This window comes from Phyllostomus discolor, chromosome 2 (assembly GCF_004126475.2).
Source record: "Phyllostomus discolor isolate MPI-MPIP mPhyDis1 chromosome 2, mPhyDis1.pri.v3, whole genome shotgun sequence".
Classification (NCBI taxonomy): domain Eukaryota; kingdom Metazoa; phylum Chordata; class Mammalia; order Chiroptera; family Phyllostomidae; genus Phyllostomus; species Phyllostomus discolor.
In genome coordinates, this window is record NC_040904.2 from 9,357,436 (window position 1) to 9,493,476 (window position 136,041).

General features: G+C 59.9%; 5 protein-coding genes and 1 non-coding gene across 10 annotated transcripts; 5 read left to right on the top strand and 1 right to left on the bottom strand.

Annotated features, from left to right (window-relative positions):
- Positions 1–14,309: 14,309 nt before the first annotated feature.
- On the top strand, positions 14,310–24,918 carry AIRE (autoimmune regulator). Its single transcript, XM_028505325.2, has 14 exons — positions 14,310–14,505; positions 15,108–15,282; positions 15,533–15,691; positions 16,036–16,110; positions 16,715–16,828; positions 17,374–17,516; positions 17,677–17,757; positions 18,675–18,790; positions 19,885–19,969; positions 20,506–20,688; positions 21,366–21,484; positions 21,607–21,709; positions 23,884–23,952; positions 24,542–24,918. Exons 1-14 carry the CDS (start codon positions 14,359–14,361, stop codon positions 24,620–24,622), a joined length of 1,650 nt encoding a protein of 549 aa, XP_028361126.1. The 5' UTR covers positions 14,310–14,358; the 3' UTR covers positions 24,623–24,918.
- A 7,182-nt stretch (positions 24,919–32,100) lies between these two features.
- PFKL (phosphofructokinase, liver type) lies at positions 32,101–65,542 on the top strand. 2 transcript variants are annotated; one of them, XR_004901225.1, is made up of 23 exons: positions 32,196–32,280; positions 36,418–36,491; positions 41,206–41,283; positions 42,639–42,828; positions 43,515–43,680; positions 44,157–44,201; positions 44,423–44,531; positions 44,771–44,866; positions 45,486–45,578; positions 47,432–47,557; positions 48,572–48,636; positions 49,136–49,199; positions 50,553–50,699; positions 51,020–51,090; positions 51,597–51,684; positions 52,338–52,490; positions 52,899–53,063; positions 53,375–53,436; positions 53,676–53,787; positions 54,399–54,498; positions 54,587–54,692; positions 54,982–55,482; positions 65,530–65,542. XR_004901225.1 is itself a non-coding variant. In XM_028504835.2 (22 exons), the coding sequence occupies exons 1-22, from the start codon at positions 32,196–32,198 to the stop codon at positions 55,127–55,129; spliced, it is 2,343 nt and encodes a 780-aa protein (XP_028360636.1). In that variant the 5' UTR covers positions 32,101–32,195; the 3' UTR covers positions 55,130–55,521. The 2 variants fall into 2 exon arrangements, 1 of the variants encoding a protein (XP_028360636.1); XM_028504835.2 differs by lacking the exon at positions 65,530–65,542 and having other exon boundaries at positions 32,101–32,280; positions 54,982–55,521.
- CFAP410 (cilia and flagella associated protein 410) lies at positions 58,150–64,960 on the bottom strand. Its single transcript, XM_028504817.2, has 7 exons — positions 64,763–64,960; positions 63,251–63,269; positions 61,832–61,878; positions 61,062–61,291; positions 59,972–60,146; positions 59,205–59,295; positions 58,150–58,573 (listed from the first exon to the last, which is right to left on the bottom strand). The coding sequence occupies exons 1-7, from the start codon at positions 64,837–64,839 to the stop codon at positions 58,442–58,444; spliced, it is 771 nt and encodes a 256-aa protein (XP_028360618.1). The 5' UTR covers positions 64,840–64,960; the 3' UTR covers positions 58,150–58,441.
- Positions 65,543–70,170: 4,628 nt separating the features above from the next.
- On the top strand, positions 70,171–120,969 carry TRPM2 (transient receptor potential cation channel subfamily M member 2). Of its 4 annotated transcripts, none has more exons than XM_028505244.2 (33): positions 71,149–71,670; positions 75,161–75,431; positions 76,201–76,286; positions 80,107–80,275; positions 81,661–81,841; positions 82,562–82,728; positions 83,704–83,884; positions 85,125–85,186; positions 86,226–86,426; positions 92,213–92,315; positions 95,600–95,721; positions 95,981–96,334; positions 98,499–98,636; positions 99,899–100,028; positions 100,261–100,406; positions 101,270–101,382; positions 101,930–102,143; positions 102,668–102,786; positions 103,335–103,467; positions 103,923–104,094; positions 109,015–109,198; positions 110,513–110,694; positions 110,981–111,113; positions 112,945–113,032; positions 113,469–113,556; positions 114,169–114,326; positions 115,054–115,133; positions 115,443–115,544; positions 116,443–116,529; positions 117,054–117,159; positions 117,944–118,045; positions 119,455–119,571; positions 120,043–120,969. In XM_028505244.2, the coding sequence occupies exons 2-33, from the start codon at positions 75,267–75,269 to the stop codon at positions 120,166–120,168; spliced, it is 4,509 nt and encodes a 1,502-aa protein (XP_028361045.1). In that variant the 5' UTR covers positions 71,149–71,670; positions 75,161–75,266; the 3' UTR covers positions 120,169–120,969. The 4 variants fall into 4 exon arrangements, with proteins under 4 accessions (XP_035873386.1, XP_028361045.1, XP_035873385.1 ...); XM_036017492.1 differs by having other exon boundaries at positions 80,107–80,266; XM_036017493.1 differs by lacking the exons at positions 71,149–71,670; positions 75,161–75,431 and adding an exon at positions 70,171–70,267.
- LOC114491226 lies at positions 117,113–117,166 on the top strand. The gene has a single exon (XR_003684031.1). It is a non-coding gene; the product is annotated as a Z6 small nucleolar RNA (small nucleolar RNA).
- Positions 120,970–131,341: 10,372 nt separating the features above from the next.
- Positions 131,342–133,805, top strand: LRRC3 (leucine rich repeat containing 3). The gene is made up of 2 exons (XM_028505054.2): positions 131,342–131,517; positions 132,262–133,805. Exon 2 carries the CDS (start codon positions 132,386–132,388, stop codon positions 133,157–133,159), a length of 774 nt encoding a protein of 257 aa, XP_028360855.1. The 5' UTR covers positions 131,342–131,517; positions 132,262–132,385; the 3' UTR covers positions 133,160–133,805.
- Positions 133,806–136,041: the final 2,236 nt, after the last annotated feature.

A 136,041-nucleotide genomic window follows, 5' to 3' on the forward strand; every position in this document is an offset into this window, starting at 1 on the left:
ACAGTCACCGTGCTACACATTACCACTTTCACCTACTCCCGGCTCCCGCCCCGGCGTTGGGCAACAACCACCTGTTCTCCCTATCTGATGAGGTCAGGGTTTGTTGCTGGGTTGTTTTTTGTTTTTTTTTAAGATTCCACATCTAAGTGACATCATGTGGTATTTCTTTCTCTGTCTGACTTATTTCACTTAGCATAATGCCTTCGAGGTCTATTCATGTTGCAAATGGCAAGATTTCCTTCTTTGTATGGCTGAATAATATTCCAGTGTGTGTGTGTGTGTGTGTGTGTGTGTACACAAAACAATTTCCTCGTCCAGTCATCCATCTGTGGACACTTACATTGTGTCCATCTCTCGGCTGCTGTAAATGATGCTGCAGTGAACATGGGGGCACAGATGGCTTTTCTAGTTTGTGTTTTTATTTTCTTTGGATAAATACCCAGAAGTGGAATTTCTGGATTATATGGTAATTCTATTTTCAATTTTTTGAGGGATTCCCATTCCATTTTCCACAGTAGCTGCCCCAATTTATATTCCAGGCAACAGTACACAAGGGTTCCCTTCCCCCCCATCCTTATCAACCCTAATTTCCTAACCTTTTGGTAACAGCTGTTCTGCCCAGGGTGAGGCGGTACCTCACTGTGGTTTTGATCTGCATTTCTCTGATGATGAGGGATGTTGAGCACCTTTTTATATGCCTGTTTTTATATGTCTGTATGTGTTCTTTGGAAAAACATCTATTTGCATTTTCTGCCTATTTTTTAAAATTGGAGTTTTTGTTTGTGTTGCTGAGTTCTGTGTGCTTTTGAAAGTTAGCCTCCCATCAGGGAAATCACTTGTGAATACGATCTCCCATGGAGTAGGCTGTCTTTTCGCGCTGTGGGTTTCCTTGCTGTGCAGAGTATTTTAGTTTGATGTCGTCCCCCTTATTTATTTTCGCTTTTCTCGATTTTGCTTTCGGTGTCACACCCACCAATGGCATCACTAAGACCGTGTTTCCTTCTAGAGTGTCATGGCTTCAGGTCTTGCGTGGAAGTGTGGCATCCATTTGGAGTTAATTTTTTGTGCGTGGTGGGAGACCAGGGTCTCGTTTCATTCTTCTGTGCGTGGCTGTCCAGTGCTCCCGCCACCATTCACTGAAGAGGCTTTTCTCCCCCCGTTGGACACTCCTGGTCCTTTGTCATAAATCGACCACTTATGCATCCACCCATTTCTGGGCCCCCTGTCACATCCCACTGACCTGTGTCTGGTTTTGTGCCGGCACCACACCACTTTAACTCCCGCGGCTTTGTGACGTGGTCTGAAAGGAAGGCGAACAATGCTTCCGGCTTTGTTCTTCTTTCTTAAGATCGCTTTGGCTATGTAGGGGTTTTGGGGTTCCACTCAAATTTTACGATTGTTTTTATTTCATTTCCATGAAAAGCGTCATTAGAATTTTGACAGGGATTGAATTGCACCTGTAGATCATTTTGGACAGGATGGATGGTTATAACAATATTAATTCTTTCAACCCACGAGCATGGAATGTTTAGAATATGTATTCTAAATAGTTAATTTGTTATTTTTTTAAAGTGGAGGGAAGAGAATTATTATTATTTTTTTGGTGAGAGGGTAATTGTGCCAAACCGAGGACACACACCAGGCGGCAATATCTCAAATGTGCCAGAGAACAAGCTTTGCAGTTTTCTTTTTTTTCTTGATCAACTTTTTAATTTATTTATTTAAAAAAATCATTTCTAGGCCCCGGCTGGTGTAGCTCAGTAGATTGAGCTCGGGCTGTGAACCAAAGTGTCCCAGGTTCAATTCCCAGTCAGGGCACATGCCTGGGTTGCAGGCCATGATCCCCAGCAACTGCACACTGATGTTTCTCTCTCTCTCTCTTTCTCCCTCCCTTCCCTCCCTAAAAATAAATAAATAAATCTTTAAAAAAATCATTTCTAAATTTTTCTTTTTAAAAAATTGTTGTTCAAGTACAGTGGTCTCCATTTTCCCTCCACCACTCCCGCCAGCCCCTCCCATCCCCCTCTCCCACCCTCGCTCCTACCCCCCTCGGCTTTGTCCGTGGGTCCTTTGTACGTGTTCCGTGACCACTCTTCTTCCCTTTCCTCCCTCCATTATCCGCCCCCCACCTCCCCTGTGGTTACTGTCCGTTTGTTTTTTATTTTAATGTCTCTGGCTATATTTTCATTTCTAAATTTTTCAATAACAGTTGACATGCGATATCGTATGAGTTTCAGGCGGACACCCCAGTGATTAGGCGTTACAGAACTTACTAAGTGGCCATCCTGATAAATCTCACGCCCGTCTGACACCACACGAAGTTATTGGAATGTCCTTAACTGTGTTCCCTGTGCTGTTCGTTACGTCTCAGTGCTGGGGGCAGCGAGATGGGCACGGGCAGAGCGAGGGCGGTGGGCCGGGTGCAGGAGGTCCTCTCGGCGGAACGCCCGGGGTGCCTGGCGAGAGGCAAGGCTGGGAGAACGAGGGCCTGGCCCCCAGGGTGACCTTTCTGCCCCTCGCGTATCGCTGGGCCTGAGGTTTGGACCTTCTGACCTTTCATGTCACTGGTCACAGGGTTTAGATCTCCTACAGACCCCTCCTCCCTAGAAACAGCATCGAGGCCTCAGCTGAGCTTCACCCCCAGGCCCAGAAAAGCAGCAAAACCAGGCAAGCGACACCCTGGCTGCCTCGGGACCAGCTGCAGTGACTAGCGACCCCCTGCCCTGCCACCAACCAATCAGCGGAGACCACGACCCTGGAAGAGCACACCTGGAACGCCGACAAACATTCCACTGAGATCCTCCCCTGACATTCCTGCCTGCAAGGGAGAGATAACCCTCAGGACAAAGGGTCCAGCACCTGCTCCTCCTCCTGGGAACCTGTCCATGCCTCCCCCCTGCCCCTCTTCTCCCCCCATGGGCACACACCTCCTAAACTCTAAGGGTCCCCAAGAGATTTGCAACCAGGGGAGCAGCGGGCAGCCGCAGCTCATCTAGGGCTGACCCCCCGAACCTGTCTCCAGGGCCTCCTTGTCCCTGGCTTCCTGGGGAGCTGAGGCAGCCCACCCGGCCTCTCCGGTTGCTTCTTCTATGCTGAGCCCTCCCCCGTGTCGCTGTCCCCGGCTTGAATAAACACCCGTCTCAGGGTGCTTCAGCTGCGGCCAGGGAACTCTCGCTTGCTTTACTGCATTTTGTCTTGACTGAAATCTTTCCTTCCAGAAGAAAAGAAGTCTCGTCCTCTCTCTGGAACCCCGTGACCGGCCTGTGACCACCAAGCTGTGCTTCTTAATCCCGTCACCTCCCCCCCCCCCCCGCTCCCCCGGCCCCCTCCCACCTGGCAACTGTCCAAATGTCCTCTGTGTCTGTGAGTCTGTTTCTGTTCTGTTGTTCACTCCTTTTGTTTTTCAGAGTCAGTTGTTGGTAGATAGGTGTTTGTTGCCGTTTTACTGTTCATTTTTCTTATCTTTTTTTTTTTTCAACAAGAAGTTTATTTAAACAACAGGATGCTTGACTGGAAGGGAACACTACCTAGGATTCATTTCTTTGAGAGTCATTGACCCCTACCTAAAAAAAGCTACGTACAAGAAAGTTATAAAATTGTCCTTGGTTTTACAATGATAAGTGAAAAACATTAGAATTCTCCAAGCAAACAAGGTATGCAAGGATTTTTTTTATTTATTTGTTTATTTATTTATTTACTTCGCTAAACAGTGAGAGCAAAATAACCGACTGGAATAGAAAGCGAAGAGCTGAATGTGCATGCCCCTGAGGGAGAAAGGGGGCATCTTCACAGAACCAGTATTTTTCCCCACCCCATCTCCACGTGATGTCCATCCAAACGTACCATTGGCTGTTTAGTTTAAGAAATGCAAATGCTTGTGCACGCACATCAGTTACTTTACGTACGATAAGGAAGTGGGAAGAGGGAAAATGAAAGAATGGAGACAGAACCCCACGGTAGCGGTCAGGAGGTGGTGAAACCGAGTCGCAGTTTTCGGATGGCGGGTGTCTCCTCGGTCAGGAGGGCAGAGCACTGCGGAAAGCAGGGGTTCCCTGTTCAGTAGACGCCTGTGTCTGCTGCCGGAACACATGAGCTGCGTCCTCCCTTCCCACTGTGCAGGAGTGTCTGTCTCACTGAGAATCAGAATCCGACCTGCTCTTTGGCAAACCCCATCGTTCACCATAGGCTTTCATTAGTTTACTAAGTGGTGGGTGCCTCCTACTCTTAACCTGCACCACAGAGCCATCCAGCCCCGCCACCTTCAAATTAATGTGATCCAGCCCTGGCTGGCGTAGCTCAGTGGATTGAGCGCGGGCTACAGACCAAAGTGTCGCAGGTTCGATTCCCGGTCAGGGTACATGCCTGGGTTGCAGGCCATGACCCTCAGCAACCGCTCATTGATGTTTCTCTCTCTCTCTCTTTCTCCCTCTCTTCCCTCTCTAAAAATAAATAAATAAAATCTTTAAAAAAATTAATGTGATCGTTGCTCTCAGTCTTGACTCCTTCCCTGGGCTTTTCATCAGCCACGGTGTCTATCCATGTGTCCTTTTCTTTCATGACCTGGAATTCTTTCTTGCCAAACCTTTCTAGCCTGCAAAGTTTCTGTTGAGAAATCAGCTGATAGTTTTAGGGGAGCTCTCTTGTAGGTAACTAACTGCTTTTCTCTTGCTGATTTTAAGGTTTTCTCTCTTTGTCTCTAACCTTTTATATTCTAATTGTAATGTGTCTTGGAGGAGGCCTCTTTGGGTTCATCTTGTTTGGGCCTGTCTGTGCTTCCCAGACCTGTACATCTATTTCCTTCACTAGGTTAGGGGAGTTTTTTCTGTTGTTATTTTTTTCAAATAGGTTTGCAAATTCTTGCTCTTTCTCTCCATCCAGCACCCTCATGATGTGAATGTTGGTATATTTGAAATTACCCCAGAGCCTCCTCATTTTTTTATGGATATATTTTCTTTTTGCTGCACTCACTGGCTATTTTTTTTTTTTTTTTTTTTTTTGGTTCCTTATAATCCAAATCACTGATTTGGTTCTTGGCTTCATTTTGACACCACGGGCAGTTCCCTTTAGTGTATTCTTCATTTCAGCTAGTGTGCTGCTTTATTTCTGACTGGTCCTTTCTATGCGTTTAGGTTCTCACTAAGGTCCTTGAGCATCCTTATAACCGGTGTTTCGAACTCTGCCCCTAGTAGCTTGCCTGTCTCCATTTTGTTCAGCTCTTTCTCTGGAGTTTTGTTCTGTTCTTTCATTTGGGACTTGCTTCTTTGTCCCCCGCTTTTGGCGACCTCCCTGTGTTTGTGTCTGTGTATTAGGTAGAGCTGCCATGTCTCCCAGGCCGGGAAGAGTAGCCTTATGTAGCAGGTGTCCTGTAGGGTTTAGTGGCACAGCCTCCCCTATACCTGAGCTGGGTATTCGAGGTGCACCCACAGTGTGGGTTGAGTACACCCTTCTTTTGTAGTGGAGCCTTGATTGCTGTTGGCACATCATGGAAGGGATTTACCCAGGCTGGTCAGCTGCAAGGACTGGCTGAGACTACTGTCCACCGACCTCTGACCACCGTGGAGGGTCAACTGTGTAGGGGCCCACCCCAAAGAGCAGGACTTACTTCAGTGGGGCTCTGGTGCCTACTGAGTCCACCCCTTGAGTGTGTCCTTTGCAGAGGAGGTTGGGCAGTGACATCTCGATGTGGTCTGAAGCTGTCCACTGGGTGAGCTGTCTCTGAGGCCTTCCAGGAGGTGGGGGCAGGGGGAGGCACTGGTGGTCAGTAAACAGCCCTCAGAGGAGCTGGTCTCTTAGAGACCGGCTCAGTTCCCAGGGTCCCCTGCAGAATCAGACCCTGAGATGCTCAGGCTGCTTTGCTGGCCGCTGGTGCTGGGCCCAGGTGGACTTCGGGCCGCCTGTCCTCGCTGCAAGCCCTGAGATCACACGTGGGAGAGTCCTGGCCAGGAGCACGGGGTGAGACCTAACACAGCTTCTCCACCTCCACAGAGCCTCCTGCTGTGCTGAGCCTCCCCACCCGCCCTGGGCCACCCAGCGTGAGCTACAAAGCGATCTGCAGATGGCTGCCACTTGTGCTGGGCTTGGAGGCGCCCAGGTGAGACCAAGCTGAGAACCCAGGCAGGCTGCCGCTAGCGTCAGGCCTGGGGCTACTTAATAATAGGTGCCAGGTGTGCTGAGGCTAGATGCTGCCTTTTTGAGCAATTTTAGGAAAATCTGAAGCATGAACCAACACAAGCCATTTGTATGGAAGAGCCACTGGAAACAGCTTGGGTGGGCCCGCGAATTGGATGGGATGGGGTCTCAGGAAATCAGTGGGGTGGGGCGAACAGGGTGTGAGTCAGGCTGATGGAGTCTCAGATATGGCACCCACCTGCCAGTTCTGTCGGGGAAGAGGACTCATCAGAGGAACAGTGGCCTCTGCCAGCACTTCTGTCTGGGAGAAAGCCGTGCCCCAGCTCTCGCCCTGAAGCCAAATCCCCTACATGTCTCTGGTACCTTGAAGCTGCTGCCCCAGCGCTGGAGCTCAGAGGGAGGGAGGGAGTCCGAGTAGGTCCGTGCATGAGCCCTTTAAGAGGAACTGCCTATGACTCCCTCTCCCTCAGCGTCAATCCCCACTGGTTTTGCAGCCAGAGGTTACAGGGACTTCCATTCCTGGCATGGGAGCCTTGGCGTGGGGGGGCCTGGTGTGGGGCTGGGACCCTTGCACCTCAGGGGGGCCCCCCACAGCTGAGATATTCCTCCTGATTTTTATCCACCGCACGTGGGTGTGGGACCAGCTCATTTGTGTCTCCTCCCTGCCACCAGTCTCCGCGTGGCTTCCCCTTTAACCCCCTAGTTGTAGGACGTCCACCCAGCAGGTTGCAGTGGTTTGATGGTGGTTGTTCTGTAGCTTCGTGGGACCCCGTAACATGGTTGTGGGAGGAGGCAAGCGCCGTGTTTCCCTGTGCCGCCGTTGAGAGAATGCTGATGACGGCGGTGGGCTCTTTCTCCTCACGTTGGAGTAAATTTGTCTTAATTGCTTCCCCCTCCTTTTGTTTCGTTTATGTTTTTTTAACGCCAAATTAAAAATGATTACAAGGAGTAGGTGCAATTGGCGTACAAGCTCATCTGTCCCCTGACTCCAGGGTCACATCCCAGCCCGTGCCCCACCCGTCTGTGTTGCTACTGATGACAGCAAGGGAATGTGGGTGCTCGAGGGCCCATGACAGCTTCACACGGGGATGGTCTTCTCACCGATGGACCCATACAGCAGAGCGGGCGTCCTGGCAGGCAGGAACGTCCGGCCCTGGTGTGTGGATGTTGGGGCTCGTGGAGGGTCCCGCCCAGGGTGGGTGGACAAGCGCTGGTGTGGTCCCAGGAGGCTCCCATGCAGGTGCCTTCCCGTTGGAGCCTCTGTGTCCCTGTGTGTCCCACTGCCTTTTGGCAGAGACCAGTGTCGACTAGCGTGGGGGCAGGGGGAAGGCCCCGGTGGTCAGTAAACAGCACTCAGAGGAGCTGACCTCTTGGGGACCGGCTCAATTCCCAGGGCCACCTGCAGAATCAGCTCAGGCTGCTTTGCTGGCGGCTGGTGCAGGGCCCAGGTGGACTTCGGGCCGCCTGTCCTCACCGCAAGCCCTGAGATCACACAAGGGAAAGTCCCGGCTGGGAGCACTGGGTGAGACCTGACACAGCTTCTCCACCTCCATGGAGCCTCCTGCTGTGCTGAGCCCTCCCCCACCTGCCCTGGCCAGCAGCCCAGCAGCATCTACACCCCAGGATGGCGGTACCTCTGCCTCCAGGGTGGACCCCTGCCTTCCTGTGGCCAGGGCATCCTCGGGGCTGGTGTGGGAGCTGTTAGGACCCACTGACACTCCCTGCTAAGCCCCCACCCGCTCAGAGCCATGGTGGGCATGTGATAAAGCACCTCCTGGCCTGGCAGGGTGACCCACAGCTCAGTCCCGGCTGGGTTCAGAGGCTGGCGGAAGCCTAGCTGGGTCTGAGCGTGGCCATGCAGGGCTCCAACCAGCTCGACCTGCCAGGGTCACACTTGTGTCCTCACCATGGTGACAGACACCCCCCTTACCTCAGCTCTCACGCTGTTCTTTGCATTCCCGTAGTGTCCCCCAGAGGGACGGGAGGGTCCCTGGGTCACACACCAGGTGCTGGAGAGGATTTTCCAGCAAGTGAGGCAGAGAGGCACTTGGCAGCTGGTGGACCAGGGAGAGCACATGTCTGCCAAGGGGACAGTGGGGGCCAGCATCCTGAAAAGGCGGCAGGCAGGGCTGGGTGCGCTGCAGCAGCAACCAACCCAGGCTCAGAGGCCCCAGAGTCCCCCTGGGGCAGAGGGACTGGTGGGACCCTACCCTCCTCCGTCCGGAATATGAGGCCACCACCACCGCCAGGGCAGGGAACAGGGTAACCCCCTCCCTGTTTCAGTGGTCAAGTCACCTGACCACCTAGTGAGAGGGTGTGGGGAGTCGTGATATTTTCTGTTGTTCCCTGGGGTTTTTGACCTTAAAAAGAGGTAAATGGAGGCAAGCTCAGTAAGAGGAATTTACTCAAAAAGGGCAGAGGGAAGAAGAGCAAGCTGCAGGCCAGGTCCCTGAGGGCTTGGGGCAGGCTGCATCTCCGGGCATGGGACGTAAGGACGGAGAACCAGTCAGAGCGAGTTAAAGTTAAAACCACGAAGACCAGCCTGGAGAACTTCCCGTCAGACAAAGCAACACAGACAAGAAAACAAACCCAGCCCAGCCCGGCCCGGCTCCCCCTGAGTCACCTCCCGTCCCCGCCTCCGGCAGCTCTTCCCCAGGTGATACCAGGTGCCTCTGCCAAACCCCTTCCCGCAACATCCAGGAGAATTCCAGCACTATCAGTCGGTTGCAGATCCGGTATTTACGGGAAGGCAGCCTCTTCGTCCTCGGTTTTGTCTCTCTGAGATTCTCCAGTTTGCCTCCTCTGGTTCTATTTCGGATTGTAATTCTTTCATAGGTGAATGAATGAATGAGTGAATGAATGAACATTCATTCTTCTCCTGAAGACAGAGCTGTTGGAGTGAAAGTGAAACTGGCCCTTTCGCTGGTCCTGACCTCGCCAGGACTGCAGAGTGGTGACCCGCTGGTCACTCGGGGCCACCCCTGGCCCTCGTCCTCCTGTCTGCCGCCCCTCCCCTCCCCACACCCAGCCTGCTCTCCTGAACGCTGGTGAAGTCCGTGCTTTCAGTGTGGAGAGGGGAGGCAGCTGCTGACATCGGGGCACGCATGTGCTCCTGGGGGATGTCAACAGCCTGACAGAGCTGGCCTCAGACGAGACTCCTCTGTGACCGTGACAAAGACGTGAGTGGAAAACGATCAGACCCGTGCCCTGTGAGCACAAACACGGGGGCAGGCGCCACCGCTGATATGGCCAAACAGCTCCCTCTCCTGGCCAACACAGGCAACTGCCTCATCATCCCTGAAGACATGAGCCCCGCGCCCTTCCCGACAGCACCCAAGCCATAGCGGCTGCAGGGGAGCCTTGGGGCCAGGGCTGCAGGTCTGCTGTCTGGACATGTGTGTTCAAGGCGCCATCACGGCATGAAAGTGTCCAAGAATACCGACGACACATCTGCTTACCGTATTTAACCTGTGGTCTCCCAGGCCCACTTACTCAGACATGCTCCCTAGGGCGCGCTCATAAACATTCATTTTGATGCTGTGCATCTGTGAGGCCAGTTTTATCTGTGTACAGGCTGCACCTTTCAGTTTTCAAAGTTGCAAAGTTGACAGTGATGTTGCGTCCCAGCCCCTGTCGCTGTGGGGCTGTGAAGTCAAACTTTTATGAAAATAAAATCTCTCTTCTCTGTTTCTTTTTCAGCTCTTTAGTATTTGTCCCAGGGCTGACTGGGCCACAGTGGGGGGCAGACGGGTGTCCTCCTGGTGCCCCACTGGCCACCGCCTCAGCTCCGGGTGAAGGCCCGGGCAGTGGGGAGGCCACGGAGGGCAGAGGCTGGCCGGGAAAGCTCCAGGCTGGGCACTGGCCTGGCAGGGGAAGGGCGTGGAGGGGCCTCTGCCCTGCGAGGTCCTCCTGGACCTCCACGCAGGCGTCCCGGGGTGAGAAAAGGCAGAATAATGGGGAGCCCGTCAGGGTGGTGGCCCTCCAACCTGCCGGCCCCCTTCCCCTGGGATGTTTGGCGGAGGCTTGCCCTCAACCTTGACCTGGCCCTGGGTGCTGGACATGGAGGGGGGCCGCTGCAGACCAGCCAGGGCCAAGGCGACCACGGGCTCTGAGTGCGGAGCCGTGAGGAAGTCCCCGTGAGGGGCTCAGGCGGGCCTGTGGTGCTGGCCCACAAGTCGTCTGGGCGATCCCAGCCTCCTGGGGGCATGCAGAGGCCTGTCAGGGACGCAGGCAAGGGGGGAGCCCACGCTCAGCCTGGCTGAGGAGTAGAGGGCACCAGGACAGCTCGGAGCAGTGAGGGACAGATGCGTGGACCCACGGAGAGAGCAGAGAGCCAGCCCCTCACACCCAAGGACAGCCCGTCTTTGACAAAGGAGAAAACGCCGTGCGGTGGGGGAAGGACAGTCTTTTCAACAAACAGTGCCGGGACCACTGGACACCCACGTGCACACGGTGACCCTCAACCCCTGCCCGCTTCTCACCACGCACAGAGGTCAGTTTGAGGCAGACCATAAGACTAAGTGTAAAACATCAGTGATAAATGCCCTGGCTGGTGCGGCTCAGTGGATTGAGTGCTGGTCTGTGAACCAAAGGTTTGCTGGTTCGATTCCCAGTTGGGACACATGCCTGGGTTGTGGGCCTGGTCCGCAGCAGGGGCGCATGTGAGAGGCAACCACACATTGATGTTTTTCTCCCTCTCTTTCTCCCTCTCTTCCCCTCTCTCTAAAAATAAATAAATAACATCTTTTTAAATGTTGATGGTAAAGCAACCAGCACGTCCTGTAGAAGGTGGGTGGATAAGCACACTGTGGCCCGTCCAGACAATGGAACGTTACTCAGGGCTAAAAAATGAGCTAGGACGCTGTGGAAAGCCAGGGAAGAACCTTAAAGGAAAACGACTAAGTGAACAAAGCCGATCTAAAAAGACTACGAACGATCTGGTTCTCACAATACAGCATTCTGGGAAAGGCAAAGCTACAGAGACAGAGAAAAGCATCGGGGTTGAGGAGGGGGCGGGGTCACTAGGCAGAGCGCAGGACTGTTGGGCAGTGAAACGACTCTGTATGACACTGTGGTGGCGGATGCAGGCCATCACACCTTTGTCCGAAGCCGCAGGACGCACACCCCCGGGCGGGAGTCCTTGTGGAAACTGTGGACCCTGAGTGATGATGGTGTCAGGCGGGTCCATCTTGCTGTAACAGGCGCACCACCCGCTGGGGATGCTGATAGTGGGGGAGGCTGTGCGTGCATGTGTGGGGGCGGGGGGGGGGAGGTGCATGGGAACTCTCCGTACTTCATTTTAAAAAGAATAAAAAATAAAATCTATTTTGCAAAATTGTGGTTGGGGGCCAGCGTGGGGCCATGCAAGGCCATGGCTCACGGCCCTCCCTCTCCTCCAGCAGGTAATTCCCCCTTGGTCCTGGGTCCCCTCCACCCTGGGGAAAAAACATGTGTTAGGAGTTCCCCCAGTGCTGCTCCCCATTTCAGGGCACCTCTCTGCAGGGGGCGTGCACCTGACATCTTCACCGCCCTCCCCCCGCTCTCCTGAACCCACCCCACCCCCCAGCCTCACCAGTGGCCTCCAACTGACTCAGCTGAAGGTCGGCCTCAGCGCTCACAGGACATGGCCGCTGAGACACCGCCGAGTGTCTTGGTCTCCCGAGCGCTTTCTGGCTGGCGTCTGCATGCCCTTCCCCAGTCGCCCTGTATCTCAGGGGTGGAGCAGCCACGGGAAGGTTCACCTTTCCCACCTGCTCTCTCGTACTCCAACTTCAGGGTTTGAAGTGCATCAACTACCCGCTGACCTCCAGGCTGACACCTTCAGCCAGACCTCCCTGGGATTCTGGACCTGGAAGTCCCCCTGAAATCCCTGCATGGTGTCACAAAACAAGCAAGCAAACAAACAAAAATAAAACCCCACAGGCCAATATACCTTGTGAATATAGACGCAAAAATTCCTAGTCCTTGACAAATTCCTAGTTAAATGCAACAGTGTATGAGAAGAGTGATACGCCAGGACCCAGTGGGCTTTGTTCCAGGGATGCGAGGCTGGCTCCACATTCAAAAGTCAGTCCGTGCCGCCGACCATATTGAGAGGCTAAAGGAGAAAAATCACGTGATCGTATCAACCGAAAAGCATCTGACAAAATGCAACACCCATTAGGATAAAAACTCTCACAAATATAGGAATAGAAAGGGACTTCCTAAACTTGATGAAGAACATCCACAAAACACCTACAGCTTCCCCCCAAAGATCAGGAACAAGACCAGAATACCCACGCACACTACTTTTATTCAACGTGGTACCGAAGTTCTCGCCGTGACAATAAGGCTGGAAAAGGGGACAAGAGACACAGATGGGAAGAGAAGACACGAAACGCTCCTACTGACAGAAGGCATGGCTGTCTTTGCACAAAACCACAAAGATTCCTTCCATAAAACTGGAAGTGGATGGATGGACGCATACATTGACGGAACAGAATCAAGAAGCCAGAAATAGACCCACAAAAATAGGCCCAACTGATTTCTTAAATGAAGTAATTTTATTGTGGCAAAATACACATAACATAAAATTTCCCATTTTAACAATTAGGAAGTTTGAAATTCAGCAGCAATTGGCACATCGCAAGGTTGCGCAACCACCCCCTCTCTTTCCAACACGTTTGCATCACCCCAGTGGAAACTGCACACTCACCAGGCAGGCGGCCACCCCGCCCCCGCCCCAGGGCCTGGAAACCAACAATGTGCTTTCTGTCTCTATGGATTCGCCCATCCTGGGTGTTTCATATAAATGGGGTGATACATTATGTTACCTTTTATATCTGACTTTGCTCAGCCTAATGGTTTCAAGGTTCACCCATGTTGTAGCATGTATTAAAATGTCACCTTGTTTATGGCTGAACGTGTTCTATTGCATGACCGAACACATGTTACTCATCCATCCTCCTGTGGATGGACATTTGGGTTGTTCTCCACGCCTCCGTGGCTGCTGTGAGAGTGCCGCTGTGCACATGGGTGCACCGTATTTTGCACACGTTTTTGGCTGGGTGTACACCCCACCTGGGAGTGGGACTGCGGGGTTGCACGGCAGCTCAGTGTCGGACCTACTGAGGCACCACCAGGGGAGGAGCTGCTGCGCCTGCCCCCTTGCAGGGGAGGACCGGGGCCTGGGGGAGGCCCGACAAGCAGCTGGCATCGCTGCCCCCGGTGCCTCACAGGGGGCCTGAGGCTCACCTCCCTTGGAGGTGAGCCTCCAAGGAGTGGCCCCGCTCCTGGCCTCAGACCCTTGCTCCCTCTGTGGGTCACACAGGCCACCTTCACACGTCCTGGCAGCTCCAGGTCACCTGCAGAAAGGCGCTGTCCTGGAAAGCCCCACCTGGTGGAAAGTCCAGAATTCTACGGGAGCCTCTTTGCTCATCTCCAAGCACAGGGCTGGGGGACGCCCTCGGCGGTCAGGCTCGGCTGGAGCACATGGGGGCACCTGCCAAGGGTTCGTGGCTTTGAAAAAGTGGAGTGAGGACGGATCTTACTGGCAGCTTTTACTTCCCCTGGAACCAGGTCTCACGGCCAATGGCCCCTCGGTGGCCTCTCAGCTGATGGGGGGGTGGGGTGGGAGATAAGCCGCTGGGCGCAGGAGTGGCGATGGAGGAGGAGGGTGCTCACGAGAGGGTGACGCCCAGCTACTGGAGGCCATGGTCACTGGTCACCCCAAAGGCCACGGTTCCCGGGCACTCCTGGGTGCCCTCGTGTGGGATTTTGGGAGTGTGCTGGCCCAGCAGGTGCCCTTAGACCTGAGGTGGAGCGGCTCTGCTTTCCTGAGGCCGGGCCCACGTGAGCGCACAGGGGCCTGGGCAGGTTGATCCAGAAGCTTCCTTGGCAAGGGGAAGAAAGGCCGGCAGGCTGCTGGCAGGGGCAGAGTTGGGGCCGGCGGGCGGCGGGACCACTCTCACTCACTCAGTTACAGGGAAGTTTCCAGGCCTGCCCCTCCGGAAGCGCCCCGGGCCCTGATTGGCTTTGGGGCAGCGCAGCCTTTGCTCTTTCCGTGGGGAGTCGGGTATAACCGGGCCCCAGCGGCCCCAGCGCTCAGCCCCACAGCGGTGCCCGCCCAGGTGTGTCCGCCCTGGTGCTCGGCGCGGCTGCCAGAGCCTGAGCAGACACGGCCCAGGCATTTCCCAAGCCCGCTGGTACCCCGTGGCCGCGGGACCCCAGGCTCGCTCCCCGGACCCCGCGATGGCAGGCGAGGCCCGCGGCGGAGACGCGGCGCTGCGCCGCCTGCTGAAGCGGCACCGCACCGAGATCGCTGTGGCCGTGGACAGTGCCTTCCCGCTGCTGCACGCGCTAGCCGACCACGACGTGGTCCCGGAGGACAAGCTCCAGGTGGGCGCCGACCCGGAACCCACGGGCTCCTAGCCTTTCCCGCACCCCGCGCCCAGGAGCTGGGGTTAGCGCTGGGGAAGAGAGAGTAGTTCCAGGCAGACCGCCTCCTCCGCGCTCCCCACTCCTCCGCTTCTAAGGCGCCACTCCCCTCGCCCCCAGCCACCCCCTTCCCTGCCCAGGAGCCAGATCCAAGGTCCCCAGAACAAGTTAGAGGCTGGCCCCTGCCCCCAATGCCCTAGCCTGCTCCAGCCCCAGCCACCAGCCTGGGGGATTGTCTCCAGGATTCGTTCCATTTGTGACCCCAAAGCGGATCCCCAAAGCCCCCCTCTCAGCCCTCCCCAAGCCTGTGTTCAAGTCAGGGGCATGGTCCCCTAAGATGTGTTCCAAGTGGGGACCCCTCACCCCAACACCCCCATGCCATCCTCAAGCTTGCCCCGAGCCGAGGAATGGACACAGTGCCTGGCGGGGGGCAGGGGGGGGCAGGGGGGGGGGCAGCAGCCTCCTCTGGGCTGGCGGCCACCCTCTGGTCCCACAGTGGAGGTGGGAGAAAAGGGGGTACAGGGAGGCACGGGCAGGGCCCCCACAGCCTGCTCTTGCTTCAGGAGACGCTGCGTCTGAAAGACACGGAGGGCTGCCCGCAGGCCTTCTACTCGCTGCTCTCCTGGCTCCTGACCCAAGACGCGGCTGTGATCCTGGACTTCTGGAGAGTTCTCTTCAAGGACTACAACCTGGAGAGATATGCCCGGCTGCAGCCCGTCCTAGACAGCTTTCCCAAAGGTGGGGTTGCTGGGCCGGGGCGCTGGGCGGGGCCCTGGGGTCCCGTGGGGGGGGGCGGGCTGAGGCTCCTGAGTCCCATTGCTGAGCTCCAGTGGGACCTGTAAGACGGAAGAGGGTGGGGGTTAAGGAGACTCCGGGCATGACCCAGGGCCACCTTGAGTCCCCACAGGCGAAGGCCTCAGGCCCCTTGCCCTCCTTGCCTGGGGGACAGTTCTGGGCTTCAGCTACCACTTCCACCCACGCCTTGCAGATGTGGACCTCAGCCAGCCCCGGAAGGGGAGGAAGCCCCCAGCTGGCCCCAAGGCCACTGCGCCAATGCCCAAACCCCCCACCAAGAGGAAGGCCCCGGAGGAGCCCCGGACTGCCCCGTTGTCGGTAGCCCTGTCCCCAAGGGGCACCTCCAGCCCAGGTGTGCAGTCTGAGGAGCAGGTCTGGCCACAGATCCCCCTGGGAGCCTGACACCCCCCGGCTCTGGGAGCCTCTGTCCCAATGGATCAGCAGGAGCCAGCGTGGCGGGGGAGGGGGTCAGGAAAGGTCCCCTTTGGGTGCTTAGTGGACACATTGGAGGTTGCCCCAGTGCTCATGAAGTAGGCAGGCGGGTGTCACTTCCTTTTCACTGACGTGGAGAGAAAGGGAACCCAGTTGGAAGACGCCCCGCCCCCGGTCCCCGCCCCCACTCTGTGCTCTACGCCCTGCCTGCCAGTTGGCCTCTGGGAGTGGAGAGCCGGCTGAATGCTGCAGCTCCCCCTACAGGCTCCCAGGCGAAGGCCAAGCCCCACAAGAAGCAGGAGAGCGCCGCGGAACCACAGCGCCTGCCGCTGGGGAATGGTGAGCAGGCCCCAGCGTCTCTGCTCCGGGGCCAGGCTCAGGGGGCTTGGCGGAGGGGGGCGGGGCTGTCCTCTGAGGGCCTGTCCTGGGACCCGGGACCACGCTGGCCTGGCATGTCACCCCGAAGCCGCATCTGGGAAAGAGGGCGCGCCCCAGGCCCTGCCTCCTGCCCTTTAGAGCCAGCTCAGCGTCCCTTCCTCCAGAGAGTCCTCCTTGGTCTCTTGGCTGGATGCAGCCTGGCCCTCCCTGCCCCAGAAATGGGAGCCCAGAGACCCCTGTGGGCACCTGGTGCTGACCCAGGTTTAGGCCCTGGGTGGTCTGCCTGCCTCCCAGCACGGCCGGGGCTATGTCCCCGGGTCCCTGTTCATTCCTGGCTGCTGTGTTCAGTTGTCCCTCACATTAGTGTCACACACACACACACTCACACACACACTCACACACTGTCTGTGTGGAGGGGCGGGGCCCCCTCGGAGACCTGCCCGGAGCTGAAGGCAAGAAGGAGGACTCCGGCCCCAGGCGCCTCCTGCTCCTCACGTACCGCCTGGAGCAGGTGCTCGGGCTGTCTCCCCAGCTGACGGCCCCCCTCTGGTGCCCCCTCCCCCAGGGATTCAGACCATATCGGCGTCGGTTCAGAGGGCCGTGGCCGTATCGTCTGGGGACGCCCCAGGCACCTGTGGGGCCGTGGAGGGGATCCTCATCCAGCAGGTGTTTGAGTCAGGTAGACGCGCTGGTCCATGGGATCCACATCCCTGCTTAGCTCTCCGGTGGCCCCGGGGCAGGCAGGACCGGGGACGAGGCAGCCAGCATCCCCGGGGGGTTCTGCTATTTCCGGAGGGGTGGTGGAGGGGGTGGTGGGGGGCACTGAGGGCTCCCCATGGGGGAGGGACTCCCGGACAAGCCAACCTGGAAACCTCTGGGCCCCCTTCCTCGGTCTCTCTGTGTCCTTTCCTCTCTGACAAGGATACCTGTCATTGCACACGGGGCCAGCGCGGGCCCATTTTAACCAATTACACCTGCAGAGACCCTATTTCCGGACAAAGCCCCGCACCAGCTTTCCAGGTGCACGTGGACTTGGGGGACCGGCAGCACAGTTCCCCAGCAGCCAACCTCCTGGGCCCAGGACCCCGGCCCCAGACCTGACTGGGGCACGTGGGGGAGCAGCGGCATCCAGCCGCACAGCTCACGGCCTCTCTGCCCCACTGGCAGCTAAGCGGGGTCCCTGCAGTGTGGCAGGCAGCTGGGCCACTCAGCCTCTCCCCCCAGGTGGCACCCAGAAGTGCATCCAGGTTGGGGGGGTTTATACCCCCAGCAAGTTTGAAGACCCAGGCGCAGCGAAGAGCAAAGCCCGCAGCAGCAGTGGCCTGAAGACCCTGGTCCGGGCCAAGGGGACCCAGGTTGCTGCCCCTGTAAGCGCTGCCCGGCCGCCCCTGGGGAGGCACTGTGGCGCCCGCCCCAGGGACACACGATGGCAGCAGCATGGCCTCTGGGTCAGGAGCTCTGCCTGCAGGTGGAGGCTCCCTGCCCCGGTGCGCCCCTCCACTGGCGACCCTATCTTCTCCCTGGCAGGCTGGAGGGGATCCGAGGGCCAGCCAGCAGGGCAGGGTCCCGGCCCCTGCTGCCCTCCCCAGCGAGCCCCAGCCCCACCAGGTAACTCCCAGATGAGGCGGGGGGGGGGGGGGGTGCGGGGGAGCTGCCCCAGTGGTCACAGGGCACTCACCCCAGTGGCCACAGGACAAGGCCTAAGCTCCCATTTCTGGGACAGGGCTCTTTTTCTTCAACACTATCTTTTCTTCTGATAACATACAATTGTAAAAATTCAAATAAGTCAGAGAAAGGCTTTCCGGGCTTTTCAAACCACAGCGCTTGGTCCAGGTGCCAGCTGCCCCTCATCGCACAGCTGGCCCACGGCTGGTGCAGCGACCCCTGCTGGCAGCCCAAGTGCCATGCCCAGGCTTGGGCTCCCTTCCAGCACCGAAAGGAGGCAGAATCCCACAGAGGTCCCCACCCCTCCACACCGGGCACTGTCTGGGCCCTGGCACCCAGGGGTGAGCGGGCTCCATGCCCAGCCCCACCGGCGGGGCCCAGGAGGGTTGTCACAAAGAGCGTGCTCACTGCTGTGGAGGGCTGCCCGGCCCGACAGTTCAGGGGGCTTCTGGGGCAGGAGACCCCCGGGAGGGTATGGTTGGTGCCATGCAGGCCAGGGCACCAGCAGACTGGAGGCCTCAGGGGGAGGGAACCGTGGGGGCCTGGGGCCAACAGGAAGGGCCTACACCTCCTTGCCCTGAGAGGAAGGGACTACATGGGGGGTGGGGCATGCAGTCGAGGGGCTGCCTGGAGCCCACGAGAAGCCGGCTTTCTAAAGGCCTGTTCTTCCCAAGAGAGGAGGACCCGGAGTGTGCAGGGGCTGGAGTGGCAGGGATGCAAGGGGTCTTGCAGGGCTGGGGAGCAGGCATTGGCCAGCAGCAGAGCAGGTCAGGGGACCTGCAAGGGGGCGGTCCTGGGGGCTCTCGGGGAGGCCGGGCCCCACCTCTGCCCCCACAAGATGTGGACCCTTCCTGCGTCAGAAGAATGAGGACGAGTGTGCCGTGTGCCGGGACGGAGGGGAGCTCATCTGCTGTGACGGCTGCCCGCGGGCCTTCCACCTGGCCTGCCTGTCCCCGCCGCTCCAGGAGATCCCCAGGTGAGCCTGGCATGCCAGTCACCTCCGCAGCACCCATCCACCCCCATCTGGCTTCACAGCCACCTCTACCCGCTGACCCTGAGTGGGAGGCCGCCCAGAAGTCTCTGTGCCCCACGGGTGGGAAGTGAGGCCCGCCTTCGAGGGAGCTCTGGTTCAGGTCACCGGGCCGTGTGGCTGGGGCCTGGGCTGCTCTCACTCCACCACCCCGAGTGGCTGCACTGTCCCCAGCCTGGGCAGCAGGGCCCTGAGGCCCCCTCAGCAGAGCGAAGGCTGGAGGCAAAGAGCAGTCGGCCACCCCATCTCACTCCACACTCCGGGGCGAACTCCCATGAACAGCTGACCACCCCCACCCCAAGCAAAGTCAGGGATGCCAGGAGTCACAGAGCAGCACCCCAGGGGCGGGTCTATCCCCTGGCACCCCTCCCCGCCCCACCAGGAGAGTCCCGCCCTCTACCACCCGTGCTCACAGGCCATGGTGGTCTGCAGGCAGGGCCTGGGGAGGGGGGGTAGAGTTGTAGCCCCGCCTCTGGCCCTGCTGGCTGTGTGACCTTGGCGGGTCCTGTCTCTCTAAGCCTCAGATGCTTCTGCACTGAAATGCGGGGTTGGGCCAAGGCCATTGTTCAGCATCCATCCCCTTCTGTCCTCTTCCTTCCTGCCCTTGACCGCCTCCCTTCTGCCGGTCACCACCTCCCTGATGCATGCAACCTGTTGGGTCCACGGGTATAAACACCCCAGTGCAGGGCAGCGCCACCTGCAGACCCAGCCCGTGACAGCCAGGACCAGGCAGCTGTGGGGGGTGAGGGTTGGGCACTCCTGTGGCTCCTCAGAGAAGCACACAGGGCAACACTGACCCGGCAGGTGAGGGCCACCCCCAGGGGTAGATAGTGGGCATCCTTGGCCCTCCTGTCCACTGGCCGGGCAGGTCCTTCCAGTGTGGCTCTGCCCGCCCCCTGCCTGGGCCCGTTTCCCTACCTGTGAAAGGAAAGGGTACCTTGGAGGAACTCGGGCCTCCCCTGAGTTTTGGGTCTGGGGCTCCGCCACACCTGCCGCCTTGCCCTGCATGCCCCTGGCCGGCGGCAACCCCACCTGAGCAGCGGGACCTGGAGGTGCTCCAGCTGCCTGCAGGGAAGAGCCCAGCGGGACCAGCCCCGCGCTGAGGAGCCCCCGGCAGAAACCTCGGTAAGCGCAGGCCCGCTTCCAGGCCCTCTGTCCCCCTGGAGCCTTGCCTGCTGGCCGCTTGTGTGGGTCTGGCCTGCCCGGCCGTTGAACCATGTGTCCCCCCAACCCCCGTGGCCTGGCCACGTCCATCTGACTTTCTGCAGTGGGGCCTGAGGGGTGCCAGCTCCTGGGCAACGGCCCCTACAGTGGCCTGTTTCTTGGTGCCCGGATGGGGGCCGTGCCTCTGTCAGCCCAACACAGGGGGTGCTCTCTGACCACTGGTAATGTTCACCCCAAAATATTGCGGTGTCTGATGCAGCAGAGACATAAGGATACAACCCACGCCTGGGTGTAGATGGAATGTTTGCTCTGACGGTCCCTGAGGCCCCGGGCACCCCATCTTTAGATGGGGAGAGGGTGGAGGAGCGCAGAGCTGGAGCTGCACCTGGGCCTTTCCAACCCGGCATGGGGACCCTTCCCCAGCACCAGCCCCCAGTTCCCAGCAGTTAGTGACGCCCTGGGTGGAGCCCCTCAGAGCGCTGACCCTCTGGTTCCAGGTCATCCTGGGGCTGCGGTCCTCAGGAGAGGAGGTGAAGGGCCTGCTCAGGGAGCCCCCATCTGGGATGGACACTGCTGTGACCTACAAGCACCTGCTGCCCCCAGCTGCGGCAGCCCCCCTGCCCGTATTGGACCCCTCTGCCCTACGCCCCCTGCTGTTTGTGGGCCCTGAGGGGCAGCAGGTGAGGGGCTGGGGTCCCAGAGTCCTGGGGTCAGGGAGCTCGGGGCCTGCAGGGCAGCCTGCAGTGGGAGGAGAGGGACAGCAGGGGAAGCAACTGGAAGGGAAAAGTGGGCGGGAGTCTAACTGGGGTCGGGGGTCAGGGCTGGGGGGAGGCCTGTGGCAGGGGCAGCCAGACTGGCCATGGGGAGGGCAGGTGGGGAGCTGGAAGGATGCACGGGGGTTGGGTGCTGTGGGAGAACACCCAGAACAAGGTGGGGGGGCTCTGGAGGGATTCCTGCTTGGGCGAGACATTCTCTCATTGTTCCAGAACCCCATGCTCCACTCCCAAAAGCAGGACAGTAAAATAGGGTAGGATGGCATTTTGGGGAAAACCCAGGTCCCCCAGCTCCTCATGCCTATTTTGGGGTGTGCCATTCTAGGGACCCCTCAACCAGTCCTAAAGGGGGTTCACACCCACCAAGGGGGAGCGAGGTTGGAGCACCAGGTTTCTCCAGGCTGCAGCCCAAACGGTGAAAGGCGCCCCAGTGTCCCGGGGATTAGATCCCCAAACCGCCCCCCTCCTGTGTGCGCGCCCCACCACGCCATCCAGCCCCGGCGCATTCCTGGGTCAGGGCAGAGGACTCATGGTACATAGTGAGACCCTCCCGGCCCCAGGACGCGGCTCCGTTTGCCCCGCAGGGTCCGGCGACCGGCGCGCGGTGCGGAGTGTGCGGAGACGGCACGGACGCGCTGCGGTGCGCGCACTGCGCCGCCGCCTTCCACTGGCGCTGCCACTTCCCGGCGGGCGCCCGGCCCGGGTGAGTGTGATGGCCTGGGGGCGGAGCGGCGCCCCCGGCGGCTCCGCGAGAGACTCCCGGTTACACCTCACAATTCCTGGCCCAGCCGGGGCAGCCCAAAGCCTGTCTTCCACTCCGCACAGGGCCGTCCTGCGCTGCAGATCCTGTTCTGGAGACCCTGCCCCGGCCCCGGGGGAGGGGGCGCCGGCCCCGAGCCCGGCCCGCTCGGTTACCGGGCCCGCCAAGGTTAGTGCCCCAGTGGGGAAGGGGGACCCGCGAGGTGACAGGCGAGGGGAGCGCATCACCAGAGCAGGCTCTGGCGTCCGTTTCGCGAGTTTGCACCGTACCCCGCCCCCCACCATGCGTTTCTTATTTATATGCAGTGTCTTGTAAAAAACCGACTCTTTTTATAATTTAAGTCTCTGTAAAAAGGAAACTCGTGTAAGCAGCGGTGACTAGGAAGTCGCAGGTGGGATGCACGCCTGTGCCCAGAGCTCCCCTAGCCCTCGGCGCCCCTCCCCCAGCCCCAGAGCGCCGGGTGGGGTGGGGTCAAGGCGAGCGGAAGGAGGCTCGACAGCGGGAATGAGCGGGCACTCGCCGCGACCGAGGGTGACCCACCCGTGTAATCACCCCGTTCACGGAGGAAGTCCAAATTCACACAGAATTGTTATAAAAGTGTCCGAGTCCAGCAGGATGCACCTGGAAGCGAGATCTCAAAAACTGAGCAAACGCCTCCACAGAATCACAGATTCTCCTCTGCATTGGTGGTGAAGGAGGGGCCATAAGGAAGGCTCCTCCGAGGCGGGAGAAAGCGAGGCATGGGCGGATCAGGGACTTTGAAGACCCCTAGCTCTGTGGAGGGTGGTCACGCCTTAGAAGGAGGGGCCCGAAAGGGTGCTGTTCAAAGGTGTGGTCACAGAGACAATGGGTACGGCCTAAGGCCAAGATAAGCCTTTTACTGAAGAAGTTATCTGCCTGTGACCACCCACCGTGCCCTGCCCAGTTAGGAGTTTCTGATCAGATGGCCCAGTGAGGTTACTTTGCATAGAACCCCTTTCTGTCCACACCCCAGCGCTCTAGCAGGCCTGCATAGGGACCCTTTGCAGCCCCCTCCTGCAGCCGGGAGTCCCTGGGGAAGTCCCTCTCTCCACTCCTCCACCCTCCTCTGTCCGGGAGGAAAGGCAGCCCAGGCCCCGCAGCCCCCTGGGCAGGTACTTCCTCCCGGGCTCCCTCAGAACCTGGGGGGTCCCCTGTGTCCCTGTCAGGAGTCCCCAGAGGGTGGCGCCTCTCGCCTTCCCGGCCACCTCCAGGGCTTGGAGGAATTTCTGGGGGTCCCCAGGGGTGGTGACGTGTGCTGCCCCCATCCAGGCTCAAGCTGCTTCCTAGCAGAGCCTCGAGCTCCCTGACGTGCTGTGTGGGAGGTGGCCCCCCAGGCACGGCACAAGGCCCCGCCCAGCAGGCGCTTCGCAGGACCACCTGGCAGGACTCACAACTGCCTGGGCCCAGACCCTGCTGGAAGCCCCCCTCCTGGTCCCCGCCCATCTGCACAGTGTGCTCCCAAGCCAGCTCACCAGCGCCTCCTCCAGGCAGCCTTGGGGGGTGGGTGTCCCAGGAGGGGGTGCCTCTCTCTAGAACATGCTTCCTTTATTGAGACCTGGGGTCTTTCCTCTTAACTTTTCGTTATGTTGTGAGATGTCATGCCATTTTGGAGTGAAAAGTGACAGCTCCCTTTGCCCCGCTTCCCCAGGCATAGTCACGTGACCCTTACCCGAAAGCTCCTGCACACCTTGGGGCTGTGCCCCTCCTCTGAGCACCCAGGGCTGGTGGTGCCCAGCAGGGCCTGTGCTGATCAGACCCCCCAGGTGGAGGTGCTGATATTTGGCTGTTTGGAGCTACCAACCCGGCGATTTCACCTGTTTCCGTGTGTGACTTCTCCCCTCCCGACCAGGAGCCTTGCTCCCTGCTCTGGCGCCTCGCCCAGCGGCCTGCTGGTCCCGCTTGTTGGATGGCCGAGTGGCTGGCATTGGGACAGGCGCTTTCTCTCTGGGCCTCCGTTTCCATCAGTGACAGAGTTCCCTAAGTCACCTCACATGCCCCAGAGGGCCACATGCAGCGTGGGGAGGCAGGCAGGCCTGGGCGCTTGGGGCAGCCAGCCAGCTTGCGGAGGTGTAGGGCCCTGGGCCGGCAGCCCCAGGCTCACTCTCACTCACCCTGCCCGTACCCACTGCCCCCAGAAGGACCTAGGTGTTAGAATTCCGTTTTCAGGGACCCCCAAAAAGAAGTACCCACAGCATCCCTAAGGCCCTCGCACCTGCCACCCACCCCCAGCCCCTGATGCCTCTGCAGGGAGTCCTGTTTCTATGGGAGTGTCCCCAGCAGGGGTGTGGAAGTTGGGGTGACCTTCCTTTCCTGGGTTTTAGGCAGGGGATGATTCTACTGGTCACGAGCCCGTCCTGCAGAGGGATGACCTGGAGTCCCTCCTGAGTGAGGTAACGCATCACCTGGCTGGGCCTGCACCTGTCCTCCACCTTGTCCTTTACTGCTGTCCCCACGCCCACCCCCACCTTCAAGGCAGCCAGCACCCAAGCCACAGAAGGGGCTAGGAGACCCAGCCCTGGGTGCGCCAAGCACCCTGGTCAACGGGCTCCAGCATGGCACTGACCCCCCTACGCACAAGGGTGCACAAATGCACCAAGGGGGCCCCAAGGCACCCCCATTCTAGCTGGCTCAGTGGTCCTGGTGCCTGGACATGGGGGGCCAGGGGCTGCAGAACCCCAGCACCTGGGCCACCAAAGCCTGCGTTGGAGGCCATGACTTTCCTGGGGGTGGGGGCACCTCTGAAGCCCTGCTGTGTGTGGGTCTCACCCCCGCCCCCAAGCCCGGCCTCTCTGCCCAGAGATGAGCAGCCACATTAGTTGGGAAGGAAATGTGGCCGTTAGGGGCCTCACCTTCTTTTGGCAGGAGGTCAGCACCTCCAGCCGTACCCCTAGCCCAAGGGGCCAGATGTGGGTGGGGCAGGCCCACCTGTCCCCGGAGGTTCCGGCCAGGACCGTGTCCTCGTTCTGCTCTGTCCCGCAGCACTCCTTCGATGGCATCCTGCAGTGGGCCATCCAGAGCATGTCCCGCCCACTGGCCGAGGCGCCCACCTTCCCCTCCTGATGCGGGAGGGCTCGGGCCTCGCGGCATGGCGAGGGCAGGGGCTCAGCGAGGTCGGACCCTCCCCTCCGTTCCTGCACTGCTGGACCCCCGAGTGCCCACCTGTGCTCACGGTGACTCTGCTCTGAGAGGGACAGAGGGGACCTGCCTGCTCACCCTGGAGCTGTCTGGGTGAGGGCCAAGAAGAACCGGGAAGTTCAAGTGCTGTCAACACCGCTTGTAAACACAGCCCATCTTTGTAAACACAGCCATCGTGTGCGCTAAAATTAAAGTGGCTTCTGTGTGGTGTTAGCCTGCTTTCCAGTGGGTATGTTTATTTTGGGGGTCTGAGCACCTCTGTTTCTAGCACCCGGAGTGTAGGCTGAGCGGGCTGGATGGGGACTGGCGGAAATGGGAGGGAAAGGCCTGTGAGCAGGGCTCACACCCAGAAGGGAACAGCGCCCTCTGCTGCCGGAGCGCTCCTGTGCTGCCCAGGGGCCTGGAGTCAAACCCAGGGTCCCGCTTTCGGCCTGGTCTTACCCACCTCTGCCTCTGCCCAGCTGTGCTCCTCCTGGCCGCTCTGTTCCTTGGGGGGGCCAAGCTCACCCCTCCCCAGGGCCTTTGCAGGGCTGTTCCCCCTGCTCAGATTTCCTTCCCTTTGCAGTCTGTTTTCTCAGCATTGGGAGCCCAGCTCCAATGCCACCTCGTTCGTTTGTTCATTCATTCATTCAGGAAACCTTCCTTGTGGATCTTCTACATGCTGAGCACTTTCCCAGGCATGGGGTCCCAGAGGGATATTCCGGTGGAGGGATGGATCACATGCAAGACTCACATACAAGAGGACGGTGGCCTCAGACGGGGTGACTGCTGTGACCCAGAGGCAGGACAGGGCCGGGGGGCAGGACCATGCTGACCTGGGATATGGCTTTTGTTCCCGCCCAGGGAGGTCCAGGCAGAGAGCAATAGCAGGAATAGAGGTCCCAGCACAGGACTCCCAGCCCTTGGCCTCCTAGGAGTCCACCTGCCCCACGCAGCCTCTCCGGAGACCCCCTGGGCCCCTCTGCCCGCACAGGGGCTCTTTAGGTGGTGTCTGTGGAGTGGGGTGGGGGAGGGGCAAGCCCACGTAGGACAGCTGATGCCTAGGGTCTCTTTAGCCCTGTCACCTGTGGACTTGATGTTCCAAGGACAGTGTTGACAGGCTGCACTTCTGTTAATGCTCCCAGGGCTCTGGCAGGGCCCCGACGCTCACCCGCATGGGGTAGGTGCCCCATGCCTCTTGACTGAGCAGGTGTGTGTGAGTGGGTGAGCCGCTGTTCCAGGCTGGGCCAGGCCAGGCGGGCAGTGATGGGCCAGGCAGCAATGGGACAGCAATGCCAGGGACAATGAAGGAGCCATGCATGCACTTGGAGTGTCTCAGCTTGCAGGCTGGATCCTGCTCAGGGAGACACACAGAAAACGGAAGGACCAGAGAGGAGGATTGGGAGGGGGCACCCGCTGCAGGCACAGGCTCCGTCACCCAGAGCAGGGGAGGAGGGAATGGAGCGGGACCCTCCCCAACTCTCAGGGCCCCGCCCACCTGAGATCCCAGCGCAGCTGAGCCTGCCCCACCCCAGGGGGACCCAGGGATGGATGAAGGTTGAAGAAGCCAGTGGGGGTGGCAGTGGGGTGCATGTTGGGGAGCTGACCAGGGTGAACCCGGATGCCACGGGCACCCTGCCCATCAGTGTCCACACGCCCTGGGGCAGCCTCACGGGGACATCCTCTGCCGATGTGCACACACGTAGGCCCGGGCCTCCACTCCGCCTGGTGCGTAGTGCAGCCCTGGCACCACTGGTCTCACCTGGTGGGCCCTGGGGAACGGGACACCCCGGCTTCATGGGAATCCCTCCAGAACTAGTCCATGGAGGCCATCCCCTGGGGGCTCGGTGCTCCCACTGGTGGCCCAGTGTCACGTCCTCAAACCCAGGCTTCTCTGTAGGAGATGGCCTTCCAAGTGTGGGGGCCTGGTTGGCAGGTTGGGGGCTCAGCTGTCACTGTTCTGAAATTATTAACGATTTATGAACAAGGGGTCTGAGCTGCATTTCGTGCTGCGCCGCTGCCCTGCAGCGCCTGGCCCTGTTTGGGAACTGACAGGGACTGGTAAGGTTGGGGTCATGACTAAGCATCAGGTGGAGAACCTGGTGCACACGGACGTTCCCAGCGGGCTCAGAGACAGACAGACCTGAGGCAGCGAGGCAGGCCGGGCTCTCGGCTCCTCACTTCAGCCGGGCTGAAGGCTCGCCTCGCACGCCGCTCCTGCAGCAGGAGCCCTGTCACCTGTGGACTCGGTGTTCCAAGAATGGTTTTGAGAGGCTGCACTTCTGTTCATTTTCCCAGGACTCTGAGAATGCCCCTCTGGGAGGTGGGTGACCGCCCCTGAGGGCCAGGGTCCCAGGGCTCCTAGGCACAGGCTGCTCAGTGGGGACAGGTCTTCCCATTCCACCTGCTGCAGCCCACCTGGCTCTGAGCTGGTGGATAACTGACAGGTTCCCACAGTGCGTTCCGTGTGCTGAGCTGCAGCCCCCGCCGCCTCCGAGAGAGACAGAACTCCGCTGAGACAGAATGGCAGCTGTGCCCTGGCCTCAGGTGGGTTCCCACCTGCTGGCCACGGCCTCCCTCCATCCTGTCGGGGCACGGTCCCCTTTGTGACCAACTGTCCACTTCCGTGGAGTTACTTGTCCACTGTCCATCTCCCAGCCAAACCCTGTTGCCAGGGGCAGGTCTGTGTTGTGGATGGGGCAGAGCCCAGGCCGGCCAGAGCCAGGCTCAGGGTGGATACTTCTGGAATAAGTGCATAAGACCTTAAAATGAAGTAAATGTCCAGTAGTCAAGAACATTTTGAGAAACAATGTTATAGCCACAGACTGGGGTATTAGCCAAATAATAAGAGTAATAGGCATGCCCTGGCTGGGTGGCTCAGTTGGTTGGAGCATTGTCCTATACACCAAAAGGCTGTGGGTTCAATCCCTGGTTGGGTCACACACGAGAGGCAACCGATCGATGTGTCTCTCTCACATTGATCTTCCTCTCTCTCTTTGCCCCTTCCTCTCTCTCTAAAAATCAATAAACATGTCCTCAGGTGAGGATTAAAAAAAAGGAATGACAAACACAAGCCTGGTGGATGAACATAGATTAGCATTACATTATATCTTTATTTAAATATATAATATCTAGGTATACCTACATAGTGTGTGTGTATGTATACATATAAATATATGCAGAGAGATGGATATAGTTAATCTGTTACCTATGTATGTATAAAGAAAAAGTGTGTATTTGTATATATTTATATGTACATACATAGAGAAACAGAGAGATGTATATACTTAGTCTATCTACTTATTTGTAGAGAAAAGGTGTGTGTATATATATTTAGAGACTAAATACAGGATTGGGCAAAAGTAGGTTTACACTTGTGAGTATGCAAAACACAGAGTTTATCTTGTATTACTACTTATTAATTGTTGTATTATTTTGCATATGAACAACTGCAAACCTGCTTTTGTCCCATGCTGTATAAGGAGAGAAGGGAGAATATGTATGGAGAGAGAATACGTGGTCTGTCCAGAAAAAGTCCAGCCGTTATTAATATAATGAGAACACGACAAATATAATTTGCACGAGACCGATGTAACCTGGCGGCCAAGGGGAGCGGACTGGCATGCACATGTGTGAACAATGACAACTTCACTGTACTAGTCAGCGGGAGATGGTACACATGTCGAGTGAGCATGTGCACTGTGTGGCCGTCACATTTGAAATGACTGAGAGAGTAGAACAATGAACCTGCATCAAATTTTGTGTTATGCTTGAACATTCTTCCTCAGAAACTACTCGGATGATTGAGAAGGCCACAGCCGTGGGCAACTGGTGCTCAGCAACTTCATCACGACAATATGCCCGCTCATGCATCACATCTTGTCCAGGGGTTTTTGGCAAAACATCAAATCACCCAGGTGTCTTAGCCCCCCTACAGCCCAGATTTGGTGCCCTGCGACTTCTGGCTTTTCCCCAAACTAAAATCACCTTTGAAAGGGAAGAGATTTCAGATAGTTGAAGAGATTCAAGAAATACAACAGGGCAGCTGATGGTGACTGGGAGAACTGTGTGAGGTCCCAAGGTGACAACTTTGAAGGGGACTGGGGCATCATTGTCCTGTGTACAATGTTTCCTGTATCTTGTATCTTCTTCAGTAAATGTCTCCATTTTTCATATTACATGGCTGTATGCCTTCTGGACAGACCTCGTATATGTATGTGTACATAGAAATGTGTGTATATGAGTACATATACATGTGAGTGTGTGTGTATATATGCAGAGAGGGAGAAATACTGGGAGAAAACACAACACAGACAGTTGTATTACAGCAGGGGGTTATAGAGGGTTTTTCCTTGTAAGTTGTGATGAATGCTGCATTCTGACTGATTTCTGAACAGCTGCACAGGCGTGACTTGCGAAAGACAAATCCACTTCAGGCTGACAGTCAGCTGCCAGCCGGTGAACCGGCTGTGAGCTCCCTAGGCTGGGTTGAGTGCCTGGCGCGTCCCAAGCCCAGGTCTACCAGTCCCAACAACCCTGTGCATGAATAGATGAGTGAGTGAATGAATGAGCATCACTTCGTTCTTCGTTCTCCCACGGGCTCAAGTGCATCCTGGGGGAAGCCAGCTGCCACGTTGTGAGGATGCTCAAGCAACCCAGCAGCCCTGAGGCCACACATGGAGGGGCGGAGGCCTCCACCAACAGCCGCATGGGGGCGCCATCCCAGACGCACCTCCTCCAGCCTTCAGGTGACGCAGCCCAGCCAGGGTGGTGGCTGCAGCCTCTCGAGAGATCCCTAACCACAACAGCCCAGTGGAGCCACTCCCAAGCCCCGGCCCTCAGAAACCATGAGATAATAGCTACTTGTTGCCGCTTCCGGCCACTAAGCTTTGGGGTCCTTTCTTACACAGCAGCAGGTATCCAGCGCTGCTAGTTCCCAGGGAAATGGGCCAGCCTGCGGCCCATCTCCTCCGGGAGCCTCCATCCAGCAGGGGCTCTGGTGGCCTTCCCTGGCCTGGCGACATTGCATTTGCCCCTTAGCTTTTCACCGTGAAACCGTATGTCTTTAAAAACATGCATGAGCACACCTACAGATGTGAGAAAACTAGAAGAAAAGCCAGGAAGTGATGCTCAGACATGCCAGCACACTGGCCGCCCCGGAGGTGGCGCACGGTTCCGTGCGCGTGCGCGTTACCCTGGGCTCTGTGCGTGCTCCTCCAGGTCCTCGCATTTCATTTCCCCGGGAACCGAGAGCTCGCCGTTCCGGCCCCACCCCTGCCCTCGGCGATCCCGTGCCTCCATGGCTGCCAAACACTTCGCAAAATGGAATATTGTTTTTTTTTTTTAAATAAAAATCTAAAACATTTTTTCTCTTGGCCTCTTTATTTAGTATTATTATTGTTTAGGACGAGAACACTTCCCGGAAGATCTGCCCCCGTTGAGAGGTGGACATGCGCGCTGCAGCATCACCAACCACGCAGGCTCCGCGCCGGTCGGCAGAGCCCCGGGACCTTCTGGACCTGAAAGCCTGTCCCCTTCCACTAATACCGCCCATCACCCCCTCCCCCAGAGTGGGATATTTTAAAGTAAACTTTCTGTTAGAACATAATGCACAAGGAAAAATGCACAAATCATAGATGATCGGCTTGCTAAATTTTCATAAGCAAACACACTTGTGTCACCACTCAGCCCAGAACAGTACCCCCTAGCGGTTGTCTGGCCTCTCCGACGCAGGCCCTAGGTCAGCGCTGCCTGGGATGGACGCCTTCCCTTGCAGCCCTGGATCCGGTCGCAAGTGTCAGATAGGGCAGGGGTCTCCAGGTCTGGGCGGTTCTTAATGTTATTTCTGGATAAATGGCGAAACACAGCATCGTGTTCTGCAGACGCAGCGGTAGACAGGAAGAGCTCACAGGCACTCAACTGGGTGACGGGAGCCGACTGCAAAGAAGAAATCAACATATAATCGACCAACCAAAGAGGGTGTGTAAGTGATGGCTTGGCCTCCCTTTGAGGCAGCAGAGCTTTGGGATATGAACCGCTGTCTCCTTTCTTCCTGCAAGAACGGTAAATAAAACCACCTAGTGACAACATGCCTCGTTTTTGAAGAGAGCACCCAAGTGAAAACGCTTTGAGTTCAGTACCAGGGGGAACGCTTCCACCAGCTACCAGGCTCTCTAATAAGGGCTGGGACAAAGTCTCTTCTGCTGATCACACTGAGTCCCTACTGGGTAGGGCTCCAGGTCACCACCAGAGCCAATAAGCAGAGATTGGGATTGAATTTTTTGTCTTTTTTTTTTAAGTGGGGTGGGTGGGTGGGTGGTGGTGGTGGTGGTGGTGGTTGGTGGTTGGTGGTGGGACTGAATTTTTATGGGTGCTTTATTCAGGTGGCCAGCAAACTGAGAAGACAGTGGGTGGTTTCATTTCAAGCCAACCTTGTTTATAAGGAGGAACGAGTGTAGTTCAGAGATTTGAGACTCAGGAGAAAGGTTAATCAGATAGAAGCTGCAGGGAAAGCTGCAGTTTCCCTGGCATCCTTTCATCTGTGGACGGGTGGTACTTTATCTGTGCTCTGGGTGATTCATTCTTTATCTGTGTCCTGGGAGGGCGGTATCTCTCCCCGGAGCACGAGGGCTCAGACACCGTGCCTGGGGCACAAAGGTCGAAGCCTGTGGTCTCCTGGACGGGGAGTGGGTCATATCTTCAGTTCCCGAAACAGTAGCTTTTTCTATTTGCTCGTTACTAAGCGTATTATCACCTAAAACTAAAGTTTTCCAGCTCTCGAGCTCCCCCATCAGCTGGACCCTCTGACCGTCCAAGGTAGAGGCCACTGTCCGGACCCAGGTCCCCACCCCTCTACGATGCCTGGTATGCCAGAGCTTTCCAAGGGCGAAGCGCCTATTCACTGAAGTAACGAATGAATGCGGCTGCGCTTGGTCTTAATCCCACTGGACATTGTAACTGGCGGCCCCTCTCCGCGGCCCCTCAGCTATGGCTGGAAACCTGTCACTGCGAGAGAGCTGCTTGCAGCCATGAACTTCCTAAGAAAAAAAAGTCAAAATAGGCCTGGGCCTACAATGACAACTCCTGCACGTTCCTTTTGCAAAGGTCTGTGTCTGCGTGGCCAGCCTCTGGTCTGGCCACACTAAGGGCAAGCCTTTCCTAACGCCTTGAAAAACTCCGCTAGGTTGGGTTAACAACACCCGGACCATTACAGAACGGACCCTCAATAAACGGACGCCTTTGTTGAACAGGTTTAAACACTCGAAACAGTTTGCCAAGTTCTGCCAAGGTCGCAGATCCCCACTCGTGGTGGTGCTGGCCACCCCGGGACCCTGGGGATAGCTGCGAGCACTTTCCGAGCGGTGGCGCTGAACCCCCGTCGGTCGGTCGTCCCACTGGCGTGGGCAGCGGTGACCTCACACGAGGATGAGGGCGGGGCCGGGGCCGGGGCGGGGCGAAGGCGGGACCCAGGAGAGCGTGCAGCGCGAGCAGATAGCAAGTCGCCAGACTCGGCGCCACCATGGCCACGGTGGACCTGGAGAAGCTGCGGATGTGCGGGGCCGGCAAGGCCATAGGCGTGCTGACCAGCGGCGGTGACGCTCAAGGTGGGCGGGGCGCGGGGGCCTGTATGGCAGGCGGGCGGGGGGCGTCCACCTGTCTCCCCGCCACTCAGCGCGCGCGCGCGCCTGCCACCGTGGGCCAGGACCTGGGCTCCGCGACTTCCTTTCTCCGGGGTCAGCGACTTCCCTTGTCTGATGCCTCCAGTCCCCCTCCTGTCCCTAACGCTCCTCATAGGTTCCCCTACCCTCCCCGCCGCGCCAGACCGCCCCGCGTACGTGCCGCACGCCACGGCTTCCGCGCCCCGCCCTCGCGCGCCCGCGGAGGTGTGTCTGGGCTCCGGCTGTGGCCCGGGGATACTGCCCGCGGGGCAGGCGCAGGGGCTGGCTGCGGTCTCCCCTCCCTGCCGGGAAGCTCCCCACCCCGCTTCCCGGAGGCAAGTGTCTGGAGACCTGTTTCCTGAAGGCCGTGCTGAGCTGGTCCGGTTCCGGAATTCCATGAGAGCCAGGCTTTTCCTGGTTGTGAAATGAGACCTGGGGACACTTGAGTCCTGCAGCCACCGCCTCCGGGGCGCCTCTGTCGCCTGCATCCCTCCAGTCCTCTCCCCTTTAACCTGGCTGGCGGGGAGGGGGTGGGGGGAGAGGTAGCATACCTACCCAGAACAGCCCCTGAGTCTCGTTTTGAGGCCAGTGAGGAAGGGGGTACCTGGGGGAGGTGGCTTGGGGCTTGCAAGTTCCCTTTAGCTCAGACCTGTTCTCACTCCCCTGTTCAGGGAAAGCCTGTCAGGGTCCTGCAGTCCAGGCCTCTGGGCGGGGGGAGGAGCAGGAGCCCTGCCTGGGGGCCGGGGCTATCCCAGCGGCGCCCCCACCTGGCAGCCCAGTCTGGTCCTGACCGCTGTTTTTCAGCACCTCTGACCTGGGCTGGCCAGCTCAGTACCTGTGGTGCTGGGCCAGGTGGCTGTACCCTGAACCCCAGGAGAGACCTTGAGTGGACCAGGAAGAAGGGCTGGAAGGGAAGGAGCCAGCACCCTCAAGCCGCACAGCTGGGCTTGGTCCGCCTCCCTCCAGATCAGAGTGTGGACATCCCCACCCCCACCCCCACCCTGCCCCCACCTCAGGGACTCCCCATTCCCCCATTCTCAGAGGTGGAAAGAGGCTTTTGCAAGCCAGGGAAGGAAGGAAGAATTGGCCTCTGCCTGTGTCCCCAACTGCAAGGGGCCCTCCCGAGGATTCAGGCTGAACCCTTAGCGCCTGGCCTGGCTGGCAGTCAGTGTGCCCTCCTGCACCCCCACAGCCCCTGGCGGCCAGCGCCCTGGCTGCCTGTCCCTGTCTGCCCCATGGCCAGGGGGCCTGGGCTGGGGTGAGCGGGCTCCGAGGGTAGCCTTGGGGGGAATGTGTCCTCCTGTGAGATTAGACTTCCAGAGAGGACACACCCTGGGAGAGCCGGACCCACCTCGCCAGACAGGCCCAGAGGGGCCCGTGAGGCCCCGACTCCCACGGGTGGTGTGGGTAGAGTGGTCTCCACCCCACGCCGCTGCCTGCACGGTGGAGGCAACCACACCCCGGGGGGTTGGAAGGGCACTGCGTGCATTTAGGTCAGGGTGCAAAGTTGGTCTGAGTCGTGGCCCTGGTGCCTCTCACAGAACAGGCCGCGCTTCCTGGACGCGGCTGGAGTGTGGCCGTCCACACACCCTCTGGCTGACCTTCATGCCTTTCTCTGAAGTGTCGCCGCTCCCCCAGAGTGCTGGCAGCCTCCACGCCTCTCCTGTGTGCAAGCGTGCGACCTCCCACCCACAGACATGGGGGCAAGCCGTGGTTTCTGGTTGGAGCCACACTGGGCAGGACCGAGCAAACTCCCCCAGCCTAGGGCTCTGCCGATGCCATGACACAGACGCAGGGCCAGCGGGTTCAGTGGCAGAACATAGCCTTTCTGGTGTGTAAGTTCTGGACCCAGGCCGCAGGTCCACCCCCACCCGGCTCCTGTTGCTGCCTCTGCAATCCGGCTCCAGACTCGGGAGCTCGGGCTGTCTCGGGGCTTGCCCCACGGCTTCCATGGAAAGGCTGACCTCATGGAGACCTGGTGGTGCCCCCTGCGCCCTCCTGGGGCTGCCTGCCTGGGTCCTGCATGCGCCCTCGAACATCTGTCCTCCTTTGTCCTGCGAGTGCTCTCCCTGGTTGGCGCTGGGCTGACAGCAGCGGGACGAACAGGGGACACCCTGGTGGGCACTTGCCCCCCTCCCCGCATGCTAGTCTGCTGCTGTCGGAATGTGCGCACCAGCCAACCTCACGGAGCAGAGGGCCAGACCCAGGTCCCGGTTGGCCCAGCCCTGACCAGCCCTGTGACCTGACCCCAGCACTTCCTTCCCCTGGGCCTCAGTTTCCCCTTTTGTAAACAGAGGGGGAGGAGGCAAGACAGGCCACCTGGCAGGTTCCTTCTAGTCAGCCTGGAAGCGGTGTTCTCTGCCAGCTCGAGGGCCTTACTGACCGCAGGAAGGGTCGATAAGTCGAGGGACGGCAGTTGTTTGAGGATGTCAGGGGACCTTGTACAGAAGAAACGGGAGACGGGTCAAGTGGCCCATCCCGCCCACCACCCCACCCCACCCCACGGCCACCGCCTGTGCAGGGCCCCCGCCCGCCCCTAAAGAACAGGCAGGGCCAGCCTGGTCCTGTCCATCACTAGGACACTGATGTCGGGTATCTGCAGGTGAGGGTTGAGCTTCCCGACTCCCCTCCGCATCTCGTGTGTCCCAGCCAGGCCGTGTCTCCATGTCACCTGTTACTGGAGCGTCCTGCTGAGCCCGGTGTCATTTCACCGTCACCGTCTTGTACATTTTGTTTTCCTGGGAGCTGCCTGTATAAAGTCCCAGACACGCTGACCTCAGTCACTCGGGCAGCACGGTGGGTTTCCTCCGGCAGGAAGTCATGGGACTCGCCGCCCCCCGGTCCTCTCGGAGGGGCGAGGGTCTCGTGCTCCCTTGGCTGGTGCAGCAGCTGCTCTTCTGCCCGCTCTGCCCACGGGCCCGGGGACTATTCTGAGGAAGAAAAGCAGATGAAAGGGCTGCTGTCTCCATGGCATCCGGTTCCGGTGGGGGCGTTCTTCTCCAAAGGGCTGAGGACGGTGCTCCACTCCTGGGGTGGCTGGAGTCCGCCAGGCTGGCTAGTAAGGTGGCCTGGCTCTCAGGCTGGCCCGTGCAGCAGCTGGCCGAGGCAGGGGTGGGTGACCGGAGAGGCGTCTGGATGGGACCGCGGGCTTGAGTCCCTGGCCATTGCCCTTCCACCCCCGTCCACTCTCCTCCCCCTGTTCTCAGCTGCTGGCCTCCTTCCTGCCTGCCCATGGTGGGGCCTGGACCGTGAGACTGCGGTGGGCCCAGAGTGGCCTTGCCAGCGAGGGTTGCTGGGGAGGCAGATACCCCAGAGTGGATCTCCTGCTACCACGTCGGTGCCCACTGTGGGGTTGATGCTGTCCCATCTTCCTCAGCGCCCCCCACCCCACCTGTGAAGGCAGGGCAGGCAGGGCAGCTGGCGGCCCGTGGGCCCCCCACCACGGGCGGCAACTTTCGAGCTTCCGATCTGGGCTCTTGGGGCATCCCCGCTGTCTTGGGGGGAGGTGGGGTGCTCTCCGGGCTTCTGCCCCCATGGGCAGCCTCTGCTACCCTACTTCCACACGCTGGAGGGACACGAGCCATTCATGACTTATTTAGAAAGGGGGTTCTCCGGTTTCAGACCTGTGGGGAGGCTGCAAGTGTGGCCCCTGCACGGTCCCTGCCCTGATGCCCGGGCACCCCACGCCAGGAGCCCCGGGTGCTGCATGTTGAGCAGCCAGAGCCTCGGCTGCAGGTGGGGACGGGGCGGCTCGCTGTGCCCGAGGAGGGGTTGGGGTGCCCTCCGCTGCTGGGGCTCTGGCAGGTCCCTACCGTCCCCCGGGGCCTGGGCTTCTCGCCTGTGGATGGGGTAAAGGTCGAGAGTCCTGACACTGAAGCCTCCACGTGGACCACACGGGATGCGAGGGACCCCGGCACCGCGGTGCTCCCGCAGAATGCCTGAGCAACGGGCACTGCCCGTCTCCGCGAGTGCACTCAGGGGGCTGGGCACCCCCACTCCGGGCTCTGCACCCCCCAAGGAGGCTGCCCTAGGGTCCCGACACCCGTGCATCTCTGCTGACGGTGTGGCCTGATCTCCTGGCAGGTATGAACGCCGCCGTCAGGGCTGTGACGCGAATGGGCATCTACGTGGGAGCCAAGGTCTTCCTCATCTATGAGGTAGGGCCGGGCGGGGTCCAGGCCCCACGCCGGTGGGCTCCTCCGTGTGCTCAGCAGGGCATCACGGGGGACCGAGGGGCCACACCTGCCTCGTCCCACGGTGGTCACTGGTGTTTCAACTCGAGGCTTTGGCCCAGAGGGAGGGGTGGGTGACTGCTCCGGGGTGTGGGTGAGGACCCTTTCCCCCAGCCTGGGTCCTTGTGGGGTGGGCCACATCCCTGGGGAGGCAGGAATGCATAAGCTGCTGTCTTCCTTCTCGGAGGCCTCGGACCTCAGCCCCCACCTGTCGCCCCTGCCCTCCTGCACACCCTCACACACACACAGCTTGTTCAAATCCTCCAGGTGACAGCAGCAAACAGTCTGCTTTGGACCAAGTGGTGGAGTATTGTTCGCTTTCGTCCTAGCCAAACTGGTGCCCCCTGGGCCTCATCCCCCACCTAAATCCCCATGTCACATTTGGGGCTCACACACACACACGGCGGAATTTCTCCATTGCCTCGTGGTTTCCTGGAGGCACTAGATTATTTTGTTTTCATTTTCTTAGGCAAGAAGTAGCAAAGCCCGGCCTCTCTGCTCTCCCCGTGCCTCCCTCCTCACCCTGTGGGCTGTCCCTGCCCCCGCCCCTGGCCCCACGGTGGACCAGCCACACCCAGCCGTGGCTGCAGGAATAAATAAGCAGCGGTTTGCAGGCGCCTCTCTGCTGCAGGGCTCTGCCCCCCCGCCATGAGGCTGGGGCCCTGCAAAGCCCCAGCTTGTCTTTGGGGAGCAGGTCTTCTTAGATTCTCAGCTGCTGGATGGGGGGGGCCCATACCCTGACAATGGTCTAGAGTCTTCTGGAGGACAGGGGACATTCCCCAGGGAGTGGCCTAGGTTTGGTGGCCTCCAGGCAGGGAGGGGTGGGCCCAAGCCCTGCCTGAGGTTGTCCCCCTGTGACGGGTGCATCCCTTCCCCTCCTGGACCCTCCGTTTCTTCTTCTAGTAAGTGGGGATACCGACTCCTTCTGTGTGGGGAGATTAGGGCCCAGAAGCAAATGCGAGCTTGTGAGTTAAAGCTCTCTCCGCGGCCAACACCGAGAAGGGCTCAGTGAGCGGGAACGGCCTTCATTCGCCCAGGAGCCGAAACTGGACCCGTGGGCTCGGGGTCCACGCAGAGTCGCTGCCAGTGACGCGCGTGGCCTGCAGCCAGTTCTGGGGCTGCCGGGGCCTGCCCTGGGTGGGGGCAGGGAGGGGAGGTGGGGAGGGTTGCGGTGACACATAGTGGACTGAGGTGTGCAGACACATTCTAGAAGGTTCCAAGCCTAGGAGAGGGGGGTTGTATCTGTGAGGTTTTTCTTAAAATGGTGTTTTCTTTTTCAGTTACAGCTGACATACAATAGTATGTTAGTGTCAGGTATATAATCCAGTGACTAGATGTTTATATGACTTATAAAGTGATCGCCCTTACAAAGCCAGTGCCCACTTGACACCGTACATAGTTATTACAATGCTGTTGTCCACTGGGCCCGCCCCTGGACGGTGTTGCTTCTGGAGGTGGGTGGTTGGCGCTTTGATGTGGCCCGAGGCTGTCCACTGCGGGCGCTGGCTCTGGGGCCTCCTGGGGGGTGCAGACCTGGTCAGTTGCTGCCTGTGTCCTGCCTGGAGACCCCCCGTAGGAGCTCCAAAGCGACCTGCAGGTGGCTGCTACTTGTGCTGGGCATGGAGGGGCCTGAGAGAGGCCCAGCCGGGAACCAAGGCCGGCTGCTGCTCGTGCCGGGCCTGGGGCCGCTTAGCAAGAGCTACGGGGCACGCCGAGGCCGGATATTGCCTGCCTAAGAGGTTTTAGGAAAGTCTGCGGCGTGAACCCAGGCGGGTCATATGTATGGAAAAGTCACTGGAAATGGCTTGAGTGGGCCCAAAAGTTGGGTGGGAGGGGTCTCAGGGAATCACCGGGGTGGGTGGGGCAAACAGCGTGAACCAGGTTGATGGAGGTTCAGCTACGGTGCCCGCCTGCCCGCTTGGTGGGACTGGGGACGCCCTGCAAAGGGACAATGGCCTCTGCCAGCACTTCTGTCTGGGAGGAAGCTGCCCCTTCCGCCCTCACCCTGATGCCAGACAGTCCAGTTCCTCCCCGACTGTCGCTGGCACCTCTCAAGCTGCTGGCCCAGTGCTGGAGCTCAGGGGGAGTGAGTCCGAGTCAGTCCGTGCGGGGACCCCTGAGAGGAGCTGCCTGGGACTCCAGAAGCCCTCCTACCTAACCACAGGCCCCACCGGTTTCCACAGCCAGAGTCACGGGGACTCCTCTTCCTGGCACTGGGCCCCTGGGCAGGGGGCCGGTGTGGGGCTGGGACCCCTCCCTCCTCGGGGGACCTCCCCCGCCGAGACACCCCTCCTGGTTTTTAACCGCCACACAAGGGGTGGGGCCGTCTGGGCCTGCCTGCTTCTTTCCACCCTGAGTTACAGGCCTGTGTTCAGCAAGGTCTCGGGCGGTTCTGAGTGATGGTGGTCCTGCCGTTTACTTGTAATTCTGATGTGGTTGTGGGCGGCGGTGAGGGCCGAGTTACCCACACTGCCATCTTGCCTGTAGGCTGTAATCTCCGTTCCCTGTGTTCTGAATTCAGCAGAAATGGCATGTTGGAACTTACAAGGCTAGACCAAAAAAAGTCTAAAGCCGTCTGTCTCCCAAGTCCCTCAGTGGAGGTTTTGGAGGGGGTGGCAGCTGCCATACGAGAAATCCCACCGCCTCGAGGCTGCCGTGATATGAGGGCAGCCAGAGCTGCCGCTCGGAGAGGTCCGCTCAGCTCCCAGTGGCTCCAGCCAGCGTAGCCCAGGCACGTGATCACGGAGAGGAGAAGCCCCGTGATCAGCCAGCCGTCTGCAGGCTGCAGGACCAGGAACGCTGGTGGTGTGAGTCCCGTTCCCTGTCCGGTCCTGAAGGCCTGAGAGCCAGCAGCACCAGTGTCCCAGGGCAGGAGGGGGTGGGGTCTCGGCCCCAACAGAGCTGTGTCCTGAGACTGTGATTGGAGCCGGTGCGCCGGGGGGCGGGCAGGGCCCAGGCTGGCTCTGTGCCTGGGCTGTGTGCCCAGTCCTGGGTTTTACAGGACTCAGATCTGCCTGTCGGTGGAGTCGCTTGCTCCGGGCAGTGCCTGCTCTGGATTTTTGGGTAATTTTCCTGTTTTTCTGTGCAGGGGTGGCAGTGGCAGGGCTGGCTTGTGTCCTTGTGGTCAAATTCCTGGCCAGAGAGTAGGGGAGGGAAAGAGGCAGGGAAGGGAAGGACATAGCCCGGCCTAAGCCATAGAAGGTAGCTTGGTGGTCCCCAGATGGGGGGTCTCACTCCTCCTGTGGCCCTGGGGACCTTCCTCTAGTGTTCCTGCTTGCCAACTCGGGCTGGGCTGTAGGCCCCGAGGTGGAGAAACACTGCACCCTTCCGCGTGTAGTGCCCCACCTCCACTCCTGCGGGTGGGGGCATTTGCCCCACCCCCCTCCATGGCCTGTGGCCCGGGACCCTACAGACCTGGGGGACAGAACAACAAGGCTGGAATGGCCAAAGGGGGGAGGCAGAGAGGGAGTAGATGCCCAGAGCTAAGCTGGGTTCCAGCGCCAAGCAGGAGCGGTGGCTCATCCATTATTTCACTGGAGGGGCTGGAGGGACTGCCTGGAGGCGGTGGCCCTGCTTATCTTAGCTCAGTGGTGCCACGTCTTTTCACCATTTATAAAATGCATCCGTCCTCTCTCCAGACTGTGTTAAGAACTCCTGATAAGAAAGGAGTAGCCACACACTAGAGGTCATGGACAGGACACCTGACCAGGCACTTCTCACAGAGCTGGTCCAGATGGCCAGTGGCTTATGGCATAGACACACAGCATGTGGTCACCAGGGAAACTGACGCACTGCTGCCCGCAGGGACCCACATGCAGCCGCCGGGACGAAGACTCGCACGCCCGGTGCTGTGGGGGGAGCACCCGGAAGCCTGGCTGCATGGCTGGTGGGTGAGGAGGCCAGCAAAGCCCGTGGGTGCCCGTGGGTGCCCGTGAGCTGCCGGTGGCAGGGCACGTGCCCCGCTCTCAGGAGCCCTTGTGCTGGGGACGCATGTGTCCTCAGCATCCTTATTTCTAACTGTCTCACACTGGAGACCTCCACGTGTCCACCATGGGTGCACGGGTCATGATGCTGGGGCGTGCCCGGCGGTCGGGGGGACAGCAGCGGGCTCAGACACAGCTGTGCGCGGCGATGTGGGGCTGAGGGAAACCCAGACACGGGGAGCAGACGCTGCTATCGTTTCTGTATCTAATCCAGGCCCTTAGGGGGCAGGACCATGGGTTCCTCTTGGAGCGAGGGTCCCGGAAGGGCGGAGGTCTGCTGGGTGCTGGGCCGCTGGGTGCTGGGCATGGTGACCTGGGTGTGGCTCGAGAACCCTCACCTAGCGGGCCACCTGTGACAGGAGTGAGTTCCTTGTGAGGTGCACTGTGTGAAACGCCCTCGCGGGCCCTGCAGGGGCATTCCGGAGGCCCATCTGGGTGCCCTGGCCTCACCCCAGACAGCCAGCCCCTGACCACTGGCCAAACCCGGCTTCATCATCCAGGGCCCTGGGGTGGCAGGGGTGGGCCCGGTGGTCAGGACCACAGGCCTGCTTCCTGCCAGATGGGGCTTTGGCCAGGTTCCCGGTCCCCTGCTCGCACGTGAGGGGTTGTCCGGCTGCTGCGGGCGCCTGTCTCATGCCTGCGCTCCCCGGTTTCAGGGCTACGAGGGCCTCGTGGAGGGAGGCGAGAACATCAAGCCAGCCAACTGGCTCAGCGTCTCCAACATCATCCAGCTGGTAAGGCCCGCGTGAGCCCTTCGTGTCTGTGAGCACGAGGGTGCACCCCCAGAGACACAGATAAAGACACGTGGAGACATGCGGACACACGGGTGCATGCACGGGAGCGCCCCCGTCCTGCCCGGGCTCAGCTCCAGGCTGGCGGTGCCACGGGGCTGCCACGGGTCAAGGAGTCGCAGGGGCCCTGACACATCTCCACTGCAACAGCTCGCCCTCCATTGCAGCTAAGGGTGTGGGGAGGGGAGGACATGGCATAGCATCGGAGTGGCCTCTGCACCTGGCCTCCTAGTGACCAAGGCCAAGGTTTCCCTCCAGCTTACTGAGGGTGGTGGGCAGGCACCTTGCTGGGCCAGGACTCAGGAGGTGGCTTTTGAACCATGTCTCCGTGGGGAGACCCTCATCCTCCCACAGAGCTGGGACAGTGGTACAGGCACTTGTCACCTGTTTATCCCAGGCCACCAGGTGACACCTGGCTCATTCAAGGGGCCGGTCATCAATCACGAGGCACAAATGGGTCGGTGGGAGCAGCAGACAGACAGGCCTGGACCCCAGCGCCCGGCCAACCCCGAGGGGGCCACCCACCACTCCTGCCCAGAGCAGATGGCAGTGATGGGCTGTGCTCTCTTGGCACCTGGGGACAAGCGGGTTTGCTCCCCTGGCCCTGGCTGGTCCCCAAACAAGCAGGGGGCAGGACATCCAGGGACAGCTTCAAGGTGCCATGGGGCAGAGGAGGGAGGGTTTGGGCTCTGTCTCCAGGGTGACGCCACTGGGCCAACCCATTTACGTCTGGGGCCAGCCCAGAGTGTCCCAGGAGGGGCATGGCGGGCGGGGAAGGGGTGGGGCGTGGGGCTCTTTGTTCTGGTGCTTGGGCAGGCAGGTGTGTGAGGGCAGGCAGGTGTGTGGGGGCAGGCAGGTGTGTGTGGGGGCTCCCTGGTGGAGCCCGGCTGAAGCTGAGCGGGTGGCCGTCACGTGAACGCTGGCCCGTCCCCTTGGAGCTCAGAGTTCTCCCACGTTGTTGCCTGGCTCGTGCACACACGTGTGTGCCCTCAACTGTGTGTGTGTGTGTGTCCACACCCATGCGGCCCCTCAGTTTTCAGAGCCTGCTCACTTGGTTCCCTTGTTTGAACTTCCCAGTCCTGACAGGTGGATACTCTCCTCATCATCCATCTGAGGAGGAAGGCCCAGGGGGTGGGGGCTCCTGCCTGGGCTTCTCCAGGAGGCCTTGGACTCCGCCCCCTCAGTTCTGTGGGGTCCACCAGTCCCCCCCCCCCGCAGCCCAGTACCAGGTCCCTGCAGTGTCCTCTCAGGGCCCCCCCGCTGCCCTGTCGGCCACGGCTGCTGTCCCCCCTGCACAGGGCGGCACCATCATTGGCAGCGCACGCTGCAAGGCCTTCACCACGCGGGAGGGGCGCCTGGCGGCGGCCTACAACCTGGTGCACCGCGGCATCACCAACCTGTGCGTCATCGGTGGAGACGGCAGCCTCACAGGAGCCAACATCTTCCGCAGCGAGTGGGGCAGCTTACTGGAGGAGCTGGTGAAGGAAGGTGGGGTCGGGGCCAGGACCTGCCTGGGGGGGCGGGGGTTGCACAGAGGCTACTGCACCTGCCTAGCCGTTGCTGGACCATGGGCGCAGGCAGGGTGAGGGGAGGCGGGTGAGAGTCGTGGGCCTGGCCCAGCCGAGGTCAGGACGACGACCCTGGGCGGCTGCAGAAGCCCTCGGCTGGGTTCGGCCGGTCGATCCGGAGTCCCTGGAGCCCAGCATCTGGGACTGCCAGGCCTGGTGGGCGGCCGTCACAGGCTGACTCACCCCACGCTGTGTGGGCCAGTCTTGTCTGTAATTGATTCCCGGGCGTGGGCTGCAGACTGTCATCGTTTGCAGAAGTGTAACAGTTAACATTCGGTAACACCTAGTCACAAAGTTGCCAGTCGGGGAGCGACCTCTTGAAATTCAGTCTCTGCCACTTGTGCGGGGGCCTGGGAATGAGGGCCACGGTCACTCTCTAGGGCGGCCCTGCAGGTCTCCTGCTCGGGGTGAGGCGTCTGTACTCAGCATTAGGGGTTCAGCAACCTCCTCCCCTCTTGGGAGTCCTGTGGCAGGACCGGGGTAGGGGGAAGCTGGGCCTGGGGACCTTCCCGGGCCACACTGCCACGTGGGCAGGGGGAGAGGTGGGGTCTCTTGCCCCGAGCTGTGGCCAGTGGGCCTCAGCCGGCCCCCACTGCTGCTTCCCAGGCAAGATCTCAGAGAGCACGGCTCAGACCTACTCGCACCTGAACATCGCTGGGCTGGTGGGCTCCATCGACAACGACTTCTGCGGCACCGACATGACCATCGGCACGGACTCGGCCCTGCACCGCATCATGGAGGTCATTGACGCCATCACCACCACCGCCCAGAGGTGAGAGAGGCCCCCGGGCTGCGCCGGCCCAGGCCGGCCTCCAGGCGAGCAAGCGGGGGACCTGTCCTCCTGGCCAGGGGTGAGGCTGCCACTCCGCAGGGCCAGCAGGGGCCCTGGGGTGCTGGTGCATCCCTTGGGGGGGGTCTTTGGACTGCTGCTAGCCAGCGATGGCCAGTCCCGGGCAGGTAATGGCCTTCAGCCCCAGCGGCAGAGGTCAGTGAAGGCTGGCCAGGCACCCAAGGCCCCATGTGGCTTGGCTGCTTGGCTGCCCTGGAAATAAGAAGGGCTGTCTGTCTGTCTGCTGCCTCCGTGCTCGCTGTGCCACCCAGGCACTCCCGAGGCAGCGCTGGCCGTGGGTGGTGTGGCTCAGCCCCTGTGGCTCGAGGGCGGCTGTTTCTGCCAGCCTGCCAGGCCGGGCGGGGAGCCCAGCTCACGGAGGCTCACCACGGACGCCTCTGTCCTGTTCCTGTCCACAGCCACCAGAGGACCTTCGTGCTGGAGGTGATGGGGCGGCACTGCGGGTAAGGGGGCTGCCCTGGTCGCCGGGAGGTGCGGGGGCAGCCGGGAGCAGGAGCCGGGCGTGGCACCTCCATGGCACCTGGCCCAGGGCAGGGGCTCGTGTGAGAGTCCACCTCTGGGGCCGGTTGCAGGGAGGACAAAGGCAGTGAGACCCAGGTGACACAGGTCTGGGGTCCGGGCTGCTGGGTCCAGCCCCGAGCAGGTGGCCTTCCCGCTCCTCCAGGTACCTGGCCCTGGTGTCCGCCCTGGCCTCGGGGGCCGACTGGCTGTTCATCCCTGAGGCGCCCCCCGAGGACGGCTGGGAGAACTTCATGTGCGAGAGGCTCGGCGAGGTGAGTGCGGAGGGTCTTCTCACCTGTGGCCATTTGCCTCGCCCGCCCCTGGCTGGAGGGCCCCATTCCCAGGCCTGCAGCAAAGTGGCGCCCCCACCCCTCCCTGCTCCCAGGAGGGCCACGGGGTCCCTGCAGGCCCCTCCTTCCATGGCCTGTGGGCCTCAGGAAGGGCCGGTGGGTGGCGGCTGTGTTGGGGCAGGTGACCGAGGTCGCTGAGCCCGGGGACATCTCTGACCCAGACCCGCAGCCGAGGGTCCAGGCTGAACATCATCATCATCGCTGAGGGCGCCATCGACCGCAACGGAAAGCCCATCTCATCGCACTACGTGAAGGATGTGAGCGGAGGGGCCCCCGGAGCCGCCCGGGGGGTGTGGGTGGCACAGAGGCGGGGCCTGGAGGGTTGGGCCCCTTTATCTTCAGCCCCCAAGCGCTCTCCCTGGGGCTCTTTCCCCAGGCACAGGAGGCTGGGGGGGGGGGGGGGGGCGGGGCTCCCTTGGTAACAGCCCAGTGGGGGGTGCCCGGGGCTGTCCCAGACGTCCTGCCCCAAAGGCCAGGGCTTCCCCCGACACCCGGTGGGAGTCCTCCACCCACTGGTTTCCAGTCTGCATTCCAAGCGTGTTCCTGCAGGGCCAGGCCCGCCTGGGACCCCCCATCCACACACCCACCCGGAAAAACACAGGCAAACATGCCCCTGTGCACCCACTCACTCACTCACATGGAAATGCACACATGGACACGCACACCCACGCACACAGAAACACATCCACACACTTACACACTGCAGACCTGAACCCTGGGCCAGCTCTCTAGGGACCCTGGGACACTGACACCCTGGGATCTCTCAGGCCTAGCAGGGAAAGGGGTGAAGGCCAGGGTTTGGGGCCTGTGTGGGGGGGTGGGACAGTGGGGGTAGGCAGCGAACCTAAAACCCCCTCACTCTCTCCCGATGAGCAGCTGGTGGTGCAGAGGCTGGGCTTTGACACGCGTGTGACTGTGCTGGGCCACGTGCAGAGGGGAGGGACCCCCTCGGCGTTCGACCGCATCCTGGTAGGTGGGGTGTTGCTCTGGTCCCCGGTGCATGTGTGTGTATGTGTGGGGGGGCTTGGGGTGTGTGCGTGGGTGGCGCGTGAGCCTCTCTTCACTGTGCCTGTGCTCACGGGTGAGACCAAGGTAGGCCCCTCCATTGCTCTGCGGGGGTGGGAAACGCAGACCTGGGGACCTGTGCCCCTGCCCCTGCCCCATGAGTCAGCAGCTTCTGATCCCCCGATGGTGGCCGAGGCAGATGCTGGGAAGGAGGGCGGGGCGAGCAGCGGCAAGGCCTGCAGCTCAGCCTTTCTGGGGTCCGATGCTTGGTGGTTCTGAGTGCGGCCCATAGCTGAGGCCGCCCCAGTTCTTACCCCTGGGGGAGCCAGGCGCTGGGGAGGGGGTGTGCTGGGTTCTGGCCTGAGTGTGCCATTCTCATCCTGATGACTGCTGGGTCCCACCTCGTCCTCTGCAAAGTGGGAACCAGGTTGCAGACAAATGAAGACAGGGTCTCAGGCCAGGGAGGCCCCATGGGTGGTGAAGTGCCTGCGTGTGAGGGCTGGTCACCCCAGGGTGGGGGATGGATGCTCCTGGGCCGCCATGCTGGTGTGAGGCCAGATGACCTGCTCGGACCCTCAGTGAGCTGCAGCTGCCGTACTGCACCAAGCCTTTCCCAGGAGGCAGTGCATGGTCTCCCCAGTCCCCACAGAGCGGTGCGACCCTGGCCTCACAGAGTGGCTGTGCCGACCTGGCCGGGTACCTCTGCACCCTTCATGAGGCCTTGGGCGCACTTGGGACAGCCTCCTGATGGCCCTGGGACCTCAGGGCCGGGCACCGGCCCTCCACCGAGCCTGGGCAGTAGAAATGGGCCACAGTGGGCCTGGGGTCTCCCCGGCTTGTGGGAGAGCCAGCTGGCCTGCCGGTTCATGGGTGCTGGGGGAAGACAGGAGATGCCTGCACTGGAGACACAGGACAGTGTGTTGCTCACAGCAGGGGCAGCAGCATTTTGTCTGGTCCCCGAGCCCCGCCCCCACAGGGTGGCACCTGCACAGGCAGTGTGTCGGGTTACAGGGAAGAAGCCGGAGCTCAGGGAGCCCCAGGCATCCCTGATGAGCCACCAGCTCGCGCTCCTGAGGGGGACTGGAGCCTTCTTCTGTGGCTGTTACGGAAACAAACCTGACCAGCTGGTGCCTGGCTCCCGGAGGGGCAGGAGGCAACAGAGGCCCGGGGCTCGGTCTGCAAATGCCACAGGAGCAGGGACCCGCCCGCCACACCTCGCTGAGCCCAGCGCAGCGACTGCTCGCCTTGCTGCCTCGCACGCCTGTCTGTCCCCGTCGGCTGTGCCAGGACCTGCACTGGGGTGCAGGGAGGGTGGTCCCTAGATGTTTCAGCTGGCCTGCCCCGCCAGCCACGTCCCCCAGTGGCACACATGCCAGGGGAGCCCCGATATAACGGAGCCCCAGTCGAGAACCCGTGTCCTGGGGGAGAGAACCCTGGAAACCCCGTTCCAGTCCTGGCCCTTCCTGTAGGGCTGAGTGACCAGGGGCCCGTTGAGCGACTGTGGTCCTGGGGTGCGGGGCCACGCCGCCTTGGTAGAGCTGTGGGGGACCCCGTGAAGCGGTGCTGGGTGCGCTGTTGTGAATGTGGCGTGTTAAGTTGCTGTTTCTGTCGCATTTGCTCTAGAAGCTTTGACCAGTATGTGTGGGGGGAGCTCTGAAAGTTGAGGGTTTTTCACACGGCGTGGGTGCTGGCTCAGTGTGGCCCCCAGAGCAGAGAAGGGCCAAGTGTGTGTGTGCCCATGTGTGCACACGTGTGTCTGTGTGTCTGTGCATGCCCACGGAGGGGTGGCACCTGAGCCCTGCACCTCCCCCGCTCAGAGCAGCAAGATGGGCATGGAGGCGGTGATGGCGCTGATGGAGGCCACGCCCGACACGCCGGCCTGCGTGGTCAGCCTGTCGGGGAACCAGTCCGTGCGGCTGCCCCTCATGGAGTGCGTGCAGGTGGTGAGTATGCAGCGCCCCCTGCCCTCAGAACCCCTGTCCTCCAGGCCCCTCAGGGCTCCCGGCAGGCTGCCTGCGCAGGCCCCGCCCCCAGCCTCACCTTCTCTGCGGGCTCTCTGGTGTGTGTGTGTGTGTGTGTGTGTGAGAGAGAGAGAGAGAGAGAGAGAGACAGACAGACAGACAGACAGACAGAGAGAGAGAGTGAGAGAGAGAGAGTGAGTCCTGTCTGGGTGTGTGCTGCCCCTGCCCCCTAAGCAGGCCTCAGAGTATCAGAAGCCAGCAGTCCTGGGAGGGGAATGAGCAAGTCCGCAAGGTGGGAGGAGCCCTGCGAGAGTGGGAGGGGCCCTGCAAGAGGCGGGGCTGAGCTGTCACTCAGCTTCCCTGAGCCAGTGGCCATGGATCTACCTTGCAAATTGGGTGGTGGTCAGGGGCGTTTGGGGCAAAGATGGGAAGGAGGAGGAGGAGGAGTGGGTGGCTGGAGCCACTGGGTGAATTCCAGTAGACCTCGAGAGGGACATTTGATGTGGCCGGAGAAGGGGCCTCCAGAAAGAGGGGTGGAAAGGGAGCGCAGAGAGGCTGAGAGGCTGGGCGTGGTGGGGCCACTGGCCCTGGCCCTGCAGGTTGGAGGGACCCTGCAGCTGAGGGTGGGAGGGTGGGCAGGCGGAAATGGGAGACTGGGCCTCCCTGGTGCTTCCCTTGGAAGAACCTCCTGCCGTGACTTCCACCAGCCCTGCTTCTGGGCAGGCTGAGCGCTGGCTGTGGGTCTGGGGGCCAGATGGGCCTCACCCTCTATTCCCAGGACCCTGGTGGGGCCCCCAGAGGCTGAGACGGAGCCAGGGTGGCTGGGAAGGACCCTGTGACCAGGCCAGGTGGGGTGCGCCCAGCCCCGGCCAGCTCTCTCGATTGCTGGCCTTGGCAAGGACCGCTGCTGGGCAGGTCTGGGGCGGGCCCACTGAGTCTGGTGGCTGCTGTGCACACTCCTGGCCTCCCCCAGCCCGTGCTTTCCCCTCCTTTAAGACCAAGGAGGTGCAGAAGGCCATGGATGAGAAGAGGTTCGACGAGGCCATCCAGCTCCGTGGCAGGTGAGGGCCTGTGGGCAGGGTCCACGGCAGACTCCTGGCAGCTCGTACATGGCCGTGCCCCCGCACACAGGACATGCATAGCTGTTGAGGGGGCCTCTGAACCTCTCTGGAGACCCTTCCTTCCACGCATGTGTGGCTTAGCAGTCTGCAGTTAGGAAGGGGGCCTCAGTGGTGCCCGCGGAGGAAAGCAAACTGGCTGTGGGGCGGCGGGTGGATGGGAGCTGCCCACCCCGGGCAGGCTGGACTCTGGGACTGGCTTAGCCGAGAGGGGTGCTGGGATCGCGTGTCCTGCAGGGTCTTCCACCCCCTAGCGACGGCACCCAGCCTGTGGGGGGGACAGCAAAAGAGAGGATGGGGCTCCTTCGTGGCCGAGCAACGGGCCAGGTTCTGTTCTCTCCTGTGTGGCTGTGGGCCGTGGGACTGGGCTGTGGCCGTGGGTGGGGTTGGGGAGAGGACCGTGGGTGTGGGCTGCACGATGCCCGACCGGCTTTCCTTCCAGGAGCTTTGAGAACAACTGGAACATTTACAAGCTGCTCGCGCACCAGAAGATCTCCAAAGAGAAGGTGAGGCGGTGTAGGTGGCAGAGCCCGTGGGTCAGGGTCGGCCTGTGGGGTCTGCCAGCTGCGGCCCGCCCAGGGGGCTGGGGGCTCCTCGCCGGCCCAGCTAGGCCAGGTCCCTCCCTCCTGTGGGGCCTGGGCTGTGAGCTGGGAGGGCCAGGCCTGGCCTCTGCTGGACCGGCAGCTGCCAAACAGCCAGTGTCCCGGCCTGGAGATTATGTCGGCCGCTCGCTTGTCAGACAGTTATATTAAACCAGGCCCACAGAGTTAGCTCAGGAGAGAAGGCATCCGACATTTACAAGCCATTCCAGGAGAGCTAAACGCCTGGGGAAACGGCCTCTTTTCAAGAGGAGAATGATGGCAGGATTTGTTTCTGAAGTCCTGGGGGACAAGGAGAGGGCTCCATCGCGCCAGGGTTGGCCGGTGGGTGCTGGAGCTGCCGCCCCCCGGAGCTGCCGTCACAGGGGTGGCCGCTGGGGGAGTGGAAGCCACCTCGTGGCAGAGCCTGCGGGGTTGGTAAATGATTGATGTGGCCTTTGTCACTGACATTGTCACCACTTTGAGGAGACCTCTGCAGTGTGTCTCTAGCCTGGGGGTGCTCATCACCTTATCCATGTCACCGTCCATGGTCCGGCCCCCCTTTTAGTCCAGGAGCTAATGAGGGACGGGCGGCAGCCCCCTCCATCTGCCCCCACCCGACACACAGCAGAGTGGTCTGCACGTCCCCTCCCAGAACTGGCTGGGGCGGAACCGCCTCTGGGCAGCCGGGGGTGTCACCAGGACCTGCTGCCCGGCGGAGCCCCTGGGTATGTGTGGCCACAGAGGCCGGGTTTGTACGTAGGTGAGATGGATGTGAAATAACCTGTCAGGAATGCCTTACACGTTGATTGCAGGTGGAGGTGATACTATTTTGGTTACACCAGGTGAAATGAACCACAGTAGTATCATCTGCTTGCTTGTACTTAACGTGGATCCTGAAAACTTACAATGGCGGTGGTCCCCTGTCTCTCTGTGCTTCTGCACCACCAACCAAGGACTTGGGGGCGCTGGATGCTGACCCCCGAGTGTGGGGTGAGTGCTGAGGCTGCTGGGCAGGCGTGGACTCTGGCCGGAACTGCCCTGCAGCCACCGCACGGGTGCTAGGCCAGTAGGGACCACACCCTGCTAACGCCCGTGGCCAGCCCCCTGCAGTTTGTGAGCATTTGCACTTCCCCAGAAGCTTGCGGCATCCTGAGGACAGATACTTGTCGCTCCTCTGTGGTCAGGTGGCGCAAGAAGCTGCCTCCCGTTGACCTCGGTCTGGTCAGCGGTCCCTCCCCACCCCCATGCTCATGCTCTTGTCCCGTCCCCTTCTCTAAGACCCCGTTCTCCCTGGCCATCCTGAACGTGGGGGCCCCGGCAGCCGGCATGAACGCGGCCGTGCGCTCGGCGGTGCGCTCCGGCATCTCCCAGGGCCACCGGGTGTACGTGGTGCACGACGGCTTTGAAGGCCTGGCCAAGGGTCAGGTAGGTGCGCAGTGGCAGGACCTGCGGGCTGTCCGCTGACTTCCTGCCCACCACCCTCCCACCACCCAGCTTGCTCACAGGCAAACCAGGGACTGGAATGGGCCAGTGGAAATGAGGGAATGGCCAGTTCGGGGTCCACGAAGGAAACGGATCAGAGGATGGGGGAGAGGGGTTAGCTCCTGGGGTGGGGGCATGGGTCCACATTAGCCACCCGGCCCAGGCACCTGGGACACGCTCCCTCTGAGCACAGGCCCGCCGCCTGAGGAGGAGTCAGCCAGCACCTTGGCCTGTGCCCCTGAAGCTGTGCCTCCCTCCCGCAGGTGCAGGAAGTGGGCTGGCACGACGTGGCCGGCTGGCTGGGGCGTGGAGGCTCCATGCTGGGGACCAAGAGGTGAGCCGCTGGCCGCTGGGAGACCCAGGGTGCACGCTCAGTGGGGAGGGGGGTGCACAGGGAAACCCATCCTGGGCTCTGGGCTAGGCCCCCCTTCCAGCTGGTGACCAGAGTGGGCTACAGACCCCCCCTGCCTGGGGCTTCCTGGCTGCGGGCTCACCTGGGGTCACCTGTGTAAGCAGAGGCTGCTAGGCTGCCCCGTGCCTGCAGAGAGCGCACACAGGCCCCAGGGGCGAGGGGCTCCTCCATCCCCTGGCAAGTGCCCCGCAGGGGCACTGAGTGGGTGCCAGGCTGCCCTCTCCCCGGCGGGCCCCACGGCACTCAGGCACTGAGCCTCTGCTTCTGCCTCTGCCCAGGAATTGTGTGCACCCTGCCCCCACCCGGGGCCCGCACTCTCCTGCGGTCAGGTGCAGGCCAGAGGCAGGTCGGGTGCAGGTTGTGTGTGTCCTGCCAGCCCGGTGGCCTCTGCAGATGCCACGTGTCCACCTCACTGTCTCCCCCTGCAGGACGCTGCCCAAGGGCTACATAGAGAAGATCGTGGAAAACATCCGCACGCACAACATCCACGCCCTGCTGGTCATCGGAGGCTTCGAGGTGAGGCCGCCGCAGGGGATGGGGCCTGGGGAGGGGGCCTGAGAGCACCTCCCTCTGTCTGGGGTGCCGGGGTGCTGGGGCAGCCCTTCCAGAGACCCCGTGTGCAGGCCGGTTGTTGCCAGGGTCCAAGGAAAGTGGCGCTGGGGTCTGGGGGGTTTTACCTTCTCCTCCCAAGGCTTCACAGCTCGGACTACAGCCTACAGTCCGGGTGCCGGCGGGAGGTGGGGGCAGGAGCGGGGGCGGCTCTGGCCGAGGGACAGGGAGCAGTGCCCCGTCTGGTCCCTGCGGAGGGGGTGGGGCACTCTGGGCAGGGGTCCTGAGCAGCCTCGCTCCTGCCTGTGTGGCTGCCTCGCACGCAGTGTGGCTCTCAGGTGGATTTGAGCCACCGTGTGACTGTGGTGTCCTAGTCAGCCCTAGTGACGGGCGGGCAGCCGTCCTTGCTCTCCCTTGGAGGAGCCCTAACCCCCGCCAACTGAAGGGAGTGGACAGGGGTCAGGGCAGCACCTGTGGGCCTCCTTCCTGTCCTCCCTAAACCTCACCTTCCTTGGCCAAAGGGGCTGCGGAGCTCCCGGGGGTGGGGGTCCTGCCTGCCCCACCCCCGCCCGGCCCACCCTGGCCCAGCCTCTCGGGTCCTGAGCGCCCACCCCCCACAGGCCTACGAGGGGGTGCTGCAGCTGGTGGAGGCCCGCGGCTGCTACGAGGAGCTGTGCATCGTCATGTGCGTCATCCCCGCCACCATCAGCAACAACGTGCCGGGCACGGACTTCAGCCTGGGCTGCGACACCGCGGTCAATGCCGCCATGGAGGTAGGGCCTCGCTCCAGGTGCAGACGCCACCCACCCACCCGCCCACCTACTTGAGTCCCCTTTTCTCAGTTCGGAGTGAGGAGCATTATTACCTCTCACGTCACCATTGGCATCTGACCCCTGGTGTACCAGGGCCTGCACTGGCAGCAGGACCCTCCCCCTGTGTAGATCAGGGAGACCTCCACAGTGATGTCCTTGGTCCGTACCCAGTAGATGCCGGTGACACCCCTGTTGTCCTCTGGGGGCAGAATCGCCCCGGCCGAGGGCAACTAACTGCAGGGCCTGTGGTGAGCCCACGGCCTCCTCCTGATCCTTGGTCAGCTTTGGAGGGAAACCGGGTCGCTGCATGCAGCATGGTGGGTCCCCGGGGCCCGCCGGGGAGGACCCTGACCACCCCCGGCCCCCCAGAGCTGTGACCGCATCAAGCAGTCGGCCTCGGGGACCAAGCGCCGGGTGTTCATCGTGGAGACCATGGGGGGTTACTGCGGCTACCTGGCCACCGTGACCGGCATCGCTGTGGGGGCGGACGCCGCCTACATCTTCGAGGACCCCTTTAACATCCAAGACTTAAAGGTGAGCTGGGCTCTCGGCCTTCTCCTGCTTCGGGGCTGAGTGGGTCCCTTCCTAAGACGTACGTAGGAGGCTGGGCCTGGCCGAGGAGCTGCATCCCACTGCCTGTGGGGACTCTGGCCTGTGAGCTACCTCGAGGTGCCCTCCTGCCACCTGCAGCCTGATACACCCCCCATCATCACCCCTGGGTCACACTGGCTCCACCTGCCGGGTGGTCTGGAATGTTCCTTCCCAGGCCGCCTGCCTCCTGGCTGTGGTGGGGCGGTGCTGGCTGCTGTCCCGGCCCTGGCTCACTGGGTCCCTGGCTCCTGCAGGCCAACGTGGAGCACATGACGGAGAAGATGAAGACGGAGATCCAGAGGGGCCTGGTGCTCCGGTGAGGCTGCCGGTGGGCCTGGGCCGGGAGGAGGGTCTGCCCAGGCTGTGGCGGGGGCTTCCAGACCCTCGGCTGTGGGTCAGGACAAGGTGGAGGGGGCCTTGGGGAGGGGAGGGGAGGGGCGGGGTGGGCGGAGTCGCCATTCCCCAGAGGCCTGTGGCCTGGCCCAGCAGGCTCCCTGTCAGGGAGGCCTGGGCGGGCTCCCACTTATAACTCAGGTCCCCTGTCCCTCTCCCCAGAAATGAGAAGTGCCACGATCACTACACCACGGAGTTTCTGTACAACCTCTACTCCTCCGAGGGGAAGGGCATTTTCGACTGCAGGACCAATGTCCTGGGCCACCTGCAGCAGGTACGGCGTGGGGGAGCGTGGCCCCTGCCTGCATCTGCACGTGGGCCGAGGGGCCCAACAGGACGCAGCAGGACGAGGACCTCCTGCATGCGCAGCTTCGTGGGTCCCAGGTGCAGGTCGTTGCCTGCTCCTCCCTCCCAGCCGGGAGCGAAGCGCCTATCATCCCGTCCCTCAGGCAGGGACACCTCGCTCTGTCTGCTGAGGCCTCGTCGCTGGCCAGGAAGGGCTGGGCCAGGCCCCCTGTTGTCACCTGTACCTGCCACCTCCCCTCCCTGTCTCAGCCTCCCAGTGGCCCTGCAAGGAGCTAGAGTTGTGGGGTTTCCCGGCCCCGCATGAGGACTGTGTGCACCCCAAGGGCTCCCCTCCCCTGGCACCCCATTCCGTGACTAGTCCGCCCACTGCCTGCCCTCTGGTACAGTGGCGTTCGGGCCAGATCTGGGGTGGAGAGGAGCTGGGCTGCCACAGGCAGAGGGGACGGGGTGTCAGAAACTGCCTGGAGGGCTCACCGGAGACCAGAGCAGGGCCAAGGTTTGGGATTTGTGGGGACAGGGCCTGCCTCGGCCGGTCCCCGCCCTGCAGGCTGGACCCTGGTCTCACCCGCTGTGTTCCAGGGCGGGGCGCCAACCCCATTTGACCGGAACTACGGGACCAAGCTCGGGGTGAAGGCCTTGCTCTGGGTGTCCGAGAAGCTTCGGGGCGTCTACCGCAACGGTACGTTGTGGGGGGGAGGTGGCTCATCTTGTCCTCGCCCCCTGCCCCGGCCCCGGGGGCGGGGCTGAGCGCATGCCTCTGTCCACAGGGCGGGTGTTTGCCAATGCCCCTGACTCGGCCTGTGTCATCGGCCTTCAGAAGAAGTCAGTGGCCTTTAGCCCTGTCACCGAGCTCAAGAAGGACACTGATTTTGAGTGAGTCCCTCCCACGTGAGGGTGGCCAGCAAGTGCGCTGGGATGGGAAGGGGTGAGCCAGGCCAGCTGGGCTGTCATGTCTGAGTGCACACACTCCCCGCTCTGTCCCTGGTGGGGGTCCTGAGTCCATCCTGGGTGCATACCCCAGAGGGCCAGGGACCCCTGACACCACCACCGAGGGCCACTCCTGTGGGGGCGGGCAGGGCCAGGGTTCAGAGGAGGGGGTGTGGTCCCAGGTGGAGGCTGCAGCTGAAGGAGTTGCCCTGACCCCTGCCCCACCCCGCCCCAGGCACCGCATGCCCCGGGAGCAGTGGTGGCTGCACCTGCGGCTGATGCTGAAGATGCTGGCGCACTACCACGTCAGCATGGCTGACTACGTGTCTGGGGAGCTGGAGCACGTCACCCGCCGCACCCTGAGCGTGGACAAGGGCTTCTGAGGCTGCCCGCCACCCCTCTGGCTGCCCCGCCCTTCTCTGCCAGGCCGCCGCCTGGAGCCTGCAGGCAGGCAGGCGGTGGGCAGGCTGCGGCCCTCTCTCAGCCCTGCCCTGGGGGGCTCAGGGCCCCGCCTCCAGGACAGAGCACCCAGGGCACCGACCTTCCGGCCCCAGGGGACACAGAGCATCCTAGTCTGGACACACTGCCCCTCCTTGGCCCCCGCATGGCCCTGAGTCACTCCCCATGCTGGCCCTTCACCCTCACCAGCCCTTGGGGTCCAGCGCCCGGGTGTTTGTGCCACGGGCGGCGTGTCCCGGGGGCCTTGCTGTGCCCCTGCTCCTGAGCACTGGGCGCTGTGGTTGGGCAGAGCTTGTCATCTTTTGTAGGAATAAAGTCACCCCAACAGAGGAGTGCCATCGATCTGTGGGAAGCAGGGCCTGTGGGACTCCATAGGGAGGCTGGGCCTGCTGGCGGTCGGCAGGGGGGTTGTCCCTTGTCCCCTCTGGGGCTGTCCTCGGGCTCCGGGGCCAGGCTGGGTCTCCAAGACATGTGTCCTCTGCAGCCACAGTCTCTTCCTACGACCAGCAGGCGCCTCTCTGCTGACGGGGCAGCCTGAGGCTCCCCTGGCCCTGTCCCGAGCCCTTCCCAACTGTCCTAGGGGTGACCCGAGACCCCTCAGCCTTGTCCTGAGGGGTGACCTGTGCACCCCCTGCCCTGTCCTGACAGGTGACCTCAGCACCTTCAGCCCTGTCCTAAAGGTGGCAGGCCTGGCCTCCCCCAGGCCAAGGATTTCTCAGCCTGCACCCCAGGCTCCGAGCCTGACCTTTACTGGCCCCCAGACGTAGCCTGGGCTGGGGTCTCTGAAGCAGAGTCAAGGGTCCTGGGCAGGTGGCTAATGTGAGTGAGGTTGGGGGAGACGCTAGTGGGGGTGCGCAATGGGAGGGGGAGGCACCAGAACCTCATCACCAGGGCCGGGGGCTGACCCACCAGGAGTCCCAGCGCACCCTGAGGAGCCTCCACCGCAGCGCAGTGCCGACGCCCAGGAGGGTGAGCTGGACTGGACTGCACCGAGCTGCGCCTTGGCGGGACCCGGCACCCCTGAGCTCGCAGCCCCATCCAGGCCTCTTCCCACCGTGGCTGCCTGGGCACCGAGTCCAGGGCTGCTCCGGCCTGCGCCCCCGCCCTCAGCTGCCGCAGAGGCTCAGGATGAGGCTCTGGGACCCGTGAGGTTTTGTGGGGAGGCCCATAGGCCACATCGGGGGTTCTGGGCAGAGGGTCTCCTGGTGGGGCCTGGCTTGGTGGCTCCAGGGACCAGGTTGGCCCTTCACCCCTCAGGCTGCCTTCATGCCCTGACAGGATGTTGGCAGGAAGCCTTGGTCACTCCGGGGGGCAGCATGCGTAGCTGGACGAGCCCTGTGCTGGGGGCCTGCACCAGCCTCGCCACGTTGGCCGGAAAGCCTGAGCGCTCCTGGGTGCTGGAGCTAGGTGCCGGGACCGCTCTGCCTGCCGTGAGTGCGGGCTTGTCCCGGGCAGGCTGAGCCATGTGTCCTCCTGGGCCTGTCCTGTCTTGTCCTGCACAAACTGGGGCCAGCAGGACACACACAGGGTGTGACGCCAGGATCTGCGGTGTTCCAGATCCCTGCTTTCAGGGCTGCTCGGGAAGGGCAGAGCAGGGACCACCAAGTGCCAGAGGCCATGGCTGAACATGCTGTCCTCGGTCCGGCACGAGGGCTTCAGAGGCCTCCCAGTGAGCAGGTGGCCGGGAGTGGGGGCCTGGTGGGCTGGCAGAGTCTCTCATCCGGCAGGGGGCTGGATGGGGGGCGGTGAAGGCTGAGGCGGGCCGGCAGCTCACCTGATGGGTCTAATGCACGGGTCCCCGAGGTGCACTGTGTCGTGGGGCAGGTGGGAGCAAAGCTGGTGTGAGCCCTGCCTGGTGAGTGGGGAGAGGGCGGGCATCAGTAATTCGACATAACCACCCCCACCTGTTCTGACCAAGGCACAGCCTTATGGGGAGCAGAACCCCATAAAGACGGGAAGACCCACCCACAGCTACCCTCCCGGATGGCCCCTGGCGGTGGCCGCTGGCCTCCTGCTGCTCGGAGCTCGCCCCCGTGTCCTGACTAACCACAAGGGCCCCACAGACGCCCTCACCTCTGCCCGGGGCTCCCCCAGGCCAGCGCTGGGAGGCCTTCAGCAGCCTGAAGAGCCGGCCCCACGGTGCAGCTTCATCTAGGAGGGCCGTGGGCTGCCCGATGCCGGCCCGCCATCACTGGCGTCTTGACTTGCCCGTGTTGTGGCCGTCACCTCCTCAACTGGTGTGGCTCTCACACAGGCCGGTGCCCTCGGCTCTCACAGGGAGGTGGGCAGTCCCACCCAAAAAGGGGGAAAGGGGCAGCGAGAATGACATCCTGGCCCCCTCCCCAGCCCCAGTCATCTGCATAGTGGTAAGAAGGGACTTGTCTCTAATGGCTCGGGGTGGGGGGTGGGGCGTGCTGCTCCCCTTCCTTGGCTCTCAGGGGCGCACTGAGGCCTCCAGGGCCGCAGCACCCCCACTGGGTCACATGCGACAGGGCAAGGCCTGCGACTCTTCCCACAGGAAGAAAACATTCCAGATGCGGTTTCTAGAAGGCCACCCTTCCCCACCTGGCTGCTTCGCCTGCAGCCACACCTGGACCCCCAGGCAGACGTGGCAGGCCTGTCCCTGCACGGCCTCTGACTCGGGGTCTGCACAAACCCTCGGCACCGCCACAGGGCTCATACAAAGTCAAGTGCCTTGTGCCCTGCCCGCCAGCCAAACGAAACACCCCCAGGTGGAGGGCGGCGGCGGCTGCACTGCGAGTGTCTGCAGTGCGAGTCTGAGGAGGGAGCCCGTCTGGAAGGAGGCCGTGGTGCGGGAAGGCTCCCGTGGCCCAGGGGTCTGCCCCGAGGCTGAGCCACAGGCTGGCTGGGGAAAGTGCATGAGCAATGGGTCTCAGCTTTGCAAAGAAGGCCATGTCTGTCACTTAGGAAACCTGCTTCCGGGTCAGACTTGGGAAAATGTTTATTGGGGAGAAGGGCCCCGGGTCAGGTGTGGCCGCCCGCACAGGAGGGCTCGGGAGTGTGGGGGTCTGCCCTGCCAGCCCCCAAGTCCCCTCCTGCCCTCTCCAGGTGCCATCCGGAGAGACAGCTCGGCCTTCCTGGGCGGGCTGAGGCTTCCTGAGGACCCAGTCCTGTGTGCTGGGGCTCAGCCTGCGTCCGGCCGTGGCCCTGGTAGTCAGCCCCATCGTCCAGGTGCTCGGGAGACGCTGGGACTTCAGCGCTGGGTCCCTGCTGGGTCACTCCATGTCCTCCCGCAGCTCCTGCCTATGCAGGGTCTGCAGCCGGCTGACCACGGTCTGGTGCACGGCCTCCAGCCCCTCAGTGTCCAGGTCCCGCAGCAGCAGCAGGATGGCGGTCAGGACGTTGTCCTGGGAGCACAGAGTCGCTGGCTGAGCGCCGCACCTGGCGAGGCCAGTCTGCCCCGCCACGACGTGTTGGAGCCCTGGCCTCCGGTCTGCAGTCGCTTGTCCAAAGCTCTGGGGTGATGCTTCACCTGGAGGGCGGCTGGCACCTTCCACGGACAGGGCCCAGCCCACCCACCCCTGCCACCTGCTCCTCCCGAGCTTTACATGGTAAGTGGTCACCGAACAAAAGCACAAGGATGACATGGGCGGCATGCGGACACCTGCAAATGACCAGGACTCTGGTGGCATCACCCAGCAGCCCCCTTCTTGTTAGGTCAACAACATGTTCTCCTGAGAGGGAAGGCTCCAGGGCCCTGGGGCCTGCTTCCTGGCCACTGTGGGGTGACACAAAGCCACCTGGGCCAGGACGAGGCGTCCCCAGGCCAAGTGCCCAGCAGCAAGTCTCTGCAGCTAACGTGCTGCTACAGCCCCTCCTCCGGCCCCACAGACGCAGGCTCTCCCTGAGCCTCGGGCCCGCAGTCCCCGCACACCCAGGCAGCGCCTCTGCCCCTGGGGCCAGGCTGTGCTAGTCTCTGTGGTGTCCATGGCCCCCACCCCACAGCTGCCACGCCCAGGGCCACCCCATCACACTTACCCTGTTCCTGAGACTGCTCGCGGCCTCCCTCTGTGGGAAGGAAGGAAACCGGTCCTGGGCCGGGGGCTTCAGGCTGAGCTGTCCCTCGACCCTGCGTGGCGGGGGGGAATGGCACCGCGTGAGGGCTGAGCAGGGCCGGCTCCCTCGGAGCACAGGGAGGAGGAGACAAGGATGCCTGACACCCCCCATACGAAGGGGAGCCCCCACACAGCGTGACGTTACTTCCGGAGGGACAGAGGCCCTGGACGGGAGGGTGGGCAGGTGCGACAGTGACTGGTTCTCTCTGATTCCCTGGGGGCTCCTGTCCAGGGTCAAGGGTCGGGGCACTACACTAAGATGATGGGTGCGGGACCCCAGGGAAACAAAGCGGGTTTCACCTGCTCTGTGCCCTGAACCTGGGGCCCCTCTGCAAACAACTGTCTCTGAGGCGTTGCCCACGGTCAGTTTCCGCTCAAAACCGACCGTGACAATCAGAGAACAGCCTCAGAGGCCACCTCCCCTCTCCCGGGGGCTCCTCTGGTTGGGACTCCCTCCTCCAGCTGGCCCCCGGGGGCCCCAATGCACCTCCCCGAGTCCCACTGCCAGGCACCCCATGCTGGGCTGGTTCTGCACTCGCACTCCCGCCGTGCCTTGGGCGTTCTCCTGGTCATCGAGGGCCAGAGGAGCAAGAACCCCCCGGGGCAGCTTGCTGCCCTCCCTCCCCGCCGAGGGGAGTGCTGGGGGCTGCTCTCCTCGGGAGGGCGGGCCCAGGAGAGGCCCCGGCGCACCTTGCCTCCTCCTCGTCGCCGAAGCTCAGCCGGTCCCCTGGGGTCTCGGCAGCGGTGTCCACGGCACTCAGGGCATAGGACAGCTCGGGCCCGCCGTTCCCTGTGCCCTCTCTGCTGGGGGCCGTGACCTCCTCTCCCTCCATCACTGCTCGGGACAGCTCCTCCTCAGTCACAGCTTTGGGGGGGGGGGGAAGGAGAGGGGGCAAAAACTCAGGGGGACCCTGCCGCATGCAGGCCCCATGGGCTGGGCACTCAGCACAGTCTGCCTCAGAAAAAAGGGGTCTGTCTGTGCACCCCGACAGCCAGTCCGCAGCCCTGCCGTGAGCGGGACACACAGCCGCCAGCTAAGGCGGCTTGTGAATCTGAATTTCAGCATTTCCTGAAAGCAAATTCTCGTTTAAAAAAACACACAAAAAAACCCCCTCAAATTAAATTTTAAAAATGCACAGAATACACTGCATTCATTCCATTTGACTTAATTGCCCTGGAGTTTATTTATATTAAAATTGTTCACCCGGGAGAAAAATAGCTGTGCACATAGAGGCGAGCACTAAGAGCTGGCACGCAGAGGACGCTGGACACACCGGAGGGGGGGCCCAGCCCCCGGGGATGGGCGGAAGTCCGGAGGTGGGGGCACAACGCCCTGGTGCCCTTGGCACAGGGCAGAGGCTCGCATGTGGCTCCCGAAGGAGGTGCAGGTGGCACTCCGCACCCCAACAGGCAGAGGCCAGCAGCAGGTAACCCAAAGCTGGGAGCACAGGGGCACCACCACCCTGGGTCCCCGTGGACCTTCTCCCACGTTCCAGGGCACGTGGATGAGTGTCTGGGCACAGTGGTCTCAAGAGAGGAAACAATGACAAAAACAGCCCAGTGTGAGGGGACAGTGGGGCGGACAAACAAGTCACGTGAGGTTCACCCGAGGTCCTGTGCTCTGTGTGTGGGGCTGCACCCCCACCACGGAATCCCAGGGGGTTCCTTCCCGAGGCTCCAGAGGAGGCGGCATCTGCGACGTCCTGGAGGCCAGGGGTTTGCGGAAGGGGCAGAGGAGGGCGGGCCCCGCTCGCTGGGGGCGCTCAGTGCAGACACCTACCCTGGTTGTCCAGCTTCTGCAGGTTCGGCAGGTTGCGCAGCACGGTCATGCGGTAGAGGTGGGGGTCGGCGCCGCAGCACGGGTTCTCGGCCAGCCATAGCACCCGCAGGCGCGGCAGGCCCTTCAGGTAGGAGAGCTCAGTCAGGCTGGCGATGCGGTTCCGCCGCAGGTAGAGCTCGCTCAGCTGCCGGCACTGGCTCACGGGCTCCAGGGTGGACACGCTGTTGACGCTGCAAAGACAGCGCGGTGAGCACCTGTCCGGCCTTGCCTCGTGTTACAGAGAGGGAAACCGAGGCACAGAGGCCTGAACTCTGCCCCGGGTGGGAGAGCTGGAACTCGGCCTGGGCACAGCTGCAAACTGTTCGTTTATTCCATGAGAAGGCACCGGCTGCAGAGGCTCGGGCTGGGGCTAGGGGTTCCGTGAGCACAACTCGGTCAGCACGGGCACCCACCAGGCAACCGAGGAAGGTGTGAGGCATGAGTGGAGGGCTAGCGAGGGACAAACAGGGTGGCCCGCCCCGTGATCGGGAAGGTCAGTCACTGGGAGGGCTGCACTCACGGACCCGCAGCGAGGGCAGACCCACAGTGAGGGCGGGCAGGGACGCAGCAGCGGGGCAGGCCCAGGTGAAACTCCAGAAAAGAGGGTGGAGCTGGGTGGAGCGGAGGAGCCAGCAGCCCTCCCAGACTTCCCCAGGGGGGTTTCAGATTCTCTGGGTCCCCCTCCTCTTTCAAGCCCCCGTGGCTCGGAGGGACAGCAGGCCTTCAGGTACCTGAGGGTGATCACTTCCAGGCTGGGCATTTCCCGGCATATGGAGATCTGGGGAGGGAAAGAACGTGGCTGCAGGCACCGCTGGGCACTGGAGTGGCGACACCACGTCCCTCCACCAGCTCAACGGAGAAACAGCGTGGAGCCCCCGTCACCTCCCCCTCCCAGACCTAGGTGAAGTGGCCCCCCTCCCCTCCCTCCCGTCATACTAACTACACAAGCGCACACAGGCTCCGAGTTCCACTCCGCCCTGCAGCCCCGCGTGTCCCTCAGCCTGGAGGGGAAGTGGACACTCTAACACTCTCAGATGGCACCATGCGCCCAACACGGCTGGCCACCAAGACGGAGCAGTCCTCATTTTGGAAGCCCCCCAAGGACATCAGGTAAGGGGACCTCGGTGCCCCTATGCTGGACAGAGAACCTTTCTACTTGCAGTCCCTGCCTTATAGGAAAAGGACTTCAGCCCCTTCTTGCCAACACAGCCTGGCAGGATTGACAGGGTTGAAAATGGGACCTCAGACTGTGTTAACGCTGTTGGTTCAGAGGGCAAGCACAGCAACGGGCTCAGGGGGGGGTCCAGTGGTGCAGACCCCAAGTGTCTAGGTGTCTGCCATCCACAAGGCATGAAGCAAGATGGTCCCCAACCACAGCAAAGTCACGGTCTGGTCAGGATGCTTCACGGTGCAATGGACTTTTGTCCTGCTACAAGGCGGGTGTTCTTGTTTGTTTTTCTGCTAAATGTGCAGCTCTTCAGCTGCTGCCTGACGTGGACTCGGCCTCTCTGGACAGCCCAGTGGCTCAGCAGCATTCCAACTTTGTTTTTAAGCAAAGCTACGGTTCAGGTTACAAAAGCAGGTAAGAACTGAATCACCGGCACTCAAGCTGTGCACAAGCTGTGGGCATCCATTCTGGGAGCGAGAGGAAGAAGACGCCTGCTCACAGACGCACAGCTCACTCAGCTCTGGGCACTGCTCCCTCGCCCCCAGGTCCAGCCTCTTCCTGCCATTGGGAGGGGGCGCGAAGCAGGGTGTGACCAAGAGGAGGAGCTGAAGTGGGGAACCTCCTCCTCGATGACACTAAGTCCAAGAACCCACAGGGACCCCCGGCTGAGTATCCTTCTCCGTGAAGTAGGCCCAGCCCCGGGGTTCCTTCCCAGGTCAGAGCAGGGCTGCCCTCCTCTGTGAGGCCTGTGTGGGCACAGGGGCCTCTCAGCAACACGTTTAAAGCGCATGTGTAAGAGAACTTCAAAATAAACGGGTGCTGGAGAATATTTCTTTTAATTTGTGGTTCTGCCTTACAACAACTGCTAAATGTCAGAGCACCAGACCAGGGCTGAAATGAATGGGTGCCGTTCTATCAATGTAACAATTCCCTTGTGGAAGAGGCTGCGACTTTAGAGACCAGGGATCCGCATGATACTTACATCTGTGAGGCGGCTGCCCCTGGGGGAAGAAAAGATACACAGGCATTAATTTTGTTAAAGGTTAATACAAAAAATGAAAAATCAACTCCAAAATTTAACAACGAATGCCTACGAACTTTAAGATAAACTTTCAATGATAAGGTGAAAGCTTGCCCAGGTAACTGACGGAGGTGTCAAAGGTCATTTCAGGTTGACTGTCAACAAAAGCAGATATACTGGGTGCCCAGAGCCGCTGCTTAGACTGAGGAGCAGTAGAGGCCGCTCCATGGGGAGGACACAGATTGACTGATTGTCAAGACTGTGGCAGAAGGATCATTTCCCTCACCGACATAAACAAACAAAGGAGTCTTTATAAGAGGCCAAGTTCAAAGGCTAAACATGCAACTTATGAAACACTTTGAAAAGCCTGAAACAGCGTGTTGTTTCTCCCTGCTTAGAGAAGGTATGACCCCCCCCCATGTCGAACAAAGAAATGCATTATTGAAAATGAATGATGGGGGACATTGTGGCCAAAGTGCCGCATGGGCCAGAGCAAGGAGAAATGCTTTTTAACGAACAAGCAGGGCTCCTCCACTGCAGTCAAGTGGCTGACCCCAGCAGCCAGAAGGTCTGCTCTTGGCTGAGCTCCCTGTGCCCCGCCTGAACTGTCCAGGTCACAGTCACGAATGAAGCCTCGCTCTGAGTCCCCGGTGAACACCTGTACCTCTTTCGGGAGTTCATGAAGCGCTTCTGGTCCTGCCTTGTCCCCATTAGACCACCCTGCCTTGGTACCTACACTGACCCTACAGCACCTCTATCCTGCTATCACCTCCCAGACAGTGTCACCTGGGGACAGCTCTTCTCTCATAGGACTCAGTTACAAAAATGATTAAGTCGTTGCTGAAGTGTCTCGGTTCTCTTTCCTTTCCCTTAGCAATGGTTTTAATCCCCTTGATCTCCCACCTTGTTGGCAGATTTGCCTCCCAATAAGTGGCAATGCCAGAAACCAGACCTGTCCACAGAGGGAACCACCTGTCCCACTAAAGCTGTCTTCCCAAAACAAATCTTCAAGGTGGTTCTAACTGTTTCAAGTAAGGAGAGCAGGTTTGAAGCCTGTGTCCAAAACGTTGCCACCAGGAAGGGTGGGGTGTGTATGAAAATTCTAGAACGACCTTTGCCAATGGCCACCTGAGCTTGTGGCAGCATCTCCCAGAGGCTGTGGGCTCTTGGGACCCGGAAGGCCAGCCTGGGATCGGAGCCAGAAAGGCCGGGCTGGAGGTGCCCTCCTCCACCCCGACAAGCCTCTATAAAGGCCGTTTTCGGCCCCGCCCCAGAGCAGAGTTGTAGGGTTGGGAGCCCCAAGTAAAGGCGGAGGTGCCAAGCGCAGAGGCCCCAACCCAGGGCGGGGTGCCCCATACCAGGGCGGAGGTGCCGAGAGGGCGGCCCCAACCCAGGGAGGGGGTAGCGGGCGGGGATCCCCGCTCCCGGGCAGGGATGCAGGCAGGGTAGAGGCCCCCGGCTTTTGGGCCTCACCAGCAATTGAGCTTCCTCACGTTGTGCAGTTCGGAGGCCTTGGCCCGGGACAGGACCATCTTCCGCGTCAGCTTCATGGCGATGGGCCGCAAGGACCCCAGCCACCGGCCGGGCCCTGGACCCGCCAACTACCCCTGGAGGAATTCGGCTCTGCCGCGGCGCGTCTCCAGGGGGCGTAGCCCACGTCGTTAGGGGCGTTCCCTGCGAGCCCATTGGCCTCCTGGAGAGGGGGCGGTGCGGCGCGAGCGTAGTGGGGCCACCTGGGCTTCCGCTCCCTGCGATGGCTCCGCCCCCTAACGCCCCAAGGGCCAAGCGCCCAGATCTGCGCAGCTTCGCGTAGGGACGCCAGGCTCTGACGTCATTCTTCAGCGACCTGAAATGGTAACCCTCTTTCAGTCCCGAGTTCCAGCCCGAAGTTCTGAGCTCCAGCCCCGACCTCCGATCCCTCAGAACCGAGCCCTGACCTCCGAAAGACATGGGGCCAGCTTTAGCAGGGACCTCACAAGTACATAACCTTTTAGAATTTAAAGGTTACCCGGGATGCAAATTACATTAAGGCATTTGGGATCTCAGATAAGTTAGGGGTCTCAAGACCAGCCCTCTTTTCCGCTAGACCCATGTCCTGGCTTTGGTCTGTCGGTCAGAGCTCTCAGACACTGGCTTTAGTTGCGGCCTTTTGGGCACCTGGCCCGGGTATCAGGAGAAGAGGGTGGCTCGTGTTGGAAGCCTGCAGTCACAAAAGCCAAGGTTTTGGTGGTGTCCTGCAGGGGCACTGTGGGTCCATCACACGGAGGAAACGGTCCAGGAATATGATGGCCCAGAGGCTGGAGAATGAGGAAGGGTGCCGTGCTCAGTCTGGCGATGAGTGGTTGGGTCCGTGTAAGTTTTGGGAGAACAGGGCGCCTCGGTATGTTCCAAGTTTGTAGCTGGCAAGCAGGAAGAGAACTATCTTGACTAATGACGCTTGAGCTAAGAAAAATACCAACACCAGGCTCAGCCTCATGTAGAGTGGCGGGAAGCTTCCAGCAGGCCAATGCTGTATGAGCTTGCAGAGGGCCCTTGGCTGTCCCAACTGGGTACCCACATCAAGTGACAGGGACAAAGCAGGAGATACCAGGGACCATGGAGAGCAGGCTGGGCCAAGAGGTGATACAGAGGCATCCAGAGAGACTGTCCAAGGTATGGATAAGCATGCTTCCACAGACCGCAGACGGAAGAAAGCAAGTGTGTGCAGAAGCTGGTTCTGGGGGAGGCCGGGCGTCATACATTGTGACGATGCCATTCGACCATTGGCTGATGGGAAGAGGGCTTTAGGGTTGTTGGTTCCAGGCTTGACTCCACCTGGCTGAGACGGCCCCTTCTCCTCCTACACGGGCTGGTGTGTCCCAGTCACGTTTGGGGCAGGCCGTGCCAGGGAGTGCTGTGGCCTGAGCCCCAGCCCTCCATCCTTGTCAGTCACACGAAGTGGCATCTGCCCCATCCCTTGACAGTGCCCAGGGGGGTGGGCCTTCCTGCGAGAGGACTGCGCCTGGAGGGTTTTGCATAGGTGATGGGGGTGCGGGAGAGGGGTGTGAAGACCCCGTGGGTCTGCCCAGAGCGGGTCAAGGATTGGAACTGAGGACGTGTGATTTCCCAGCACAGAGGAGTCACTGGAGGGCAGGGGCCACGCCCCCTGAGTCCAGGTGGCGCAGGCATCTAACAAGAAACACCTGCTCCTCTTCTCCACTGAGGCCGGGGCCAGGCCCCAGCCAGGCCTCCGCAGAGCGGGGAGCAGGAGGACACAGACAGGCTCCCTCGGGTGCTCCTGCCGCCCTCGCCACCTCTAGGTGGCTGATCGAGAGGGTGCTTGGGTGTGAATTAGTTGAAGGTCCTTGTGAGCCAGGTGACATTTGTACAGTGAGGCCTCTGCACAGTAAGGACAAGTGTGGTGGCTTGAGCTGTGTTGCTGTGCCTTCCCCAGAACTCCCTCCCTGTGTGGCTCCAGGGGGATTTGCCCCAAAGAGAAACTGGCCTGCGCGTCGGAAGGCGGAAGAGGAACAGTGGCCGTCACTTCCCGAAGGTGGCCAGAGGGGGCAGACGAACGGGATGGGTGGTGGGGTCTTCCCTACGGCCTGTGCTTTTCTTTCCAACAGTGGCCCTGCTGGGGGTGGGGGTGCTGCTCAGTGACCCCCCCTTTCCAACTTCTCTTTTTGGATGTCTAAGCCCCTAGCTCCTCCCAGAGTTGTGTAAAGTGAAATTACTATAATATATTTTGTATTTCATAACTCTCAGAGGGGTTTTGCTTCCTTTAGTGAACCCTGCCAGAAGCGCAACCAAATTTGCTTAAACCAAAAGAGAAACTTTGGCTCACATCATGGAGAAGACAAGGGTACGGCTTCAAGCATGGCTTGATCCAGGGTCTGTCTTAGTTATCCATCCGGGTCTCCACCCATCCCGACCCCTCTAATTGCCCAATCCAGGTGCTCTACACCCTCCACTCCAGGCCACACCCTAACAGTGTCAAGTCCAGTGGGAAGAATGCTTTCTCCCAGTGAGCTAGGTGCAAGTTTGCGAGGAGGACTGGGACCGGCATGGGTTACCTGGGACCACCTAGAGCTGTGGCTGTGGCTGGCCGTGCGATGCCGACTGCGGGGGGGCCCCCAGCGGAGGACGACCCAGAGGGACAACGGAGAAGAAGGGAAACATCCGGCGCCTGTGGGCCTTGGTGCCGAGGGAAAGGCGGCACCACACCCGTTCCTTGTGGCTCTGCTCAGCTGTGTCATTCGCGTGGGACTACACTATACAGGAAGTTCGCTCTGGAGCTCCGTTCACGGTGTTCCCACGTGGACAGTGCCTTGGGGTTGTCCCGTGGGCCTGGTATCTTGCAGAGCCTTAGGGCTAGAGAGAAGTGGGCCATCCCTGCTCTACGCTCTCTCTCTCCTCTCCTCCCTCTCTCCCTCTCTCTCCCTCTCTCTCTCTCTCTCCCTCTCTCTCTCTCTCTCTCTCTCTCTCTCTCTCTCTCTCTCTCTCTTTTTAAAAAGGAATTTAGCTCTGGCTGGGTGTCTCAGTTGGTTGGAGCATCATCCCATCTCTGCACCGAAAGGTTGCGGGTTTGATTCCTGGTCAGGGCACGTACTTCGATTATGGGTTTGATCCCCAGTTGGGGTACCCGTGGGAAGCAACCGATCGATATTTCTCTTTCACATCGATGCCTCTCCCTCTGCCTCTCAAATCAATAAACATATCCTCAGGTGAGGATGAAAGAAAAAGGAATTAGCATCTGTAAAGACCTTGCTGTCTGAATCCAGTTCTAACCCAGCTGGCTGAGTCATGAGCTTCGTTTCTGCCACTGTCTGTGCCCAAACCTGCGTAGCTCCCCAAACTGCCCAAGTAGGATCTCCTGTGCACCTCCAGGGACTCCTCCTTCTGGGACCACAGGGAGATGGGAGGCCCTTCTTGTTGCCAGGTGGCCTGCAGGGCCCCGTGTGGATCTGGTGATGGCACTGCTCTGGCAGAGACGACGTGGACCCAGGGAAGGGGTCTGCTCCCCTCCCGGCTGCCCACAAGCATGCCCCTCTGCCAATCGCTGGTGGTAGGGGCACACAGGCAGGCCCCTGAGGCTCAAGAGGCACAGCTCCCTGGGCCACCTGGCCTCAGACAGCACCTGCTTGGCAGGGACATGGCCTGGAGCTGCTGGTCTTCAGCGAACAGAACCCTGCCTTCTGCAGTTGGGCGGGTCCGACACCCCCGGGCCTTAAAAGGTGGGAAGCCGGTTTCTAGCAGTCACCGCCAGTGGTGCTGGTGCCGGGAGAGGGACTCCACTCGGGCCAAGCTGGCAAAGGTGTTCTGACCACACAGCGCCCTGGGCCTCCCCTTTGCTCTGTCTACCCCCGTCCCGCACTGAGGCCACAGCGTCTCATCTTTCCAGCTGTGCAGGAGGGCCGTCAGTGGCCGCATCACAAACTGCCCCAGACCTAGCATCTCAGGACAACGGACGTTTACCATCTCAGTTTCTGAGGGCCGGGAGTCTGGGAGTGCCTGGCTAGGGGCCTCCCATGAAGTCAGGCTGTGGGCCGGGCTGGCGTCTCTGATGACCTGGACTCAGTCTTCCAAGCCCATTCAGACAGCCGTGGGCAGGAGGTTTTCCTCTCAACACAGGGCCTGCCGGAATGAGTGCTGGGGGGGGGAGGGGGAGGGATAGAGAGAGGGTGGGCCCCTTGGGGGTCCTTGGGCAAGTTCCTTAGGTCCCTTGAGCCATGGCTCTGTCACAACGAACAGAGGATGAGGTTTCCTGCCACATCGGGTCTTGACTGCAGACACGGGGAGGTCAGCATGGCGCCTGGCAAGGTGGGTGTGCATGGTGACCTCCTCCGAGGGCCTTGAGGCTGGGGCTGCAAGGCCAGGAAGGAGGGGCTGCAGACACGCTTCAGGCCTGCATTCGGACCTGGAACATACACGTAGAAGAGAAGGAGGGCGACCTGCATTTACTGATTCTACTCAGTGTCCTGAGAGATCATGCAGGCGAGGGGTCCTTTCCAGCTCCATGGCCACGGGAACGCCCCGTTGGCGTGTCCTGGGCAGGTGCACGCAGCCACGACGGCACCTGCAGCAGCTGCCCCACCGGCGTATTCTCTGCGCTTTGGTGCTGCACCTTCACCCTCGTTCACGTTCACATTTCACGGGAGGGCTTCTGTAATAGGATGGTTCTGGAATGTAAGTGACCTGCCAACCCAACATTAAGAAAAATGATGGTGTCCCCTGGCACGCAGCCCATGTTCCTTGTGCTCGTTCTAGACCAGGAGGCGGCAAACCAGCCCACCGGCCCGCCCCAGCCACTGCCTGTGCCTGTAAGCGACGTGTTGGCACCCGGCCGCGCCCACCCATGTTTCGCTAACGGCTGCCTCCTGGCCCCAGTGGCGGAGATGAGTAGTTGGGACAGAGACCGCGGGCCGGCAGAGCCTGAAACATTGACCAGCCAGCCTTGCCCGCCTTCTGCTGTGCTCCCGTGTACTGTTCTCGGCCAGAGCACGTCTATGTCACGGGGTCAGATTGCCATCTTACTCCGTGATTGCGGCTTTCTTCTGGCTGCCAGGGCAAGGGACTTTTTAATCTTGGGCAAGATGTCCCTGCTGTGAAAAAAGCCCCTGCTCTGCGCTGCCTCTGTCAGAACTTGAAGGAACCCTCGGGCAGGACCAGGACGTGCTGTGTTCCTGCCTCGCAGGCGAGCGCCTTCTTACTTCCATGGGAAGGACGTTTCATAATTGCCCTTGCTGTGGCGTCCTGGCAGACAGAACAGGGCCTTCTTGTGCAACGTGTGGTTTTCTAGAAGGGAAGGGGCCGCTCGGGGACAGCAGGAGCACAGATGTTTTGTCAGAAGCCTGTTTCCTGAATTACTTTGCCTCAAATGAGGCCCCCGGGGGGCCTGCGGCGGTTGGAAGCAGAAGCCGGCCGACCGGCTCAGCTCCACCACATGGCTCCGCCATCATCCTGCCTCATGAACTATTAACAGCCCCCAGCATGCTTTCCGTCAGTGGGATGGCGCCCCTGGGATGGCGAACTGCATGGGGCTCTGGACGCAGCTGCTAACGTCCAGCGGGGGACGAGGCAGGTCTCAGGCAACTTCCCGGGCTGCGGCAGGGGCGGCCAGCTTTGTCCTGCAGCCGGCAGCCTCCTGGTGCCGACGGGCTGCAGGGCTCTGAGGGCGGACACGGCGGTGATGGGTGGAGGGCTGTGCACCTGTGGGGTGTGGCCCAGGGAGGGAGAGCCACGGGGTCCACAGTGACACCCCCTGTTGCCCGCTCCTGTATTCTGTGCTGCTAACTACTTTGCAGGAGAGGCTCCGGCTGCCTTCACGCCTCTCAAAGTGTCTGAACAAAACGATCAAGTGCCGCCCTGCACAAGGGGCTCTGGTGGGTTCTGGCCCCTTCCCCACGGCTGCTGGAGGTCTCTGGATGGCGGGATACTAAGACAGGGGACATCTGCCAGCCCGTGGACCCGCAGTACTGCCAGCTGTCTCCTTTGTGGGGAGGCAGGGGCAGGTGGAGAGGGTAGGGGCTTTCCAGAGGAGGGCGCTCTGGGCAAGCGCAGGGACACTAAGTCAGCGAACACAGTGGAGGAAGTGAGGGGGTAGCTGGTCAGCCAGGAGTCAGCTGGCAACCCTCAGGCGCTGGCTGGAAAAGCCACAGGACACTCTTCACTTCCTGGGACTCCCAGCAGGGGCCCAGGGGTGGCTGTGGGGCATTTTGGGCTGGCAGCCTGGAGGAGAGGGCAAGGGGCCTCTGTGGGGTGAGAGAATTGTGGTTTGGACGTTCGGGAAAGCAGGGTCTTTGCAGGAGTCAGAACTCAGTCCCTGCCAGTCCTGAGAAGGGCCAGCACCTGCCGTAGTGGGGTGGGGGCAGCTGCAGAGTCCGGGGGGGGGGGGCCTCTGGAGGTGGCTTACGAGCCCCAGACCCACTTGAGTCTCACGCCCCTCCTGCTGGCACCTCCATCCCTTCCCTGCCCCACCCCCATTTGTGGGTTTAGGGCTTGCGGAGAATTGCCGTTGAACTGAGAAACTTGCCACTAGCCCCTCAGGAGGCAAACCCCCGCAAGAGTGCCGGTCCAGGGGTCTCTGGGGAGGCCCGACTCCGCAGGTCAGGTGTTTGGGGTACGCTGGCTAGTCCTTGGCTCTCTCTGCCGGCGCGCGGGACGCCGCAGGCTGCGCTCTCCAGCTGAGTGACGCAGAGCGTGCTGCGGACCACGCGGAAGGTGCGGAGGACAGCGGGCGCGGGGCTCAACCTCGGCTCCGCTCGGGATGCAGGCGGTCCTGCGGGGCCAGGGCCGCGGTCCTGAGCAGCAGCGCGAGTAAGGCGGGTACGGGGCGCTCCCAGTAGATTCACGGTCTGGCAGCGCTCTGGCCTCGGTGAACACCAGCGGGGTGCAGTGGCGAGGTAACCGGACTGGCGCTGGGTGGAGGCGCGGGCCGGGGAAGAATGTGCCGCGGTTGGGGGACGCGGGCTAAGGTGCGTGCGCGCCACCGGCTGCGGAGACCTTGGCTCTCACCAGCAAGGGCGCGAGCTGGGGCATGGCTGGGACGCAGGGAAGAGTGCAGGCTCATGGGTCCGGTGTGCGGACCAGGGCGCGGGGAGGGGCTGGGGCGCAGGCATCCGCTGAGTTGCCGTGCCATTAGCCTTGAGGTCTAGGGATCACGGACTCTGCGACGGGTGGGGGGGGGGGCATTGTCTGTCCTGGTGTGTGTTGCCCGGACTTGGGTGATAACGTAGCTGATCTTGGGCCCTTGCTCTGGGCTGCGGGACAAGACCACAAAGCCCACTTTCTCTGCCCGAGATGTGTAGCCATTTGTAATTTCCAAATACCTTCATAGCCAGGAGTTCAGAAGACGCAGGGGAAGGAGTGGCAGGGAGCAGCTACACGGCTTAGAGAGGAAAGTAGAGGTGGGTGCACTGCCAGCCACTGGCCAGCGTGCCCAGGGCCAGCCACACATAGCAAGTCCATCGCTCTGTTTCCTGGTGCGTCTTTTGGGCTGAGGTGGGTGGGACACAAGGAGCCCCCGTCTCTGTGAGTTCCCATGGTCTTGGGTCCACGTGGCAGCTGTAAAAACTGTTCCCAGGAATTTCATTCTTTTCACCTTGGTGTCTGTTCCTGAGGCTGGGGGTGGGTTCCACTGGGGGTAGGTTCCACCAGGGGTGGGCTCAGAGCTGAACAGACGGCATGAGCTGCGTCTCCCTCCTGCACCTGAGCTCTGCCCTGTGAGCTGCCCCCCCCACCCCCCAGCAGCTCTCTCCCCCGGGGGATCGTGCAGTGCAGAGCTCAGGTGCAGACGCACCTGCACGTGGGTCGTGGTCGTGTGCAGGCTGCTCGCTCTGAGAAGACAGCTCCGCGTTCTCGTCAGGTGTCCTGCGCCAGGTGACGTTTGTGGGTGTGCGTCTTGTATGCCATATTCTTCCTGTGTGCCTGTCCCTCTATCATCTCTCTATCTACCTATCAATCAGAACTCTGTCTGTCTGTCTGTCTATCTATCTATCTGTCTGTCCTCTCGGAAGTCATGCACTTTCCCAGTGCTCTCAGCACGGGGCGGAGGCGGGCAGCCGTCTGGGAAATGTGCACGAGAGCAAGAGCGCTTCTGAGTTTCGTACGACGAGGTCCTTCGTGGCACACACCTCTCTCTGCCACTCCGCCCATCTCATTCCTGCCATCCTGTCGTCCTTGTCCTGTCCAGCCCCCCTGACAGAGTGGCTGTCTGCCTCTGAGATGTCCAGGGCCTCGTTTTCCTCTCTGGCAACTGGGAACCTTTCTAGCTCATCTGCGTCCCTTGGAAGTGGGCTGTGTGGCCAGGTGAGCCACTGCCTGTGACAGCAGGTGGCCCTGCAAGGGCCGCTCAGGGGTGAGGTGTCACCTGCACACAAGTGAGTGCTGGGCCAGGACCCTGGAGGGACCTCAGAGCCAGCGCTGGTTCCTGTCACTCTGTCCATTTGGGCTGCTGTCGTGGGACACCACAGCCTGGGCGGCTCATAAAGGACAGAAGTTTATGTCTCACAGTTCTGGAGGCTGGAAGTTCGAGGTCAGGGTGCGGGCAGGGTTGGTGGGGGCTCCCTTCTGGGGTGCAGATGTCTCCTTGTGAGCTCACATGGCAGAAAGTGGCAGGGAGCTCTCTGGGGTCTCCTTTCTAAGGGCACTAATCCCTTCACGAGGGCTCCAGCCTCATGACCCACTCGCCCCCCAAAGGCCCCACCTGCAAAGGCCATCACCCTGGGGGTTAGGGCTTTGACATGTGAGGGGTCACGTTCAGACATAGCATTCCACTCCTGTTCCCCCCAAATCCATGTCCTCCTCCCATGCAGAATGCACTCACTCCACCCCAGAGTCTTAACCCATCGCAGCGTCAACTCTCAAGTACAGATCCCTGCCTAAACCTCGTTTGGATCAGATGAGGGTGAGACTTGGGGCAGACTTGTCATGAGGCAGGTTGCTGTGAACCTGTGAAACCAGACAAGTCACGTGCTTCCAAAATGTGGTGCGGGACAGGCACAGGAGGGACCCCAGACACTGGGGCGGGGTCCTGCCTGGGCGGGGACCCCACATCGGGGGCTCTGTGGGTCTGAGTCTCCTGCCCCGGTGGCTCCGCTGGGCCTTGCAGTAGCTTTGCATGACCCAGGCAGAGGGCCATGTTCCTGCAGCTCTGGGTGCCCCCATCCTTCGAAACCTGCTGAGAGGAGGTGCCCCCCCCAGACTCGTGCATGCCTTGCACGGCAGTGTAGGCTCTTTCAGGCGCCACCTCCAAGCTCTCCCAGGCTTGCTGGTCATTCGGTTCCAAGGCCATGTCCATGTTTGCACGGTCGGCCACAGCAGCACAGTATTACCGCGGTGCTGTCATGGTGGGGGAGGTGAGCCTCCTCAGGGCAGGCCTGGGATCTGGGAGGGGACCTGGCCAAGGGGCAGCACAGCAGGAGGGAGGGAGGATGCAGAGGCGAGGGCTGGCCTGCACCCTGGATGGCCTGAGAGCATTTGCCTGAGGTCTACTGCCAGGTGGCTGGATCGCAAGTGCCCTGTGCTGAGCTGAGCCGAGCCGGGAAAGGGCCGGGTGGGCTCCCCCCTCCCCGGCAGTTCCCTCGCACCTCCCCGGAGCCCGTGACCGTGTGTGGAAGCCGGATGAGTGGGCAGGGGAGGGCCCGTCCACAAGGGGCCGTCTCATGTGGTGGAAGGTGATGTGGCGGAAAGGGCTTCCAGGTGGGGGAGCGAGGTGAGACCTTGTGCCTCTCTTGCCCCGAGAGGCCCTTCTTCACACCTTCAGAGACACCGGTGGAGCAGTGCAGCTCCTCATGGGGTGACACGGTGGGGCGGCATGTGGACGATGCTGCGGGGTGACACTGTGGGAGGGGACCTCGGGCATCAGGGCTTCAGGGCATCGTGTGCTCAGTGCGCCGTAGGGGCGGAGTCAGCGGCCTCAGCGCTGAGAGCGAAGGGGTGAGGAAAGGAGAAGAGTTCTTTCCAGAGACTTGTTTCATGGGCAGAGAGCTGTGCCTCAACCCGAAACCACTTTGTGCTTAGTAGGGTGTTTTTGCTCTTTGGAAAATGGAAGTGGTGAGCAGATGTCAGGGCGCACGGAAACGGGGTGGCGTGCACACCGCATGTGGCCGGCGAGCCCCCCCCCCCGCCCCCCCCCGGCTCCTGGTTGCTGCTGGACACGTGCACGCTGAGTGGCCGGGTGGGGGTGGGACGCTCTCTCTGGTCCTGCACAGTGAGCGGAGGCTGCCACCCTTATAAATGGGCGCCTGGGGGTGTGCCTGTGCTCCCGGATGGCCCAGGGACCCCAGCTGAGGGACAGAGTTCGGGCAGATGGACAAACGGCCGGGCTCCACACCAGGAGCCTGATGGGCCATCTCAGGACAGCTGCCTCTTTCCCCCTCCAATCTGTTTCAGCCGCTCCCTCCCCAGCGTGTTTCTGGAACCCTCGGCCTAGCCAGTCCGAGCAAAGCCTGTCCTGAGGGAGGCGGGGGCCCGTGGAGGCTGCAGCTCGGGCGTCAGGATGGAGCCCTCGGCCCTGACGAAAGCTGGCTCCAAGCAGGAGGAGGGCTTCGGGGTGCAGTCCAGGAGGGTGGCAGACCTGGGCCTGGTCCCCAACCTGCGGCGAAGCAACAGCAGCCTCTGCAGGAACAGGAGGTCGCAGTACCTGTTCAACAGCTGTGAGAAGGTAGGCTTCCGTGGCTCAGTGATCGAGGGAGGGGGGACACCCTGCGGGGCAGAGACTCCCGCTCTGGGCGCTGCAGCCCAGGAAAACCTGGAGAGAATGGAGGACTGGAGAGAATGGAGGGGTGGGGTGGGGTGGGGTGGGGGGCATGTCCATCCCCCCATCCCGCTCCCCAGGTGGGTGCACTGGGTAAACACTGTGTCCTGGGCGAGGCTCACGGAAAGCTGTCACTGCTGACCTCGTTGCGCAGTGACTTCCTATCCTCCATCCGACTGGGGAGCCCGAGCTTGGGAGCCCCACCCAAGTCTGGGGCTAGCCGAGTGGAAGGGCCTGGACAAGACCTTGGGGAGGGGCACGCTTGAATGTCGCAGTCCCTGGGAGGGGGGAACGAGGGCGTCTCAGCCTGCCGTCCCGCCAGGACCAAGGGGGGCGTCCTGACCCTCATCGCCCCCCTCCCGCCTCCCCACGGTGTTCCCAGGAAGGCAGTGCAGTGCTGGTGTGCAAACCGTAAAGTGCTGGACACACTCCAGTTGGGCCCGAGAGGAAGTGCTTCCGCGGGTTCCCACCTCTGTCCTGAGCCGACACCTGAGCGCCCTCGTCAAGGGTGGTCTAACCCTGGGTGTGGGAGGGCTCAGGCCCCCCCTCTTCTGACAAAGGCCCCTGGAAGCTCGTTGGGAGAACAGGGGGTCAGAGGGGGGTGTAGGGCGTGCAGGTGTGAATCCTGCTGGTTTCACGCCCGAGGATCTCAGAGTGCCACTTTCTCCCCCGGCAGGAAAATCTCAGCACGTGGATTCCCGAAAATATCAAGAAGAAACAATGCATCTACTTTGTGGAGAGCTCCAAACTGTCTGATGCCGGGTAAGGGACCCTTTCTCTGTTCCCACGCGGAGAGGCCGGTGGGAGCAAGACTGAGCAGGCCTGGGCGGGGGCCGGTCCCGCGTACACCGGCCTGGGGTCAGCGGGGCCTTCCGCTCACCCCTGAGCTGGCTGGCCGGGGGGCGGGGGGGAGAAGGAGTCCCGCCCCACCCTGCTTCGCAGCTGACATGCAGAGACTTCGGGCGACTGGCTCAGGTCATAACGTGGCCGCTCTGCAGCGAGGCTCGGCCCCACTCGGTGGGTCCGGCTCTGTATTGCCCACCTTGAGGGCAGCTCATGTGCCTCTGGAACAGCATGTGGGGCTCAGGGACTGGAAGAGGCCTGGGGGGGCTGCCCATGGCTCGAACTCCTCACTGAGGAGGGCACTGAGTCCAGACAGGCCCACTGGCCTCGAGGTGAGCCGGGCCAGGCGGGGCCACTGAGGCTGCCCCCATGGACAGCAGGGGGCACTTTGCCTCCAGGCCACTGACCTTGCCCTCCTGGGCTGTGGACTCCCCAGCCAGGTGCCCCTGACTGGGGTCAACCTGAGGGCACCTGTGGAGGGACGCCACACGTTCCTGTTCCTGGGGCGGTGGTGCCCTCGTTTTATTAAATCCACGGGAGTAACACTGGTTAATAACATTGCATGACTTGCAGGTGCTCAACGGTACACTTTGACAGCTGTGCATGCCACTGCGTGCTTGCCACCCGAAATCTAATCTCCTGTCACCATTCGTTTGACCCCCTTGACCCTTTCAGCCTTCCCCACTTCCCGCCCTGTCTGGCAACCACCACACTGTGGTCTGAGTCTGGGGGGTTGCTTATTTTGTTCATTTGTTGCTTTCTGTTTTATATAGCACGTGTGAGAGAAATCATACGGTTCTTGTCCTTTTCCACCTGACTTATTTCACTTAGCGTGATGCTCCCAAGATCCATCGATGTTTTCGCAAATGGCAGTATTTTATCTTTTTAGTGGCTGTATAATATTCCATGGTGTCTATCAAACATGGGCACTAAGCTTATGGACCTTGGTCCCAGAGGGGTTATGGTAAATTTGACCCCAAAGGCAAGGGAAGTAAAATAGAAAAAAAATAAATGAACAGACTACATGAAACTAAAAAGCTTCCGCACAGCAAAAGAAACCATCACCAAACCAAAAAGTAACGAACCGAATGGGAGAAGGTATTTGCAAAACAATACCTCTGATAAGGGGCTAATATTCAAAATACATAAAGCATTCATACAGCAAACAATCCTATTTAAAAAGGGGCGGAGGATCCGAACAGACACTTTTCCAAAGAAGACATATTTGTGTACAACAGACATATGAAGAGAGGCTCAGCATCACTGGTCATCGGGAAAATGCAAACCAACACTCACACCTGTTAGGCTATTGTCACTAAGACAAGAAGTAAGTGCTGGTGAGAATTCGGAGAAAATGAAACCCCCACACACTGCTGGCGGGAAGGAGAGATGGTGCAGCTGCTGCGGGAACAGCATGGGGTCCCCCAGAAACTGAGGATGGGAGCCGCTGCGTGACCCAGAAACCCCTCCCCGTGGGGACTCCTTGGGGACCAACAGAGCGTGGGTTCAAGGCTGTGTTTCCCTTCCGGCCACACCACAGTCTGCGCCGTGTGGCAAACAGGCCACGCTCCTTCTTACTTCCTGTCACCTGGAGTGCTCCTACGTCTCCTTCGAAGCCTGGTGCAGACGCCACCTCCGCCGTGGAGCCCTCCTTGACCGCTCCCCAGGGAGTGACCTGTTCCTCCCGACTCTCTTTGTATAGTTAGTTCTCTTTTCTGGGCTCTGCCCTCTGACGGAGGGCAGAACCACTTTTCGCTTCCCGTGCTGGACGAACCGTGGGCAGCCAGCTCACATGGGCTGGATAATACGGGAGGCGGGGCGTCCCGTGTGGAGAAGATGGACGACGACGGTGACCTGAGATCGGATGTGAATGGTCACTGCCGTTTCTGGGGTGCGGTGATATGCCCGGGGTGTCGTCACTAAAAGTGCCCTGTGCGTGTTGGGGGGGGCGGGTGACACCCTGTCTTAGCTCCTTTTCAGATAAGAGCCCTCATTTCTCACGGTGCTCCTAGGGCAGACCGAAAGCTAGAGAAACTTGCCCCATGCTCCCGCTGACAGCTCTGCGGTGGGTGACCTCAGATGACCTTGGTGCGTGATTGAGTTTCAGGTTTAGGGCGTGCCTTCCGACAGCGTACTGGGTGCTGCACGTGGAGCTCTCCGGGCTTAATTATGTTGAAATAGGCTTCTAAAAATAGCCTCGGAGGGAACTTGGGATTCGCAAGCTTCCCACATAGGAATCAATGGTTTCAAGACCATTTGAAGACTGTAATCTGGGGTTTCTAGTTTGTAGGGTTCAGGGGTGCCATTGACTGAGCCCCAGGCCTTTCTTCTGAACTCGGAACCAGCAGAGAAATGTTGACAGTGGCCAGTGAGGGCTGGGGTGGGGGTGGGGTGGGGGGAGACAGCTTGGATCTGAGGCAGAAACGGGGCTCTCTCCTCCCTTAGTGCTTCTGTCCGCCTTGCAGAAATGGTGCTCAGTGTGCGTTTGGTTCTGAAAACTTCCAGAAGCACCTTTGTTAGTACGAGGTTTAATGCAAGGAGTTGCTACAGCGAGTGAACAGGTGGAACGTCCCGCTCGCTCAGGGGTTACCTGAGAGCGTGAGAGTGCGTGAGTGTGTGCAGGTGGGAGACGGCGGGCAGCAGCTCCATCCGGCTGCAGGGAGGAGCCCTGGGGGGTGGGGGAGGAGGTGCCGCCCCCTGCAGGGGACCGGTGGAGCCGTCCCCATGGAGGCCCATGTAGGCCAAGCGCCGGGAGCGGTCCCCGACCGGTTTCTGGGTCGGCGGTTTCCGTGCCGTTTCCTGCACTGGGTCAGGCCGGCCTGGAGTCGCTTCGGATTGAAGTTCTGATCGCGTCAGAAGGCGGCAGTTTGGAGAGGAAGGAGAGGAGGCCCCAGGGTTGTCACAGGCGGACCGTTGGAAACCCGAGAGAATCTGGGGCAGCCGTGGGCCAGCACGGGAGAGCTCGGGGCCTCGCCCTGCACCTCTGCCCTGCCTCGGGCCATAAAGCGGGGCCACGCGGGCCGTGCCCTAAGGTGCCCCGCGTCTTCCGGAGGGGTCGTAGGGGAGGGTCGGAAACACGGGTGGCCAGGGACCTGCCTCGTGAGCAGTGAAGGGAGCGTCTGAGGGGACCAGGAGCACTTGCGTTCGGGGCACGAGGTGGGTCTCTTGTCCTCGGTCCTCTGCGTGGTTAGTAATTCGCATTAATAAAACACCTTTATCAGTTACTACCCATCTACGTACTCACTTGACCTTCACAGATTCTGCAGGGGTGGGGGCAGGGGGTGTCTTCTTTCTCCCATTTAATGACTGAGAAACTGGGATTCAAAGCACCTGAGACCACACACTTAGCAAGTGGCAAGAAACCTGTTTTCTCTCTCCTGGTCAGTCCAGTAGTCTCTCCCCTGTAGCATCTGGTTTTAGGCTTTAGGCTTTTTTTCTTTTTGTTGTTTTTTGTCTTATCTGTATCTAGACTTGTAGGTCATTTGTTAGCTATCAGAAGGTAGGAATCTAAAACAGGTGTAGACTTTTAGTTAAACAAGGTGTGATTGGCTGGGTGAGGCCGGGGTGCCTCCTTACTGCCCCCATGTGGCCATCACAGACACTGCAGCTGTCTCCTTACTGCTGGGTGAGGGTGGGAGTCCCGACTCGCCACTGGGCCTCCTCCCACACCCTCAGTGGGGAGTGGGGGGCAGGAGGTGGGGGCACCTTGGTGCCTGTGGTGACCTCACGACCTTTGCAGGAAGGTGGTGTGTGAGTGCGGCTACACGCGCGAGCAGCACTTGGAGGAGGCCATCAAGCCCCACGGCCTCCTGAGCAATGAGTGGGACCCGAAAAAGCACGTCCAGGAGATGCCGACAGACGCCTTTGGTGACATTGTCTTCACAGGCCTGAGCCAGAAGGTGGGAAAGGTTGGTTTCCATCACCCCGTTGCCCTGACTGTGGACCAGAGCCCGCCCATGGTGACCCCCAGTGGCCAGACTTCTGGGGTGAGGGTGAGGGTGGGGGTGGGGGTGGGGACTGGCTGAAAGCTGGGGGGCACAGAACTCTCCCAACGTAAGGGATGGGGCGGGTGGGGCTCCGCCTGGCTGCCAGGAGACACACGGTGCTCTCAGCGTCCTGGGCTCCCGCAGAGCAGGTCGGGGCTGCAGCCAGGCAGTGGTGGGAGTAAATTCTGCCCTGGAGGCCCCGGGCATTCTGTCAGGCCTTGGAGGGCACAGGTCAGGAGGGCTGGCTGTGAAGAGGTGGGGAGCATCTATCTCCAGGGTGGCCGGGAGGCTGGTAGCAGAGGTAGGAGGCAGCTGATCAGGGTGGATGGGGTCAGCAGAGCTTCAAGTCTCAGGCTGGTCCCTTGGTCAGCAGCATCAATAAGCAAGTCCTCAGTCCCATCTGATTTGGGGAATCAGGGGCCCACTCACCTGTGTTTTAACTAGACTTCCGGTGTCACAGCTCCTGGACACCACTGTCCCGTGGAGCCAGAAACCCACCACTTAGTCCTGTGGTGGGTTTCTAGAACCCCTGACCCTTGTACCAGATGGGTGAGGCTTTGGCCCTCAACGTCTCTGAGTTGCTGAGATTCTGCCCGCGTGGCCGTGGGGGTGGAACGAGGAGGATCTGGGGGGTCACCAGCCCCAGAGCCACCGTGCGTCGGCACCATCATGTTTCGGGCGCTTTCCAAGCCCCGGTCCCTTGGAGCTGCGCTCCAGGCTGCCTGGTCTCCCACTGGATGGGAGGAGTTCCCCAGGAAGATAGGGACAGGGGGGTCTTCTGCAACACGGGGGCTCAGAGTGAGAGCGGACCCTGAGGGGAGTGTCTGAGGACAGCTGACTTTATATGACAGCCGGGGTGTGGGGACTCAGGACATGGGTGCTGGCCGTGTGGGAGGTGGCACTGGGCGAGGAGAAGGAAAGACACTCTGGTGCCACACCAGGGGGGTCGGCGGCAGGCATGGCTTTTGCGGTGAAGCTGGAATTGGGACGAGAGGCCCCAGGCTGAGGAGCTGCCAGGACAGAGAGGAGGAGTGGGGAGGGCGCTGCAGCTTCGAGCACCCGAGGGGGCGTGAGGACGGTGGGCTGGCTGCAGGACGCCCGTCGTTCCCACAGCCTCTCTTCCCGCCCTCGCCTCCCCCGTCTCTCTTTGCGCGCCCTGCCTGGGCAAGGCCACTTGTTCTCGCTGGACCCAGACCCAGGGCCTGAGGGGTCCCCCGCCGGCCAGGGCCGGATGTGGGCTTTCTGAGCGCTCGGGCGGGTGCCCACTGACCCGGGGCCTCCTCTGCTGTCGCCCGACTTCTCTGCAGTACGTCCGCCTCTCCCAAGACACTCCCTCCTGCGTGACCTACCAGCTCATGACCCAGCATTGGGGCCTAGACGTCCCCAACCTCCTCATCTCGGTCACGGGCGGGGCCAAGGACTTCAACATGAAGCCCCGGCTGAAGAGCGTCTTCCGCAGAGGCCTGGTCAAGGTGGCGCAGACCACAGGTAGGCAGGCCTGGGACACTGGGCTCAGACCACAGGTAGGCAGGCCCAGGACACTGGGCTCAGACCACAGGTAGGCAGGCCCGGGACACTGGGCCCAGACCACAGGTAGGCAGGCCCGGGACACTGGGCCCAGACTACAGGTAGGCAGGCCCGGGACACTGGGCCCAGACTACAGGTAGGCAGGCCTGGGACACTGGGCCCAGACCACAGGTAGGCAGGCCCCGGGACAGTGGACGGGCTGAGGAGCCAGCACTAGGCAAGAGGTCCCTGCGAGGCAGAGTTGGGGCTTTGGGCCTGGTGGGCCCTCAGGAGTGCTAAGGCCACGCCTGGCAGGGCGGAGGAGTGCCCGGTCAGATGCACCCGGCCTTGTCTGCCGGCCTCCACAGCTGCTGCTGCTGCTGCTGCCCCGGGCTTGCTCAGTGGGGCGCACATGGCTCCACTTGGCTCCCCGATGGCGAGGCCCTGCTGGGTGTGGGCAGGAGGCCTGGGAGCCTTGAGCTGCCACTGCCGGTGGGGAGAGGAGGCCGGAGGAGCCCGTGTAGGTCAGGGTTTCTCTGTTGACTAGTCCTTTCAGACCTGCGCCTGAAGGTGGGTTTGACAGCCCTGCAGATGCGTGGGGTCTGAGGGCCAGAAGCACGCGGGGCCCTGGGTGTCAGGCGTGTGCGTGGCAGGGTGCACGTCGGGACCCACGGCCTGCCCGCCCTCTGCTCCTTCCCCCAGGAGCCTGGATCATCACCGGGGGGTCCCACACCGGCGTGATGAAGCAGGTGGGCGAGGCCGTGCGCGACTTCAGCCTGAGCAGCAGCTACAACGAGGGGGAGGTCGTCACCATCGGGATCGCCACGTGGGGCACCGTGCACAACCGCGAGGGCCTGGTCCACCCCACGGTGAGCTGCGCGGCCCCTCCCGGGTGGGCAGCTCGGGGGAGGTGCTGCTGGGACCTCATGGGCGCTGCAGTGGGCAGACTGTCATCTGGGCACCAGCGTAAATGCACAACGGAGGGGACAGGCTGGACAGGGACAAAGGAGACCAGGGCTCGAGTCCCCCTGGTGACCCGGGACAAGTGGCTCACTTGGCTGGACCCTGGTTTCCTCTCTTAAGACCCTGTAGGACAAGTTGATATAAAAGTCCCTAACTCGCCACCACTGGCCATGGGAACAGCCGCTCGGGCGGGAACTGGTCTCAAGGGAGGGAGTAGCGAGGCCGCGGCCACACGGGCAGGAGCAGCGGGGCGGACGGCACCCGCCATTGTCTGTGGACAGCAGGGGTGTGTGAGCTGCTCCGGCACCACCCCTGCCGGGTCCGTGTCCTGGGGCCGCCGTGGTTAATGATCACAGACCTGGAGGCCTAAAGCAACACAGGTGTCCTCTCCCGAAGTTCTGGGGACCAGAGCTCAGGTCAGCATCACTTGGCCCAAATCAGGATGCTGGTAGGGCCTCGCTCCCTGCAAAGGCTGCAGGGAGAAGCCATTCCCGCCTCTTCCCACTCCTGGCAGCCGCTGCCTGCTCTCCTTGGCTTGGGGCCGCATCCCTGCGGTCTCTGCCTCTGTGGTCACGTGGCCGCTCGCCTTCCACCATCAAATCCCCCTCTGCCTCTGTCTTATAAGTACACTTAAGGTGGGGGCATTTGGGACCCACCTGCAGTCTTGCAGGGTGATCTAGGGTCCTCTTCCCACGTCGAGATCCTTAACTTAGTCACAACTGCGAGGTCTTTCTCCTAATAAGGGCGCATGCACAGGTCCCAGGGATTAGGACCTGCTGTCCCTGGGGGTCGCCACCAGCCTGTCAGGCCCCCGTCTCTAGCACTCACCACACAGAACCTCCCAGCCACGTGTCCGCCTCCCCCCTGGCCACTACCCCCAGGGCAGCTTCCCTGCCGAGTACATCATGGACGAGGAGGGCCAGGGGCACCTGACCTGCCTGGACAGCAACCACTCGCACTTCATCCTTGTGGACGACGGCACCCACGGCCGCTACGGGGTGGAGATCTCCCTGAGGTCCAAGCTGGAGAAGTTCATTTCGGAGCAGACGAAGGAGAGAGGAGGTGGGCGAGGGAGCACGCGTCCGAGGGTGCGCGGGCTGGGGCGGGGAGCAGGCTGGTCGTGGTGGCTGGGACCAGGACGTGCCATATGCGGTGGGGGGTGGGGCTTGGGGTGCAATTAGAACACATCCGGTTTCCTGACACCTGTTGAGGGAGGTCACGTTTCCGTGCCCCGTGTGGCTGGGAAAGGAGAGTGAGGGCTGGCCCTGGCGTTTCCGCTCACTGTCAGGTCCGAGACCACCTTGTGGCCCCTCGCGCACCCAGTCTCAGGCCGGAAACAAGAATGAGTGCCGCCTTCTCCGTCGTGGGTGGGACAGGACGGATCCCAGGGCAGTGGGGGCCAGACACGTGGGCTTTGTACAGGCTGTGGGGAGGGGTGTGGGCGGGACCTGAGCTACCAGGGGTCTAGCTCTGTACCTGGGCTCACAAGGCGCCTCTAGAGCAGAGCTTTTCAAGCTTTGCTGCACATGAGTGTGCTGGGAGGCTTGTCCATCGCCGCCTGGTCTCTGGCTCGGGTCTGGCAGGTCTGGGTGGGCGGGAGCTGGCACCCTGAAGTTCCCGAGTGGCCCTGACCTGCTGGCTGGGGACCACACTTGGAGCTCCCCGCTTTGACTGAGGGACCCGTGCTGGGACTGTCTGGAGTATGTGAGTGTGTGGGGTCAGTGAGACTGGCTGGCACTTGGAGGGAAAGTTTGCTGCTCGGGCAAAGATATTTCTGAAGTCTTCCCGAGACCCCTGGCTGCAGGCTGCATGGTAGGTTCTCACGGTGGGGCCGAGTGTGTGGACAGAGGGTGAGGACTGGTCCCCGTGGTTCCAACGCTGCACTCCCAGGCTGCATGGCGTGTAATGCCCGCCCCCTTGGGGTATCCCACAGCATGCCCAGACTCGGGGCGCCGTGGACAGGCTGTGGGAAAAGCAGTTGCCTGCTAGGCAGCGGCTGGGGGGCCCTGGGTGTTGTTCCGCCATCCAGCCCTCGCCTTCTCCTCCCACCTAGAACGGGTGCAGGGGTGGCAGGTGTGAGGAGAGGAGCCATTGCGGGGTCTGGAATTTGCTCACTCACGTAGAACAAGCAGATGGCGTGTGACTCCAGAGCGTCAGCCTTTAAACGCTGCTCAGCCCCCTGCGACGTGTCTCCCAGCGGACACTTCTTCGCAATGAGGCTGGAGCCGCAGGGGGGAGGGGAGCATCCCAGGTGGGGCTTCTGGGCCTGTATCCCTCACCGGGGCTCTGTGCTTCATCCTAGGCGTGGCCATCAAGATCCCTATCGTGTGCGTGGTGCTGGAGGGAGGACCCGGCACGCTGCAGGTAAGTACTGGCCAGCTGGGTGGGGGGTGCCCGGGGGATGGGGTCCTGCTGCGGGTGGGACCACCGGCCCGAGCTGCTGTTACCAGCGTTCCACTGGGATGTTGGCAAGGGCAGGCAAGGAGCCTGCCCCCCATGCAGTGGAGGAAGGGCGGTGCCCCGTGTGGCAGGGCCGTCTCCTGGTGAGAGGAGAGAGCACCGGCCCTGGGCAGCCGACCAGTAAGCCGGGCTCCAGAAGGGGCTGCACAGGGATGGAGCTGATGGTCCCTCCTCCCAGGGCCCCGGGGCGGCCATGCGAGGTTTCTGGAACTCTGTGCCCACACTCAGGACTGTGGGACCAGCCACTGAACGTAAGGCTGGTTCCTCAGTGGTCTGAACACGCTGCCCATAGACTTCTGTTCAGAGCCCCCCCTCCACGGTGTGGGGTTCCCCTAGTTTGTGGCACCTCTGCTGTAGGAACATAGGCGACATCAACAGCCTGTCAGTTTGGGGCAGGGGCACAGAAAATGCCACTTGGCTTTCGTGCTCCCAGGAGGAGACAGGAAACCCTGGGCTTTCCTGGGGAGACGGGGTGCATCTGGGCCCCACCTCCTCCGTACTTGGACTCCTCCTCACATTCGCCCGTGCATGGGGCCCAGGCTGGGGTCAGGGGCCCCTTCCTGAAGTTGGGGACACCCTGGGTCCCTGGAGGTCTCCCCTTGTCATGCTGGTCTCCCCTGGGCCTTATGAGGGGGTGACTCTGGCCAGGCTGAGCCCTCTCTTTCTGGAGATGCTCTCGTGCTCTCTCTCGCTGGTGCTGTTCAGCGATAGGCCTGGAGGAGGTGGGATGTCAGGCGCACACACCCCACAGCGTATCAGGAGTGGCCGCCTCTCCCCTCTGCCTGCTGGTGCTGCCACCCCATCAGTGTTTTTGGTGAATTCCGCGACAGCCCGTTCGCCCCGAGGTTAAAGCACCGTCAGAGATTTCTGCATCTCGGCACCTGCGTGCCAGGGGGGTGAGGGTCAGGTCCTGACCCCCCCCCCCCCACCCCCCGCCTTGCAGACCATCTACAACGCCATCACCCACGGCACCCCCTGCGTGGTGGTGGAGGGCTCGGGCCGCGTGGCCGACGTCATCGCCCAGGTGGCCAGCCTGCCCATCTCCGAGATCACCATCTCCCTGATTCAGCAGAAGCTGGCCGTGTTCTTCCAGGAGCTGTTCGACACCTTCACCGAGTGCAGGATCGTGGAGTGGACCAAGAAGGTGAGGCGGGCAGGCGCGGCGGGCACCAGGTGTGGCTGACTCGCAGGTGCCGACGGCCCAGAAAACAGGACCAGGACACGCGGGACCCAGAAACAGAGGTCCCGGGGGTTGGAGGCGGGGTGGGCACAGCAGTGACCTGGAAAAGGAGGGGCCTGCGAGCCTCAGAGGTGGAGGGAGGGCCCGGGGCAGGTGGGCCCCCTTCAGCAGGCAGCACGCTGCCAGGCCAGGAGGGGCCTGTCCCGACCCTGTCGCCTGGAGAACAGCATCAGGCCTGGGCTGGGGCGCTGCAGGTTCAAGAGAGCGCAGCTGTTGTGGGAGGAGGAGCTGCTGGACTGGAGGCCTGGAGGCTGGTGCTGGGGGGGGGCCAGCGGGATGGGGACAGAGGGGCAGAGCCGAGACTGGGGCAGCCAGGTTGCTGCTGCCTGGTGACAGCAGCAGGTGGCAGGGTCCTGCCCAGCCTCCGTGCCTGGGGAGCTCAGGGTCTCCTGGGTAGGTTCACAGGGGCGTTCCAGGGGGCCAGGCAGGGAGGCAGGCAGAGTGTAGTGAGATGGGGTCACCATGGCTCCTACCACCACCAGGCGGCCCGGGAGGCACCTCCACGCCCCTTGGAGGTGTCGGTGGGCATGGGCCTCTCCTGGGGATCTTCAGGTCTGGTGAGCAACCCGGGGCATCCCTGGTCTCCAGGGCGGTTGGGGGACTTCGAGGATCGGGAGGGATGTACTGAGCGAAAACAGGGGCTTTGAGCTGTGACCTGCAGTGGACAGGCCCCCGAGGTGCCCAGGGAGGACAGAGGATGCCCGGCCCTGCGCTGCCCGCCCTCTGCTGGTGGCGCGGGCTCCTTTTCCCTTTCCTTTGGCTTGATTTCCAGGGCCTGCTCTTTCTCTCTCTCCCTCGCTTTCTGTTTGGGGGTCATGTTAGATTTGTAGAGCAGTTGCATAGACATGGGTCTCCCCACCCCTTCCCCAGCCCCTCCCCCAGCCCCTCCCGCCGTTGCACCCCGCAGACTCGGGGCCTTTGTCGGAACCGAGGGGTGACTCTGATCCATCGCTGTTAGCGAAACTTGGGCTCTTCGGATTCCTGCTGACCCACAAATGTCCTTTCTCTGCCCCGGGGCCCAAACCAAGGCAGCGGACTGTGTTTGGCCTCTGTGTTTGTTGTCTTTTTCTTTTCCTCTTAAAGCATGGTGTTAGCTAGCCATCACCATGTGGACTAGGTGACAGAGAGGCTGCCCATGCCCCCCACCCAGGGGCACCCTACCCCCAAGATCTCAGGTTGGGACCCTTCACCTGGTTTCCCAGCCCCCCCCCTTCTTCTGGCCCGGGCAACTCATGGCTGTTATGATTAGGGACCACAGTGGCCCTGCAGCTCAGTAATTTTGCTCTCAAATGCATTAAAGGAATTTTTTAGCCCAGCAGTGTGAGATATATTGTTGCAGGCAGCCAGAGAAGCTGCGAGGAGCCCTTGCAGACCCCTGGGCAGGGTGTTCACCCTGGACTGCGGGAGGGAGGACTCCTGCAGGGCCTGGAGGCTGTCTGGCTCATTTGGGAGCCCTGGGTTAGTTGGCACGGACCTCAGAGGCAGCTGTCTCCCCAGTCCAGATTTCAGGGGGCCCCGTGAGCCCACAGCCATGACCCTAGCCTCTGACAGTGTGAGGGAGTGGGGCTGCGTCAGCCTCGGCACCCCATGGAGCCCGTGGCCAGCTAAATGAGCTCAGGGGAGAGCCCTGTGTACCCCATTTCTCTGGTCATTCTGGCTGCTGTCTCAGCCGCATCCCGAGCTCGCCTGACCCCTGTTTCCCAGCACGATTCTCAGGGGTCACTCGGTGCGTCTCCCGTCCCCGTTTCCCCAGCAACGAGTCGGGGCTGCAGAGTCGTCAGGGGCCATATATTTCTCCAGCTCCGTGAACGGTGGGCTGGGCTGTGACGCCTCCTGGAAATTCAGTGGTCAGTGCCCAGCACGCCCTTTCCAGGGCGAGTCAGCCGAGCGGCTCAGCCCCAGCAATGTCTAATTTCAGGCCACGTGGCAGTCCACGCTCACCAGCCAGAGACCACAGGGGCGCCTCGCAGGCCACCGAGTGTGGGGCGAGGCCTTGCTGCTGTGCTGGGGGGAGGCCAAGGGGTGGGGCCCTGGTGGGGGCTGGAGGGGCGAGGACGGGAGCGCACTGTGGGTGGGGGCGGGGCCCGCCCTTAGATGTTCGTGGCGGCTCAGGGGCCTGTTCTTATCGGTGCTTCTTGTGGTCCTGGGTGACCTCGTTCCGCGAGACCGTTCTGCCGCGTGGTCAGGTCAGTGTGTGAAGACACGGAAGTCAGCCCAGTCCCCACAGAGCCACCGGGAATGGCCGGCGGGCCCTGGAGCCTTTCCTGGGTTAGTTTGTAAGTTATTCAGGGGACTCTGTTTTAAAAATATATTTTATTGATTATGCTATTACAGTTGCCCCATTTCCCCCCTTTATTCCCCTCCACCCTGCACACCCCCTCCCACCCACATTCCCCCCCTTTAGTTCATGTTCATGTGTCATACATATAAGTTCTTTGGCTTCTACATTTCCCATCCTATTCTTGCCCTCCCCCTGTCTATTTTCTACCTACCATCTATGCTACTTATTCTCTGTACTTTTCCCCCTCTCTCCTCCTCCCACTGCCCTGTTGCTAACCCTCCATGTGATCTCCATTTCTGTGTTTCTGTTCCTGTTCTAGTTGTTTGCTTAGTTTGTTTTTGTTTTTGTTTTAGGTGTGGTTGTTGATAATCATGAGTTTGCTGTCATTTTACTGTACATGCCTTTTATCTTCTTTTTCTTAGATAAGTCCCTTGAACATTTCATATAATAAGGGCTTGGTGATGATGAACTCCTTCAACTTGACCTTATCTGAAAAGCACTTTATCTGCCCTTCCATTCTAAAGGGAAGCTTTGCTGGATAGAGCAATCTGGGATGTAGGTCCTTGCCTTTCATGACTTGGAATACTTCTTTCCAGCCCCTTCTTGCCTGCAAGGTCTCTTTTGAGAAATCAGCTGACAGTCTGATGGGAACTTCTTTGTAGGTTACTGTCCCCTTATCTCTTGCTGCTTCTAGGATTCTCTCCTTCATTTTTACCTTGGATAATGTAATCATGATGTGCCTTGGTGTGTTCCTCCTTGGGTCCAACTTCTTTGGGACTCTCTGAGCTTTCTGGACTTCCTGGAAGCCTATTTCCTTTGCCAGATTGGGGAAGTTCTCCTTTATTATTTGTTCAAATAAGTTTTCCACTTGTTGCTCTTCCTCTTCCCCTTCTGGCACCCTTATGATTCGGATGTTGGAATGTTTAAAGATGTCCTGGAAGTTCCTAAACCTCTCCTCATTTTTTTTGAATTCTTATTTCTTCATTCTTTTCTGGTTGTATGCTTTTTTCTTCCTTTTGGTCCACTCCATTGATGTGAGGCTCAGCTTTCATTCCATCACTATTGGTTCCCTGTGCATTTTTCTTCATTTCACTTATTGTAGCCTTCATTTGTTCATCTAATTTGTGACCAAAATCAACCAATTCTATGAGCATCCTGATCACCAGTGCTTTGAACTGTGCATCTGATAGGCTGGCTGTCTCTCGGTCACTTGAAAGTATTGGTTCTGGCACTGTCATTTGTTCTTGTGTTTGAACCATCTTTTTTTTGGGGGGGGGTCTGGTCACGCCTGTTACATATGAGGGGCGGAGCCTTAGGTGTTCACCAGGGCACGGCAATGCAGTCTCTGGGTTGTGACGCTGTTTGTGGGGGCGGGGTCCGAGAGGGGACAATGGCGCTTGCTCCGCTCTTTGTTGGACCTCAGTTTCTTATGCCACTTCCCCTAAGCAAACTGGGCCCTTCTGGTGCTGATTCCCGTGTGGGTGGGCTTGTGCACGTTCTAGGACGCTATGGGTCTCTCCAGTGATCTCTCCTGTGAGGCTGGGAGTCTCTCCCTGTGCCTCAACCCCCACACGTGTTTTCAATCAGTGCCCTGAGGCTCTGTTTCCCAGCACTGGGACCATGGGTTGTGCTCGGTGCCTCACTTCACAACCGCCACCTCACTGGGTCTGCTGGTTGCCACCCCTTGGCTGGGGTCTGCCAGCTGCCACCTGTGCGCCCAGGATCCGCCCGCTGAGGTCTTGCGCACCTGGGATGCCTTATGCAACCCCTCTCCGCCCAGCTGCCGACTCCGCCCCTCCTACCGGTCGGGATGAACGTGTCTATTTTAACTCCTTGGTTGTCTGACTTCCATACACTTCAATTTTCTGTCAGTTCTGGTTGTTATTCTGTTTCTAAATTGTTGTCCCTATCTTGGTTGTGCAGGGAGGCACCGTATGTCTCCCTATGCCTCCATCTTGGCCGGAAGTCCTATTCAGATGACTCTTGAATGGGATCTAATCCACTGTTGTCGCAAGGCGCCTGTTCTAGTCCCCTGTCCGTTGCTGAGTCGAGCCCCTGAAAATGGGGCTGACGCAGAGCTGTCTTGGCCGTGCCAAGAGGATGGCCCCTTCTTGTTACTCTGGTGATTTGTGCAGCAAACCCCAGAGCATGGGCCTGCGCTGCCGGGGCGGCGGGTGCAGGGGGCGGGTGGCCTTTCCCCTCAGGTGCTGCAGCTGATGCACGTGGACACCAGCCACGGGGGTCTCTCTTGAGGGGCTCTCAGCCAGCACCAAATAGCCATGTGCCGGGGACACACTCGCCCTCTCTCGGCACAGCTCTTTTGTCTGCCCAGCAGGGACAGTGACACTGAAACTCAGAGGATGGGACAAGGACGTTTATGCAAAGGGCTGCGTTTTCATCCGCACATGCACACTCCAAGAATGGTGTCTGTCCTGGGAGCCAAAGGCTGGGTTAAGTTCAGGAGGCATTTTGGCTGGAAGACGGGTGGGGCTGGGAGATCAGGGTTATGTTGGAATTGGCGAGAAAGCTGCACCCTGGGGGATGGGGAACGGTGGGGTCTGAGGGGTGGGGGTGAGGTGTTTGGGATGGGGAGTGGCCTGTATGGGAGCCGGAGCAACAGGTTGGGGGTGGAGGGGGAAGGCAGGGGAGGCTGCGTGTGGCTGGTCTGGAGGCTGAAGGGAGGCGTCTGAAGCTTTGGGAGCCATAGGGGACCCATGGGACTTGTACCCTGGCCTCAGGGTGAAGGGGTTATGGGGGCAGCAACTGGTAGCAGGCAGGAAACGATGTAATAGACAGACAGGCAGACGGGTGATAGTTAGATGATAGGTACATAGGTGAGTGGATGGGTGGAGTTGGTAGGGGTGTGTGTGTGTGTGTGTGTGTGTGTATATGTATGTATATGGGATATCTATGTAGACAGGTAGGTGGGTTGCTAGGTAGTATGGCAGGTGAGTTGGTAGATAGGTAGGCTGGGCAGACAGGTGGATTCATGGATAGGTAGGTGAGTGGATGATTGGATGGATGCGTGGGTGGATGGATAGGTAGACAGGTGGGCAGGCAGGTAGGGTGAGGAATGGCAGGGCCCGGGCGGGAGGACCGGGGGGAGAAGTCACATTAAGCAGCACTGGGCATTCAGCAGACACCCCCCACGGGCAAGGTGGACAGTCCCCACACTGGGGCTGCGTTTTCTAACCACAGACCGCCGGCAAACATCGCGTACTTGGTCCTTCGGCTTCTCCACCTCCACTGTCCAGGGTGTGGGAGTCGAGGCGAGGCCCTGGCCACACGGGCGGGCAGGACTCGTGCCCAGGGCTCCGGCTCCGTGTCCAGGGCCTCGCCTCTCCGAGTGCCCTTGGAGGAGGCCAGAGGCCGCTGGTCCCTGGGCCCACTTGGGGAATGCTTGTTGCAGATCCAAGACATTGTCCGGAGGCGGCAGCTGCTGACCATCTTCCGGGAGGGCAAGGACGGCCAGCAGGACGTGGACGTGGCCATCCTGCAGGCCCTGCTGAAAGGTGAGGGTCGGGCAACCTGGGGACCAGGGGAGAAGCCAGAACAAGGGTGCTGGTGGGGGGGCCCGAGTTCTAGTCAGTCGGACACAGTGGTCGAGGGTGGCTGGCTGGCAGGGGCGCCCACTGCCGATGCTGGGATACAGGCATCCCTGTCACCTTGTCTCTTTACCTGAAACCGGAGTGTGGTCTCCAATACTGCACCCCTTCCTGATCAGCATAGTTCCTCACAGAGTAAAAAGGAAGGACCTTGGAACTCCCTCCTGACTCCGCATCCTCAGCCCCATGCCTACCTCCCAGTCGCCCCCTTGGTAGAGCACCAACCCAGGGGGTCCCTGTGAACCGTGGAGCCCTGGGCCGCCTCCTGGGTCTGGCCTCTGCCCTCCGGCCGCCCTTCCTGAGCCCACACTTCCTCTTTCCTCTTTTCTGCTGCGGGGGAGGCCAGCACTTCCCTGTCCTTTGCACTGGCCACCCCCTGGCTGTGCTGGGGACGCGGCCCCCAGGCGGACCCTGATGCAGAGCGGGGAGCTTCCATGATGGGATGGCAAACATGACCTTCACTTCTGTGCTCCTGCCCCTCGCCCCTCTCATTGACAGAAGGGCTGAAGATGGCCCGTAAACCCTCGCCCACCCCATGAGATGGTTAAAGCTGAGACTAGAGACTCCCGTGTAAAGGCCTTTGTCTAGGAAGATTCTTGCTGGAAGAGAGAGGAGCCGGGAAGGGCGGGTCCAGCAGAGTCAGAGCCGCTCTCTCTGGGCGGCAGTAGGTGAACCCTTTTGGTGGGGGCAGCGAGGAACCATGACTCACCGCGTGACTGTCTGGTAGAGCAGGGGTCTCAGGGTGCCCCCATCACAGGCGGGCAGCGGGAGGTCTGCCTCTTCTCTGCCTCCTTCTCTGAAGTGGACAAAGGACCAACAAGAGGGTCACCAGGGAGCTCATGTCTAGGGAAATCCAAGGCTACCGTGGCCTCCAAGGCTGTGACAAAGGGCCCTTGGGGGACCCTGAGTCTGACCATCAGTGCACAGCGCTGGGAGAGGAAGGACCCTACTTGTGGCCCAAGATGGACCGCAAGGCTGAGGAGGCCCTCTGTCCTCAGTCTGCTGTGACGATGTTCAGAGGCAGCAAAGCTGATGCCATGAGGGCGGTCCCTTCTGGGCAGGTGCTGTGTGGCAGGGGCGTGAGCAAGCCCTGGGGCTGTGATGTCTGGGTCTCGGTGAGGGATATGCAGGTGCAGACGGCAGTAAAGGCACAGAGCCATCGAGCTGTGCCTTTAAGACATGTGTGCTATAGAATTCCATTGACCTCAGGGAGGGGTTTAGCAAGACGGTCCTGGCGTAGCTCTGTGTGGTGCAGGACAGCGTGGGGAGCACCTCCGTGTGTGCGGGGCGGGAAGAGGAGAGATCAGGAGAGCCACGGGGGCACAGAGACAGAGCTTATTTCTGGAAGCAAATACAGTGTAAACGGTTGTGACTAGTTGCCTTGGGCAAGGGGGTGGGCTTCTGGGGCCAGGTGTGCGTGAAAATACACGTGGCTATGGAAATGCGTGTAGGGTTTTTCAGCGACAGCCCTTTTTAAAAATCGACTTCATTGACGCACAGTTTATATGCGGTAACCCCCCATTCTGAGTTTATTGCTTGATGGGCTCTACCAGGTGTGGACCCCCATGTCCCCACCTCAACCCAGACAGCTCCCTCCTGCCCCTTTGCCACCAACCCCCCTCCACCCCGCCCCGGGGGGACCCGCTCTCTGCTACTGCAGGTCAGAGCCCCGTTCCCGAGCTTCACGGAGACGGAACCGGGCGTCCATGTCCCTCCGTGTCTCGCTGCTCCTGCTCAGTGCTGTGGTTTTGAGGTTCTCCCGTGTTGTCACGGGTGTCAGAACCCGGTTCCTCTGTGCTGCCGCGTGGAACTCTGTCATGCGTGGGAGTCTGTTGTCCATTCCCCCATTGATGGACAGTGTGGTGGCCTCCAGCTTGGGGCTGTTACACAGCTACTGTATTTTGCTGTGTATAACGTGCAGTATTTCTTTGCCCAAATTTTTGAGGGAAAAGTAAGGATGTGCATTGTACGTGGGTATAATGATCACATGCCACGGGTATAATAATGGGTGCAATGATCCCATGTATAATGTACACAAAACCACGGGTGCACATCATACCTGGCAGAACATGGCATTTGTTTTCATTTCTCTTGGGTCCGCCTCCAGGAGCGGAATGACTGACTCTTTAGGGTGCGTGCATGTTTACAAGAAACTGGCAAACCATCTTGCAGAAAGAGTGCTCTGCCGTGCCTCTGTGCAGCCTCCCCGTGCTGTGGGATCGTCGGTCTTAGGCGGCAGCCCTCCTGGTGGGTGGGAGGTGGCGTCTCAGTGTGGCGGCCCCGATGACTAGAGAGTGATGTGAGCACCTTTTCCTGGGCTCCGTGGCCATTTGGATGTCATCTCAGTGGGCTGTCTTTCCCATCATTTGTCCGTATTTCCTTGGTTGTCTTTTTATTTTTGCATTGTAAGAGCTTTGATGTATTCTGGTACCAATCCTTCGTCAGATATCGGTGCTGGGTTATCTTCCCCCTCGCTCATGGTCTGCTTTTACATTTTTGTCCAGGTGTTTGTGAAGAGCAGGAGGCCTAAACTTGAATGCATTTTAATTTGCCAGTTTGTTGCTTTATGGCTCACATTCTTTGCAAACATTTCCTCTGTTCCTCGTGGCAGCTCTGCGGGCTCAGCTCTCGTGCCTCAGTCTGTGACCCCCTCAGTCAGCCTCGTGTGGGGGGCGAGGTGAGGGTCAGAGTTCTGGCTTCTTTTTTTTCCCTTCCCCGAACAGCTCCCTGGGTTGTAAAATGTTAAGCCAAGAGAGCAAACGTAAACAAGCTGGACAAACTACTTGTCCCCATGTCCCGATGACCCAGGGCGGGGGCCAGGGTGGGTGGCTCTGCAATGCAGACGGGAAAGGAACGGGACTTCTGACTGTTCGTGTGGAAGTGCCTGCCTTTTGGAGATGGAGACTGTGTGTTCTTTAAACTTAGGGCTTGACCAGGCGGTGGGGCTGGGCAGGGGCCAGAATGGTGACCAAGACCCCCTGATTCTAACACTGGAGGGAAAAGCTTTTATAAAGGCGTGGGTGTGGGGAGGACTTTGCAGGTCAGCTCGGAACTTACTGAATGAAAAGCACTGGGAGGCTGAGGCCGGGGACAAGCCCCGCCCCTCTGGCTTTGATAGACAGCAGAGATGTGGACCAGCAATAGTCTGGAGCCGCAGGTTGAAGCCCAGGATGCTCCATTCTTACCCGCAGCCTCTCGGAGCCACGACCACTTTGGCCACGAGAACTGGGACCACCAGCTGAAGCTGGCAGTGGCGTGGAATCGCGTGGACATCGCCCGGAGTGAGATCTTCACGGACGAGCGGCAGTGGAAGGTGTGGCTCACGGGGCTTCCCTGGGAGGACAGTGGGGGTGGGGTGGGGGTGCTGGGCCCAGGCAGGTTGTGCCCTAGGAGCAGGGTGGGCCCTGCAGGATGGCCTCCGTCGAAATCTAGCCCTTCCCTCGGTGGAGGGTGGGCTGGCAAGGTTCCCCCTCGCTGAAGTGGAGATAGCAGTGTTCCCTGTGCAAGGGTGCTGAGGCCAGGATCCGGGAGGCGGTGGCGTGGTGCAGCCCCCCCATGGTGCTCTCTCTCAGCCTTCAGAGCTGCACCCCATGATGACGGCCGCCCTCATCTCCAACAAGCCCGAGTTCGTGAAGCTCTTCCTGGAGAACGGGCTGCGGCTGAAGGAGTTCGTCACCTGGGATACCCTGCTGTACCTGTACAAGAACCTGGACCCCTCCTGCCTGTTCCACTGCAAGCTGCAGAAGGTGCTGGCGGAGGAGCTCGAGCGCGCGGCCTACGTGCCCCCCGTGCCCGCCGTGCAGATGCACCACGTGGCCCAGGTGCTGCGGGAGCTGCTGGGCGACTTCACGCAGCCGCTCTACCCCCGGCCCCGCTCCAGCGACCGGCCGAGGCTCCTGCTGCCCGTGCCCCACATCAGGATCAACGTGCGTGCTGGTGACAGGGCCCCCCCCCCGGCCCCCCCGCTCAGCGTGGCCCGCGTGGGCGGCCACTGCTGTATCCCTAGGGTCTTCTAAAAAATGTAGTTTATATTTTTATTAGAAAAGAAATATACTTCCTGCCTTCGTCTGCTCAGCCACCATAACAAAGGCCAGCAGATGCGGGCTTCTTCTCCACAGCGCTGGAGCCTGGAGGCCTGAGACCACGGTGCCCGCGGGGATGGTCTCAAGAAGGCTTTCCCTCCGGGCTTGCAGGAGGGCAGGCTTTCCTCTGCTTGCACCACGCAGGGAGAGAGGGCTCTGTGCTGCTTCCTCTTCTTAGAAGGACTGTCTTCCTGTCGGGTCAGGGCCCTGTGCATACAACCTCATTTACTCTTAACCGCCTCCTTAGAGACCTCGTCTCCAAACCCAGTCACACTGGGGGCTGGGGCTGCAACCTGTGCATTTGGGGAGGGACATAATTCAGCATAATTCTCTCCTTCTGAAAATTTTGAGGGCTATAAAAGGTTATACAAGGAAGATGACCCCCACTGTGCCTTGCACCCCCAGTCCTGCTCAACAGGTGTAGTTAGTTTTCATGTAGTCGGGTCAGGTTATTCCAGCCATGTCTGCGGGAGGCGCCCGGCGTGTGTGTTGCAGCCATGGGAGAGGGTGCTTCTAGTCTCATCCCTACTGGACGGGAATCCCACGGCGTCTGTGTTAAGCACGATGCTGGTATATGCATCAGGGAGTGTTCGTCTCCTGATTCATTAAGGTTTTACAAGTGAAATCTCAATGCTGGATTTGTTGGTTTCCCTTTGAGAAGTTGAATTGCTCTGTAGTTTTGGAGAATTATTTTAATAGATTTCTTGGTAGTGAAATGTTTTTCTTGTTGTTTTGACCCTCAACCTGATTGCCGTGTAAGATGTGTTTAATACGATGCTGGATTCTGTTGCCAGTATGTTTAGTGTTTTTGCATCAGACTGTTTAAGGCTTTGATTGTAGTTTTATTTTGGGGATGGTCTTTGTGAGGTTCTGGCACCAATTTTACATCAGTCTTGTAAAACCCACTGAGAAGCCTTCCTTCTTTCTCTGCCCTGGAACAGTTTGTGTGGCTGGGATTCACTGCTTCTTACAAGCTCAGCAGACTCCCCCGTGAGTCCATTGGGGCCCGGTGCCTTTTTGGGTAGTAACTCTGATAATTCTCTCAGCTTCTTTCCTGATGATTTCTTTGTTTAGGTTTTCTGTCTGTTCTAAGATCACATGGTTTTTTTTTTTTTTTTTTTTTCCCCTGCTAGAAGATGACCTACTTCTTTCAGGCTTTCAAACTTGTTCATTGTCCCGGGCAAGCTGTGCCCGGCCCCTGAGAGAGACGGGGTTGTGGCTCAGTTTTACATCCACACTCCGCTCCTCTCAACTCCTCTGGTGGATTCCAGATGCCCAGTTGGAAGGCACTTAAAGAGGGTCCGAAATGGAAGCTCACACTTACCCGTGACTGTAATTTAAGAAGATAAATTCATTTTTTATACAGATAAGCCTTCAGGAAATTTTCAAAACCACTTAAAGAAAGTGCAGTTTTGTGTGTGAGATGGGAAATGTGTTCTCTGCCTCCGAGATTTGCTTCCAGGTTGTCTGAGTATGTGTTTCCTTACTGGTCGTCCAGGACCCCTGGGTTCTTATGTTACCGTGTAGGCTGAGTGTGTCTGCAGCCCCAGCGCCCTCCCATTCATGTGGCCCTTCAGTGTCTGTTCAGCAGGACATTTTCTGTGGGAGAAACTGTGTAGGTTTCTGAGGAGCTCACAGCCATGCATCTGTTCACGGATTCTGTGTCAGAATGCCTCTTCGTACAAAAAGGCTTTGCTCCCATCCCATAAGACTGGGGAATCTTGAGATGTCTGGAGTGTGACCGGATCTGCAAATGTTAGTGCAGGAGTTGGTTGGTATCCCACTTTCTGGACGTTTCTCTGTGTGCCCAGAAGGATGGTGTTAGAACCCCCATGTTCAGGAGAACCATTTAGGGTGTGGTTGCAAATGCAAGTCGCAGGGCTCACCCTTCAGGGACAGAGGTGAAGGGCTGGGCTGTGCTCAGGCCCTTCCCTTCCCCCAGGCCCCATGGGGAATCTGATGCCAGCAGGGACCTGGGCGGGGGCTCTGACTGTTCACTGCTCACCAGGTGCAGGGAGTGAGTCTCCGATCCCTCTACAAACGTTCATCGGGCCACGTCACTTTCACCATGGACCCGGTCCGCGATCTTCTCATTTGGGCCATTGTCCAGAACCGCCGGGAGCTGGCAGAAATCATCTGGGCTCAGGTAACCAGACACGTGGCTGCGGGTGGGCCAGCAGTGACAGGGCTCCAGCAGTGAGCCTGGCCAGCGAGCCCAGAACCAGCAGCAGGCGGGGTGGCGCATGGCCATGGAGGGAGGGCGGCAGACATCACGACACCTGAAGGGACTCAGTGTTGAGAACAAAGGGCTTGGCTATAAGCAAGAAAATACTTTTTTGAGAGGCGAGCTGCACATACTCCTGCAGTTCTATGCAGGGAGGAGGCCAGCCAGAAGGCTGGCCAGGAGGAGCCATCCTCTGTGGCCCACGTGGGTTCTGGGGGTCAGCACACGAGCTGTGGCTGCCCTGTCCAGTAGAGACTTCAGGGAAGGCTCCATACCTGGCAGGGCTGGGTCTCTCTCCATTGGCCATGGGGGATCTCAATGGAGACCCTCTGTTCCTTAGATGGGAGCGGGCCACCATGCCCCTGCCCTGAGCCTGGTTCGAGCTGATTGTACTCTTAAAGGGAAAGTAAAATTTTATATTTTTTTCTCAGTGAGCCCCTGCTTTTTGGGCCTTGCAATGTCCACATTGCTCTCAAGGAGCTGGCTTCCTCTCCAGTGTCACTGGCAGTGCAGATTGGTGGTGGTTCCAGGAGGTTCTCCCTCTCCCAGGGTGCAAGGAGGGTCAGTGGCTGGGCCTGGCCTGTGGCCTTGGGTGCTCCGTGTGGCTCAGGGAATGCAAGGACAAACACAGACTTCTGGGCTCTGACACGGGCCGCTCGTGCTGGGCCGGTGCTGCTTTTAGGCTCAGCACTTCCGGGCTTTGCTTGGAGAGCCTTCCTTGAGATTTTCTTAGTCCCCTTCTGGTGCCCGGGACTTGCGGTGCCACTGAGGCAGGGACCCCTGACCCCAGGCAGAGACTTGCATAGGTCTGGCCCTGTTTTTCCCCATTGGCTGCTCTCTGACCTGCAGCCCCACACCTGGGGTTGACCAGATGCCCCGGGAGCTCTGGTCCTTGTGCTGGCAGGACTGTGCTAGCAACGCTGTGTCCCGTCCGTGTTCTGGGTGGGCAAGCAGGCCTCCTGGCAAGCAGACTGCTCCCGCTGGCCAGTGCAGGAGCCTGGGCCCCAGAAGGGCTAATGCATCCACTTGGATGGCACAAGTGGTCCGTATCATCAGGAGCCACAGCAAGTTACAGCCAGCGGCCCATGCTGTCCTGGGGCCTCTGCCTTCACCGCACTTTGGCAGTGTGTGTGGGGTCCCCAGGGCGGACGTGCAGGTCCTCACTGTGGTTCCCCGGGCTCCAGAGCCAGGACTGCATTGCCGCGGCCTTGGCCTGCAGCAAGATCCTCAAGGAGCTCTCCAAGGAGGAGGAGGACACGGACAGCTCCGAGGAGATGCTGGTGCTCGCCGACCAGTTTGAGCACAGGGCCATCGGTGAGCTCTCCGGGGCCCGTGGCCTGCGGCCACGCCCGGCTCTGTGTGTCACCCTGGGGCCCTCGTCCCAGGTCTCGGCCCCTCAGTGTCACTCTGTGTCACCTTGCGGTCCTCGTCCCAATCTCAACCCCATTCCTGCCCAGGCCCTGCCCCCTGAGGGGTTCGCTCTCTGACAGTGTCCCCCTGGTGGTGGTGGCGACCCTGCTGCTGTGACACAGACCCCCTCCATCAGGGGTCTTCACCGAGTGCTACCGGAAGGACGAGGAGAGAGCGCAGAAACTGCTCATCCGCGTGTCGGAGGCCTGGGGGAAGACCACCTGCCTGCAGCTGGCCCTGGAGGCCAAGGACATGAAGTTCGTCTCCCACGGGGGCATCCAGGTGACCTCCTGAGGGCCTGCTCCCAGAAACAGCTGCCCATGGTGCTGTTGGGGGTGGGGGGGACGCAGCCCCCACTCACATGGAGGGCATCCACATGCACGTGCCTCAGGTCCCTCGGGGACCCAGGGACGGTGCCTGGCCCACTGGTCACGTGCCGCAGACCCCGCAGACCCCGCAGACCCTCCTTCCTCCCGTGACTCCCTGTAACAGAAGAGGAAACTGATGCTGGCTGAGAGCGGGGGGTGGGTTGTGAAGGCCATCGGTCACCTCCACATGGGGTGTTCCCACTTGGGAGCCCTGGAGGCCCCAGGAGCTGGGGTGTCAGTGCCCCGACCTGAGGCCTCAGGAGGGACACGCGGCAGAGGGCGGAGCGCCGAGAGCAGGGAGCTCCTCCGTGAATGCCGGAGGCCTGGCATTCGGCGCCCTCAGAACACCGGCGTTCCCTTGAGCATGGCCTCGTGCCGTCACCGTGTCTCTGGAGCAGCATCATGTGCCGTGCTGTGCGGGGGCCTGGGCACGCGGTGGGGGGAGTCCTGTCGCCACCCCACCCACACACGCACACCCAGTGCTCAGAGGGGCCCGCTGGTGGGAGCCAGGGAGGAGGAGCCCTGGAGCCAGAAGCCCAGGTACAGGCCCCGCCTCTGCCCACTTACCTCTGGGAGAGCAGGCCTGGCCCACCTGGAGCCTCTCCTCACCTGGCAGGTGGTGGGCCCGCCCTGTGCCACCCACTGCATCGCGTGGTTGGGGACCTAGAGAGTGCCATGCCTGAGCCTGTAGAGTCACTCACCCTCAGGGGTGGGGCGCAGGGAGTCTGAGGTCAGGGGAGCTCCCCCCATCCTGAAACTGGCCCCCTCTGTCCTCAGGCCTTTCTGACCAAGGTGTGGTGGGGCCAGCTCTCCGTGGACAACGGGCTCTGGCGGGTGATCCTGTGCATGCTGGCCTTCCCGCTGCTCTCCACCGGCCTCATCTCCTTCAGGTGCTCTCCCTGGCTGCAGGGCTGCGGGGCGGCCCAGGCTGCGGGGCTGTGGGGCTGTGGGCTGGGCCTGGGGCTCGGGACCTTCAATCCCAAGCGCCCCCACCGGGGGCAAGGTGCACGCATCCTCAGGGCTGTGACGGGACCCTAGAATGGCTGGGATGCATGTGGGAATAAGGCAGAGGGAGGAGAGCCCCCCTGTGCAAAGCACCCACCCTGCCTGAGCATTTACTGTCTCCAAGCACCCACCTGCCCTGAGCACCCACCTGCCCTGAGCTCTCGGGTGGGATGAGGATGTGTTGCAGCCCTAATGGAACCAAGCTGCAGGCGCTCTGGGGGTCCAAGCTCTGCAGGGCGTCTGGCGGGGCCCCTCTGTTACAGCTGCATGTGCAGGGCCCCAGGGGGACATCCTCCCTCCCTGCTGCATGGTGTGAGCACCTGCGAGACCCCCCCACCCCCACCCCCAGCACATGGCCCGGTCCTGGGGTCCCTGAGGTGGCCGAGAGGTCCCCAGGCTGCCAGGCCCCTCACGGCCTCACTGTCACCGCAGGGACAGGCGGCCGCAGGCGGTGCGAGGCCTGGCCCGGGTCCGCGCCTTCTTTAACGCGCCCGTGGTCATCTTCCACCTGAACATCCTGTCCTACTTCTCCTTCCTCTGCCTCTTCGCCTACGTGCTCATGGTGGACTTCCAGCCCTCGCCCTCCTGGTGCGAGCACCTCATCTACTTCTGGCTCTTCTCCCTGGTCTGCGAGGAGCTGCGGCAGGTACGTCCCACCCGTCCCTGCAGTTCTGGGGGCCCCTAGTCTACTGGTCCCCTCCCACGGGCCGTGGGCTTCGTCACTGTCTCATGTGCCCCTCGGCCCACTTTGCTCACGTTCTGTAAACACCACCCCCGTGGGGGTCTGGAGCTGCGGAAGGAGGTGCAGGCCCGGCGGTGCTGTTACCTGGTCTGCTGGCCCCTCCTCAGCCCTCCCCTCCCCATGGCCCCCTGCAGCCGGGCTCCATGGCCACTCTGGGGGTCCCCCCCTCCCCCTGGAGCTGCTGCAGGAAGCCAGGGTGAGCTGATTCTGACAGTGGGGAGGAGGCTTCCCCAACACACTCATTGGCATATTGGGCAGGGCTGGGGGCAGGGCAGCCTGAGGAGCTTGGTGACACCCCCTGCCCAGGAGCGGGGGGTGGGGGTGAGAGTCCACCCCCTCCCCAGCTAGCATGCTCTCCAGGAAGGGGAGAGCATGTTACTGCGGGTAAGATAAGTGTGCCAGGCCTTGCCTGACACACCCTCTCACAGCTCCTCTACGACCCGGATGAGTGCGGGCTGGCGAAGATGGCGGTCCTGTACTTCAGCGACTTCTGGAATAAACTGGACATCGCCGCCATCCTGCTCTTCATAGCAGGACTGACCTGCAGGTGAGCGGCCCTCCCCCCACGTGGCACCCACAGGGGCGGGCTCAGGACTGGGGTCAGAGCCGGTCACCTTTGTGGGCTCAGCTGCCTCTGAATTAGTCTGTCATCTGTCCAGTGGCTGACCCTGCCCACCCTGGGGACCTTGGGGAGAGCAGAGGATGGCTGTCCACGTGCATGGGTGGTGGCTCCGTCCTGCCAGGGCCCTGGCCCCTCCACTGCCCATCAAGGCCGAGCACGCCTGTCACCCTGCCATGGTCCCCTTTCTCCACGAAGCTCGAGGGACCCTGCCCAGCCTCCTGCCCCAGGATGCCTGCACAGCCCGGTTACCTGCCCGAGTCTAGGCTTCTGGAACTTTCTGGAGACTGCTGTCCCCACTCCCCATCAGAGTCTCCGCCCTTGAGCTCACACCCAGTTTTTAGTGTGTCAGGGCCCAGAAGTGGCCAGAGCTCTTTGCCTCCAGGGGCCACCCGTGGGCTTGGGCAGGGGAGCTGGTGGCCGGGCACGGGACCTGGGAACAGCAAGCTGAGCTGCCTGCCTCTGCCCCGGGCCAGGCTGATCCCGGGACTGCTGTACCCGGGGCGCATCGTACTCTCTCTGGATTTCATCATGTTCTGCCTCCGGCTGATGCACATATTTACCGTCAGCAAGACGCTGGGGCCCAAGATAATCATCGTGAAGCGGATGGTAAGGGGATGAGGAGCCCTGAGGCCAGGTGCAGGTGAGGAGCTCCGGGGCTTAAGCACACCCCTAGGTTCCCACGCATTTGCTTTGCCCCTGGGCCCTCACCTCCTGGCATGTCTGTCTTGGGTCTTCTCCTGTATGTCACCTCTTCCAGGCAGCCTTCCTTGATCTCCACAGCACATTCCTGATCCCCGTGACAGCTCCAGTGCTCCCCTCTGTGGGTCACAGTCACATCCAACCCCTTGTACCCATTGTGGGGTGTGCAGGGGATCAGGACATTGGGGCAGCCCCAGAGCTGTGTCCCCGGAGCTCCTGGCTCCGAGCATCTGTAGTGTGGGTGTCGGCCGCCCCCCCTTTACTGCAGAGTGCACAGGCAGGGCCCGGAGGGTGGGGTCCTCCCGTGGTCAGGACGGCGTGGTGCGTGCGCGGCTGCAGCCGGTGCTGCCTTGTCTCTGCAGATGAAGGATGTCTTCTTTTTCCTCTTCCTGTTGGCCGTGTGGGTGGTGTCCTTCGGGGTGGCCAAGCAGGCCATCCTCATCCACAACGAGAGCCGGGTGGACTGGATCTTCCGGGGGGTCGTGTACCAGTCGTACCTCACCATCTTCGGGCAGATGCCGACCTACATCGACGGTAGGAGGAGGTCCTTTTTTTTTTTTTTTTTTTTTTAAAGATTTATCTATTCATTTTTAGAGAGGGAAGGGAAGGAGAAAGAGAGAGAGAGAGAAACATCAATGTGTGCTCAATGTGTGGTTGCTGGGGGCTGTGGCCTGCAACCCAGGCATGTGCCCTGACTGGGAATCGAACCTGCGACACTTTGGTTCACAGCCCGCGCTCAGTCCACTGAGCTACGCCAGCCAGGGCAGGAGGAGGTCCTGACAACCGTGGGAAGGGAGGCCCCACTCCGGCAGGGGGTGCCGTGAGCCCAGGGGGCGAGGAGGGGACAGGGCATGTCCCCACATGCTCAGCGCTGCCCTGGGATGGGAACTCCTGGAGTCTCCCTGGGGAAAGGAAGAGGCAGGGGCTCACACTGTCCATTTGAGGGGGGAAGACATCAGCTGGGGTGGGGACAGGTGCTGAGCTGAGGTCCTCACAGCTTCAGCTGAGATCCAGGTGGGCCGAGGGTGTGGCCTGGGGCCCTGGGGCATCAGCGAGACACCCTCCCCAACTGGAGTGCTACCCTGTAGCTTCTCTTCAATCTCTATCAGAAATAACTTCCTCCTTTCCCAGATGGAGAGAACGCTTTTTTGGTACACTGAGTTTTTTCTTTCTGTACTAATTTTAGAATCTAACATTTAGAATCTAACTTGAGAGCATTTGCATCGCCCCCCGCCCCAGAGATAGCCCATACAAATGAGCCGTCAGTCACTCCCCAGCGCCCCCTCCGCTCAGCCACAGGCAACCTCCGACCCGCTTTCCATCCCTGTAGAACGTGTGCTGCGGACCCGGCAGCCACAGTGGGTAATGTGACGTGTAGTCTTCTGTCCCCTCCTTGTCCTGAGCTAATGTTTTCGAGAGTGTCCGTATTGTAGCCTGTCCCGGCGTTTCATTCCATTTCTGTGACTAAATAATATTCCATCGTGTGGATGGACCATGTTTTGTTTCTTCCTAAGTGGGTGAACCTTTGAGCTGTTTCCACTTTTTGGCAACTCTGAACAACGTAGCTGTGAACGGTTATTTATGAGTGTTCGTGTGGACATGTTTTTATTTCTCCTCGATGTGTAGCTGCCAGTGGAACCTCCGGCTTACCTGGTGGCTCCACGTTTAACTCTCCGAGAAACCGCCGCACTGCCGTCCACAGCGGCTGCACCGTTTCTCTCCCACCAGTGGTGCCCGAGGGCTCCGACTCCCCCGCATCTTCGCCAGCACTTGTTACTCCCTGGCTTTTTTTGATTCTAGCCCGGTGGGCATGAGGCGTGGCTTCGTTTTGCATTTCCCTGGTGGCTGATGATGCTGAGCACTGCTTCCTGTACTCAGGGAGCTGTTTCCGTGTCTTTGGGGAAAGGTCTATTCCTAACCTTTGCCCTTTTTCCCCCGTGGGTGATTTGTCTTTTTATTGAGTTGTAACAGTTCTTTGCATGGGGGTGCCAGTCCCTTAGCACACAGGTGATTTGTGAATAATATGTTGCCATTCTGTGGGGTGTCTTTTCACTTTCTTTATGTTGTCCTTTGCAGCACAGAAGTTTTTATATTGATGAAGTTCAAATCATTAATCTCTTACCATTTGTGCTTTTGGTGCCGTATCTAAGACCCATTGCCCAGCCCCGGTCATGAAGATTTATGCTATGTTGTTATTCTCAAAGCGTTATAGCTTTAGCTCTTACTTTGGGCCTTTGATCTACTTAATTTTTGTGTGTGTGTGTAGTGTTGTTTTGTGTGTAAATGCTCAGTTATATCTGGATATTTGTTGAAAAGATTTTTTTTCCTTTTGGAATGTCTTGGGGTCTTTGTTATAAATCAGTTGATTTGTTATAAATCAATCGACCATTAATGAAAGGGTTTGTCTCTGGGCCCTTCCTTCTGTCCCACTGATCTGTGCGTCTGTCCCCGTGTCAGTACCACACTGTCTTGGTTACTGTTGCTTTGTAGTAAGTTTTAAAATCAGGAAGTCTGAGTCCTTCTTCTTCTTTTTTTTAAAGAATAATCACTTTTTTAAAAAAAGATTTTATTTATTTATTTTATTATTTTTTAGGGAAAGGGAAACTGAAGGAGAGAGAGAGAGAAAGAAACATCAATGTGTGGTTGCCGCTCACATGCCCCCAACTGGGGACCCAGCCTGCAACCCAGGCATGTGCCTTGACTGGGAATTGAACCAGCGACCCTTTGGTTCACAGGCCTGTGCTCAATCCACTGAGCCACACCAACCAGGGCTGTCCACTTTCTTCTTTTTCAAGATTGTTTTAGCCTCTGGGTCCCTTGGATCCACAATGAGGTTTTAGATTAGCGGATCAATTTCCTTAAAAAAAAAGGCATTTTGGATTTTTTTTAAAAGATTGTATATATTTATTTATAGAGAGGGGGAACAGAGGAAGAAAGTGAAGGAGAGAAACATCAGTGTGTGGTTGTCTCTCGAGTGCCCCCAACTGGGGAGCTGGCCCGCAACCCAGGCATGTGCCCTGACTGGGAATCCAACCAGCGACCCTTTGGTTCACAGGCCTGTGCTCAATCCACTGAGCCACACCAGCCAGGGCAGCATCTAGGATTTTGATTATGAACATGGAATGTCTTTCCACTTATTTATGTCTTTAATTTCTTTCAATAACATTTTATAGTTTTCAGTGTACAAATTGTACTACTTTTATTAAATGTATTCCTAAGTATTTTATTTTTTTTTTCATACTATAATAAGTAGAATTGTATTAATTTAGTTTTGGAGTGTTTATTGCTAGTGTATAGAAATGTGCTATATTTTATATATCAATCTTGTATCCTGAAACCTTGCCAATGTTTTTGTTAGCTCTGACAGATGGTTGAGTGGACTCCTTGGGATTTGCGCTGCAGAAGACCATGTCATCTGCAAATAGAGATACTTCTCCTTGTCCCTTCCCAGGCTGGATGCCTTTTATTTTTCTTGCTGAATTATCCCGCTAGAATCTCTGGTACAATGATGAAGTACTGAGAGCAACTCTCTTTATCTCATTCCGGAGGTTGGAGGTGGGAAGCTTCGGTCTTTCATGACTGCGTGTGACACCAGCAGTGGGTTTTCTGTACATGTCCTTTATCTGGTCGAAGAAGTGCCCTTCTGTTCCTGGTCGCTGGCGCGTTTTCATTATGAGAGGCTCTTAGGTTTTGTCAAATGCTTGTCCTGCATCTATCGACATGCTCGTATGGCTTCTGTTCTTTACGCTGTTACTGTAGTGTAGTAACTGATTGTCAGGTGTTACACCTGCTCTGCCTTCCTGGGATGTATCTCACCTGGTCACGGTGTACAGTTCTCTCTGTATGTTTCTGGCCTCCGTTCTCTAGTGTGTCGTTGGCAGTTTTTGCCTTTCTACTCACAAAGGACACCGGTCTGTGGATTTCCTGGGATGTTCTGTCTTCTCTTGGGATCGGGTGATGCTGGCCTCATGGAGTGACTTAGGAAGTATTCCCTCCTTTTTTTGTAGTTTGGAAAAGTTTTTGAAAGATTGGTTTTAATTCTTCTTTAAATATGTGGTGGAATTCATCATGGAAGCCGTCCGGGCCTGAACTTTTCTTTGTGTGAAGTTTTAAAATGAGTAATTCAATCATTGTACTTGTTATAGGTCTGTTTGCATTTTTTGTTTCTTTTTCAGTCACTTTTTGTAGTTTGTCTTTCTAGAAATTTGTGCATTTTTCTAAGTTATCTAGTTCCTTAGTTCTTTGTAATATTCTTACAGTTCTTTTTATTTTTGTAAGAGGGGTAGTAATGTCCGCTCTTTCGTTCATGATTCTAGTAATTTGACCTGCTTTTTTTTTTTGTCTTCGGTCAGTATAGATAAAGGACTTTAATTTCATTGATCATTTTCAAGAACCAGATTTTGGTTTCCTTTGTTTTTTTAAAAATATTTTTTTGTATTTATTTGCATTCTGATCTTTACTACTTCCTTCTGCTTGTTTTGAATTTACTTTGCTTTTCTCTTTTTAGTTCGCTAAAGCGGAAGGTCACGTTATTAATTTGAGTTCTTTTTAATATAGGTATTTATAACTCTAATAGTGGATTTCTATCTAAGAAAATTAGTAACACTTTCAAAAATATATTTGATTACAAGCCAGAACATACTCATTGTTGAAAAAAATTTTTTAAAGATTTGATTTATTTTTAGAGAGGGAAGGGAGGGAGATAGAAACATCAATGTGCAGTTGCTGGGGGTTATTGCCTGCAACCCAGGCATGTACCCTGACTGGGAATTGAACCTGTGACACTTTGGTTCGCAGCCTGCGCTCAATCCACTGAGCTACGCCAGCCAGGGCTGAAAATTTTTAGAATTCAAGGTAAAGGAAAATGTGGTCCCTAATCCCGTGTCCCAGAGTGAACCATCACAACTCCGTATGTTCTGTGGAGATTTCCTCACGCCCCAGCTGAGTGGATATTTGTGTTCTGTCATGCATCCTCCACTCCATCACCAGCAAGGGGCTGTACGCACTTGGCAGTGACCTGCTCCGTCTGCCAGTCCATCGCCTCTGAGTTACTCTGTTTCCTCGTGTCTCCTCTTTTCAATACTTGTTAATTTCCTCCTTTTGACTTTCCTCCTTTTGGCCCCCACTGCGGGGGCCTCTCCAGGTTGGGACCGGTGGGGTAGCGATGACGGTGACAGTAGCTCTCCTGGAGCTGGTCCCGATCTGGGGTCCAGGAAATGGCTGGTGGGGACAGCTGGGCCCTGGGCAGGGGCACGTGCCGGCCCAGAGAACCCGATGGTTTCCCTTGGCAGCCACACTTCCTGCCCTCAGAGGAAGCTCGGGTGTCGATGGCGTCTCTCTGGGCTTTCTTTGGGGCTGGGCCGACCGCTGAGGCCGCCCAGGTGTGCAGGTGTGCGGGTGTCCGGGCCTCATGACTGCGTGCTTTGTCTCGTTCCCCGCCTCACCCCCTGCTAGGCGTGAACTTCAGCCTGGACCAGTGCAGCCCCAATGGCACGGACCCCTACAAGCCCAAGTGCCCCGAGAGCGACTCCACCCACCACCAGCCCATCTTCCCCCAGTGGCTGACCGTCATCCTGCTCTGCCTGTACCTGCTCTTCACCAACATCCTGCTGCTCAACCTGCTCATTGCCATGTTCAAGTGAGTGCCGTGAGGGATGGGGGCTCGCCTAGGCCGCACTTTCCGCCGCCCTCCTGCCGTCACCAGCCACGGTGCGGATGGAGCCTGAGCCCGGCACCCAAGACCAGGGGCTCTGAGGCGCCTCGTTCAACCCTGGCTGCAAGGTGCTGGCCCCTCTCCCTGGTCACTGCTGTGTCCAGGGCCCTGCTGCCGGGCGACCAGCAGTGCTGGTCATTCCAGCCCGTGGGCCACGATGCAGGGGGCCACAGGGGACTGGGGAGGGCAGTCTCACTCCTCCCTGCCCCTGGGGTCAGTGGGGCTGTAGGGGGTGGACTCCAGGTTCATGGTCAGGGAATCTCTGGGTGCCTCACAGAGGTCAGCCCCCCTGGAGGGGCGGGAGCACAGCCCCATGTGGTGGGGGGGGGCAGCAGGGTGTGCACACAGGACTCTTGGGGGACACGCTTAGCCGCACTCGGCCCCTGTCCTCTTGGAGGGGACACTGCGTTGCAGGCTGTTTGTGCTCCTGCACCGAGAGCCGGAGGGGAAGCTTTCGGTGCCGGCCTCCCATGTCGCGGGGGAGGGGCCGGGCGGGGTGGCCAGCGGCCTGGCTGAGGCCTTTGCAGGCACGGAGGAACGCCTGTCAGCACTTAGTGAAAATGCTGCTCTCACAGGCCGCGGGGCCCGTGACCCTTGTGAAAGTCTGTCAGTTCCCAGTTTGGGCAGGTTTCTCTTTCTCTTCCGCTTTCATCAGCTAAGTTGCTGAGGTCGTCACTTTCCGCTCCATGGGACAGACGCTGACCGTGGGCCGAAACCGAGATAGAGGCCGGAGGGGACCGGCAGGCCAGGGCTCTGTCCCTGCAGCCAGCAGAGCACGGGTGTGCCTGCCCTGCCGGCCCGCCCTCGAGCGCCCCTTCCCTCTCAGACTCGCCTGCGCCAGGGTCCACCCGCCAGACGGCAGATGTGCAGGGAACACACCTGTCTGCCTGTTGAAGACGCGGCCCCTCCTCTTTGTCAGGTTCAGCCGATGAGCTCTTTTTGGAGTTCAACTCCAGGGCAGTGTCTAAGCTCCCCACAGACGTCTGCATGATTGTATCAGCAACGAGGTTCACACGCAAACTCTGGCACCTGGGCGTGCTTTCTTTCTTTCTTCTCCCTGTGGCGGTCAGGAAGCTCAGCATTCCGAGTCCGGCTAGTCAGCCGCCTTTTTCTGCTTCTAGAACCGCCCTCCCGGGGGGTGTGTGTGTTGGCTGTCTGTGGGCCATCGCCCAGACCCCCTGAGCGGTGAAAGGGGGCATCTTTCTCGTGTAACTGGCGTGCCCCTTGCCTCCCCACCAGCTACACGTTCCAGCAGGTCCAGGAGCACACGGACCAGATCTGGAAGTTCCAGCGGCACGACCTGATCGAGGAGTACCACGGCCGGCCTCCGGCCCCGCCCCCCTTCATCCTCCTCAGCCACCTGCACCTCTTCATCAAGCGGGTCATCCTGAAGATCCCGGCCAAGCGGCACAAGCAGCTCAGTGAGCCGAGCCCTCCCCTGCCTCGGGAGTGTGTGTCCTCAGTGGTCCTGGGGACTAGATGTGGGCTGGGGTGCAAGGGGGGGTGGCTCTTTCTAGAATCCAGGCAGCTTGGGGAGAATGCAGGTGGCTCAGGCCACTGACCTCCTACCAGCCCCCTCGAGGGTGGGCATGGGCCAGGGGGCCTCTCAGGGGGCAGAACCGCGGGCAGGGCCCTCAAGGGGGCCAGGACCCCCTCACCTGCCCTCCTCACACAGAGTTCGGGCCCCTCCGTCTGCTCCCCACACAGAGAACAAGCTGGAGAAGAACGAGGAGGCGGCGCTCCTGTCCTGGGAGATCTACCTGAAGGAGAACTACCTACAGAACATACAGTACCAGCAGAAGCAGAGGCCGGAGCAGAAGATCCAGGACATTAGCAGCAGGTACGGGAGGCCAGCGCAGCCCCCTCGGGGTCAGGGGACACTGCCTCCTTCGGCTCCAAGACATGACAGGCACATAGGCCCCCCTGGGGGAGGCCCAGTAGCTGGTCACCTGGGACGGGGAACCTCCATGCCACGGCCCCTGGGAGTTATATTGACACCAGCCCATGTCTTCTGGTGACCCACAGCCCTCCCTCTGGGTCTTGGGAGGCCACCTGTGTGTGGGCGGGGCTGAGCCTGAAAGGCAGGGTTGGGGCGGGCTGAGGCAGGCTGGAGGGGGGGCAGAGGTGCCTGTCAGCTGGGGGTCTGGGAGGCCGGGCAGCCCAGACTCTCAGGCCACTCGGCACTGTCCTAAGTTCCAGCCCTCGGTTCCTCCTGCCCCTCTGCCTTGCAGGGTGCGGGGTTGGTGTTGGGGGAGCGATCGGTCTGCTCCCTCAGCCCTGTGGGCACCAGAAAGACCTGGCTGCCATGGACACAGATAGTGGAGCGGGGGAGGGGTTGGTCCTGCGACCCATCTGTGTCTCACTGTGGGGGCCAGGAGGAGGGAGGGGACACAGGGCCATGTAGTCACAGCAGCCCCTGTCCCTGACGCAGAGGTTCCCGCAGGCCGCAGAGAGGACGTCTGGGGGAGTGGCCAAGAGTGTGCACTCCCTCCCTCTGCTTAGAGACTGGGCATCTGCCTCTCTTGGCTCATCTGTGACATGGTACCCATCGCCTGGAGTTGCTTCCGGAGCACAGGGGGCACGCAGTGAAGCATGAGCACTTCCTGGGCTGGAGACACGCCCGGCACCCTGTCAGCACTGGTTGTGTCACTGTTGCACACGAGTGATGACGAGGGTGCCCCCGCCCGGGCACCTTCTCTCCTGGGTCGGTGAGGGGTCCCAGTCCCAGGGGTCCCCACTGCACCAGCCCCGCGGCTCCCATGCTGCAGGGTGTGTGGGTGTAGGGGTGGGGTCTTGGGCAAGCTCTGTCGGCAGATGAAGACAGTTCCTACGTGTCACCATGAGGAGTCACAGTGGGCCAAACGCACTCTGTCACCTGCTCTGCAGCAGCCAAGTGGCACATTCACAAGGCTGGCTGGAGACAGGGCACGGAGCAGTCACGTGGCTTTCGGGAAATGAAGCAGCACTCAGCGAGGGCAGAAGTTAACTGCCGGGCCCTCGGCACAGTGGTGGCCTTCCTGTCCCCTGGATAACCGCTCCACGTGGGCTGCAGCCCAGCCCGGCCCCCCGCGGTGACCGAAATGGTGGTCCACGTGATGACAGAGCGGTCTCAGGGTCGGCACCATAGAAGGCGGGAGACAAAGACACCTGGCCATACACGGACGAGAGAGGCCGGGTGGATCCTGGGCCGGGAATTGTTTTACCCACAAACGCAGCCGGCCAAGTTGGGTGAAATGTCCATGTCGTAGCAAAATAAGACAAAATCAGATCTGTCCTTCCCAAAATAACAGCCCTGCCGCTCCTCCCCACACCCCCCAGCAGTGCCCAGGGATAGCTCTGCTGCTTGTGACTTAGGGTCCCGAGCTCGTGACCAATCCAGGTGAGAGCTCAGGTACGTGTGCACCGCACACCTGCCTCTCCCGCCCAGGATGCCCCGTGGGCGGTCCGAGTGGCCGCGGGAGCCTGGGCATCCGCTGGCTGAGAGAGCCCCGCCTTGGGCACCAGGCGGTGCTCGGTCTGCACGGAGAGGCGTGGTACAGGTACTCCAGACTAGGAGGAAGGTGCCCGAAGTCAAGGCCGGCGGAGCCGGGCCGCTGGGTCAGACGGGGCCGTGTTTCCTCGCCGCCCAGGCCCGAGGCCGGCCCGCCGGGCTCAGCTGTGTGCCCTTTCAGGGTGGACACCATGGTGGACCTGCTGGAAATGGACCGTCTGAAGGGCTCGGGCTCCATGGAGCAGAGACTGGCCTCCCTGGAGGAGCAGGTGGGTTTTGGGCCGGGGCCTGCGCTTCTGGGACACAGATGCGAGGGGCCCGGCTGGCCCCTCTGCGGGTCGGTGGCTTTGACAGAGAGCACACCGGGGACGCAGTGGAGAAGGGAGGTGGGGATGTCAGCTACCTGTTCCCGATGGGGAGAGGCGCCTTCTCTGTCCCCCACCGGAGTTCCCAGGCGGAGCTCTCGCACCCTGCACTGCCAGGCGGCCGCGTAGGGGCCGGCCTGAGGAACACACTCGCGCCTCCTTTGACTTGGCCGCTGCCGCGGGGCCCCATGCTGGAGCCTGGCAGGGGCTGTGAGACCCGCCGATGGCTCTTGGCAGGGCCCTCGAGAGCTGAGGCAGCCCGGGGAGCGGGCGGCCAGAGGGGCAGACCTGCCGGGTGGGGCAGGCGTGGACAAAATCCTGTTTGGGACGTCCCTTCCAGGTGGCCCAGACAACCAGAGCATTGCACTGGGTCGTGAAGACCCTCAGAAATGGTGGCTTAGGCTCGGAGGAAGGAGCCCCCACCCTCGGTGAGTGGGGACTGTGTTCTTTTGAGTCTAGGGCCTGTGGCTGGGGTGGGGGGGGGGCAGGCTCTTGCTGAGCCGGGAGGAGGCTGCCAGTGAGTGCCGCGTGCTGCTGAGTTCCCCTCCGACTGGACCAGGCTGGGGACTTTCCGAGAGGAAGTCTGGCCGGGCTGGGGGCCCCGCCCTCCTCCCGTGCATCTCACTGCAAAGGGGGCAGCCCCGGGAGGCACCTGAGACCCAGCCACACGGACTGGGCGAGAGAAAGCAGATCTGTTCCTGGACTTGTGACCAGCCAGGACCCGGGCACGAGGACCCCTCCTGGGGACGTGTGGCCCCCGAGGAGCAGAGGGGCCTTTTTCATTGACGGGTTTCCTGAAGGCCCTGCTGGTAGCTGCAGAGCCAGGCGGGTGCCGGCTCGGGGGACACAGCCAGACCCCAGACCTCCATCCACCCAGGGACCCCCTGGGAGGATGCCCCTTCAGGGCTGGTGTTGGACCTGGGCTAGGGGAGGGTGAGGCAGCCCGTCTTTGGAAATCAGGACTGTAGAGGACACCCCAGCCCGTGGGCCAGGTATCCAAGTGTGGCTGCCTTGGCCCATGCTCTCCTGGCTGTCCCCAGCACCCCAGAAGGTCTTGGAGGGGCAGGACCCTGAGCTGGACAGAGGGCAGAAGGCGGAGGACCTAGGTGACGCCTACCACATCAACGCCCGGCACCTCCTGTACCCCAACTCCACTGTCGTGCGTTTCCCTGTGCCCAACGAGAAGGTGCCCTGGGAGGTGAGTGCCCGTCCTGGCCGAGTCCCTGCCGGCCCGGGGTGGCCATCGTTCTGGGGGGAAGCCGTCCCGCCCCGGACCCGTGACACAGCCGGCACCGAGGGGGGTTAGCACACTGCAGCCTCACGGTGACACAGCGGACAGACGAGGAAACTGAGGCACGCGGGTCCACACAGCTGGAGGTGGCGGAGCTGAGCCCTGAGCCCAGGGCTCCCTGGGCCTCTGATCCGCACAGAGAGCACCGGCTGCCCCGCCTCCTCTAGTCGCCCCACTGTCCCGGGTCCCACCGTGCCCAGGGCAGGGTCACAGCCTGATTGTCAGAGTGCCAGGCCAGTGCGGGCATCAGGGGGAGGGAGAGAGAGAGGCAGGCGCAGATGACGTGCCCGCCCCAACCCCTCGGGCTTGGTCTCCGCCTTTCCGGAGCATTCCGGGCTGTCGCTTCCCCTGCCTTCTCCCCAGTCAAGTCCAGCTTAGACGCCGGCCCAGCCTGGGGAGACTCCCCTGGGCCTGGTTCCGTCTCCATCCCCAGGGCTCAGGTCCCCACGCGGCACGCCCCTCGGGCCTGTCCCAGCTCAGAGCTGCCGTGTGCGCCCCTCGGGGGCGGGGGTGGCCCCAGGGACCTGGTCTGAGAGCACTTGGAGGAGCAGCAGCAGCCGCCCGAGGGCATGGGGGGGCCTGGGCCTGAGCTTTGGGCAGGGACAGCCTGAAGAGAGACCACTGTTTCGTGCAGACGGAGTTTCTCATCTATGATGACCCGCCCTTCTACTCGGCTGACAGGAAGGACAAGGACCTGATGGACCCCACGGGAGAGTGAGTGTGCTCCTTCTCAGCCCCCCTCCCCTGTCTCACGCACCAGGGCGGGAGGGTGAGGGACTGGCTGGGGGCTCCAGAGTGACCGTCAGGAGCCCACTTAGGGCGTGGGCCTGCTTCCTGCCTGGATGGGTTGGCCCGCCCTCCCCAAAGGCTGGGGAGGTGCTGGGAAGGGACGTGAGGCGGGGGCACCTGCCACCCTATGAGGGGCCCTCCTGTCCTCTGGCCGGTGCCTCTCCGAGGTGTGGGCATCACAGGGCTCTGCCCCCGCCTTCTCTGATCTGGACGTGACCCCCTGTCTGCTCCCAGCACCCTGGACCCTCCGCTCAGTATCACCTTCAATGCTATGGACGGATTCATAGACCGCCAGAGCCACCACGGCATCTACATGGTTCGGAAGGGGTTTCCTCTGTGAGTGCAGCCCCAGGCGCGTCCACCTAGCCCGGCCCTCCCTGGGTCCTTCGTGGTTTTGCTTCCTGGGTCAGGTTTCCTCTCCACACACTGGGCAGCAGGCCCTGACCACGTCCCAGCCCTGGCCTGGGGCGTCTGGGGTGAGGGGGCTTCCTTCCTGGCCCCTGAGGAGGAGGAGGAGGAAGGGGCTGGCGGGGGTGGGGACGGCCGGGGATGTGGAGAGTCCCCAGGAGCAGGCAGGGCGAGGGGCATGAGGAGGGGGGAGGCCGTGGGGGATCTCTGTGGAACACCCTGGAAGAGGCGTGCCGGCATCTAGGGGATGAGCCAGACGCGTGGGCTGGGGGGCAGTCGGACATGGATGAGGAGTTTCCTCCTCCCCCTGTGTCAGTGGGGAAGTCGCAGGAACCCACCCTGGTGCCCAGAATTTGCTGTCGCTGATGGGGGTGCGGGGGAGGAGACGGCCATGCCTGGCAGGAAACCTCCATCTCCGTGCCAGTGTCCTGGCCTGGGGAGCAGGGTCAGGACCCTGTGCAGGGCCTGGCCTCCCCAGGCGGGGTCCAAGCTGGTGACTCCTTTGTCTGCGGCCACAGCCGTTGGATGCCTCTGGGTGCTCCACCCTGACCCCCGCTGCCCCTGCCCACCTCACACTCGTGCTGTGTGGCACGATGGGCCAGCCCCGTGCTCTCCGGGGGACTGGAAGGCCACTTGAACGCCTTGTGCATCTGCGGTGGGGCCAGACTCTTGCTCCCAAAGACACCCTTTTCTTATCCGACCGCCCCCCATGGTAAACCTGAAGCACCTGTCCCCTCCCACCCCCCCCCGCACACACACACTGGGGTCCCGAGGACCGGTCCTCCGATGCCAGGTGGCAGGCTGAGCCGACCCCTTTTCGCCCCAGGAACCCCATGGGCCGCACGGGGCTGCGAGGCCGTGGGAGCCTCAGCCGCTTCGGACCCAACCACACGCTGCAGCCCGTGGTCACTCGGTGAGTGCGCCAGGGGTGAGGACAAGCAGTCACCCCCCTTGCACCCCATAGGGACGCACTTCTGGGCCCCTCCCCATGTGCCCAGGGAGCCCAGAGGACAGCTCTTACTTGGTGCATGGTGGCAGCATCGCGGCAGGATACAATGACACACCCCCAAACACAGGCAGGGGTATCCCGCCCCCTGGAAAAGCCCGGGCCTGTTCCCCCACCCCACAGAGGCTCCCCTGGCTTCCCTGGGGGCCCCCTCCCTTACAGCCCCGTGGGAGGAGGGACAAAGTGGCCTGGGCCCACTACCGTGGACAAACCGAAGCTGTGCAAGACTCATAGATGTGGATTGGCCAGGTCCCTAAAAGTATTCTCCCGAAGGCTGGCTGTTCTAGCCCTCCCAGCAGTCCTGGGAGAAAGAAGGGAGGACGCCCCTGAGGGAAACGGGCTGGGTCTGGAGGGCAGGGGTGGGTCCTCGGGGCTGGGGGTGGGGCCCTCGCAGAGCCTGGGGGAGGGAGTGCCAGCCGGTCCCTCTGCAGGTGGAGGAGGAACCAGGATGGCGCCATCTGCCGGAGAAGCATCAAGAAAGTGCTGGAAGTGCTGGTGGTGAAGCACGCCCTCTCAGAACACTGGGCCTTGCCAGGGGTGAGCTGCCAGACCTCCCATCCGCCCCCTGGTCATTCGTCCTTTGTCCGTTCCACCCACCGACTGAGCAGCCCCCACCCGCGGCCTCTGCCCCAGCTGGCGTGGACTCTGTCCCTGGTTCTCAATGACAAAGCCGGGCAGTGCCGCAGCCTTCAGGCCCCGGCACGGATTCCGGGGCGCTGAGCAGCTCTGCACGTGACCTCTGCAGCCACGCCCCCCAGGGCCCCCAAGGGAGGGGGACCAGCTCTGGGCACTGGGCACAGAGGGGTGTCTGCGGAGCCCACGCAGGCCCTGCCGCCACAGCTGGGGGTGGGGACGGGGTGTCCCCAAGGTGGCCGAGGCAGGATGGACATGACGTGGGTTGTGAGGGACTCTGGGTAACGAGCAGGGTCTCCCAGATGGGTGGCAGGTGGGGAGGAGCCGTGTCCAGGGACAGGTGGCCTCGGAGCAGAGCTGAGAGATCTGAGGGAGGCAAACAGGTGATGAAAACACAGCCCGCCCTCCCGATGGCGGCCGGGGCGGTGGAGGTCGGGGCACCGGCTACCCTACACGGATGCCGCACGTGCCGCCTGCCCACCTCCAGGGCTGTGCCTCTGACCCCACCCCCTGCTGTGGAACAGGCTGACGTGGGCAGGGGGCTCTGGGCAATGTCACTGTAGCCTGGAGACAGTCGGGCTGCCAGGCGCTGGGCGGCCTGCAGCTCTGGGGGCCTGGCCGGCTGCCCGCGCCGGGCAGGTGGCCAGTGGAGGGTGGCCGACCTGCCTCCTCCTCTGTCTCTGTTCAGGGCTCCCAGGAACCCGGAGAGGTGCTGCCCCGGAAGCTGAAGCAGGTCCTTCAGAAAGAGTTCTGGCCATCCTTCAAGAGCCTGCTGGAGCAGGGCACGCAGGTAGGGCGGCCCTCCTGTGTGTCCCGAGTCCCGTGGTGCTCTGGCGGTGAGGGCTGCAGGACAAGCAGGGAGGGGGACACGGGAGCCTCCTCACCTTCCCCTTCTGTCCCGAGTGTCTTCGCTGTAAGCCAGAGGACAAGCCTAGAGTGCGGCCTCCCCTCCCCAAGCTCCCCTGTTCCCTGAGCACAGCTGCCTCGTGGGGGACCCTCACGGTCTGGGCGTCCCAGGGCGGAGGGATCTGGGGCCATCAGCGCCCCAGCTTCTCCAAGCCCTGTGGGGGACGTGAAGCTGGGTCCTCACACCTTTGTTGGGCCTGTTTGCCGTATTGAGTCCTTTCTCGGTCACACACGCAGCATGTGTTTGCTAGAACAGCCATAGGCAGCCAGGTGAGCGCGAACAGCGAAGCCACCTCTACGCGCACACGCCACCTGTGTGCTCTCTCGCGCGCCTGAGCGGGCTCCACCCCAGCCCCGTCCGCGCCGGAGCTCGCGCCCGCGCCCGCAGCGAGAAAGGGCCGCGCAGCCTCGTTTCTGCGGACCCGGCCTCTCCGCTCAGCTGGCGATGGCCTATTTTTAGGCCCGTGTACACAAATCTCCCTGCTCTTTTTCACAACTACCCAACATTTTGTAGCCTATGTGGACTCTGTGCTGGGACGTGCTCACACAGTCCTCTAGGTGGCCTCCGCGTTGTCGCCGGTCCTGCTTCTGCCGCCTGTCGGGGTGAAACAGGCGACGGCTGCTCTGGGCGGTTCTGACCTGCGAACCCCGCAGGTCCCCGCAGCTTGTCCCATGTGCCCTGGTTTGCGCCCCGGGACACGGCCGGCTCCCTTTCCCTGGCTTTGTGAGCTAGTCAGCGGACTTTTTGGGGTGATATCCAACAGCACAAACCCAGCCCTTTCGAAGCGAACGGTTCGGGGGCACTTAGGAAGCCCACCGGCAGTGCTGTGTGGCCGTCGCCTCTAATTCCACAACATTTCCACCCCCCAGGGGAGCCCCTGCGCCCCGTCAGCGGCCCCCCTCCTCCAGCCCCTGCACCACAGTCTGCTCTCCGTCTCTGCATTTGCCCGTTCCGGGCATTTCTGCTAACTGGGTCGCACAGCATGCAGCCTCTGGTGTTGGGCGACTGTCACTTATTTACTTGACGTTTTCAAGGCCCATGGTCATTTTTAACCCTTCCAGGACCGTCCAGGTGGGTCCTGATGTCAGGCCAGAGGAAGCCGAGTGAGCTCTTGGGGCCCCAGCCAGGGAGAGAGCCAGGCCACGGGCTTGGGTGCCGTGGGCAGCTGTGTTCAGAGTGTCCCTGGGAGGACAGAGCTTGGGGACAGTGACGTCCCTTGCTCTGGAAGGAAGCCAACAGGGCTCAGGGTCCACTGGGTGGACTGGCCCGGCTCACTCAGCGCTGCCTCTCAGGTGTACAAAGGCTACGTGGATGACCCTCGGAACACGGACAATGCCTGGATCGAGACGCTGGCCGTCAGCATCCACTTCCCAGACCAGAGCAGCGTGGAGCTGAAGCGGCTGAACTCTGTAAGGGGCAGGGCTTGGGTGGGAGGCTCCCAGGAGGGGGCAATGCGGGGCTGCTGGGCCAGGGCCAGGGCTGGCCAGGGACCCTGAGACGGGGTCCTCCTGGGGCCTGCAGCTTGCATCAGGGGAGGCCGGTTTGTACACCTTTATGGGATACTGCCCCCTGAAATTAGCTCCATCGTGCATGTCCCTCCTTCAGGACTGGGACCACGAGGTCCTAGGGAACAAACCCAGGGTGTTACTTGCAGGACAGGACACCTCAGACTAAGGTGCCTGCCCTGTTCCCACGGGAGGGTTTCCAGGGCTTCGCAGGCGTTTTCTGAGCTGGGCCCGAAGGAGTGTTGCTCCCTTGTGATAAAAGCGCAGGCAAGACCCACAGCGAGGCCCAGAGAGATGGGAGGGCGTGGCGCTGTGCCAGGGGTCTGGGTGGAGGTGCGGTGGCTCCGGGGTCAGGATGTGCCTCTGTCCTTGCAGCACCTGCACACCAGTGACCCAGGGATGTCCGTCCGATGGCAGGTCGTGGACAAGCGCATCCCGCTGTACACCAACCACAAGGCCATCCTCCAGAAGGTGGCCGCTCTGTTCGGGGCTCACTACTGACCCGCGAGCTCAGGCAAGCCGGGTCCGACCCCGGCCCCTCGGAGACTTAGGCGGCACAGGACACAGCCTAAGGGGACCTTGGGCAGACAAGGGGCCCGGTGTGGTGTGGTTTGGGAATCTGCCACCCCTCAGAGCCAACTTGAGTTGCCCGCCAGACGATTTCGTGAACCAGAGGGTGGCGGCAAGGCGCCCTGAGAAGGGAGCCCAGGCAGGGCACGGGCTGGCTCCAGTCACCTGGCATCTCCTCAGGGTTGCAGTGGCCATGGGGACCCCGCCAGCCATCACTGCCTCTCCCCAGCTGGCCGCCCGCCAGCTGGGGGACTGGAGCCTCCTGGCGGCCTCGGCCTTCGACATGAGCAGCGCGTCCCTGACCAGAGGAGCGTCGGCCCAGGGCTGCTGTCCTTTGGAGAGTTGGGGTTCCCCTGTGGCCCCCTCCTCAGGCCTCTGCCTCCACTGGGACCTGACTCGGACCTTCGTCTTGCCTGAGGCAGGCACCACGGAACCCCAGTTCACAGTCCAGGCCACTGTCGGGGCCGAGCAAGGGCAGGAGGCTGGTGAGGGCAGGCCTTCCCCAGAGATGCGGAGCGCGCCTGCCTTCGCATGGCCCGGGGACCCAGGCGGGGCTCTCCTGCCCACAGCTCTCCCTCCACCCGCTCTCTGTGAGTGCAGGGAGGCGTGGGCAGTGGGCACCGATAGGGGGCACCCCCTTTAGAGTCTCAAGTCACAACCCATCAGCATAAACCACCAGGAACATCAGGACCAGGAATATTGTTGAACCTGACATTAAATTCACTGTCCCATGCCACCTGGCCAGCTCTTCTGTGCGTCCTGCCAATAAAGTTACAGATGCGCAGTGGTCAGGGGCTGTGTCGGGGCCACCGAACCGTCCGCCAGCCCACAGCCGAGCTTCCCGTGGCCCGAGGACGTCTCCTGTGGCTGGCTCCCCACGTTCCCCCCCGCCCCACTCCCTCTTCTTTATTTTATTTAAAGATTTTATTTATTTTTGGAGAGAGGAGAAGGGAGGGAAAAAGAGAGGGAGAGAAACATCTCAGTTGGTTGCCTCTAGCACACCTCAAACCGGGGACCTGGCCCGCAAACCAGGCACGTGCCTGGACCGGGAATCGAACTGGCGACCTTTCACTTTGCAGGATGATGCCCAACCCACTGAGCCACACCCATCAGGGCCCACTCCCTCTTCTTCATTCTCCCATGAGCACCCCCCAAGCTCTGACTCGGCACCCTTGGGTGCGCTGACTTGGCACCCTTGGGCGCTCGGCCTGGCTCCCCCAACGTTGCAGGCGCTTGCTCAGGCACCGTGAGGCCTTGGTTTTTTATCCAGCATCATAAACCCAGCCAAACTCAAGTTCCAGCGGACGCACCCAATAAAGACATTTTAGACTTGTAGCGACACAGAAAATGTGTCACTCACACGTCCTTTCTGAGAGAACTTCTCAAGGATGAATTACAGAAACCCAGACACACCGACGGCCCGGCTGCCGTCACCGAATGCGCCCGGCGGGACAGCTCCGACCACAGACAGCAGCTCTCTCATAGTCCTGGGGGCCGGTCGTCTGGGTCAGGCTGCCAGCAGGGCTGGCTTCTGGCCAGGCCTCTGCCTCGTGTCCTCACGTGGCCTGTCCTCCGTGTCCTCCCCTCTCCTAAGCACCCCACCCCCGTCGCCTCAGGGCTCCTCTCAGGATCTCATTTAACGTCAGCTGCCTCCTTCGAGGGCCCGGCTCAGGCACAGCCACACCGGGAGCCCGGGCTTCAGCACAGGCGTCCGTGGGAGGGACGGGGACCTTCGGCGCAGCGCACGCACGCCCACCTGTGCAGGGCGAGCTCCGTGGTGAGCAGAGGAACCACTAACATGTATGCTAAGTGGCACCACTGTCAAGGCACAAGAGAAGAAGAAAGTCTAACGACAGCTCAGGGTCGTTCGTGCGCCTTGCAGTGCAGCGTGGGGAAGGTGGTGGACCTGGGGGGGCCGGGGCGGGGGGAGCCAGCAGGAAACCAGGGGCCCTGCAGGTCTGGGCAGCCTCAAGGACGGAAGCGGAGGCCTGGCTGCAGCCTCCAGGGCTAAAGGGAAAACCAGAGACAAGGCCAGGGAGAGAAAACCCCAACGCAGGATGGTTAACACGAAATAAAAACAAAGCGCTGGGAGAGAGCCCCAGCACATGGGTGACGGTGACTCACACCAGCCCTGGTTCTCACATTGAGATAAAAACCAACACGGCGGATTCCTCTTGTTATCCACTGTTCTCCCTGACCTGAAACGAAAGACGGGCTGACGACACAGGGCAGGGGCATGGGGCAGGCGCTTCCAGGAAGGAAGGCGGGTGGACACGTGCCACCGGCCGGCAGGGCCCGGGGCTCCGACCCGGTCTTCTAAGGACAAAGAGGAGTGTTTGGTCAAGGTGTAAGTTCATGAAGAAGATACCCCTTTTGTGAACCGCCATCCACCTAACACTACAGGTTTTTAGACCTATGAAGCAAAACTGATAGAACGTCAAGGAGAAGCCGACAGAGCCACAGCAATCCACTCTCAGAAATCCCGGAGTCGAGAAGAGAAATGGGCGGAGGGACTGAGCAAAAAGGAAAAGGACTCGGGGGCATGGGCAACAGCGTGGGCATCGCTCGGGGAGGGGGTGCGAGGGGGATGAATGGTAATGCAAAAAATACAATAAACAATTAAAAATGTTTAAAAAGCAGCAAAAAAAGAAATGAAAATAGCACAGAGTTTGAACAGCGCCATTAATGTGGTGAAGGTCACTCCATGTGTCTTTGTGTGGTGGGTGCATATGCACAGCTATCTGTATGTGCGTACATGTGTTTGCATATAAATATATGATATGTTATATATATAAATGATGTATAACCTGCCCATACATTTAGGTATATACAATTATATGTATAATATATAACATATATTTATATTTGTATAACAAATTGTACAACATATAAATACAGGCACAACACACACGTAAACCTCTATGTTGCACACGTGTACTCTCTGTGTGAGTGTGTGGTTCTGCACCTGCCCCCACAACACGCAGGTCCGGGGAGACACCTGGTTCTCAGACACACATGGGAGGGACAGTCATAAACCCTGGGTGCCAGTCCCACCAGCCAGGGCGCCTCAGCGACTTCCCACGGGCAGCCTGTCCCCCAGGCCACGCCCTGGCCGCACCATTAGAAGAGTGGCATCGGCACGTGGGCACACAGCAGAAGAGGACAGAAAACACGTTTAGTGGTTTCAGGTGACTGCATCCTCTTGGTACACTTAGAGAGTGACCAGTCAGTCGCCTGACCAGCTCGGGAGGAGAGACAGGGCACTGCCAGCCAACGCAGCCCTCGGCCTTCTGCCCTCTCGAGCGGCTCCCTGCTCACCTCGGAGCTGCCTGTCCCCGGCAGGAGCCCCAGAGAGTGGTGGCGGTGTCTCTATCGGGACAGCAGATGCTGGTTGCACCTGGTCCCATGTCACTCTCAGCTGCCCGGGGACCGAGGCAAACAGGGCTGTGAGCTGGGGTGGTCCAGGGAAAGCCAGCGGGGTGCCATGCCCTGTGGGGACCGCCCTTCCACACCTGCTCCCCACCCCAAGACCTTGGGTAGGGAGCAAAAGTGGAAGCGAGACAGCGAGCAGGTCCTCTGTCACAGCCTGCGGGATGTGGCTGGAGAGTCTCAAGAGGAACATTTATAACTGTGTATGGTTACTTAAAAATCAAAAGACTGAAAGCAAAGTGTCTAAAGTTACCACTCCAGAAGCTCAAACACCAGCTATAACAGGGGTGTCAAACTCATTTTCACGGGGGGCCATTATCAGCTTTACAGCTGCCTTCAAAGGGCCGCATGTAAGTTTAGGACTGTGTCAATGTAACTGCTCTTAACTTGTTAAGACAGCTAAGAGAGAGCTCGGCACTGCTGTCAGGTGGAAACAAGGTGCTGGGCCAGATAAAACAAAGTGGAGGGCCGGATTCAGCCTAAGGGCCTTGCGTGTGCCACCTGTGAGTTACAACATACATTCAGGGGCTAAGGCAGAATTTAACAAAAGAAAACAAAGAATCGGCATTTTTAAAAAAGCAGTTCTTGAGAAAGAGCAACACAATGGATAAAGCGTAGACCACTTGGATCAAGAGTAAGAAGCGAGTGCTCTGGGTGTGTGTATGTGTGCACACGTATGTGTGAATGAGTGTGTATGTGGGAGCACACAGGGAGAGCCTGTGGCAATGGGCCTCTGGAAGAACTACTAGAGGAAGTGAAGGCAGCCCTTGCTCCCTGCAGGAAAACCCAGCAGCAGCCAGGAGAGCAAGCAGTTCGGTTCTGCAGGGGCCTGGGGAGGGACCAGGTGGCTGGGTGCAAGCAGAGGGCCACCACTCAGGCTCGGTGATCTTGGGAAGCCGGGAAGGGGAACCATTGCTGCTCTTCCTCTTGGTTTTCCTGTCTGCGTATTCAAGAGCAGGTGGAGAGAACCAAGAATTCCAGGAGCTCCGGGAGTTCAGAGAGACCTAGGAATTCTCTGCATGTAGGGGAAGGTTCAGTGTGGCCAAAGCTGCTGGGGACAATTTTGCCAAAGGCAATCCACCCACGAAGGTTCTCTGACCGGCGTGGGGTGCCCTATGGCTGCCTTTTCGGTTCCCACACAACCGTGGGCACCCCACCAGCTGCCCTCGCCCTGCTTCTTCATGTCAGCTGCCCTGGCCCTGCCTGTCAGCTGGCTGCCCTCACGATGCCCGACAGGCCTGAGGTTCCATCTGTAGGTCCCCGTGGGCCGGTGGGGTCAGTGTGGGGGCTGGGGCCGCAGATGGCTGCAGATGGCTGAGCCGAGCACGGTGGCAGGGCAGGGCAGGAGAGCGGGCAGCCAGCACACACCTAGACGGCTGGCCGTGGCCCGAAGAGGGGCCCGCCCAGGCCGCTGTTCAGTCTGTGTGTGGGGAGGGCAGTGTCGGGGACTCACCGGGATGTTCTGTTCGTCCGCCTGACTTCGTCTGGCCCTGGCGATGCTGCAGGCTCGGCTCCTCCTCACGTCTCCCCAAGGAGAAGCACTCCAGCCTCGCCCGGCAAAACATCCTCCCCGGTGGGGAGGCAATTACCCAGCTGCCACGCCGCATTCAATTCCTCGGGCCACGAAGCCTGGACTCCTGGTGGATAAACGGGCAAGATAATCCGCTCAGAGTCCAATTACAGTCTGAAGGGCGGCCCGGTGGGCAGACCACGTGGCTAGGATGGCATTAGAAGGGTCCTGGTGTGTTTGGGAACACTGGCCTGTGGTCTGGCGTGGACAGGGAGCCCGGCTCGCACAGGGCCCTGCAGCCTGGGTCTGGCTGGCGGCCAGAGCCGCCTGTAGACGCTCTGATGCCATCACTCGAGAGGCAGGCAGGCCGCAGAACCAAGAGCCGGGAGGACAGGTCGACACACAGCTTTTCATGAGCACCTGGCATTGATTGACCCTCCCAGCCATCAACGTGCACATCACTGACACCTGGAATCTCCCGTGAACAGCTGACCTGCCCCTCCCCTTGCTCGGTCAGGGGCACAAGGTCAGGACACCTGTTAGTCGCTGCACACGTTTCCGGGGTGAGTGACTTGATGGGACTTTTACTGACGTGAACAAGCAGCACACAGATTGAGATTCAGAACACCTGGCCTGAGGTGTTCTGAACCGAGCCCTGAGACCCGCCCCCGTCCTAAGTTCCACCATTCCCGAGTGTTGCCGGTCCTTGAACTTTTCACAAATAGAAACGTACATTGTAAGCTCTGAATGTCGGACCCCTCCCACTCACCACATAATTTGTTTAATTTAATTATTAAAAACATTCCATAATTTGGGGACTCCCTTTAGTACCTCTTCAATTGCCCAAGCCATAACATACTAACGGCTTCACGGCTCACAGTATTTTATTCTCTTTAAAAGGTAGTTGGCCAGCCCTGACAATGTGGCTCAGTTGGTTGGCTGGGCGTCGTTCTGCAAAACAAATGGTCGCCGGTTCGATTCCCTGTAGGAACGCTTGCCTGGGTTACAGCCTGTGTCCCTGGTCTGGACACATACGAGAGGCAACCGATCAATATTTCTCTCCCTCTCTTTCTCCCTCCCTTCCCCTCTCTCTAAAAATGAATACATTAAAATCCTTAAAAAAAAGGTAGCTGGCTGTTTAAGGCAGAAATAAGAGCGTACCTAAGCTGTAGGACAGCAGCGCAGCCCCGAGGGGCGGGGCATGCGGCCCCAGGGCCCTCCCACATCCGGAGTGGTTGGCGGTGGCCTGGCGAAGCATCTCGACGAGAAGTGGCTGCCGGACGCTGTCCCCTAACACAGCCACCGAAATGGCACAGTGACAGTTACAGAAAGGAGAAGACAACTAAGGGGAGAAAACGGACTAAATATTCAATCCGAAGGAAATCAGGAGAAGGGGATAAGGGACCAGTGGGGAGGAAACAGAGACAGACAGACTGGAGCCTGACGACACCGATTGCCCCTTTGACCGCGAGTCATCGAAGCCAGACATCCCGGGACATCGCCAAGGCCTTCTTCAGTGTCACTAGGGTCCTCATCTACTCTAGGGTCCACGCTGCATTTAGTTGTTTCTCGCTAGTCTTTTCTAACCCAGAACTGTCACTCAAGCTTTTCTTGTCTTTTATAACCTCTCCTTTTTTGGAGCGTGCTGATCGGTCACTTCGTAAAGGTCTTTCCATTAGAGCGTGCCTGGAGTGCTCTCACAGTTGCAGAGTGTGCGTCTGGGGGCAAGCATGCCACCAGAGTGATGCTGTGGCTGTCTCAGCCAACTCCCCCAGGGCGCCATGACATCTGTCTGCCTTATACTAGTGCTATTAACTTTGGTCACAAAGTGAGGTGGTTTCTGCTGGATTTCTTCACTGTAAAGTTATTATTATTTCCCCCTTTGTAGGAAGTCAGTGTATTAAGGAAGCTACTTGGATGCTACAGAAATCCTGAAAAAACTAAACATAAGATGCTCGAGGTTAAAAGTAAAAGGATGGAAGAAGGTAGCCCATGCTAACTTTTAAAAAAAGATTTTATTTATTTGTTTTTAAAGGGAGGGGAAGGGAAGGAGAAAGAGAGGGAAAGAAACACCAAGGTGCAGTTGTCCCCCAAGTACCGCCCACCGGGGATCTGGCCTGCAACCCAGACATGTGCCCCAGCTGGGAACCGAACCAGCAACCCCCTGATTCTCAGACCTGTGCTCAATCCACTGAGCTACACCAGCCGGCCCTAGCCAATGCTAACTCAATGAAAAGACAGCTGGATTGGCTGTTAGTGTCAGAGCAGAGTTCAAAATAAAGAATCTGGGGGTAAGAAGGGTCACTTCACAATGATAAAGTGGCCACTTAATCAAGAGGACACAATCTGCATGTAGGTTTCAAAATGCACAAAGCAAAAACAGAACTGCAAGGAGAAAGAGATAATCTACAATCATAGTCAGAGGCTGCAACATCCCTTTCTCAGTAATTAACAGAGCAAGTGGGCAGGAAGTCAGTCATAATAAGAACACTCAGCAGACTTGACCTCATCAACATTCCGCTGAGCAACAATATAGTTCACAGTTAAGGGTACACATACCAATTATTAACACAGGCCATATTCTGGGCCATCAAATCAGTCTGGACAGATTTAAAAGGGTCCAAAACACACAGAGTGTGTTCTCTGACAACAATAGATTTAAATTAATAATAAAAAGCAGAAAGATCTCTGGAAAATAGACACATACCTGAAAACAAAATAACACACTTCTAAATCAATGGCTCAAAAAATATCAAAAGGCAAATTAGAAAATATTTTTAACTTAATGACTATGAAAATACAACATATCAGACTTTCTGGGATGCATCTAAAGCCTGACATAGAGGGAAATTCATAGCTTACAACAAAGAAGAAGGTCTCAAATTAGTGATCTAGTTTCCACCATAAGAAACCAGAAAAAGGAGAGAAAGTTAAACCCAATGGAAGCAAAAGAAAGAATACGGATCAGAGTGGAAGCCGATAAAAAAGGGAAAACAGTAGAGAAATCAATGAAACTGAAAACTCGCTCTTTGCGACCATCAATAAAATTGACAGACGCCCAGCCTAATCAGTAAAAGAAGAGAGAAAACACAAACTACCAACATCAGGAATGAGAAAGGTGACATTATTTTATAATGAAAGATTAATAACAGAATATTACGAACAACTTTTATGCTGATAAATCCAACAACTTAGATAAATGGACAAACCATCAATATTCAATCAAGGAAAACAAATAGCCTCAGAATCTCCATCTCTATTAAATAATGTAACAACATATAAAATGGTAATACCACGTGACTTTGAGTTAGAAAAAGATTTCTTGTGTTTTATCCCAAGGAGAGAAGGTTGACTTAACACTTGAAAATCAATCAGTGTAATCCACCGTATTAACATATTTTTTAAAAAAGATTTTTAATAGATGCAGGAAACATTTCACAAAGTCCAACGCCCATTCCTGATAGAAACCCTCAGCAAACAAGTAACAGAAGGGCACTTCCTCGCACTGTGAGGGGCAGCTGCACAAAACCCACAGCCAGCATTGTCCTCAATGGTGGGAGACCGAGTGCTTCCCCCTGAGACCAGGAAGAAGGGCAGGTGCTCCCACTCACGGTCAGTATTAAACTAGAGTCTCCAGCCAATGCAATTGGGCATGAAAATGAATTTAAAACACATCCAGACTGGAGAGAAAGAAGTCATAATCTTTTTATTTACGGAAAACATAATTGTATAGATAGAAAAATCCTCAGGTATCTATTAAAAAGTTACTAGAAATAACAAGTGAATTTAGCAAAGGTAAGACCAGAATATAAAAATCAACTTTGTTTCTACATATTAGCAATTAAAAACCAGAAATTGAAAAAAAATGCTATTTATAGTAAATAAAATATCAGAGATGAATCTGGCGAAAAGTGTCCAAGATCTGTAAGCCAGAAACTACAAAACCCAGATGGAAGAAATCAAAGAAACTCCAAGTAAATGTAAAGATATACCATGTTCATGAATTGGAGACTCAATATTGTCAAGACGTTAATTCTCTCAAAGTCCAACATCCGTTCCTAATAGAAGTTCTCAGCAAACAAGTAACAGAAGGGCACTTTCTCACAGTGTGCAGGGCAGCTGCAAAAACCCCACAGCCAGTATTATATAGATTTGACACAATCCCAAATAAAATCCCACTAGGCTTTTTTAGTAGAAGTTGACAAGCTGATTCTAAAATTCATGAGGAAATGCAAAGGATCTTGGATGACTAGAGAAATTTTATGAAAGAACACATTTGGAAAATTTATATTCAACACCTCCTGATTTCAAAAGTTATTATAAAGCTCAAGCAATGAAGACAGCTTGGAACATTGGCATAAAATAGGCAAATAGGCCAATTGAACAGAGGAGGTAGAGAAATAGACTCATACATGTAAGGACCACTGATTTTCAACAAAGGTGCAAAGGTGATCCACTAGTGAAAGAATAATTTCTCCAGCAAACGGTCCTGGCACTCTGGCACACACAAAAAAATAAACTTGGAATTATAGTTCATACCATACACCAAAACTAGTTCAAGCTGGAGAATAAACCCACATGCAAAAGCCAAACTATAAAAGCCCTTGTAACTTCAGTTAGGCAAAGATTTCTCATATATGACATGAACAGCATGATCTGTGTGAGAAAAACTTGATACATTGGACTGTCAAAATTAAAAACTTCCTGTGGAAATGACCCACAGACTCACAGAAAATATTTACAAGTCATGTATCTGAAGCAGGACTTGAATCCAGAATGTATAAAGAGCTCTCCAAAGGTAACAGTAGGAAAACAACCCAAAGGTGGGTAAAAAATCGGAACGGAGCACTCCCGTAAAGGAGATGGCAAATACACAGAGGACGAGATGAAGGTACATGTAAGAAGAGGACGAGACGTCACTAGTCACCGGGGAAGCACAAATGAAAACCGCACCGAGATGCCACCACACACCTATTAGAATGCCTAAAATGTAAAAGGTTGACCGTGTGCCCAGTGCTGGTGTGGGTGTGAGCACACGCCATCGGCAGGGACGGAAGGTCACACAATCATTCCGTCAGCTTCCTTCAAACCAAACACACAGCTACATGCATCCCAGCCATCTTACTCCTGGATGTTTACCCGGGAGAAATAGGGGCATTTGTCCAAACAGAGGTAGCACACAGTGTTTGTATCACTTTATTTGGAATAGGTAACAACTGGAAACAGCCCAAATGACCATGAACTGGTAAAGGGATACGCCAGTTGGGACAAACGCGGGAGGGCTGACGAGTCAGCACTAAAAGGAGTTAGCTTGATAAACGCACCAGCGCTGGTGAGCTCAAAATAACATGCTGAATGAAAAATCGAGACAAAAAGGTGCATGCCTGTGATTCCACCTAAATAAATGATAAGAAATGACAGTTGATCTACGGTGCTTGCCAGGCGGTAGGGGGACCGAGGGAGTGCCGAGGGGCAGGGCAGGGGAGGCACGGGGGTATGTACTGAATGAATTATGGTGGTGGTTTCATGAGCCTATACAAATGTCGAAAGGTATCAAATTTAAATATGTGGTTTCTTGTATATCAATTACACCACAATAAAGCTGCTTCTTAAAGGTCTAGGATGGCTCTGAGGCCTAGCTTAAAGTGCCCCGCCTCCACACTCCCTACCCTCCTCAAGGCCCACAAGCACCAGCCTACGACGCAGAGGGTGGGGGGCTGAGCCGGGGGTGGGAGGCAGTAAGGGTCCTGGGGCAGGAGGGGACTCAAGTGGGCGGAGGCCTAACCCCACTAACCAGGTTTGAGGGCCGCTGGCATCAGGCCTGAGAGGGACACACAGCAAGAAGAACGCACCGCAAAGGCTTTGGGCTGATCAGAGGGTCTCCAAGTACTAGCGTCTGGAGGGGACTCGCCCCACCGCGCGAAGCTGGGTGGAACCGGGTGGGGCGGGGCTCAGTGTCCCCACAGCCCCGCCCACAGTCCCCGAGACACACCCACCAGAGGATCCACCCCCAGCATCGACCCACTCCTTGCCACTGGGTACACCCCAGGTCCCCCCTTACCCCCCCCGCATCCCCCCACCTCCCCGCCCTGCTCGGTCCTGCCTCTACAGTCGCGCCCCAGGCTCCACCCCTCGCCTTGACTCCCGCGTCGTCCAGGCTCCGCCCCGCCCCCCAGCCCCGCTTGCCCGGTCCCTCAGATCACGGCCGAGCAGCGTGTGTCAGAGCCCTGGCAGACGTGGGAGCGAGCCTCGGGTCGCCACCGCGCCCGGGTGTGGCGCTCGGTCGGGCTCGGAGAAGCGGAGAGTCTGGCGCTGAGCAGCCTCAGGAAGTGGCCCTGCAGGTAAAGCCCCCGCCCCTCCCAGGAGTGTGGACACCGCGCCCCTATCTGTTTCCCGCTCCGGGTCCCGGGTCCGAGCCCAGCCAGCCCAGGCCCCGCTCAGCCCCACCGCTGCGCCCTCAGCTCAGTGCGCGCCCAGGGCTTGGCTTTTCTCTTTTCTCCTTTTCCTTCCTTTTCAAGCATTATCGAAAGAAAAGGCGCTGACCCCGGTGCAGGTGCTAGGTAGCGTTCCTATTAGGGCCGACAGAGGAGAGCTTTATTTATTATAATAATTTTTAAGGGTTGTTAAAATTAGCAAAGTGCTAAACTTCCTACCGCAGCCTGGCTGGGAGTGATGAGCGCCCTGCTGGTTTCCAGTGATTGTGGATTAGGGGTGTGGAGGGGGGGGCGCTGCCTTCAGTCTTCCTCACCCCCAGCCCTGAGGGGCTGGAGGCGGTGGACCCCAGGCCGTCATCCCCCAGTGCTGCCCAGGCCCCCGGTTCTAGGTGTGTAGAGGGTGTGTCCAGGATAGGCCGCAGTCTCGCACCACCATTTTGATGGGTGCCTCCCCCTAGCTAGTGGTCAGCAGACCTGCCCCTTGCACTTCTGGGGGGCATTGGGAGTGCCCAGAAATAAGCTACAGAGACCCCCTCCCCGCACCGGTCAGAGGCTGCAGTTTGCATATCTCCCAGAAGTCAAAGCGTGCCCCAGGTCCCAGCTGAGCCACTGGGGACGATGCTTGAAAGAGATCACTGTTCTTCCTGGCAGGTGAGGAGCAGGAGTTTATGTCCGAGTCGGATGGTCACTTGCACAGCGGCGGTCGGGGGAGTGGGGAAGAGGGCAGGCCCACAGCGCTGAGCCGGAGAAGCGTGCCATCTTCCCCTGGTGCAGGATGGGCCCTATGGGCAAGCAGAGCCCCTCACCCGTGCCAGCCCCCGCGGGAGGGTCTTGCCTCCTCCTCCTCTTCTGCCTGCGCCTGGGCACCTCCTGTCCCCAGAGCTGCCAGTGCCCTGACCACGAAGGGGCAGTGGCCGTCCACTGCAGTGGCAGCGGCCTGCAGGAGGTCCCCAAGGACATCCCCACCAACGCTGTGCTCCTGAAGCTCGACGCCAACAAAATTGCCCGCGTCCCCGACGGAGCCTTCCAGCACCTGAGCCAGCTGAGGGAGCTGGACTTGTCTCAGAACGCCATCGAGACCATCGGGCCGGCGGCCTTCTCGGGCCTGGCCGGGGGCCTGCGGCTGCTCGACCTGTCGCACAATCGCATCCGCAGGATCCCCAAGGACGCCCTGGGCAAGCTCAGCGCCAAGATCCGCCTGTCCCACAACCCCCTGCACTGCGAGTGCGCCCTGCAGGAGGCCCTGTGGGAGCTGAAGCTGGACCCCGACTCGGTGGACGAGATCGCCTGCCACACCTCGGTGCGGGAGGAGTACGTGGGGAAGCCGCTGATCCAGGCGCTCGACGCCGGCATCAGCTTCTGCAGCACCCACCACAAGACCACCGACGTGGCCATGCTGGTCACCATGTTCGGCTGGTTCGCCATGGTGATCACCTACGTCGTGTACTACGTGCGCCAGAACCAGGAGGATGCCAGGAGGCACCTGGAGTACCTGAAGTCGCTGCCCAGCACCCCCGTGTCCAAGGACCCCCTCAGCCCCGAGCCCTAGTGCCTGCTGAGTCTCATTGCTGTGCGGCAGGTGGTGACTGACGCATGCTTCTGGTGCTCCCTCGGCCAGGTGGCAGTCACAGCCGCTTCCGTGCAGGGCGCGCTCTGACAAAACACGTCCCCCAGTGGCACTGGGTCACTGCGGTGCCCTTCCATTGGGTACGGTTGACGCCAGGCCCACCAACGGGGGGAGAGAGTGATGCTTGGAGAAATGCAGTCACTTGCCCGTGGTGACACGGTCAGGGGACGGTCCAGTCGGGACTTAACACTAGGCCATCGGTCACGATGGCCCTTCCACTTGGCATGCCTCTCCCACGTGGCGCCCGGGGGAGCAAGTGTGTTCAAAGGAGGAAGGCTCGTGTCCGAGGGTGTGAGTGTCCCCCGTGGAGGACTGGGGTGCAGACTCACCTGTGGAAGGCACAGGTGACCCAACACTGTGGAACGGCCTCACCCTCGTTTCCCTCGTGTTGCCCGGACCCGTCTGACCGCAGCACTCTTTCCAGAACTCAGCGGTAGAGCCCGGATTGTTCTGGAGAGGGAAGTGAGTGAAAGGGGTTGCTCAAACTGACCTTTGAACAACGCTGTTTATTCTCGGAATGTTTGCGAAGAGAAACACTTGTGCCCAAATTCCAGCCCCGTGAGAGGGGACAAAGAATCCCAAACCTGAAACCAAACACCATGGAGAGAACCTGTCTGACACGCCGACTCCCACCCTCTGCGCGCCTGGCGCATGTGAGGGCCTATCATCTGTGCTTGCCGCCGTGCCTTGCTGTTCTCTCTCCGACATACCAAGCAGCTCCTTCCAAAGGGCAGGGGGCCCGGTGTTTGATGTCTCAAGGCCAATCAACGGGACCCCTTTCTCCAGCAGCGGGCTCTCGCTCTCTCGCGTGCTCTCTCGCTCTCTCTCTCGCACTCTCTCCACCTTTGCTGCCAGGACTCTCAGAGCTAATTCAGTGCTCGGTTTTCTTACCTGCGTAACTTCAGGGCAGACATTACCTCCACCTATATAACTCTGATTCGTCTTTCCAGTTTTACTTGTTGCTGTCTTTTGTATGTGTTTATGGTTTACACGGCTTCACATATTTGGGTGGGAGGGGGGAGTGAATGGGGATACACTGGTATGAACTGCAGGTAGCAAGGACAGGAGCCTCATCCAGCAGAAGCTCGGAGACCATTAACAGTGGAGGGTGGTTTGTACTCGGAAAGTACACAGTGACTTGGGGGAAACGGACATGGTGTCACCTTTACCCGTTGGTCCAGAGACTGAGCAGTTGCCTCCAAGGCCCGAAAGGCTCATCGGAACACGGTTGTGATGTCCTAGACGTGGCGCGTTGAAAGGAAACCATCGGCAGGTTCCAAACACCCTCCAACACCCGGAGGCCCCGTGCCCGTGTTCACGGAGCAGGGGCCGGGTGCACAGCATGGCAGCGTGCACGGGAGGACGCCACGCCGCCCGCCGCCCAGACCCGGAGCACACTCGGGAGGCAGGGCTCGGCTCGGCCATGGACGTCCGCCTGCTGCTCTGCAGTCGCCAGTGCACAGGAAACGGACGGCCTCGCCCGCCTTCCAGTGACAACTAGAGCCCAGAAGTCTGCCCGCTTGTGCGACAAATGCCCTGTGGAGCAGGTAGGCTCAGCCACTGGCCGACCGGTGGGACACAGGCTCCTGGGTGGTTCGGGGCCCCTTCCCTACCCAGCCCATGTGCTCTTCCGCCAAAATCAGCCCAGAGACTGGGTGCCACCCACACGTGGCTCTTTAGGGGTGCACGGAGGGTAGGTGGGGATTCTCCCCTCTCTGTCCCTTTGCTGGCCCCCAGCCCAAGGCCACCTTCCCCTTGGTGTGGACCCTGCAGGGAAGGGGAGTGAGGAGGACCTGCAGCACCAGAGGGCCCGCTCCCTCTCATCCTGGGCCCAGTCCTAGGCTGCCCACCTTTCCGGCCTTTTGGGGCTCCTTGCCCTTTATAGAGTCTCCCAGGGGAGGACACGTCCCTCTGGGGAAGACCACCAGGACCTCAGCTCCAAGAACCCCGCCTCCTTCCTGCTCATGGGAGCTCCCCCACGGGTGCCTGAGAACCCTTTCGGGTACAGCCCTCGCCTCCTCTGTCCTTCCCCCTCCCTTCCTCTAACTTCTCCCCTCCCTGGCCCTCCCCACCCTAGAAGGGACCTGTTGAGATGAGGTTAAGATGATGCCCTGCCTGAACCCTCATTCTTTGCTGCTGTATGTGAGCACAGACCCCTGGATGCCCCCATGGGCCCTGGGCCCACCGCCCCCCTTACCACTGGGTCCAGCATTTGACCCCAATTAAATCTGCTGAGGCCGGAGTCCGGCTGGCCCATCCAGGGGACTGGTGCTGACAGTGGTGGTGACGTGACAAAGGGGGGTCTCAGTCTGTCTGTTCCAGTCAGGGGGGCAGTGGGGCTACTGGGGCCCCTGGCTCTTTTTGTTGTCCAGGTGACAGGCCCTCTGCAGGGTCTGGGAGCTCAGGCTGGACCATCTGGGGGTTCCTTATGGGGCAGAGGGGTGGAGCAAGCAGGTGGGCCCCAGCAGCTGTCCCAGCCCTGGGTGGGGGCTGGGCCTCTCTTCCTTCCCACAGGAATTGGGGGTCCCTTGCTTCCAGGGAGGCCTCAGGGCCAGAGGGGAGGCGTGAGGCAGTGAGGGGCTCATGGGGTCCCACTGGTCTCCTTGCTTGGAGGTGCACGACTCCCACTCCCCGGATCCCCAGCCTCACCGTGGATGCTCTTCCTGGAACCCAGGGCCCCACCCCCACCCCGGCCCTAGGAGCCCCTGCCCCATGCTCCTGGCCTAGTTTTCCTTCCTCTTTGCTTTTTAGGCCCCAGATGCCCACCTAGTCTCTTCCTTGGGTGGTTCCGTGATGGGGGACGA

Excerpts from the sequence above, each read along its gene's own strand:
- PFKL (XM_028504835.2), top strand. The coding sequence starts at position 32,196 with ATGGCCACGGTGGACCTGGAGAAGCTGCGGATGTGCGGGGCCGGCAAG. Across the intron at positions 47,558-48,571 it reads TCATGGAGTGCGTGCAGGTG|ACCAAGGAGGTGCAGAAGGC; the intron begins GTGAGTATGCAG and ends CCCTCCTTTAAG. Across the intron at positions 52,491-52,898 it reads CGGTCAATGCCGCCATGGAG|AGCTGTGACCGCATCAAGCA; the intron begins GTAGGGCCTCGC and ends CCGGCCCCCCAG.
- LRRC3 (XM_028505054.2), top strand. The coding sequence starts at position 132,386 with ATGGGCCCTATGGGCAAGCAGAGCCCCTCACCCGTGCCAGCCCCCGCG.
- TRPM2 (XM_028505244.2), top strand. The coding sequence starts at position 75,267 with ATGGAGCCCTCGGCCCTGACGAAAGCTGGCTCCAAGCAGGAGGAGGGC. Across the intron at positions 98,637-99,898 it reads CAGAAATCATCTGGGCTCAG|AGCCAGGACTGCATTGCCGC; the intron begins GTAACCAGACAC and ends CCCGGGCTCCAG. Across the intron at positions 118,046-119,454 it reads TGCTGGAGCAGGGCACGCAG|GTGTACAAAGGCTACGTGGA; the intron begins GTAGGGCGGCCC and ends GCTGCCTCTCAG.
- AIRE (XM_028505325.2), top strand. The coding sequence starts at position 14,359 with ATGGCAGGCGAGGCCCGCGGCGGAGACGCGGCGCTGCGCCGCCTGCTG. Across the intron at positions 14,506-15,107 it reads TCCCGGAGGACAAGCTCCAG|GAGACGCTGCGTCTGAAAGA; the intron begins GTGGGCGCCGAC and ends CTCTTGCTTCAG. Across the intron at positions 19,970-20,505 it reads AGCCCCCGGCAGAAACCTCG|GTCATCCTGGGGCTGCGGTC; the intron begins GTAAGCGCAGGC and ends CTCTGGTTCCAG.
- CFAP410 (XM_028504817.2), bottom strand. The coding sequence starts at position 64,839 with ATGAAGCTGACGCGGAAGATGGTCCTGTCCCGGGCCAAGGCCTCCGAA. Across the intron at positions 60,147-61,061 it reads GCAGAAGCTGGACAACCAGG|CTGTGACTGAGGAGGAGCTG; the intron begins GTAGGTGTCTGC and ends CCCCCCCCAAAG. Across the intron at positions 58,574-59,204 it reads CGAGCAGTCTCAGGAACAGG|GACAACGTCCTGACCGCCAT; the intron begins GTAAGTGTGATG and ends CTGTGCTCCCAG.